This window comes from Pan troglodytes, chromosome 4 (assembly GCF_028858775.2).
Source record: "Pan troglodytes isolate AG18354 chromosome 4, NHGRI_mPanTro3-v2.0_pri, whole genome shotgun sequence".
Taxonomy (NCBI): domain Eukaryota; kingdom Metazoa; phylum Chordata; class Mammalia; order Primates; family Hominidae; genus Pan; species Pan troglodytes.
Window position 1 is genome coordinate 44,800,266 of NC_072402.2, and position 105,369 is coordinate 44,905,634.

Consider the following 105,369-nt stretch of genomic DNA (forward strand, 5'->3'; position numbering starts at 1 on the left):
GTTCACTTGAATAGTCATTTTTATATTTGTGACTGCAAGTCACTTTTAGGGGCTGTACTTCCTTAGTACTGGTAGCATTATTATCCAATGGACTTTTATAGCTTTCATTAGGTTTTCTTTTGTTTTTGTTCTTTAAAGAACATTTTACTTAACTTAGTATTTCATTTTTCATCTATATTATGAGGCAGTAAGAGTCTTCTGTTTTTCCAAAGTTGAGACTGCTTTATATTTATTTCATATTGTCTACAGCTGTAGTGTTCAATACATTAGCCACTGGCCACATGTGGTTATTTAAATAAGATAAAATAAAAATTGGCTGGGCGTAGTGGCTCATGCCTGTAATCCCAGCACTTTGGGAGGCTGAGGCGGGCAGATCATGAGGTCAGGAGATCGAGACCATCCTTACTAAGACGGTGAAACCCCCATCTCTATTAAAAATACAAAAAATTAGCCGGGCGTGGTGGCGGGCGCCTGCAGTCCCAGCTACTCAGGAGGCTGAGGCAGGAGAATGGCGTGAACCTGGGAGGCAGAGTTTGCAGTGAGCCGAGATGGCGCCACTGCACTCCAGCCTGGGGGACAGAGCGAGACTCCCATCTCAAAAAAAAAAAAAAAAAAAATTAAAAATTAAGTTATTTAGTTGCACTAGCCATATTTCAAATACTTGATGGATACATGTGGCTAGTGGCTAACATAATGGATAGCACAGATATAAAACATTTCCTCGTCATATAAAGTTCTGTTGGATAGTGCTGGTCTGTAGCTTATAGGATGGTATCTTAGTCTGCTTCAGCTGCTAAAACAGAATACCATAAATTAGGTAGCTTAAACAGTAGATATTTTGACCAGGTGTGGTGGCTTATGCCTGTATTCCTAACACTTTGGGAGGCCGAGGCAGGTGGATAACTTGAGCTCAGGAGTTTGAGACTAGCCTGGGCAGCATGGCAAAACCTTGTCTCTACAAAAATTAGCTGGGCATGGTGGTGCACGCCTGTAGTCTGAGCTACTTGGGAGGCTGAGGTGGGAGAATTGCTTGAACCTGGGAGGCGGAGGTTGCAGTGAGCCATGATCGCACCACTGTACTCCAGCCTGGATGACAGAATGAGACTCTGTCTCAAAAAAAAAAACAAACAAAAAACAAGAGATGTTTCTTACAGTTCTGGAGACTGGAAGTGCAAGATCAAAGTGTTGGCAAATTACGTTTCTTAAAGAGGGCCTGCTTCCTAGATTGGAAATGGCCATCTTCTCTCACTATCCTCACATGGTAGGGAGAAAAGCAGCTCTAGTGTCTCTTCTTATAAAGGAAGTAATGCCACCATAGGGGCTCTATTCTCATGACCTCATCTAAACCTAATTCTCTCCTAAAGGCCACGCCTCCCAATATCCTCACCTTGGGGGTTAGGGCTTTATCATATGAATTTTTTTTTTTTTTTTTTTTTTTGAGACAGAGTCTCGCTCTGTCTGTCACCCAGGCTGGAGTGCAGTGGCACAATCTCGGCTCTCTACAAGCTCCGCCTCCTGGGTTCACGCCATTCTCCTGCGTCAGCCTCCTCAGTAGTTGGGACTAAGGTGCCCGCCGCTGCGCACGGCTAATTTTTTGTATTTTTAGTAGAGACGGGGTTTTACCATGTTAGCCAGGATGATCTCGATCTCCTGACCTCGTGATCCACCCGCCTCGGCCTCCCAAAGTGCTGGGATTGCAGGCATGAGCCACCGCGCCCGGCCTATCATATGAATTTTGAGGGAACACAAACATGCAGTCTGTAGCAGATGGTAATCGGCTGATATATTGCACTTGTTGATGTAAATCTGATAGGTTTCTTTCTCTCCAAGGACAGCTTTTAAAATATTTAACAATACCTATAATTTTTCAGGTTCTGTGAGAATTTTGTAATTTATAAGTTGCAAACTTAAAATAATCTATAATCTATTTTGTCCTAACAATTACAAATATATTTTTTATTTAAGATTATATGTATTCCTACCAGATGGAGATAATTACAGCTTTAAAATTTTTTATTTTTTCATTTTATTTCACATATTGACATTAAATTTTTATTGACACATAATAATTGTACATATATATGGGGTACAATGTGATGTTTTAATACATGTACTCAATGTGTAATGATCAAATCAGGGTAATTTGCATAATGATTTTTCTGTAGGGAGAAAATTCAAAATCTACTCCTCTGGCTATTTTCAAATATATAATATGTTATTGTTAAGTATACTCATCCTACTATGCAATAGGACACCAGAACTTATTCCTGGGTTCTACATCTGTTTATTAAGCCAACCAAGGATTGGAAATATTGGGGGAAAAAATGGCATCTGTACTGAGCATGTACAGACTTTTTTCTTGTCCTTATTCCTTACACAATATAGTACAATAACTATTTGCGTGACATTTACATCGGATATTATGAGTGATCTAGAGTTGATATGAAGTTTATGGGAGGATGTGCAAAGGTGATGTGCAAATACTATGTCATTTTATGTCAGGGACTTGAGTATCCTTTGTTATCCTCAGGAGATCCTGAAACTAGTCCCCCATGGATACTGAGGGCTGACTGTATAGTCCTATCCTCACGGAACTTTCATTCTAATGAGGGAAGACTGACTACAAACAAAATATATATAATAGGTGGTGGTAAGTACCGTGGAGAAGTAACAAATGGGGCACAGTGAGTTATACAGCTCCATTCTTAGAAACCTTGGTGTACTTTTCTTAGTTTATACTCGTGGTGGTTTCCTTTTGTCTCCTTTATTACATGGGACTCTGACATGTGCCCATAGCTAGGGTGGCAGTAGGATCTACGCGATAGTAGGGTGGCAGTAGCATCTACCCGAAAAGCATCCTGCTGATACAGGACCAAAGCATCCTGTTGTTCTCCAGCCTATAAAAAGAGCTAATGGTCTTGCTTCTCTTAACTGTGGCCTCCTACACTGTGTTTTGGATGATTGGTGATGTCTTGGATATTCTGTTTCTTTGGAACTTTGAATATACAACACTTTACTAGGGAATTAGCAATGGAAGCAGAGCAAAGATGTACAGAGGAAACAATGCATAACTCTGATGGAATTGAAGTCATGAGGCAGCAGAGAGCTTAAATAGGCAGAGTGGGAGGGTTAGAGGAAATTTAATTGGGAGTAACAGAAGTAATAGTTAACGGAGCCAGAATGCTTGAGTCATATAATTGCAAAGCAGAGTTGGGAGCAACAGATGCTAAAGAGTAGTTGCTGTAGTTCCTCTTTGGGTCGTAGGAGCAGTTGTCATATTACTATATAGCTACTGAATGAAGAAGAGTTCTTAGTGAGGCCTGGGTGAACAGCTCTTCTTAGTATTCTGTGTGACCCCATTTGACCTTTTAACAAATCCCTAAGTAAATAAATAGCCCCCAAGGTAAACTAAGTTTTTCTCTGCCATTTTTTGCTTGAGAGAGCTATAACTGTAATAGACTTACATTTCTGAACATTTTAGTGCTTGCCAATATTTGGTAATATTTATGTTTCCTATATTTGTAATGCACATTCTTCTTCCGGTACATTTTTTGTTAAATTATTGTTTCATGCATAAAAGTTCACCTTTTATTGTATAAAATTGACTCAGATTAATTCATACACATTGACAATGGGTAAATAGAATTTTTCAGATTATTAAAAGCTGAAGGATGCCCGTATAAGCAACAAAAAAAAAAAAAAAGAAAAAACCAACAAAAATAAACCCAAACCCCTCAAACAATTTCGAACACAAAACATTCTTCTCATGCCGGCATCCCTGCTTGCAGGTGTGAAGGGGGCAGGAATCAGCGAGGTGACCTGGGCTGAGTCCCGGGAGTGGGAAGAGGTGGCAAGAAGGGGATCTGAGGAGGAGAACAGGGGTCCTGGTGGTCTGTGCTTCTTCCCAGACACGGGAGCTGTAGAGGAGACCTCTGCAGCAGATACTAGGGGGGCCACTAGGCCCAGGCAGTCTTGGGACTTGGGTCTGTCCTGCTGTGCATCCATAGTGGGTGCTTTAGAAACGGGAGGCCCACCCGAAGCCCCTGTTGCAAGTGAGGACAAAGTGTGGGAAGGCCGTGAGGGTCTGCAGTCCGAGATGGCCTTGTCCTCAACGTGCAGTGCACTGTTGATGCGGGGCCTAGAGGCCTGGGATCTGGGGGAGCCACCCCTGGGGGCGAGTGTCTGCCCTGGTGCTGTATCTGCCTTTTCACAGCGGGTGTGACCCGAAGAGACAGCCTGAGGTCCGTCCTCACTCACTGTGTTTGAGGAACTGAGGGCCAGCTGGCAGTGGGATGAGGCTGGCCCCCTCCTCCGCTTTAGTTCCGGGAGGCCTTCCGTAGAGCTGTGGGAGCTGGAGCTGGCATTTCGTTTGAGGCAGGATCTGGTCCGGGAGGTCTGGGATCTCTGGTTATATCTCACTTCTGACCTCTGGGCACGTGCTGCAGCTGTGGCTGAGGCCAAGAAATGTGAGGGGCCTCCATCCACTGCATTGAGTAGTGACCCCGACGTGGGGTTCAATGTGGAGGGGGGAGGGGCTGCTGCTGCAGCTGCAGGAGCCGAGGTGCCAGGCCTTGTTCTTCTCATGCTGGCATCCCTGCTTGCAGCTGTGAAGGGGGCAGGAATCAGCGAGGTGACCTGGGCTGAGTCCCGGGAGTGGGAAGAGGTGGCAAGAAGGGGATCTGAGGAGGAGAACAGGGGTCCTGGTGGTCTGTGCTTCTTCCCAGACACGGGAGCTGTAGAGGAGACCTCTGCAGCAGATGCTAGGGGGGCCACTAGGCCCAGGCAGTCTTGGGACTTGGGTCTGTCCTGCTGTGCATCCATAGTGGGTGCTTTAGAAACGGGAGGCCCACCCGAAGCCCCTGTTGCAAGTGAGGACAAAGTGTGGGAAGGCCGTGAGGGTCTGCAGTCCGAGATGGCCTTGTCCTCAACGTGCAGTGCACGGTTGATGCACTGGAATGCCTCCTCTTTTTCCAGGTGCAGGTCTTCAGCCGTGACCCGGTACCCCAGCTCTAAGGGAGGTGGCAGCATCAAAGGCTCCCCTCGCCTGCGTGGCAGCAGGGGAATCTTGCGTCTACGGGGCCTAGAGGCCTGGGATCTGGGGGAGCCACCCCTTGGGGCGAGTGCCTGCCCTGGTGCTGTATCTGCCGCCTTTTCACACCGTGTGTGACCCAAAGAGACAGCCTGAGGCCTGTCCTCACTCACTGTCTTTGAGTAACTGAGGGTCAGCTGGCAGCGGGATGAGGCTGGCCCCCTCCTCTGCTTTAGCCCCGGCAAGCCTCCCGTGGAGCTGTAGGAGCTGGAGATGGCATTTTGTTTGGTGTTCGAGCTCCTCCAGGGGGTCTGGGATGTCTGGTTATATCTGATTTGTGAGCTCTGGGCATGGAGGTCTGTCTGCTGAGGCCCGGGCCTGGGCACAAAGGGAGAGAGGCCTCCATTGTCCCGCAGGGGCCGAAATGCAGACCGTGCATCCCCGGTGACCTCGGGGACCGTTCTCTGATCATCAGGATTTTCTTGGACTCTGGGGTCCTTGTCCTGCTCAGGCATCCCTGCCCCGCTCTCCTTGAGGGCCCTCAACACTATCTTCCCTGGACACAAGTCTGGGGACAGCCGGGTGTTGTGGACCCCAAAGGGGTGACTACCTGCTCCTGGGCCCCACAGAGTCCTTGTGCTCAGTGTAGTGGCTGAGCTGGGGGACGCCCTGGAACTCGGAGCACACAGCACTGGCTTACTGTGGTACCTGTGCAGTGAAATTGAAGGCAGAATCACGGGGATGGAACACAGGTCTTGCAGGATGACGGAAAACCTTCTTAGAGTTGTCTTGACGCCACTGATGTCGAGTGTCCGGGTGCTTGTAGGATGGCCTGCCACTCAGTCCAGGGGCAGGAGCAACGGGGAGATCCCACAAGCAAAGTGAACTGGGGGGTGGGCTGAAGGGGCTCCAGGCAACCGAGCCCTACTCGCAGGTCCTCGGCCTTGGCCCAAACAGGAATGAGGGGCACAGAGTGCCCGGGTAACCGCTCCTGGGAGCAGTGGGGAACCGTCGGATGCTTGAACTCTCGAGAGCTGGGCTCTGAGCGTCCTCATCCAGCTGCCAACTCGGCCAAAGGCTAAGCCAGCAGACTCTTCTGTTGCCGGGCAACGCACCTCCTAAACCTGAGGGAGTGGGCATGTGAGCACATAATGGCACCAGTGACAGAGCGACCATAATGGATTAATAAGCACAGCCAGGTACCCGCACAAGGCACTTGCTGGCAATGGCGGGAGGCGGACGTGGGGGGTCGTGCAATAGGTACTGGAGGGAGAGACGCGGGCACAGAGGTCGCGGGAGGAGCAGGTGCCCACAGTGGCTGCAGATCTGCCCGTGGATCACTGAAGATTCCTGCTCTCCTGCTGAGGTGGAGACTGCAGTGAGCTGAGATCGCACCATTGCACTCCAGCCTGGGCAACAAGTGCAAAACTCAGTCTCCAGATAAAAAAAAAGAAAAAGAAAAAGAAAACAAAGAGGCTGGGTGTGGTGGCTTATGCCTATAATCCTAGCACTTTGGGAGGTCGGGGTGGACGGATCACGAGATCGGGAGTTGGAGACCAGCCTGGCCAACATAGTGAAACCCCGTCTCTAGTAAAAATACAAAATTTAGTCAGACATGGTGGGCAGGAGAGAGCATGTGCAGGGGAACTCCCATTGATAAAACCGTCAGACCTCATGAGACTTATTCACTACCATGAGAACAGCATGGGGGAAACTGCCTCCATGATTCAATTATCTCCACCTGGCCCCACCCTTGACACATGGGAATGGTTACAATTCCAGATGAGATTTGGGTGGGGACAGAGCCAAACCATATAATTCTTCCCCGGCCCCTCCCAAATCTCATGTCCTCACATTTCAAAAGCAATCATGCCTTCCCCAAAGTCCCCCAAACTCTTATTTCAGCATTAACTCAAAATTCCATAGTCCAAAGTCTCATCTGAGACAAGGCAAGTCCCTTCCACCTAGGAGCCTGCAAAATCAAAAGCAAGTTAGTTATTTTCTAGATACACAGGGATACAGGCATTGGGTAAATACACTCGTTTCAAATGGGAGAAATTGGCCAAAGCGAAAGAGCTACAGGCCCCATGCAAGTCCAAAACCCAGCAGGCAAATCTTAAAGCTCCAAAATGACCTCCTTTGACTCCATGTGTCACATCTAGGTGATGCAAGAAGTGGGTTCCCAGGGTCTTGGGCAGCCCCGCCCCTGCGGCTTTGCAGGGTACAGCCCCCCTTCTGGCTGCATTGAGTGTCTGCAGCTTTTCCAGGCACACAGTGCAAGCTGTCAGTGGATCTACCATTCTGGGGTCTGGAGGATGGTGGCCCTTTTCTCACAGCTCTGCTTGGCAGTACCCCAGTGGGAACTCTGTGTGGGGGCTCCAACCCCATATTTCCCTTTGACACTGCCCTACCAGAGGTTATCCATGAGGGCCCCCCCCCTCCCCCCCACAGCAAACTTTTGCCTGGATTTCCAGGCATTTTCATACATCTTCTGAAATCTAGGCGGAGGTTCATGAACCTTAATTCTTGACTTCAGAGCATCTGCAGGCTTAACACCACCTAGAACCTGAAAGGCTTGGAACTTGCACCCTCTGAAGCCATGGCCTGAGGTGTACCTTGGCCCCTTTTACCTATGGCAGGAGCAGCTGGGTTGCAGGGCACCAAGTTCCTAGGCTGCACACAGCAGGGGGTTCTGGACCCACAAAACCAATTTTCCTTCTAAGCCTCCTGGCCTGTGATGGGAGGGTCTGCCGTGAGGGTCTCTAACATGCCCTGGAGACGTTTGCCCCATTGTCTTGGTGATTAACATTTGGCTCCTCATTACTTATGCAAATTTCTACAACCCAGTCTCCTGAGAAAATAGATTTTTCTTTTCTGTTGCATCATCAGGCTACAAATTTTCTGAACTTTTATGCTCTGCTTCTTCTCGAATGCTTTGCTGCTTAGAAATTTCTTCTGTCAGATACCTTAAATCATCTCTCTCAAGTTCAAAGTTCCACAGATCTCTAGGGAACTCTAGAAAAAAATTCTTATTTTCACTCTTTCCCGCCTATCTTATGCCCGTTTCTAATACAGGTGCACAATGCCTGCAGTGTCTTTGCATAGTAAGAGTGACTTTACTCCATTTCCCAACAAACTCCTCATCTCCCTCTGAGACCACCTCCGCCTGGACCTTATTGTCCATATCACTATTAACATTTTGGTCAAAGCCATTCAACAAGTCTCTAGGAAGTTCCAAACTTTCCAACATTTTCCTATCCTCTTCTGAGCCTTCCAAAGTGTTCCAGCCTCTCCCTGTTACCCATTTCCAAAGTTGCTTGCACATTTTCGGGTATCTTTACAGCAGCACCCCACTCTACTGGTATCAACTTATTGTATTAGTCTGTTCTCACACTGCAAATAAAGACATACCTGAGACTGGGTAATTTATAAAGGAAAGAGGTTGAATTGACTCACAGTTCTGCATGGCTGGGGAGGCCTCACAATCATGGTGGAAGGCAAGGAGGTGCAAAAGCATGTCTCACATAGTGGCAGGCAGGAGAGAGCATGTGCAGGGGAACTCCCATTTATAAAACCATCAGATCTCATGAGACTTATTCACTACCACGAGAACAGTATGGGGGGAACCATCCCCATGATTCAGTTATCTGCACCTGGCCCCACCCTTGACACGTGGGAATTATTACAATGCAAGGTGAGATTTGGGTGGGGACCCATCCAAACTATATCAGTATGTTTTGACTTCTTGCTTGATTGCTAGGTTGCATAGAGGACAAACATGGAAATTAATGAAGTACCTTAATATCTGGCTTCAGATCTTAGACAGGATCAGAAGGCCAGCTCAAATTTGCAAGGAGGAGAGGTAGATCCCACCATTTTATGGGTGAATGGCAAAATCAAACAGAAATTATGTGGGATGGGAGATACTGATGCAGGCGTCTTTGGAAACATTCTACTTAGCTAATTTTATGCTAGGCTTTAGGTCAAGAAGGAGAGAGAGAGCTGACATGCTGTGGTACACACTTATAGTCCCAGCGACTTGGAAAGCTGAGGCAGGAGGATTGCTTGATCCCAGGAGTTTGAGGTAGTGTGCGATGATCGTTCTTGTGAATAGCCACTAGCCACTGAACTCCAGCTTGGGCAACATTGAGACACCCTGTCTCTTAATTTAAAAAAAAAAAAAAGAGGAGGAAAGAAAGTGGTCTCAGTTTTTATTGTAAATATTTTTAATGGGATAATGATATTTTAAGATTAATGTATATTGTATATCAGTTAACTATAGGTCAATAATTATATAAAACTTAAGGTACGAAAAACATTTATTTTTGCTAACATATCTGTGAGTTGACTGTTCTTGGCTTGGTGAGGCTGCAAGCTGCAGATAGAGTCTAGGTATGTTTTCTGTGTGTTTGTTCCCCCTTGGATCAGTGGACTACCTGAGAATGTGTTTTTGTCACAGTGATAGAATCACAAGGAAACTCCAGTTCTGGAAGTACATTTTAAGCCGTTGCTTCTATCATGTCCACTAACATTCAGTCAGTCAAAGCACATACCTTGTCCATGGCTAACATTGATAGTATAGATAAATATACCTGATCTCTAGCAGGAGGAACTGCATTGTCTTGGGGAAAGGTTGTAGATATAGGGAGGGGTGATGAGTTGGGAACAATAATGTAGTCTGCCACAAACATATTAAAGTGTAACTGGATATGGTTGCTGCAGAATTTTGAACATTTGTTTTAATTGTGATTTTTACTCTTTTCCCCCTATCTAGTGCCCTTTTGTAATACAGTAATTCTCATGATTTTTGTCTGAATTGAAATCTTCTATGAGATTAGATTGTCTACGAAAATACAGTCGATCCTCCTTGTTTTCAGCTTTTGTATTTGTGAACTCACCTACTATTATTTGCAACCCCCACATCAGTACTCACAGCACTTTCATAGTCATGTGTTTGCATAGAGTGTCAAAGAATTTGAGTTTGAACAGGATGATATTCTGCCTTCTTTTTCAGCTGTCATACAATAGTCAGGTATCCTTTTTGTGGTCTATTTAATGCCATGCTTTTCCTATTTTTGTACTGTTTGTTGGTTGTTTTGCCATTTAAATTAACCCCCAAGCATAGTGCTGAAGTGCTGCTTAGCATTCACAAGTCCAAGAAGTCTGTGATGTGCCTTACAGAGAAAATACATGCATTAAATAAACTCCATTCAGGCGTGAGTGCTGTAGTGCCATTGGCTGTGAGTTCAATGTTAATGAATGAACAATGTATATTATTTATTTATTCTTCATTTAATTAATTATTATTATTTTCAGATAGAGTCTCACTCTGTTGCTCAGGCTGGAGTGCAGTGGTGCAGTCTTGGCTCACTGCAACCTCTGCCTCCTGGGTTCAAGCGATTCCCCTGCCTTAGCCTCCCAGGTAGCTAAGACTACAGGCATGCGCCACCATGCCTGGCTAATTTTTTTTTTTTTTTTTTTTTTGTAGTTTTAGTAGAGACGGGGTTTCACCACGTTGGCCAGGCTGGTCTCGAACTCCAGACCTCAAATGATCTGCCCGCCTTGGCTTCCCAAAGTGCTGGGATTACAGGCGTTAGCCACTGTGCCTGGCCAACAATATATATTAAATAAGCACACATACAACAAAAGTAGGTGTTGGTAAGCTTACAAAAATGTGACCAGTAGCTTGCTGAAACCTAACTTTTTATTTGTTCATGGAACTTTCTAGACCGTAACTACACTGAATAATGAGAATCTGCTGTAATCTTTTTAGGTGCTGTAGATGAGCCATTGGATTAAATTATTACACTATGTTTCAGACTGCTCTATGTTGAACCCTAGTGAAATGCCTCTCAAACCCTCATAAGGATCACAATCTCATGTCCTTTTTTTTGTTATTAAATGCCCAGTATGTGTTAGTGATTTAAACAAAATTCAATTTTTTTTTTTTTTTTTTTTTGAGACAGAGTCTCGCTCTGTCACCTAAGCTGGAGAGTGCAGTGGCATGATCTCGGCTCACTACAACCTCTGCCTCCCGGGTTCAAGCGATTCTCCTGCCTCAGCATCCTGAGTAGCTGGGATTACAGGCGCCCGCCACCACGCTGGGCTAATTTTTGTATTTTTAGTAGAGACGGGGTTTCGCCAGGTTGTCCAGGCTGGTCTGGAACTCCTGACCTCATGCGATCTGCCTGCCTTGGCCTCCTAAAGTGCTGGGATTATAGGCATGAGCCACCATGCCCGGCGTTGACTTTTTAATAATAACCATTCTGACTGGTGTGAGATGGTATGCCATTGTGGTTTTGATTTGCATTTCTCTAATGATCAGTGATATTGAGCTTTTTTTCATATGCTTGTTGGCCGCATGTGTGTCTTCTTTTGAAGTGTCTGTTTATGTCCTTTGCCCACTTTCTAATGAGATTTTTTTTTCTTGTAAATTTGTTTAAGTTCCTTATCAGTGTTGGACATTAGATCTTTGTCACATGCATTGTTGCAAAAATTTTCTCCTATTCTGTAGGTTGTCTGTTCACTCTGTTGATAGTTTCTTTTGCTGTGCAGAAGCTTCAAGAAGAAAGGAATCCGATTGGTTCTGTGTCTGTCTCTTTTGGTATTCTCAGACTTATGTAGTCATCCATATAGAAAGATGATTAGGAAAATAGGACAAGAATAGCAGAAATCTACATAAAAATGTAGGAAATTAAAATTAGTAACCAGCATACAAAAAACTACTATATGTTATAATTATATACTATAACTCACCCCTCCTTGCCCAATATTCTCTCTCTTTTGACTTCAAAATCATGGCTTATATGTACTTTCTCTATTTCCCAGATGCAAATATAATTAATTGACTTTATTTATCTAGGAAATGTTACTGATATCTTAATTGTAGTCATTGGCTTGAGTGACGGGTTTTGGTAATTCAACTACTGTTACTTGAAAGTAGTAGATTTCATAGGATACTGTTATAAAATCTTTTTAACCTCTTTTCTGATTTCAGGAGTAATTAGTAATTGTGGTTTACTGGAAAATTCAATGAATAGGGTGTTAAAGGAAGCAATTCATCAATAATATATCTAATCTATTGGGAGACTGAGGCGGGTGGATCACCTGAGTTCAGGAGTTCGAGACCAGCCTGGCCAACATGGCAAAACTCCGTCTCTACTAAAAATACAAAAATTCGCCGGGCATGGTGGTGCATTCCTGTATTCCCAGGTACTCGGAAGGCTGAGGCAGGAGAATCACCTGAACTCCAGAGGTGGAGGTTGCAGTGAGTCAGGATCGCAGCACTACACTCGAGCCTGGGTGACAGAGTGAGACTCCATCTCAAAAAAAAAAAAAAAAATTAAAAAATTAAAAAATTAAATTAAAAAAAGCGGGCCGGGCGCATTGGTTCAGGGCCGGGCACGGTGGCTCAAGCCTGTAATCCCAGCACTTTGGGAGGCCGAGGCAGGCGGATCACGAGGTCAGGAGATCAAGACCATCCTGGCTAATGTGGTGAAACCCCGTCTCTACTAACAATACAAAAATTAGCTGGATGTGGTGGCAGGTGCCTGTAATCCCAGCTATTCCAGAGGCTGAGGCAGGAGAATCACTTGAACCTGGGAGGCAGAGGTTTCAGTGAGTCCAGATCATGCCACTGCACTCCAGCCTGGGTGACAGAGCGAGATTCTATCTCAAAAAAACAAACAAACAAACAAAAGCAACAGAAGCAAATGAGAGTGCCTGGGAGTGGTCATTGTGGGGCCTTCCCGTTTGTGTGACCCAGGTCATGTCCGTCCCTAAGCCCTGGTCTCTCTTGCCTCCTGCAGGGCTGGTGAATTACCAGATCTCCGTCAAGTGCAGTAACCAGTTCAAGTTGGAAGTGTGTCTTTTGAATGCAGAAAACAAAGTCGTGGACAACCAGGCTGGGACCCAGGGCCAGCTGAAGGTGCTGGGTGCCAACCTCTGGTGGCCGTACCTGATGCACGAACACCCCGCCTACCTGTACTTGTGGGAGGTAATGGTGGTTTGGGACTTGCTTAAGGGAGGTCTTTTGCCCCCATCTGGTAGCCCTGGCTTCAGCAGGAGCCCAGGACAGGTGAACGGGCAGGTGTGGTCCTCTGAGCTTTCTGATGTTTCCCACCCTTGGTGGGAGGCCCAGGTTATTTATTTATTTATTTATTTATTTATTTATTTATTTATTTATGATGGTCTCACTCTGTCACCCAGGCTGGAATGCAATGGCCTGATCACAGCTCACTGCAGCTTTGAGCTGCAATCCTCCTACCTTGGCCTCCTGAGTAGCTGGGACTACAGGCACATGCCACCATGCCTGGCTAATTAAAAAAAATTTTTTTGTAGGCCGGGCATGGTGGCTCACGCCTGTAATCCCAGCACTTCGGGAGGCTGACGCGGGCAGATCACTTTAGGCCAGGAGTTGGAGACCAGCCTGGCCAACATGGTGAAACCCCGTCTCTACTAAAATATGAAAATTTGCAGGGCATGATGGTGCACGTCTGTAATCCCAGCTACTCGGGAGGCTGAGGCAGGGGAATTGCTTGAACCCAGGAGGCAGGGGCTGCGGTGAATTGAGATCATGCCACTGCACTCTATCCTGGGTGACAGAGTGAGACTGTCTCAAAAAAAAAATCCTTTTTATAGAGTTGGGGTCTTACTAGGTTGCCCAGGCTGGTCTTGAACTCCTGGACTGAGGTGATCCTCCTGCCTTAGCCTCCCAAAGTGTAGGGATTCCAGGCATGAGCCACCTCGTCTGGTCAAGGAGAAGGCCTGATTTTGAAGGGCAGGTCCCAGGGTCAGCCAGTGAAGGGCAGAGCCTCTGATTGCTGCTTCTCTGCAGGCCCAGAGGCGACTTCTGGGGTACATGCACGAGGGGTCTTCCTGCTGTAGGGCAGGCCAGATGGGGCTCAGGCTGTCGGGGCGCTCACACCTGGCGCTTTGGCTGTCATAGGTGCGGCTGACTGCACAGAAGTCACTGGGGCCTTTGACTTCTACACACTCCCTGTGGGGCTCCGCACTGTGCCCGTCACCGAGAGCCAGTGGGTGAGAGCCAGTTTCATTTGCGGTAGAGGCAGCAGAGGTTGTAGAAATGCTCCTTGAGGCAGATGCCACGGCCCAATTTCATGGAGTGATTTGGGCTGAGCCGAGTCTGCAGCAGGCAGAAGGCTCTGAGATGTTGTCCTAGCCTGGGCAAAGGACATTTCAGAGCTCGGGGGAATAGGGGTGTGCTCAGCACGACTGGGTGGACAGGCCCTTTGTTGTGAATCGTACAGGCTTCCAGGAGCGGGTGCCTGAGGCTTCCAGACAGGCTTTGAGAGGTGGCCAGAGGAGATGCCTGTTTCCGGGGCAGGAAATGGAGGGAGCGCCCAGGCTGGAGAGGTTCAGCCAGGCTGTCACAAGGCTTTGAAGCTTCCCATCTGAGAGCCTGGCTATTGGAGAGTGTGGGTTTGGAACTTGAAGCTAGGAGGTTCTGTTCTGTCCTGTGCCAGCCACAGCCTTCGGATGGGCAGAGCAATGATGGGGGGAAGATGTAGAAGAAAAGAACTGAGGAAAGAAGAAGAAAACCAGCTTCAACAACAGTCTAGGCCGGATGCGGTGGGTCACGCCTATAATCCCAGCAGTTTGGGAGGCTGAGGTGGGTGGATCACCTGAGGTCAGGAGTTGGAGACCAGCCTGGTCAACAGGTAGTGAATCCTGTCTCTACTAAAAATACAAAAATTAGCTGGGCATGGTGGTGGACGTCTGTAATCCCAGCTACTAGGTAGGCTGAGGCAGGAGAATCGCCTCAGGTGAACCAGGAGGCAGAGATTGCAGTGAGCTGAGATAATGCCACTGCATTCCAGCCTGGGCTACAGAATGAGACTCTGTATCTCAAAAAAACAAAACAAAACGAAAACACAACAGTCTGTTCTGTGGAGGCCTTGGGCAGATGCTGGGAGCTCTGAGCACGGACTGGTCCCTCTGTTGGGAACATCTTCCCTTCATCCCTCCTGGTCAACTTGACTCAGCATAAAGGCCATTTCTTCTAAAAGCCTGTCCCTGACTCTCCAATCCGGGATGTGTCTGTTGTCTCATAGAGTGCCCAATTCCTGCCACCACTTGTCATTTCCATTCGCAACATTTCTTTCATTGTTTGTTTTTCAGAGTCAGGGTCTCACTCTGTTGCCCAGGCTGGAGTGCAGTGGTGCAATCATAGCTCGTTGCCATCTCGACCTCCTGGGCTTAAGCGATCCTCCCCACTCAGCCTCCCAAATAGCTGGGACCACAGACGTGCGCTGCCTTGCCAGGCTAAATTTTAATATTTTTTTTCCCCACGAGTCAAGAGTCTTGCTCTGTCTCCCAGGCTGGAGAGCAGTGTTGCAATCTTGGCTCACTGCATCCTCTACCTCCTGGGTACAAACAGTTCTCCTGCCTCACCCTCCCGAGTAGCTGGGATTACAGGCTCACGCCACCATGCCCAGCTAGTTTTCTTCTTTATTTTTTGTTGAGATGGGGTTTCACCATGTTGGCCAGGCTGGTCTCGAACTCTTGAGCTCGTGATCCACCTGCCTTGGCCTCCCAAAGTGCTCACAGGCTTGAGCCACCATGCCCGGCCCTACTTTTTAAATTTGTTGTAGAAACAAGGTCTTGCTATGTTGCCCAGGCTGGTCTCAAGCGCCTGGTCTCAAGTAAGCCTCCCAAAGTGCTGGGGTTCTAGTCGTGAGCCACCTCGCCTGGCACTTGCACCGTTTTTCTGTGCATGCATCTCCACTCCCGCTGCCGAGGACCTGTGGACTTAGATTTGAGTCATTACTGAGCACCTAGCACCCAGCCCCATGCCTACCTCCCACCTCGCACTACCTGTTTGCTTGATGCATTAATAAATATTCCACCTGAATCCACAGCCCATTCACTCCTGTGTTCAAGAGCTATTTCAGGAAGCGAACCTCATTTTTGGCAGTGTTCAGTCCAGTGACCTCAGCTCTGTGTACCTGGCAGGGTGGCTACGCCTCTGGGGGAATTGGATTCAGGGGTGGGGGAGAAAGAGTGTTGTTAGAGAGCTCGGTCTAGGACTAGAGGAACGTGCCCTTATGTAAAATACATCTCAAGTTAGGGAAGAAAGCAGCGGCTCTGTGCTTTGTTTTTTTTTTTCTTCTTCTCTTTGTTTGTTTGTTTGTTTGTTTTGGGGCAGGGTCTTGCTCTGTGGCCCAGGCTGGAGTGCAGTAGCGTGATTTCGGCTCACTGCAACCTCCACCTCCCGGGTTCAAGCAATTCTTGTGCCTCAGCCTCCCGAGTAGCTGGAGTTACAGATGCGTGCCACTATGCCTGGCTAATTTTTGTATATTTATTAGAAATGGGGTTTTGCCATGTTGGCCAGGCTGTTCTTGAACTCCTGACCTCAGTGATCTGCCTGCCTCAGCCTCCTGAAGTGCTGGAATTACAGATGTGAGCCATCATGCCTGGCCCCCAGTTGTGTTCTGGCAGGGGAAGATGGGACAGAGAGGATGGGAGGGTGTCTGAGCCTTTCCCGGACTGACGGAACCTGTGTCTTCTCTCTTTTGTGGACAGGATGGTGATTGCTCACACCAAAGCCTTGGACCCCTCCCAGCCTGTGACCTTTGTGACCAACTCTACCTACGCAGCAGACAAGGGGGTGAGCCTGGGGGTCCCCACCCCATTTCTCCCTGCCTTTGCCTGGGCTTGTCCTGAAGCCTGCTCATGGGAACAGCTGGAAAGAACCATGTGCTGCCAGTCTGAGCTTTTTATTTTGTTTTACTTAGAAAGATAGAGACAGGGTCTTGCCATGTTGCCCAGGCTGGTCTCGAACTCCTGGGCTCAAGTGATCCTCCTGCCTCGGCCTTCCAAAGGGCTGGGGTTACAGGCGTGTGCCACCGCACTCAGCCGCAGCCAGTCTGTTTTCAAAGATGGTCTTTGGGTTAATGAGAATTCTCTCTCTGCTTACTCTCCAGGCAGTGTGGCTTTCTGAATCCAAGGAGGCTGGGCATAGGGAGATGGGATTTATTTGCCCAGTTTGGACTCAGCATTTTTTGTAATCGATTTAATAGACTCATAAAATGTCAAAGGTTTAAGTGAGCTTAGAGTTCATCTGGCCCAAACCTGGCTGATCAGAATCTCCAGGGGACGTTTTATTGAAATGCCAGATCTCTGCATTCTGAGATCCTGATTTAGTAACTCCAGGGTTGGAACCTGAGTTTTTGTTGTTGTTGTTGTTGTTGTTGTTGTTGTTTTGTGAAGGCAAGGTCTTACTCTGTTGTTCTGGCTGGAGTGCAGTGGTGTGATCACAGCTCACTGCAGCCTTGAATTCCTGGGCCTAAGCAACCCTCTTTCATCAGCCTTCCAAGTAGCTGGGACTCCGGGTGTACACCACTGTGCCCGGCTAATTTTAAATGTTTTTGTAGAGATGGGATCTCACTATGTTGCCCAGGCCAGTCTCAAACTCTTGAGCTCAAGTGATCGTCCTGCCTTAGCCTCCTAAAGTGCTGGGATTACAGGCATGAGCCACCGTGCCTGGCTGATACTAGCATTCTTTTTTTTTTTTTTTTTTAAAGATAGAGTCTTGCTCTGTTGCCCAGGCTGGAGTGCAGTGGCATAGTCTCAGCTCACTGCAACCTCCGCCTCCCAGGTTCAAGCAATTCTCCTGCCTCAGCCTCCCAAGTAGCTGGGATAACAGGCACGTGCCACCACGCCTGCGCTTGATCGTGGGAGGCAGAGGTTGCACTATTGTGCCACTCCATTCTAGCCTGGGCAACAGAGCGAGACTCTGTCTTCCAAACAAAGCGAAAAAAGATTATCTGCGAGAATGACTGCATTGCCCCTTGGGTGGGAGCGCTTCTCCAGGGCAAGGTGAGGGGATGCCCAGTGCTGGGAGTGCTGCCTGGAGAGGAGTCAGTTCCAGTGGCGGGCGCCCTGGGTTTTGGCTGAGGACTGCGTGTTGGCAGCTGCTCTGCCTCTCACAGCCCTTCCCAGCTGCACATGTCGTGAGCGTCAGTGTGCAATCACAAGCCTGCCTCCTTTGGGCCACTTTGTGACCATGTTTTTTGCTTGTGGGGCAGGGTAATTTCAGGATCTAAATTGGTGCAGTTGGATGTTCTCAGCCCCGAGAGGCAGCTCTTCCCGTTCTAGGCTTTTTGTTTTGTTTTGTAGAAATGGAGTCCTACGATGTTGCCCAGGCTGGTCTCAAACTCCTGGGCTCAAGTGATCCTCCCACCTTGGCCTCCCAATGTGCTGGGATTACAGGCATGAGCCACTGTGCCGTGCTAATTTTCTTGATACTATTTTTTGTAGAGCTGGGGTCTTGCTGTGTTGCCCAGGCTGGTCTCGAACTCCTGGCCACAAGCCACCCTCCTGCCTCAGCCTCCCAGAGTGCTGGGATTACATCCCCTTCTTACCTTCTCTGTCAGAGGAGCCCCCACAGCATGTGAGTACTGAGTCATGCGGTCTTGTGGTTGCTGAACGGGCTCTGCTGCTCTGGTCCTAGGCTCTGTATGTGGATGTGATCCGTGCGAACAGCTACTACTCTTGGTATCGCAATTATGGGCACCTGGAGTTGATTCAGCTGCAGCTGGCCACCCAGTTTGAGAATTGGTGTAAGACATCACAATCCCATTATTCAGAGCGAGTATGGAGTGGAAACGCTTGTAGGGTTTCACCAGGTAAGCGGTGTTGAACTTTCTGCTTGTGTATTCTCTTTGGGCAGAGATGCCACTTGCCTCCCCCACCCTGCCCTGCGCCCACTGCAGTGCTCCCCTTGCTTCAGCTTTGGGCTCACCTCCCGCTACCCTGTCCACGTTCCTTTCTCACCAGCAGCCAGGCCTCTGCCCCACTCGCTTGGTCCTCAAAGGTGGACTCCTTACTGGCCTTGTTTCCAGACAGCCTCCTATCACCCGTGCCCAAGTGGTCTTTCTAACAAATGCAAATTTTTATGTGTTTTTGAGACCGCCTCTCTGTCTGTCACCCAAGCTGGAGTGGGGTGGTGCGATCACTGCTCACTGCAGCCTTAACCTCCTGGGCCCAAGCGATCTTCTCACCTCAGCCTCCTGAGTAGCTGGGACCATAGGCACAGGCCAACATGCCTGGCTAATTTTTTTACTTTTGTAGAGATGGGGCCTTGTTGTGTTCCCCAGGCTGGTCTTGAATTCCTGGGATCAAGTGATCCTCCTGCCTCAGGGTCACAAAGCGCTGGAATTTACAGATGTTAGCCACTGTGCCCGGCCACAAATCAAAATTTTTGAGTCTTGTCATTGGCTCCCCCAGGCCCATAGGACAAAGTCCTAACCCCTAGTCAGGACACTCAGTGTCCTCTGCTCTCTCCTGGGTTTTCATCCTCTTCTCTTCTCACTCCTGGCCACTGATCTGTTTCCACTGCCCTCATTTGCTCTCCTGCTCTTGCTTGAGCTATTCTTTCTGCCTGGAATGCCCATGTTGGCACCATAATCACCAACTAAAAGATCCTTTTCTTTTTATTTTTTTAGAGATAGGGTCTTGCTATGTTGCCCAGGCTGGTCTCAAACTCCTGGACTCAATTGATCTTTTTGCCTTGGCCTCCCAAAGTTCTGGGATTAACAGGTGTGATCCACTGTGCTAGCCTTTTTTTATTTTTTATTTTTTTCCTGACAGGGTTTTGTTCTGTTGCCCAGGCTGGAGTGTGGTGGTGTCATCATAGCTCACTGCAGCCTCGAACTCCTGGGCTGAAGCGATTCCCCTGCCTCAGCCTCCTGAGTAGCTGGGACTACATGCGTGCACCACCATGTGCAGCCTAGTTTTAAAATATTTTGTAGAGATGCAGTCTCGCTATCAGGCTGGTCTTCACCTCCTGTCTTGGACTCCCAAAGTACTGGGAATACAGGCATGAGTCACGACACGTGGCTGAAAAGATTCCTATTTCGCATCTGAGTCTCATAGCTGTCACCTCTGTGGGGAGGTTTACCCTGCCTGCCCCAGGCGGAGGGAACCTTCCCCGTGCTCTGCCCTGTTGCAGCCGGAACCTGGCTCTCCCAACATTCTCGCCAGGCACCGTTGTTATTTCTTTGGCTCTCTCTTTGATCGGACTGTGGGCTCAGGAGACAGGAGTCCTATTTATTGTTGTTTCCCAGGTACTCTGCAATAGCTGACACAGCACATGCTAAATAATACCTATTGAGGGCATGAGTGAGATCTTAGAGCCATGTTTAATCACTCACTTTGTCTTTTTTTTTTTTTTTTTTTTTTTGAGATGGAGTCTCACTCTGTCACCCAGGCTGAAGTGCAATGGTGTGATCTCAGCTCACTGCAACCTCCACTTCCTAGGCTCAAGCGATTGTCCTGCCTCAACCTCCCAAGCAGCTGGGATTACAGGCACCTGCCACCATGCCCAGCTAATTTTTGTATTTTTGTAGAGGTGGGGTTTTGCCATGTTGGCCAGGCTGGTCTCGAGCTCCTGACGTCAAGTGATTTGCCTGCTTCCGCGTCCCAAAATCCTGGGATTACAGGCCTGAGCCACCATGCCTGGCCTGTCCTCATTTGTTTATCCATCTCATTTTTTGTCCTTCTCACCAAAGATATGTTGCTTTGTCTTGTGGGGTTTTTTTCATGTGGATTCCTGAACCCCATCCAGCCCCTTGTCCCCTCCCCAGCCAGCTCACACTCTTTTGCACAGCTCCTGGGACTCCCGTTGACACACAGGGAACAGCCACCCACAATGGACTGCACTGTTCTGTTTGCACCCTTAAATTTATCGTGCTTACAGAATGACACTTCTGCAAACTAGTCAAGTAGGGGGAAGTGGTTTGTGGATATGCACCCTTGTTCATTCTCTTTGAAAAGGTAACCAGCTCTGAATTCTTTCTCCTTTGAGGAGGAGTTTCACTTGTCACCCAGGCTGGAGTGTAGTGGTGCAATCTTGACTCACTGCTATCTCCACCTCCCAGGTTCAAGCAATTCTCCTGCATCAGCCTCCCAAGTAGCTTGGATTACAGGCATGCACCACCATGCTCACCTAATTTTTTTTTTTTTTTTTTTTTTAGTAGAGATGAGGTTTCCCCATGTTGGTCAGGCTGGTCTTGAACTTTTGACCTCAAGCAATCCACCTGCCTTGGCCTCCCAAAGTGCTGGAATTACAGGCATGAGCCACCATGCCCAGCCCCAGTTCTGAATTCTTAAGAAATTCGAGAGGGTCTAGGTGAGCATTGATAGAACCTCTGCAGTGCTGGGTGTGCTGGCTCACACCTGGAATGCTAGCCCTTTGGGAGACCGAGGTCAGAGGATCTCTTGAGCCCAGGAGTTTGAGACCAGTCTGCACAACATGGACCCCATCTCTACAAAATATTTAAGATGAGTTGTGGCTGGGTGCAGTGGCTGACGCCTGTAATCCCAGCACTTTGGGAGGCTGAGATGGGTGGATCACGAGGCCAAGAGTTCAAGTCCAGCCTGACCAACATGGTGAAACCCCGTCTCTACTAAGAAAACACAGAAATTAGCTGGGTGTGGTGGCATGCACCTGTAATCCCAGCTACTCAGGAGGCTAAAGCAGGAGAATCGCTTGAACTGGGGAGGTGGAGGTTGCAGTGAGCCGAGATTGTGCCACTGCACTCCAGCCTGGGTGACAGAGCAAGACACCATCTCAAAAAAAAAAAAAAATAGTTGGGTATGGTCATGCTTGCCTCTAGTCCCAGCTACTTGGGAGGCTGAGGTAGGAGGACTGTTTGAGCCCAGTAGGTCAAGGCTGCAGTCCGCCATAATTGCACCACTGTACTCCCACCTGGGTGACAGAGTGAGACCTTGTTTCAAAAAAGAACCTTTGCAATGATGGAAATGCCCCATGTCTGCACTGTCTGAAATGGTAGCCACTAGCTACATGTGGCTATTGAGGTCTTGATATATGACTAGGATAACTGAATTTATTTGGTTTAATTAAAAAAAAATTCTTTTTGAGACAGCCTTACTCTGTTGCCCAGGCTGGAGTGCAGTGGCGTAATCACAGCTCACTGCTCAACCTCCTGGGCTCAAGTGATCCTTCCTCCTCGGCCCCCCAAGTAGCTGGAGCCACAGGCATGCACCACTACACCTAGCGAATATTTAGCCTTTTTATAGAGACTGGGTTTTACTGTGTTGCCTAGGCTGATCTTGAACTCCTGAGCTCAAGTGATCCTCCTGCCTCGACCTCCCAAAGTGCTGGGATTACAGACCTGAGCTACCATGCCCAGCCTGGTTTAGTTTAATTTCATTTTACATTCATTCATTCATTCATTCATGAGATAGGGTCTTGTTCTGTCACCCAGGCTGGAGTGTAGTGGTGCAAACACAGCTCACCACAGCTTTGACCTCCGGGACTGAAGCAGTCCTCCCACCTCAGCCTCCCAAGTAGCTGGGACCACAGGTGTGTGCCTCCATGCTTGGCTAACTTTTGTACTTTTTGTAGGCTAGTCTTGAACTCCTAGGCTCAAGCAGTCCTCCCACCTCGGTCTCCCAAAGTGCTTGAATGACAGACATGAGCCAGCGCGCCTGACCTAAAGACATATTTTTCCTTCTAGTGTAGTTCAGCCTTAAGACTGTATCAGCAGATAGAGACGGAAAAGTAAGAAAAATTGAGTATCAGGTTATATTTATAAATAAAGCAGTTACTAATTGATGTTTTTTTTTTAAACCTTTTTAATTCTGGGTTACATCATTCCCTGGCTGTCGTTTTTTTTTTTTTTTTTTTTTTTATTATACTTTAAGTTTTAGGGTACATGTGCACATTGTGCAGGTTAGTTACATACGTATACATGTGCCATGCTGGTGTGCTGCACCCACTAACTCGTCATCTAGCATTAGGTATATCTCCCAATGCTATCCCTCCCCCCTCCCCCCACCCCACAACAGTCCCCAGAGTGTGATGTTCCCCTTCCTGTGTCCATGTGATCTCATTGTTCAATTCCCACCTATGAGTGAGAATATGCGGTGTTTGTTTTTTTGTTCTTGTGATAGTTTACTGAGAATGATGAGTTCCAATTTCTCCCTGACTGTCTTTACCCTAGCATCAGTGAGTCCTGCAGTCACTACAGCCCCCAGTGAGGACAGATATTTTGGTCACCATCAAGTGGATCTTTATTTTTATCTAACATTTACAATTCTGCCAGTTCTTACTCTTAATTCTCTTTGCCTTGAATCCCAGGATCCACCTCTGATGTTCAGTGAAGAGTACCAGAAAAGTGTGCTAGAGCAGTACCATCTGGGTCTGGATCAAAAACGCAGAAAATACGTGGTTGGAGAGCTCATCTGGAATTTTGCCGATTTCATGACTAACCAGTGTAAGTGGCAGTTTAGCGCATGGGATAATGTACCCGTCCTCATTTTTTCAGATTGCCTTGCCCATTCTGGACATTTTGGCTGTAAGAATATTGGAAACAAAGGGGGGAACCTGGTTTAATCCATGTAGGTTGTGTTGAGAATTTCCTAGGAAAAGTAAGTTGTGCTTAGGAAGTAGGAAAGCAGTCAGGCCCCCGCTTCCCACATACGGTCAAAAAGCAAACATGAGAGTCTGCTATAGTGAGATGGAAATGGCTAGCTTGCCTTTTTCTTGTCTATTTCATAGCCAAGGATGAAGGAAAAACTGGACCTCATTATGGATTTACTTTTGGGATACACTCATTATTCCAGAGGAGGGTAAAAGGCTGAGAAGCTTAAGGTATTTCAGTCTGTTTTATGTTACTCATTTGCGAAAAGCAGGCTCATCGAATACAGGTGAGTTTCAACGCATCTTGAATATGGCAGCATTTAAAAGTCTTCAGACCAGGCATGGTGGCTCATGCCTGTCATCCCAGCACTTTGGGAGGCCAAGGTGGGAGGATTGCTTGAGGCCAGGAGTTCAAGACCAGCCTGTTCAGCATAGCAGGATCCCCATCTCTACAAAAACTAAACAGATTAGCTAGGTGTGGTGGTGTGTGCCTGTAGTCCTAGCTGCTTGGGAGGCTGAGGCAGGCGGATAGCCTGAGCACAGGAGTTGGAGGCTGCAGTAAGCCATGATTACACCACTGCACTTGAGCCTGGGCAACAGAGTGAGACCTGTCTTTAAAAAAAAAAAAGGAGCTGGGCACGGTGGCTCATGCCTGTAATCCCAGCACTTTGGGAGGCCGAGGCAGGCAGATCATGAGGTCAGGAGATCGAGACCATCCTGGCTAACAGTGAAACCGTGTCTCTACTGAAAATACAAAAAAAAATCAGCCGGGCGTGGTGGCGGGTGCCTGTAGTCCCAGCTGCTCGGGAGACTGAGGCAGGAGAATGGCATGAACCCAGGAGTTGGAGCTTGCAGTGAGCCGAGATTGTGCCACTGCACTCCAGCCTGGGCGACAGTGAGACTGCTTCTCAAAAAAAAAAAAAAAAAAGAAAGAAAGAAAGGGTCTTCAAAGACAATAAGATCTGTGCTCTCACGTAGGGTGGATGAGGGGCTGCCAAGTTAGCAATGAATGTTTCCCATTTCTTCTTAGTTTATGGGCTTTCCATAAACTCAGGATGGCAGTTTGGTTGGTTGGAGAAGGATATGGTGATGGCGGGAGTTACAATACATTACTTATAGGGGAAGATAGGCTTTTGAAAGGTTAAAGCTTAAAAGTGAGAATGGAAAAGGGATGAATGAATGAACATGATGAGGTGAGAGGGAAGAGGTAAAGGGAAAAGGAGAACAAGAAACTCTTCTCTGCGTGGCACCTGGGATGAATGGTTTCTGGGGACATCCCTGATGGCAGTTTTGTGGAGAGGTGCAAAGCTTTATGTGTTAAGAAATGAGCTTTAGGCTCAGTGCAGTGGCTCACGCCTGTAATCCCAGCACTTTGGGAGGCCGAGGTGGGTGAAAAGAAAAAATGGGCTGGGCGCAGTGGCTCACGCCTATAATCCCAGCACTTTGGGAGGCCGAGGTGGGCGGATCATGGGGTAAGGAGTTCGAGAGCAGCCTGGCCAACATGGTGAAACCGTGTCTCTACAAAAAAATAGAAAAAAAATCCCTGCATGGTGGTGAGCACCTGTAGTCCCAGTTACTCAGGAGGCTGAGGCATGAGAATCGCTTAAACCTCCGAGGCGGAGGCTGCAATGAGCTGAGATGGTGCCACTGCACTCCAGCCTGGGTGACAGAGCTGGGTGGTGGCTCAAGATATGTTTTGTAAACCTGAAGATTTGAGATCATATAAGCCAAATCGAAACTTAATTGGCATTCATAACTTTTGGTTCTAGAGACTCCATGATCAACTAAGAGCCACCAAACATTTCCCATGTAGACTATTTTGACCACGCTGACTCTACTGACACTGTGGTTACTGAATTCACTTTATCTCTAGAAATTAATTCTTACTAATGGATGTCTGTCACTGTAAGATCCTTCTCTCCTCTGAAATAAGGAGAACATTTTAACTTCAGTAGTTTAAACTAGTGTCCTAAACTATAGCATTCAAAATGAGATAATATGCTAAAGTAATACACAAACCAAAAATCCCAGTGGCTAACACAAAAAGTTTTTCTTACTCATTTTACATATCCAGGGTAAGTCAGTAATAGACGCAGACACACCCAGAGACCAAGGATGAGTTGTGATCTGTCTGCACACATAGTTCACAATGCCTGAGTGAGTTGTGCATTAGCCTTTAAACTTCCACTCATGTTTAATTAATAAAGATTTTGCTCAAATGCCATTTGATGATGAGTTTCATGACGATGATCAACTTTAAAAGAACTTGGAAGTACAATCCTCAAGCGTTTCTGGAAATAGCAGAACTACAATATTTGAGAAAAATATTTTTTAATGTATAAAAAATTGGCAGGGTAGGCTAGCAAGCAAGAGACCTAGAGAAAAGTTGATGTTACAGTCTCAAGACGAAAGGCAATCTGCAGGCAGAATTATTTCCTTCAGGGATCTCAGTCTTTTAATATAATCAATTGACTGGATGAGCCCTACAATATTTTGGAAAATAATCTGCTTTTCTCAAAAATTACTGATTTTCATGTTAATCTCATCTAACAACACTTTCAGAGCAACATCTAGACGGGTATTTGAATATATAACTCTTTTATCTTTTAAAATATCAAATAATACAGTTATATATATATACACACATATGTATATATGTGACCTAAATTGTAGATATCAGAAATCAGAATGCTGTGATATGAATATTTAGTATATTTTAATCATGATAAATTATACATCCTTCTACCTTATGATAATGGATTTTAAGATCTATGCTGTTAAACTCTATATTTACCCTTTAATTCATATCTTACTTATTTTACATTTATCTGAGAATACATTGGGTCTACTAAATCTTTACTATCATTCACAAGTCTTACATCTTAAGATAACTTTTCATTAAAATAAAAATTCTTCATTGCACCTAGAAAGGAGCAGGGTTTTGAAAGCGATCAATGATTACTCTAATACCTAATATAATAATATAATATAGTAAAAATCAAAATACTTGAATGAAAAATGTAAAATTAATAGTTTTGCTTTCATTGTTTTTATTCCAGTGTCTATTTTAGAATGTTTTTACTCTAATTGTGTTTTTATGCAAAACCAAATGAGCTTTAGATAATTCCATTGATACATTACATATGAAAGTTCTCGTTAAATAGGATATAGCATATTTTACTTAAAAATCCAAATTATAAAATAAAGAGGGATTTTAAGTTGAGTCTAAAATTTTTGTTTCAATTTTGTTTTTATTTAAAGACTTGCTATAATTCTGTGAGAGAGCTATAAAAGTCTACTCAGAAACATTATAATGTAAAATGGACAGAGAAGGACAATGAGATATTTAATTTGCCACGGCAAAGCCATTGCTGTGAAGAATGGATAATATATGTCAAGGTTAATATATGAAGAAATAACACAGGTGAATAGCAGAGGCAATAAATCTGTTTTTACCACAGGACTTGTCTTACACTTTTCTCTTAGTAATAAATAAAATAATTTTCGACCAGATGGAGCTGGCTTGAAATCCTCTTGTTTATGGCAGAACATATCGGTTATGATTCAAAAAATATAGCCCATTTCCAAAAACCTGCAACAAAGAGATACTTTCTCAGGTGAGTGTTCAGATCATTATTCATTACAAAGTGTCAGTTTTGTCTTTATTGATCCTCATTATTGTAAGAAAGTATGTGGTCCTGTCTCCATTCTATTAAAACAACATTGTAGAGATTAGCACTGAGTCTTTCCAGCCATGTGCATCTGTTCATTTCCGTCTCCAGCTTGAGTTTTTCTGTGTATTACAAAATAAGAAAACAAAAATGACACAATAATCTATTTTGTCTGGTTTTGCTCTTTATTAGTAGAAATAGACAAGTGAGGAGTTGGAGGAAGAAATTGCTTCTGATCTGTTTTAGATACAGGTGAAACTCTCCCTCCCTCCCCGCCCCACCCAATCTTTCTCTGTCTCCCTCCCTGAGCCTATTCTTGCTTCTTCCCTTTACAAATAATTAACTGCTCAGGTCATGTTGAACCAAAAAATAGCGTCTGTAGCCCCTGTGTGCTTACTTTAAGTATATGTTACGGAAAAATGCGGAGTGAGCACTTACAACTCATTCTCCTGGGAAGCACAGTGATACTATACCCCAAATGCTTTTCTTTATCATTTTAATTTTTATCTTCTTTACTTACATTTCCAACGTCAGTTAAGAGGGTCTTGTAGTTTTCTAACTGAAAGGAGACTGTAAAATCTCCTTGCTCAAAACTCAGATGCAGAATATTATTTTTACTACAATAAATACATCTACAACAATGGTATTATATCTGGTTTATTTCAAAGTCAAGTTCTAATATAGGTAAACAAATATACTAATAAAGAGATAATGCTTTTCTCATGAAATGTATAATCTAGTAGGAATAAAGATAAACAATTTTTTTAAAAATTCTATTTCATTAAGCAAAAATGCAACTCAGAAGAATAATGTATATTAGCAGTCATTTACTATTTTTCAATTAAATTCCGATATATATGTAAAGTAAATTATTACTAATATCAAACATAGTTTAAAGAATTAGTGACTATGTGCACTTGGATCTCCATATGTAATGTACTATCAGCATCTTCACAAACACAGTAAATTTTAATATGCAAGTAAAACTTATTTTACTAAACAATGATTACTCCTTCTATATTCATATTCCTAAACACATACAGTTTCTTAATGTCATTAAGTTTTTAACTAAAAAAAGGGAAATGCATTATTGAGGCGATAGGATTACTGGGTGGCTATAAACACATCTGCTGCACAGCTGACATTTATCTTCTACAATGAGCAATGACAATTTTATTTTTTAATAATCAGTATGGACTAATCCTGATGATTTTTTTAACATTTTCAAATAGGGCTGCATATGGCTTAAAATTAATATATACATGTGTACCTATATAATATTCTTATTTATTAATGGACTTCCTACATAGCTCATATTGACGTTAGATTTAAATGAAATTCCAGAAGGGTTTTCTATAGGTAAGTCATACATTGGATTTCCATATTACCTATGATTATTGAAGTATTTATTTCTGTTTTTAAGACTTCAGAGCAATTTTGCTGGTCATTTGTTTTCTGTGTTTTTATTTTGAAATTGTTCTTTGAGGCATTGTCCTATTACATTTTTAAGGTATGTTAATAAAATAATATTTTTAATGAAATTTTGCCTACTGCTTTCCAGGTGAACTCTTGTTTAAAGTATTAATTCACCAAAAATTACTTATATTCAGAAAATGAACTAAAAAAAATAATATGACGTGTTCAAGAAAGTCGAACAAAAGTTACGTGATGTTTGCAACATACACAACTCCATACCCTTCTCAAATAGTAAAGAGAATAGTAAATAGAATAGGTAGTAAGCAGAGTAGGAATTGTGGAATATGGAACTCTCAGTCACTCAATTGACTTTATTTTTTAGTAATACAGGATTTGAATTATTCAAGCTGAAGCCATTAAATATTCATAGTGCTTCATATTATAAAGTTATTGATTAATGTCTTTGGTAAAGAACACTATTATTTCTGATTACATCAAGGTCATCCCGAGGAACAGGACCAAAGCATAAAGTTTTATATATGAAATATGAGAAGTTAATACATAATTCATATTTAACAGATAACATAAATGTTAACCCCTTGGAGAATCTGAAGCTAATACCCATGTTCTTCTGACAATTCTTTATACTGGCAATTTGGAAAATGCCAGTGTTTTATCGCTACCTATTCTTGTATTATGACATGAATTAATACATATCTGCCTCACTATTCCTGTGGGCAAAAAAAGACTGTGAATTATGTGCCAGAGAGAGATTTTACAAAATTAAATGAGGCAAAATACTTTTCCTCTGTATACTCATTAGAAATATGCTGAGTAGTTCCTTTCAGTTCCTTTCACTTTCCGATAAAATATAATCAGTTCAGCCATATAACAGATATCTTTTAAACTTTTAATGTCCTCTGTTAGAATGAATATGATATTTGGGACCAATTCACATTTTGGAATAATGTACATACTAAGCATAAGTGAAGAATTTAAACATTAACTTGATTTAGGACTGGACTCTTAGTTTTAAAAAGTTGAAAAACGGAATTCCAACAAATTTAAATGGCTTGTTTAGGGTTTCCACAGGCAATACGGGTGGGTGCAATGGAAAGAGAATTCCTTTAATCTAAATGTGGGCTTTATTCTGGCTCTGCCACATATTGACTGTTTCATACAAATGTAACTTAAACTGCAGGTGTCATGATTTTTCACACATATACAAATAAAACAATGTTGATTATATAGGATTTGTTGAGAAAATGCAATTATGCCAAGTACAAGTATTTGGCATATTATCTCACTTTATAAATATTAGCAATTCTTTTTGTGGAGGGAATAAATCTAACATGCTGGCTTTTAGAATTTCTTCTTATTTTTCTTTCAACTTTATTGCCATGTAACATTTAAGTCAATAAATCTGACAATTAGACTGTGGGTAATTTTCTTCCAAATCCATATCTTGTTTTCTCTATCCATAGTAGCATTTTAAAACAACAGAAGGGAACTTTAATTACAGTAGGTTGGGAGCCATTTTCTCCCTTTGGTCATATTTTCATTGAAATTCCTACATTGTTTAATATTAGGACTTAGTTTGAATATCAAATCAACAAGGTTGCTCAATAGAAATATTATGGAATCATTTTTCTGTCATGCCACAGAACTTATTAACTGTATGTTCAAAATGCAGCTCAATTCTGATCATTTTTGCTACTTTCACCACTAGCATCCTGGTGCTAACCACCATCATTTATTGCCCAGGTTATTGAAATGGCCAGCAAACAGGTGTTTCTGATTCTGCATAAGGCACCCTTCAGTACATCCTCAAAAGAGCAATTTGTATAATCACTTTAAAACATGTATCAGGTTATTACCTTTTTCTGTGTAAAACTCTGATCTCTCATTTCATTCATTGTAAAAGTCAGAACTTGCACAATGCTTTATAGATGCTCCACCACATGAAGCCCCCAATTCTTCTATGGACTTCCCTCCTTCCACTATGTAATTTTCTCACTCAGCTTCACGTACAGTATTTTCTTGGTTATTACTAAACATGCAACAGATACGGTTTGTTCTATATCTTCCTCATGCTTTTGGTCAGATGCCGTTATCCCAGTGAGGTTTTCCATAGCCACTTTATTCAAATTCCAAACAATCTGTCCCCTTAGACATTCTCCATTCTTAATTTTTTGCCATTGTACTTACTACAGTCTAACACACTATACATGTTACATTTTTGCTTATTGTTTATTGTATAGTCCCTAGAATATTAGTTCTCTGAGGACAGAGATTTCTATAAGCTTTTCCAAAGATGTATCCCCAAAGCCTAGAATGCTACCTGGCAACAAATACTTGTTATAATGAATTAGAAGTGGGTAGATTCACACATCAGAGACAGCGTAGTGTATATAATGATTTTTTAAAGCATTAGAGTCATAGATATTAGGATTTGTATTATGTCTTCACCATTTACAATTATGCTACCCTCAACAAGTTGTTTAATCTTTCCATTCCTCAGTTTCCTCATGACTCATATATTGGAAATATTGTCTACCTCAGAGCTCTTCCAAGAGTAATATTGAGACAATGTTTCAACAATGTTTAGCACATTGCTGAATATTAATACATTATTTCTATTAATGTAAGAAATTTCATAGACTTGCTAGAAATAACGAGGATGGAATATAGATGAAGATCATAAAACATGATGGAAATAAATGTTGGAAAATGTGGGTGGTATCCTTAGCACACTCTCTAACGTAAGGAGTAAAATCTGTGTCATATGACTTTATCTTTCTTCTGGAAACTAACAGAATTTAGTAACACACTTTTCTTGACCTGAGGATTTGCCCTTACCAAAAAATTGTTTTTGAAACTTGAGTATTTACAGTGGCTTTTTACCAGTTCTTTTATCTTCTACCAGTTCCTCTCCAATTTACTATGGACTGAAGTCAGACTAATTTGTTAAGAGCAAACAAAACAAAACAAAACAGTTATTACCTCATTCTAGCCTCAAAGCATCTGCCTTTTCAATGCAATCAAAATTAAATGCAATCAAAATTAAATGCACAATTCTAATTTTGATGACTTTAGCCCCTGCTTATCTGTTGTATTAGGCTGTTCTTGTATTGCTATGAAGAAATATCTGAGACTGGATATTATAAAAATGTTTAATTGACTCACAGTTCTGCAGGCTGTACAGGAAGCACAGTGGCATCTTCTTCTGGAGAGGCCTCAGGGAGCTTTTACTCATGACAGAAGGCAAAGCAGGAGCAGGCGCTTCACATGGTGAAAGCAGGAACAAGAGAGAGAGAGTGTGTTGGGGTAGGTGCACTACCATGGAGACAGCACCAAGCCACGAAGGATTCGACCCCGTGATCCAAACACTTCCCACCAGGCTCCACCTTCAGCACTGGGGATCTCGTTTCAACATGAGATTTGGGCGGGACATACAAACTATATCATCTGTCTCCCTCATCCAAGACCATGTGATCCGTAGCTCACTTTTGTCTAGCAACAGATTAAATACAGCATTTTCTGTGTGATATCTTCGTTGAGGTCTTTGCAGATGCTGTTTCTTTGTCCTGAAACTTTCTTCATCTGCTCTTTCAAAATGAGTGACTCTTCATCCTCGAAGTCTATGCTTATATATTGCTTTTCAGAGGAATCTTTTCTGCCTTCAACCAACTATTTTCTATTATAGTTTCCTGTTTGTGAGTTAATAGTCCTTTTCAAAATTTGACTACTCATTTACCTTCTTGGGTTATTTGAAATTATCTCCTCTTCACTAGATTCTACAGAAGCATAGCCATGCCTGCCCTCTTTACTGTTTCTCTACTGACTTGTTGCAATGAATATTCTCAGTAAACATGGAAATAAATCAGTTATTCAGATATCCTACCTTGGTGCTTGCTTAGATAACTCCACACTGTGATGCCTAATGACCTACACAGGGCTTTCTAGCAAGGAGTGACTTTCTTTCTGCTACGTGTAATAATGATCCATCAACTTAAACATATAGTTATATTTCCAGCAGACGGTTTCTTGAAACTAATGTCCAGGGTGTAGTTATTCAAAAAAGCAAACTCTTCTCTTGATTTCTGCCATACATTGGTACTCTTTCTCTCTCCCTTTTTTATTTTATTATTTTTTTTTGAGACAGAGTCTCACTCTTTCACCCAGGCTGTGGTGCCATCCCGGCACACCCTGCAACCCATTGCCTCCCAGATTCAAGCGATTCTCCTGCCTCAGCCTCCCTAGTAGCTGGAATTACAGGCATGTGCCACCATGCCTGACTGATTTTTTGTATTTTTAGTGGAGACGGGATTTCACCATGTTGTTCAGGCTGGTCTCAAACTCCTGACCCCTAGTGATCCATCTGCCTCAGCCTCCTAAAGTGCTGGGATTACAGGCGTGAGCCACCCCGCTCGGCCTACTCTTTTATTTCTATTTTGTCTTTCCTTTCTCAAGAAAGAAAACAAACCAAAACCAAAACAGTTTGGAAGACTTTATAGTATTCATCCATACAAAAGAACAAGATCATGTCCTTTGCAGGAACATGGGTGGAGCTGGAGACCATTATCCTCAGCTCCACCCATCCTCAGCTCCCACTAACTCAGGAACAGAAAAACAAATGCAGCATGTTCTTATTTATAAATGTGAGCCAAATGATACGAACACATGGACTCATAGAGGAGAACACCACACACTCGGACCTACCTGAGAGTAGCGGGTGGGAAAAGGGAGAGGTTCAGGAAAAGTAACTAATGGTTACTAAGCTTAATACCTGGGTGACAACATAACCTGTACAACAAATCCCCATGACACGAGTTTACCTGTATAACAAACCTGCACGTGTACTCCTGAACTTAAACTAAAAGTTAACAAAAGGCCAGGTGCAGTGTTTCACGCACGTAATCCCAGCACTTTGGGAGGCTGACATGGGTGGATCACCTGAGGTGAGGAGTTCAAGACCAGCCTGACCAACTAAATACAAAAAGTTAGCTAGATGTGGTGGCATGTAATCCCAGCTCCTCTGGAGGCCAAGGCAGGAGAATCGCTTGAATCCAGAAGGCAGAGGTTGCAGTGAGCCGAGATTGTGCCACTGCACTCCAGCCTGGGCAATAAGAGTGAAACTCTGTCTCAAAAAAAAAAAAAAAAAGTTAACAAAACGGGCTTCTCTAGTTCTAAAGCACCAACACAGAGGTGATCAAAATACTCTAAGAAGCACTGGGAAACATTGAGGGGATGGTTCAAACATCAGAGCTAAGGCCTAATTTCCCAACAGTCATTATTTCTGTGGTATTCTGCATATTAGAGACGTATAGGTTCCTCACCTAATCCTTGTTTTTTCATTTTATTTTTAACACATATGAAAGTCATAATAACAAAAAAAATTCATACATCTAGCAGCTCAGCTAGAAATAAAAGTCTCAATCTACTGGAAGCCCCTGTGAACTTGTATCAAATTCCTTTCTCTCTTCATAGAGGAAATAATGACTCCTAAAATGTGGTAATGAACAAATATCTCTAATTGTTTAAAATTTAGTATATGTGCAAGTCTCCACAGACACAATCATGATCATATATTTTTAGAAGTTAAAAACGTGTCTATCATCAGGGCGTGGTGGTTCATGCCTGTAATCCCAGCACTTTGGGAGACCTAAGTGGGTGGATCACCTGAGGCCAGGCGTTCGAGACCAGCCTGGCCAACATGGTGAAACCCTGTCTCTACTAAAAATACAAAAGTTAGCCAGGCGTGGTGGAGGGTGCCTGTAATCCGAGCTACTCAGGAGGCTGAGGCAGGAGAATTGCTTGAACCCGGGAGGCGGAGGTTGCAGTGAGCCAAGACCACGCCACTGCACTCCAGCCTGGACAACAGAGCAAAAACTCCGACTCAAAAAAAAAGTGTCTATCTACCTTCTGCTTTATTTTGTTTTATATGACATTGACGATGTCCATCTATGTTGGCCCATATAATTCTTATCAATTATTTTAAATGCTGTTTAGCATTGTACTATATAAAAATATCAAAACACAGCTCCCTTTTGTTCATTATATTGCCATTTAGTTTTTTTCTCATTTTTTGCTATTTCAACAAAAAGCTGCTATGAATGTGTATGTGTGTATATGTATATTAAATGTGTATATATATAAATGTATATATATACACACATATATATGTCAGAGTTTCTCTAGGATATAAACCCAGGAACAAAATTTAAAAATCATAGGGTGTATTGGATCTTACATCACTGCAGACCCTCTCAGCATTACCTCTTGTTCCAGTCAGAGCCTTGGTTACTATTTTTATGTAGACTTTGGTCAGTTTCATAAAGATGGAAGTGATAGTATGTGGCTTCAGACTAGAGCAAGAATTCACTTTCTGCTGTGGGATTTTTCAGACAATGTTGTGTGGATTGTTGTAGGCATTTTGCTTGGTACTCATAAATGCACTGTCTAGACACATTAAGAAGTTAGCATCCATGAGGCTATGCTTGAAAAATGGAACTCCTAGAGCTGATGGATACATATTTCCCCCGTTGTTTCACTTCAGTGAATGGTCATATAGTATTCCATCACCTAACTTAATAATGTGTTCTAGATTTTACTCTCTCTCCCTATAGCACCCATCCTGTTTCTTATTCTTACTCCACAATACACTCCCAACTTAAACACACAGTCTCTTCTTTAGGTGTTGGGGGTTGGGAGTTATTACAAGATGACATGGTGTATGCATTTATTTCTTGGTCTACGTTGATTGCACTAATTTACAGTCTCACCAGCAGTTCATAAAATCCTTCCTTGCAGCTAAGATACGGGCACAAGACTAAAATTTATATCTTTAGCTGATATCTCATTCCTGAACACTCATCTCATTTGCGACTGCCTTGAATATCAAATAGGCATCTCAACCTTAGTAAGTAAAACAGAATTCTTTATCTGCATCCTGCCAATCCTGCTTCTTTCCCAGTAATTTTTCACTCGGTAATTTGAGCCATTATTAATCTATTTTCTAAAGCTTCAAAACATGGAGTCATTACCAGCTGTTTTATATACACCATTCCAAGCCATTAGAAAGTCAATTCCATTTCACCTGGAAGTTTATTGCAAATTTGACAATGGTCTCTTACATGAACTACTAAAATAGCTTCTCAGCAGCATCTGTGTGCTGCCATTATCCATCCTTCCTCCAGTCTCTTCCCCACTAGGCAATGGAAGTCATCTCTGGCAATATAATGCATTTCACATTAGTTTCATTTTTCCAGCTGAAAATCTCAAAAGTATTTCATTTACATGCCTAATAAAAGCTAAAGATATAATCTTGCTCAGAACTATAAGCTGGCTTCTCCACCTACCATTATCCTTTGCCTTGATTACTCTGCTCTATATCATCATCTTGCATACCCTAACACATGACTTTTATACTCATTGCTCCATCTGTTATAAACATACTGATAATGTTTCCTCTTTAGCAGTGATTTCCTGATCTAATCAATATTTTGGTATCATATAAACTCATTGGATTATTAGTGATTATCACTAACCTGCTATCATACAATACACATTTAATTTCTTTTCTCCTTGTTTATTGTCTAAACTGCTAGGTGGAAGGGCACTTTATCTATTCTTATCACAAATGTAGGACAACGGCTAGCACAAGGTTAGGAACTTACACGCTATTCAATTAATTGTTGTTTGATAATTGATTAAAAACTCTAGAACTTTGGGTTCCATTCTTACGATGACAATAATATAATGCTAGGGATGCCAAGTGAATAGCAAGTTTAACCAAGTTATCCTGTATGGGGAGCCACAGTTACTTAAAATGTCTGACAATCCACAGTCCTGGTGATGATGTGGAATATCACTCTCTTAATCAATGCAAACAATTTATTTAATAGTCATAGTGCTAAAGATGGCATGCCCTCCAAATGAGCAATTGCACTCTTTGTTATGCATTTATATGAATATGTATATAGGAATAGTCATGATAAAACTACTAATTATTATAAAATTTTTGGAAAAAGCATAACTATTAAAAATGAAATTGGTAACTTAAGACTACTCAATACATCAATAAAAATGAATGAACTATGCAAAAACATGGATGAATTTCAAAAACGAAATTTATTTTCATTATTTATTAAGAAAGAAAATTTGCACTGTTTTCAAGTCTGATACCAAACAGAACTAAATGGTATTTCTGGATAAACAAATTAGAAAATAAAATTATGAAAAATGCAAGAAAAAAATTACCACAAAAGTTGGGATAGAAGTTACATTAAGAGATGGCATGGTCTTATACAAAGAAAACCCTAAAGACTCTGAAAGACTCCTAGACTTGGCAAATGACTGCAATAAAGTTTCAGAATACAAAGTCAATGTCCAATAGTCAGTAGTATTTCTATATAGCAATAATATTCAAGCTGAGAACAAAATCAAGAACTCAATCTCATTTACAATAGACACACACACACACACATATAACTGAGAAATACGTTTAACCAAGGAGGTAAAATATTTCTACAATAAGAACTACAAAAGATGGGTGGAAGAAACCTGAAATAAAACAAACTAATGGAAAAATATCCCATGTTCATGGATTAAAAAAAATTAAAAATGACCATGGTGTCCAAAGCAATCTAAAGATTCAGTGCAATTTCTATCAAACTACCAATGTCATTTTTCACAGAATTAGAAAACAACAATCCCAAAGTGTATATGAAATCCTGAATTGAAAAAATGACCCGGATAGCCAAAGCAATTCTAAGCAAAAAGAACAAAGCTGGAGTCAGCACTTCACCCCATTTCAAATTATACTACAAACCTATAGTAACAAGAACAGCATGGTACCAATACAAAAACAGATACATAGTTTAATAAAATTAAATAGAGAACCAAGAAATAAAGCCACATACCTACAACCAACTAATCTTCAACAAAGCATGCACAAATAAACAATGTGGAAAGGATACCTTTTTCAATAAATTGTACTAGAAAAATTGGATATCCATATACACAAGAATAAAACTGGATTCCTATATCTCACCATATATAAAAATTAACTCAAGATTGATTAAATATTCAAATGTAAAAACCTATAAAATTCCTAAAAGAAAACCTAGGAAAACTTTACTGAATATCAGCCTTGACAAAGAATTTATGACTAAGTCATCAGAAGCAAATGAAACAAAAATAATAATAGGCAAATGGGACCTAAGTAAACTAAAAATCTTCTGCACAGCAAAGGAAATAATCAACAGAGTAAACAGGCAACCTACAGAACAGGAGAAAATATTCACAAATTATGCATCTAACGAAGTACTAATATCCAGAATCTACATGGAACTCAATAAATAAATAAATAAACACATTATGTCATTACAAAGTAGGCAAATGACATAGACATTTATCAAAAGAAGACATGCAAGTTGCCAACAAACATTAAAAAATACTCAAGATCACTGATGATCATAGAAATGTAAATCAATATTGAAGTGTGTATTAGTCTGTTCTCATGCTGCTATGAAGAAATACCCGAGACTGGGTAATTTATAAGGAAAAGAACTTTAATGGACTAACAGTTCCATACGGCTGGGGAACATTCAGGAAACTTACAATCATGGTGGAAGGGGAAGCAATCAAGTCCTTCTTCACATGGCAGCAGGAAGGAGAAGAATGAGAGCCGAGCAAATGTGGAATCCCCTTATAAAACCATCAGATCTTGTGAGACTCACTCGCTATCACAAGAACAGCACGGAGGGTAACCGCCCTCATGATTCAATTACCTCCCACCAGGTGCCTCCCATGACACATGGGGATTATGAGAACTAAAATTCAAAATGAGATCTGGGTGAGGACACAGCCAAACCACATCAAAAAGTGATTCATTTGACATGGTCTTCCCTATCTTCTCTCATTTAGGGTAACATTATTTCCTTGAATCAAAAGGGTATCCCTGTAGACTTTGAGTTCATCTTGACATCTTTGAACCATGGATTATCAATTTGCAAATGTTATTTGTTGAATTATTGAGCTATATTCCTTGAAATGCTTTTAAGAATGATATTTTCATTAAAATAAATGAGGGACTCAAATCCTAATATTTAGGAAGATTTCTCAACATCATCACATACAATTATGAATTATTATGGACACAACAGTGGTAGTTTGGATTTTTATTGTGGTTAAACTTTTAGAAAGTACAAAGTATTCATAAATCTACATTTTAATATTTTATAATTCAAATGAATTTTAAGTAACTATTTTGATATTCTATAAATAAAAATGTCACCTATACTATATAAGGATTCACTCACTTCTCTCTGCATTCTCATCCATACCTGATGTGTTGTGACTTTTAAAAAATAGCCATTCTGACTAGTATAAGGTGACATTTCATTGTGGTTTTAATTTTTATTTCTCTGATGCTGAGACTGAGCATTATTTCATATGTTTGCTGTCCACTTGTATGTCTTCTTTTGAGAAATGCCTGTTTACGTACTTTGTCCATTTTTTATTGGGGTTATCTATTTTGTTGTTGTTGTTGTTTGAATTTCTTGTCGATTCTGGATATTAGTACTTAGTTGGATGCATAGTTTGCAAATATTTTCTCACATTCTTCAGGTTATCTGTTTTCTCAGTTATTTCTTTTGCTGTGCAGAAACTTTTTTGTTTAATTAAGTCCCATTTGTCTACTTTTGTTTTTGCTAAATTTGCTTTTGAGGTCTTAGTCACAAATTTTTTGCCAAGGCCAATGTCTAGAAGAGTTTTTCCAGGTATTCTATGAGTACTTTTATATCTTCAGGTATTATATTTAATTCTTTAATTCATCCTGAGTTAATTTTGTGGATGGCAACAGATAGGGGCCCAGTTTTATTCCTCTGCATGTGGCTTTCCAATTTTCCCTGCACTATTTATTGAAGGGGATATCCTTTTCCCAGTGTATGTTTTTTTCAATGTTGTCAAACATCCATTGACTGTAGGTAGGTCCCTTTATAAATATCCACTAATAAAGTGACAAAGTGCCTTTGTCACTTTATTCCTGGAATTTCTATTTTGCTCTATTGAGTATTGTGTCCATTTTTATATCAGTATCATATTGTTTTTGTTACTATAGCCTTATAGTATAATTAGAAGGAATGTAAATTTGTCCCACCTCTATTAAAACAGTATGAAAATTTTTTCAAGTATTAAAGAGCCACAATTCACTCTATCAATCCTATACTGGGTGTATACCCAAAAGAAAAAATATCATTATACCAAAAAAGATATTTGCACTCATTTATTTATAGCAGCAATATTCATAATACCAAAGATATTGAATCAACATGTGTCCATCAACAAATAACTGGATAAAGAAAATGATGTGATATACATATATACATATATACACACACATACACGCACAATGAATACTACACAGCTATAAAAAATAAAATCATTTCACTTGCAGCAATATGGAAGGATAATTTTACACTTTATGTCTTAGTCTGTTTTGTGCTGCTGTAACAAAATACCTGAGACTGGGTAATTTATAAAAAATAGAAAATTATTTTCTGATAGTTCTGTAGGCAAGGAAGTCAATGATCAAGATACCAGCATGTAATGAGGGCCTTCTGTTGCACTCTCAGATAGCATTAGTTTAAATGGCAAGAGAAAGGCAGAACTCTATTTGAGAGGGCTGTTGCAACCTTACAGCATGATACATTTTGTGAAATATGGTTTTGAACATTTTTATTAAAAATGTAGGCATCAAAATCTCTACCATTTGTGTCATGTTATAATAATAACTATAAAACTGCATTATTCAGAATATGTAACAATAAAAATTAATATTAAAAAGTTTTAAAATGTATTTGCATTTGCATATATCGTTTCTATTGATCATAACAACCAGATATGATAACCAGGGCCAGATATTTCTACTGTTATCATTAGAAATCAAAGAAAACTAACATATTGGATGGTTTTAAAAATTATAAAAATTGTAAGTGTACATATAAATATTGTAAGTCATCTTGCAAGTATTATAATCAAATTTCATTTTAAATCGTGATGAATCTAACATGTTACCTAAGTTTGTATATTGAAAAATGTGTATACATGTGCACACACTTTTAATTTAGATTTTTCTCATTCTGAGTGATAATGCAGCAAAATTTAAAGAGATTACACTATAATTATGTTTAAAACCTTACTTGTACTTTTGAAACAAATCACAGGTTGAGTCATGATAACAGGACAAAATATACTTAGCTGCTGAATATAAACAAAGTATACAGAAGCGTAAATCTTGCGAGCACAAAAGTGTTAAAAACAGCAAGATCTAGAGGCTCAAGTACAAGAGAGATATATTATACCAAGAGCAGTAATCTCAAAAATTTATATCCCAAATGTGTAGACTTGATCTTATTTTCAGTCAGTGTGTTCTGTATGGAAGATGAACATGTTCCTGACAATGGAGTATGATTTAGAAAACTATATCCTGCACAGAGGGATATAAAATGTGATTATATACTGCACTTCTGTGCAAAATTTTAAACAGAATTTAATCAATCACTTTGAAACCTAGATGTATTTGTGGAACAATGACATCACTTTGAAATTATGTGTAGTTTGTAAATGCACAAAATTAATAATGTATTTTGTGTAAATGGATTACTTTGGAAAGAAACTCATAAGAACTACATTATCAGACAAAACATTCTTTGAAAATGTGTGTGCTACAAGGCAATTTGCCATTTCATTTTAATAGAATGTTCCATGCTGAAAATGTCTAACTGCTCAGAAGTGGAATAAGAGTGTAAATTTATTATCTGAGAAAAGAAAATTAATTGACACAGGCCAAAAATGTAATGGAATTAGACCCATGTGCCTTAGTGAGAACTTAGGAACTCGATCTGGGCTCTATGGAGTGATAAAATTATGCAAAAAAAAAATGAAGTATGTCATTTTTGCACAAAGCTCAGGATTTCTCAAAGGAATATTACATAAAATAATGAAGTCTTCTTTATCTCCAAGACAGTCCAGTCTTAGAACGCAATGGAACACGCCATTTGAAATAAAAAACAAATTTTGTTTTTGTTTTGTTTAGTTATGTTTGGTGCTATTTTAAGTATTTAACATTCATAAAGAGAGAATTAGCAATTAATGAGATAAAGTTTAAAAAAAATCTAGAGATCAGGACAAGGTAAAAAAAAATCATTCAGTCTTGCAAATCTGTTATTTAATAGGTCATGTTTTAAGAACTGGGAATACAGATACTATGTGTATTTTAAATAGAAAATTTGAAATGTACAATAAGTCATTTTTAAATATAGTCACTGTGCTATAAAGTCAATCTCTAAAACTCAATCTTTGTGTCTAACTGAAACTGTACCCTGTGAACAACATCTCCCCATTCCCTATCCCTTGCCTCCAGCATTAACTAGCATTCTACTCTCTATTTTTAAGGGTTTGCCTTTTTTCGATTGCTAAAAAGTCTATTTTCAGTGTTCTCACAACAAAAAGATAAATATGTGACATAAGAGATGTGTTAAGCAGCTTGATTTAATCATTCCACAATATAAATATATACGAAGACATAATACTGTACCCCTCAAAACAATTATTATTTGTTTATTTAAAACATTTAAAAACAAAAAATGAGACAAATATCAGGAAAGTAATTTTATACATAAGCTAGATAATTGCCTATAGCTGCATATGCTGTGAAATAATTTCTGTTTGAAAAGACAGGAAAAATTATATGGCAAAACCATAGTGCAGTAATAAATTTGTCATGTTTAGTAAACAAAATATAGTTCAATGTGACTGAAGCATACTAAGAGGCAGAAGAATGTGGTGTACACTGTAGTGTAGAGGAGTGTCTTAGTTTGGGCTGCTATACAAAATACCATAGATTGAGTGGCTTACAAATAAAAAAAAAAAGTATTTCTTACTGTTCTAGGGGTTGGAAGTCCAAAGTCAGAGTGCCAGGATGTTCTGGTTTTGGGGAGGGCCCTTTTGCGGTTGCAGACTGTTGGGTTTTTGTATAAGCACATGGGGAAAGAAGTGAGAGCTCTCTTAGGTCCCTTTTATAAGAACACTAAGCCTATTCATGAGGCCTCTACTATCACAACCTAATTACCTCCTGAAGGTCCCACATACTAATACCATTACATTGACAGTTACGATTTCAATATACAGATTTTGAGGGTACACTTTAAAAATTCAGTCCGTAACATTCTGCCCCAGGTTCCCCAAAATTCATGTCTTCACATGCAAAATGCAGTCATTCCATTCCAACACATCCACAAATCTTAACTCATTCCAGCCTCAAGTCCAGTCTAAAGTCCAAGGTCTTATTTAAATATTACCTAAATCAGATGCAGGTGAGCTTCACGGTACAGTTCATTCTCACAAAATTTCTCTTCATCTGTGAACCTGTGGAATCAAACAACATGAACTTTCAAAATACAATGGTGAGACAGGCATAGGATAAACATTCCCATTCCAAAAAGAACCACTATTCGAAAAAAATAAAATATATGAATGCTGGATCCCAAGTAAATCTAAAACCTAACAGGGCAAACTCCATCAAACCCTAAGGTTCAAGAAGCATCCTCTTTGGCTTGATGACTCACCTTCCAGACAGTCCCCGACAGCTCAGTGAGGCACTGCTCACTGCTAACTCTATGCACTGGACCCACTTATGGCACAGTCTTTTGTCAGGGCTGAGGTCACTCACCCAGGGCTTCACTGGATGGCCCTCCCACACAGCTCCTCTGAGCATCATTTCTGTCCTTTGAAATCAAAATGGAGGCAACCTTGGCCCACCTTGCCATACCCTCTGGATTTTTGGTAAAAGCAGCAGCTGTAATTGTCTCCAAATCCCCTTTGCGCCCCTTCTTCCGTAATTTTGAAGAAGAGAATAGCACACATCCACAACTGAATAGCTCTCGGGTCCAGGCCTGTAGGGCTTAAGCATTCTGAATGTCTTCCTTTATTTTGTCCCATTATCTCTGTTTTCTTTAGTCCCAACTGGCAGTGTTTCTCCTGGTATAATCCCATTTCTATTCATGGTTTGTGTTGAGATGTTTGATTAAGCCTATGGTTCACACCCATATTAATCAAATCAGTAAGGGTCCGAAACACTCTTCATGTTCTCTTCAGAACACACTTTCTCACTTTTTTTGCAATATGGACAGGCTGAGAATTTCCCAGATCTTAAGTTATGGTTACTTTTTCCTTAACAATTCCATCTTCAAACCTTTTTCTTTTTCTACATTTGACTCTACGGATTCAGAAGGAACCAAGCTGCTGCTTCTACATGTTGCTGAGAAATCTGCTGGGTTAAATGTCCAATTTCACTGCACACAAGTTCCACCTTCCGCAAAACATAAGAGCATGAATACAATTCAAAGAAGTTTGTTTCCACTTTTCAACATGGATTGCTTTTGCTCCATTTTCCAATAACATATTCATTTCCATTTGAGACTCCAACAGAATGACCTTTACTGTCCATATTTTATCAATATTCTGTTCATGATTATTTAATTATTTTCTGAGAAGCCAGCGTTTTCTTCTATATTTCTTTCCGAGCCCTCACGAGAATTGGCTTTTAAATTTCTTCCACAGTAATCTAGCATTTTGCATAAAACCTCATCAATCTCTGCCAATCACTGAGCCCAAAACCATTTTCACTTTGTTTTAGGTATTTATAATAACAGCACTCCCACTTCTCATGATCAATTTCCATCTTCAGCGGTTCAGGCTGCTTTAATAAAGTTCCATAACCTGAGTGGCTTTTAAATAATGGAATGCACATCTCACAGTTCTGGAGGCTGGAAGTCCAACAGCAGAGTGCCAGCATAATTGGGTTCTGGTGAGAGAGCTCTCTTGGGTTTCAGACTGCTGCCTTCTCAATGCAGCTTCACATGGTGGACAGAAAGAGCTCTCAAGAGTCATTTTTAAGGGCACCAATCTAATTTATGAAGCCTCCACCATAATAAGCTAATTACTTCCCAAAGTTCATTATAAATATGCAGCTTATAGGTCCTGCTACCATCATACTGAAGGTTAAGTTTTCATCACATGAATTTTGAGGGGACACAACATTCAGTTGCAACAAAAAATACTCAGTGGTTTTTAATTACAATATTAATTATGTAAATACAGAATAAATTTTAGCTCTAAACATTATCCATGATGTGATTAATTAAATTACTAGTTTAAAAAATTGAATCTGTAATTTATCTTGCCTCTATAATTATTATAAGAACTTGTAAACTTTTAACCTGTTTTCTTTAATTTGACCATTTCTGAAATTGTATCTCTAAGTATTGATATATACACTTCCTAGTGCATATAAAAGTTATGCATATTTAGAGTAATAAGTAGTGTGTTATCATGTTTTTATATCAGGGCAGGAAGGGAGAAGTTGAAGAACAAAGTGTCCTTTTCAACAACTTCAGCCTATGTATCTTTCTACAGGACTATAACATGTCACCAGCCACAAGGGCAAGGAGTCTGGGCATTGTAGTTATTTGGCAGGACACATTGCTCTTTCAAACAAAAATGGCATTCAGAAACAAGAAAGTAGGGAAGAGAGGTTTTGGTTGGACAACTTGCATTGTTGTCCCTTCTTTCCTTAGACTTCCAAATTCTTGGTTTCAGAATCCTTTATAAGGTTACCCCTCTATGTAATTTTATCTATCCATTAAATCTCCCAAGTCCAGGTCCCCAAGCTCTTCTCAACTAGTATGACAGCAACTTCTATAGAGATGTCAATGCAGTACAAATGCTTGTTTTAAAGTTGTTTTAATCCAGCTTCTATCATTCTAAATATTGTTTTAATCCAATATTCTAATTCAGAATATTGAGAATAAACTAATCTTACATGAAATATCTTTTTTCTCCTATTATTTGATATGTGTGTCTATAAAATAACATTTTCTAATTACAGAATGTGCAAGCAAAAAACAAAAAGGGCCTGTGTCCCTAGTCCCATTTTCTTGCTTGGAGGTAACATCCACAACATTTTTAGTTTTCTGTTGTTCTTCTCTAATGCTCCCAATAATATACCTTTGTTGTGGTTATTGTTGTTATTATTGCTCTTGCATCAAGCACTATCTCTTAGTGCTCATGCACATCCTTACCGAGGTCCATTTCTTTACTCTCTGCCCCATTCCAAGTTGTGTTAGGTAGAGGATTATACTGATCAAGTCCTGTTTTTAGCTATCTTCATAACATTAACACTTTAAACCTCAATGTCTTCACTGTTCTACTGTCCTATGAGCTCTAGCAATCTCAAGTTTCATGTCACTTCTCAGACTATGGCAATGGTAATCTGCATTAATGGCAAAATCATTAATATTGATGAAAATTTTTATTTTCTGCCCTTCCCAAAATCATCTACTTCTTTGGAATTTACATTAGCAGGCAACAATGGCAGTGGCAATACTACCTTTTGGAAGGTAACTGTAGCTCCACCCTTATCTGTAAAAAGATATGTATTAAGACCCCCAGTTGATGCCTGAAACAGTGGATAGTAAACATGTACTATTTTTCCTACACATACATACTTATAATAGACTGTAATTTAAAAATTAGGCATAGTGAAATTTAACTAATAATTATAGTAGTTTATTAGTTAAACTACTACTATTATAGTAGTAGTGTTTGTTTAAACTAATATACTCATTATGGGAGTAGTATTAAACTAATAGGCTAATTATATTAGTTTAATAATTCTATTAGTTTATTAGTTAAACTAACACTACTAACGATAATAGAATTATATTAGTTATACTAATATATTATTTATAGGAGTAGTATACTTCTATAATTATATAGGAATATAATTATATTCCTTTTACTAATAATTATATGAGCATAACTAATAATAGAATTATTATAACAATATACTGTAGTAAAAGTTATGTGAATGTGGTCTCTCTCTTGAAATACCTTATTATTATCTACTTTTCTTTTTGTGATAAAGAAAACAGGGAAGGGAGTAGGATGGACAACCTGAGAATTTATCACGTTACGGTACACAATTTCAAAGTTATTATTTCTATAACTTTTATTTAATATTTTTCAAAACATGATTGACCCCTGATGGCTAAAACTGTGGAAAGTGAAACCGCTGGTAAGGGGGGACTGCTGTGTTGCTAAAAGTGTCTTCCTTTGCTAAATGTACCAAGAGTAGATTCTCAAGAGGAGTAACATAGGAATTTACGTTGTAGATGGCCTCAGCTATTGCTAAATATCTACAAATTCACTTGGGAATAATATAAGCAGCCACATCAGCAACAATATCTTGAGTAATATTGTTAATGGAGCATCAGGAATTAGGGCTTTGCAATTATGAGATACATTTTTCCAAAGACATGATGCAAACATCCTTAGCAGTAGAAGAAAAAAGTTGAATTCCAACTCTTTGTCAAGAGGCATTTTTGGGAATTGTTATTATATCCAATTTTCCCCCAGGATTATGTGGCATGATAAATATGCCTTACAATAACTTAGTTAAGAATATTATAGGTAATACATATTTCATCACCTTAAGAAATGTGAATGGCTGTTTGGAGGTATATTAACATCATGTAGATGGAGGTTCAAGACTGCTGAGATAAAATTGAATACATTTAGAAAGACTGATGGCATATTTTCCTGAAGAGAATCTTTAGAAAACCAAAGAGTTAATGTCAGGTTTTCATATGTCTTAGTAGTCTGAATAAAACCTGTTAAATAATTTTTCCTGGAAGAAACATATTAATATTTAATTTTCAAAAAGTGATATTAATGGTTAATTATCCAGTTATCTGGACTTTTTCCAAAAGAGTTTATCTATAAAGAGCATCTACTCTATGAAATGTAGAAATAAACTCAAAGGATAGTAAATCAGTATTCAGTCTGTAAATATTACCTCACTGTGTCCATGACATTTGTGAACTTAGTAACCAAATTTAAGGATTTAATGTGTTTGCTTGTTGTTAACATATATGGAGAGAGAAAAATAAATGGATGAATTTTCAGAATTTATCTAATTTTTTCCTCCATCAAAGTTAAAAATTAGCTGTTTGATTTACTATACTCAGCTAAAATTCTCTGGCATTTTATCTTGATATTACTGACATCCTGGAAGGAGTATCTTGTTTGTTTGGCAAGTGGATTTTTTTAAAAAAATTAATTATTGCTTCATAATTTTTATTGTTTATATTTCAAGGTTATGAAAAATGCCCTTAAAAGATAAATGGTATATATATATATATATATATATATATATATATAAAATATAGATTTTAATCTGCATGTAGTATACCTGTTGTGACAAAAATAAATGAAAGCTTAATTTCTTGCCAAGTTGTAGACTATTAGAGTATATTATTTTAAGCATTACGCTATACATACTTCTTTTGAAAATTTATGGAGTACATGAGATGTTTTGATACATGCATAATAATCACATCAGGGTAAATTGAATATCCATCACTTCACACAGTTATCCTTTGTGTTACAAACAATCTGATTATACTCTTCTAGTTATTTTTAAATGTACGATTAAATTATTTTTGACTATAGTCACCCTGTTGTGCTAGCAAATGCTAGGTCTTATTCATTCTTTCTGACTATGTTTTTGTACCTATTAGTCTGCCCCGCTTTCCTCCCAAACCCTCACTGCCCTTCTCAGCCTGTTAACCTTTATACTGTTTATCTCCATGAGTTCAATTGTTTTAAGCCTTAGCTCCCACAAATAAGTGAGAGCATCTGAAGTTTGTCTTTCTGCGCCTGGCTTGTTTCACTTAACATAATGACTTCCAGTTCTATCCACATTGTAGCAAATGACAGGAACTCATTGTTTTTTTATGGCTGAATGGTATTCCATTTTGTATATGTACTATATTTTCTTTATTCATTCATCTCTTGATGGATACTTAGGTTGATTCCAAATTTTGGCTATTGTGAGTAGTGCTGCAATAAATATGGAGTGCAGATATCTCTCTGATATACTATGTCCTTTCTTTTGGTTATACACCCAGGAGTGGGATTGCTGGATCATATGATAGCTCAATTTTTGCTTTTTGAGAAACCTCCAGACTGTTCTCCTTAAGGGTCATACTAGTGTACATTCCCACTGACAGTGTACAAGGGTTCCTTTTTCTGTATATCCTCGCCAACTTTTGTTATTGCCTGAATTTGGGATAAAAGCCATTTTAACTGGGGCCTCTTAACTTTTTCCCCACACATTTCTTAATTCCTTGATGAAAAATGCTAAAAGATAAGTCACTTTCATACTTCCTAGATACAGTTATTCATTCACTCTTTTATTTTTTTAAGTTTCTTATTTAATAGATATGTATTAAATATTTACCTTGTCTCAGCCAATGTAATGTGTGACAGGCATACAAAGATGAATATAGCAGAAAGTTTATGCCTCTTAAGAAGCATAATGAAGTCATTTAAACAAATAATAGCTACAAATTTTGATAAGCACTGTCATAGAGGTAAGAATATTATGGTGGGGTGGGATGGAAGAAATTAAAATATGTCATACTTTGCGTTGTAAGGAAAATCTTGGCAAAGAAGATACATGTTATGATTTTGCTCTGTGTCCCCACCCAAATCTCAACTCGAATTGTAATCCCCATGTGTCATGGGGAGGGACCTGGTGGGAGTTGATTAGCTCAAAAGGGTGGTTTTCTATGCTGTTCTTGTGATAGTGAGGGGGTTCTCAGGAGATCTGATGGTTTTATAAGTGGCAGTTTCCCCTGCATGCTCTCTCTCTTACCTGCCACAGTGTAAGACTTGCCTTGCTTTCCCTTCACCTTCCACCATGATTATAAGTTTACTTATAAGTTCAGCCATGTGGAACTGTGAGTCAAGTAAGCCTCTTTTGTTTATAAATTATCCATTCTCAGGTAGTATCTTTATAGCAGTGTGAAATGGACTAATAAGATAAACTTCAATAGAATACTTAAGAAATTGTGGTAATCATCTAGTTTATGAATGGAAAGAATCATTTTATCAAAGGAAATTAAAAGCATAACAATGTGGCATTAAAACAGATTAGGGAGTTCTGAGGGTTGTAAGGATGATGGAACAGGTACATAATAGGACAATATGGGAGAATAATTAAAGAAGTCCTGAGGGTAGGTCACTGAGGCCTTATATGTTATAAAAGGGGGATTTTACTCTAGGAATTGGGAAAGTGTTTTAAGAAAGAGAATAGTGTGATTATATTTGCTTTTTAGTTTGAAAAGAAGTAGCCTGGAAATGAATGAGATTACAGCCAGAGAAGAGAAAGAATATATTTTGATGAAAGAATATATTTGGATACTGATACAATAGTCCGGGTTAAAGATGATTTGGACCCTGGCACATGGAGGATGCTGTGGGGTCATAAAGGAAGAAATGGTAATAAAAATAACTAAAGTTTGACTGGATGAAGTTTTCAAGCCAACAAAGCATAAAACACAGACACCAAAACGATGTCTAAAATGATTTCTTAGTTTCTTAGTCATGTATTAGGTGTCAACCAAGACAGGGAATACAGACAGAGCAGTAAAGAGTTCAGCCCCAGACTCAATCCTATATGTGATTTTTGGGCCCATCCATAAGCAATGACAAAGACTTGACCAAGTGGGTCCCACAGGGAGAGCTGCCCTCCCCACACTAGTGCATAGTCCTCTAATGGCAGTTTCAGTAAGGGCTGCAGGGCCATGCTCACACACAGATCAGCATCACTTGACTGGTGCCTCCCCTGGAGGCCTCTCCACTGTGGGACCTTGGCAGACCTTCCCCAAGCATGTTTGCCCAAGACCTCCTTTTCATGGGGAGAGGAGGAGGAGTCTTGAAGACAATTGTCTTCCTTCTGATTCAATACTCAGTGCTTTTCCGCTCCCAGCCTTTTCCTGACCTTCCATAAAACTGCAGGAGCCTGTTGTTCAGGGTTCCTTTGATAGTGAGACAACTCCACATCTGTGCTGACCCATGTGATCCTTGATAGAGCTGTTTCATGAAGGGAAAAAAGTATGGGGACTGGACCGTCAGGGCTTTTTCCAGTTTAACCTCAAAGGTTTGTTAATGTCCTTTTGTCTTGATGTCTTAATTGCCTACTCCAACACCTGGCTCTCTCTCCAGAGTAGTTAAGCTCCTGATGGCTGGGGATAAATTTAATGACTACTGTTTTGTATAAGTTGAGGTTAATCTAATTAATTTACCTAGAGGGAAAATTCTGACCTCTATCTCTGAGACCTCATCTAAAACACAGAGGTCATGAAGATAAATCTGGCTTCTGCCTTCAAGGAGCTTACAGTCTGGTGAAGATGATAGCTGGATAGCTAGACATAACAATAAAACCACAGCTGTTCCCTTGTGATAATTTCTGTTATGAGTTATGTACAGTGGAATATGAAAAATATATAAATGGTACATAACCAATTGTAGGAGGTCAGGGCAAGCTTCCTGGGAGAAATGCTGTCTATAGGTAGACACAGAGAGACAAGAATCAAAGCCTCTTCTGAAGAAGGGTTAAATAAATCTCAGGCAGATAGGCTATGCATGACCTGCTTCTTTTATCTGTCATTTTTGTTGTTCAGTTACTTGCTAAATTTTAAGAATTTTATATATATATATTATATTTATAATATATTATATATATAATATACATGTATATATATATATATATCTTCTACATATCAGTGCTCTGTCAATTCAGCCTAATTCTGGCAAAAGCATTAAGGACTTCAATATTTACCAGGTTTGAAAGGGGAGCAGTCCTTTGAATTAGAATTATTTGAAAAATGTAGGGCTATTTTGAAACAACTACCCAATTGAAAATGCATGGACACTATAACTATTATACTTCCAGATGCATACAAAAATACTTTCATTGTCACATGGGCACAAAGATGTATATTGAAAGCTGTTCACTGAAACAGTATTTATAATAATGAAACCTGGAAGCAACATATCTCTTAATGGGGATATAGACAAGTAAAGTACAACATATACATGTTATAGAAAAAAATGCAGCCTTCTAAAAAATGGGTAAGCTGTATAGATATAGAAAAGAAAAAAGCATTGTATAAATAATATGTACACTTTAATAAAAGTTGTACTAAATTTTAAATGTAATATAAATATCATACCTTCTATATATATAAAATTATCAAAAAAAAGACTGAATTATAATACATGAAGAGTAGGAAAAAATAGTTGCACTGAGTTTTATATTTTCTGAATGTTTAAATCTTTCCACACAATATGTAATAATTATACTTTTAAAATGCCAGTAAGGTAATATATACAAATAGCTAATTAAAGCTTAATAAGAACTTTGGAAAAATATTTTTAATAAAGGTTTTACATACATCAGGGTTACAATTAAATTTAACATGCTTTTTATTTTGTCAATTTCTTTTATTTAAAAAATACTTAAACTAACTTCCTTTTTGCTTTTTCCTATTAAAAGAAAAAGCATTTTGCCCTCATAAAAAAGAAAATTAGTTTCAGATTACTAGTAATTATTTAGGTACTAATTAAAAGATAATGAATCTCAGTTACTAAATACACAAATAAGGGAGTTATATGAAACTGTGCAATAGTCATTATATGGATAGTCATATTTAAAATAAAATGAAAAGAGACTAAAATATGCATTTGTGCTTTTAACTCTGAAAACCTGAATACCTATTCAACTGTTGATTCTGAGTATTTACAGAACTTTATTTCTTCTTTGGACATGCTTTGGCAGTTTTTACCTAATGTATACACATTTTTGCCTTGTTCTTAATAATTAAAAATCTGAGAAAAAGATATTCAAAAAGTGGTTTTTTGTGCGTACTCATGATAAACACTAATATAAAAAGTTACAGAGGTCGGGCCCAGTGGCTCACGCCTGTAATCCCAGCACTTTGGGAGGCCAAGGTGGGTGGATCACTTGAAGTCAGGAGTTTTAGACCAGCCTGGCCAACATGGTGAAACTCCATCTCTACTTAAAAAATAAATAAATAAATAAACAGGCATAGTGGCTCACGTCTATAATCCCAGCTACTGGGGAGGCTGAGGTGGGAAAATCACTTGAGCCCAGGAGGCGGAAGCTGCACTGAGCCAAGATCACGCCATTGCCCTCCAGCCTGGGTGACAAAGCGAGACTCCATCTCAAAAAAAAAGAAAAGTTATAGAAATAAATATGATAATATGATTTACTGAAAGCAAGTCTCAAATGCCTAAAAAAGGCCAAACTTCCTTTGGTCTTTGGATATCATTCTGGAGGGTGGGTGAGTCTACTTTTGTTTAAAATGTGTTATTTTCATTTATTTTTTAGCAAAAATATCGTTTTATAATTTACACTTATTGAACATAAATGTGGAAATACTACTAAATTGTCTCCACATGGAAAATTTCTTGTGACATGTATTTCATCTAACTTGTGAAGTTCACAGCTATTTCAAAAAACAGTTAAGCTTGTTCCAAAAACTCACTGCCATCCCACCAAACACACATATGGACTTGAGAATAATTAGGCTTTCAGAAACCATTTTAGTATCCAATTAATTGTAGTTTTCTTCAGAAAGTGGTGTAAATCTGATTATATATAGTTGCTTCATGTAGTATAAATCTGATTATACACAGTTGTTTCATATAGTATATATCTGATGATATACAATTGCTTCATGTAGTTAAACTTGTTACTAGATAATCCATGTGTAATTGTCACAGAAAATCTTACGTGTACATTTGGACAATGTCTCTATCTCTGTTTCTTTCTCTCTGTTTCTCTCTCTCTCTCTCACACACACACACACACAGTCCTTTACAATTACTTTGGGAAAAAAATCACAAAAAGGAAAAAATCATTAATCTGAGATTATAACATAAAATCCACAATTTGTCTGTAAACTATCTTTAAATCTATGTTTATACTTGAAATCTACTAGGCTTATGAGAGTCAAAGACTTCCAAGCTTTGAATATTCTTTTCACTTCAAAAGGAACTGAAAATCTAAATGTAATTTGGTACACCTTTTAAAATATTCACTGCTGCCTGCCAGCTAGCTGCAGGTTATTTTAGCTACTAGAAGCAGCACTAATTTGCAATATCTTTCTAAGACTATCTATAGGTAAAAATTTGACATTGGCTGACTCTAACCAATGTCAAGCTTTAGGATAGCAACGTAATCCCTAAAAGAAAAATGAGAAATAACCTAACTATCTAAACATCAAAAACAAATTAACCTTGCTTGACCATTTTTAGGACAACATAACGGTTTCTTGAGATTTTTCAACATTTATGAAAAGATAAAAATTAAGATGAGTCATTTAATAGCATGCATGCTTGAACCAATAAAATGATTTCTTATTTTATGAGTTGTTTTTAAAAAATGAGCCCAGATGTTTCAAATTATAAATAATTTGTCAATTTATGCATAAAGCCAAATTTGAAAAATGTGACTGGTCATTCCCATTAAGAAACTCAACTGAAAATCTGTTTCACTGAATCAAGCTTAAATAAGTAATTGTGTACTTAGATGTAGCTGAATTCTAAGAACTATTTGGACCACAACTTATAGACTATTTATATATTTTGCAAAGTGTTTGCTGTTCTCTGACTTCAAGTAAGAGAGAGATATTAAGTGACAAATCATACAACGGAAAGGGAGAGATATTAAGTGATAAATCATACAGTGGAAAGAGAGTTATATAGGAAGACTCTCCATTTTAACTCAGAATAAAATATGTAACCATCTTTAAGTTTTAATGGGGAGACCTGTGTGGCTGACTTTTTTTTTTCCCAATCTAGCTTCCTCATTTGGAAGAATGTTTTGTTTCTGTATATGAAAACTGAAGGATTTCTATTCAAGGCCACTGTGGTAGACAGAATAATGGCTTACTAAAATGTCGACGTCCTAATTTCTGGAACCTGTGAAAATGTCACCTTCCATGACAAAAAGGACATTGTAGAAGCAATTATTTAAAGATCTAGAGATGAGAATATTAAGGTGGGTTATTTGGGTGTTCCAAATGTGAACCCACGTGGAGTTCTTGTAAGACTGAGAAGATGCCTTCGAGTTAGGAAGGAGATGGGAGATGTGTTATGAAAGCAGAGGTTGGAGTGACAGAATTTCAAGATGGAGAAAGGGGTTATAGCCAAGAATCCAAGCAGCCTCAAGAGAGTAGAAGCTCTTGATTTTCACCTATGTGACTCTATTTTAGTCTTTACTTGCAGAACTGTAAGATAGTAGATTTGTGGTGTTTTAATCCACTAAGTTGGTAGTAATGTGCTCCAGCCACTATGAGACAAATACAGTATATATATATATATATATATATACACACACACACACACACATATACATATATGTGTGTGGGTGTGTATTAGGAAAAGTAGTAAATCTAAATCTAGATTTTCTCATTCTCACCTAGGTTCTTATATTTTTAATTATATAACTAGTTACATAACATTATTTATATAATACTGGTTATATAACTAGTGCTCTATTATTTTCCTTGTATTTTAATTTTTCTGTTAAAAGAAAGTTTAAGAACATATGTATCCATATATGTATATACACATGCAGAAATATATATCTGTGTATGTGTGTGTGTTTATATATGAGTATATATATTCAAAGTTCTGAAACATTTTTCAAAGCAATGCTGGCAATGGAATTCTCATTTCTATTTATCTTTTCTGTGGAGGTTTAAGTATGATTTATTTGGGAATTGCTACATTATCCTGACAAAAATATAACAGTAGTGGCAATATATAATCCCCCCAAAATGTTATATCTCCAGATAACTTTTAATGAGTTGGCATTGACTAGTATGAGAAATACAAGGCACAGAGAGTGATATGGTTTGGCTCTGTGCTGTCACCCAAATCTCATCTTGAATCGTAATTCCCATAATGCCCAAGTGTTGAGGGGCCTGGTGGGAGGTGATTGGATCATGGGCACAGTTTCCCCTAGATGTTCTCATGATAGTGAATGAGTTCTCATGAGATCTGATGGTTTTACAAGTGTTTGACAGTGCCTCCTTCACATGCTCTCTCTCCCCTGCTGCCATGTAAGACGTGCCTGCTTCCCCTTCCACCATGATTGTAAGTTCCCTGAGGCCTCCCCAGCCGTGCAGAACTGTGAGTCAATTAAGCCTCTTTCCTGTGTAAATTACCCTGTCTCAGGTATTCTTTATAGCAATGTGAAAATGGATTAATACAGAGAGTCTACACATTTCTTTATATAAGATATACTTGTTTTCTGTTTATAGTTAGCATTTACAAAGTTTACAGTAAAATTTTTACTTACATTTATATAACATTTAGTTTATTCTCAAAATTTTATGCAACCATTTTAGATCTAAAGTGGACTTTGTTTTTTCCATAGAATAAGTATTTTGTAGGACTTCTCTTCAATATTGGTGTGTAGAAAAAAAAATGTGAACTTCAAGTTTCAATCAATTAAACTTTTGCTTAAACTGAAAAACCATGCCAACACACAAAAAGGTCATCTGGGGTGTGCCATTACATTAGGATTACATACTGGTACTACACACTCAGTTGTGTAGGACATAAGAATGGATTATACTTAAACCTCTAAAGGATGGCCTGAATTAAAGTGATAGAAAATGGGAGTTAATATTGCTAGTGTTACCATGTAAAATTTAATAATTATTTGCTTAATTATTGTCTTATTAATTTAATAGTTTCTAAAGAGAAATTTCATTAACAAATTAACAGGAACAGCTACAAAATTTGCAGTGTTCAGTGCAAAATTAAAATATAGGACATCTTACTCAAAAATTATTTAAAACTTGACACGAATGACACCAAAGCCAAGTGATGGGCCCCTGCAAATGAGCAGATCACATAAATCTATCCCTGAACATCAATTAGTTATAAAAAAATAAGAATTTAAGGCTGGGACCCATAGCCATAATTTTACCCATACCTGCATTTATATCTGTATTTATATACCTATAACAGTATTTAGATCTATTTATTCACAATCTCAGAATCAGATTGTAGAGACATTTAAAGATTAACTAATACAAACTTGTCCTCTTACAAAAGAGAAAACTGAGCCGCAGTGCTTTGATTGTATCAGTAGCTAATATTAGAAATAAAAGCAACACATTATCTTAAATATTTTATGTTTTTCTTATTACTACCAGTTTAGTGCTCCTATGTATTTTGTAGTACTTCTCTTCAATATTGGTGTGTAGAAAGAAAATGTGAACCCCGAGTTTAATCAATTAAACTTTGATTAAACTGAAAAACCATGGTCAATCCCAGTACACAAAAGGGTCATCTGGGGTGTGTGCCATTGCATTAGGATTACATACTGGTACTATATGTTGCTGCTACATGCTATTTCACTCAGTCGTGTAGGACAGAAGAATGGATTATACTTAAACTTCTAAAGAATGACCTCAATTAAAGAGATAGAAAATGGGAGTTAATATTGTTAGTGTTGCCATGTAAAATTTAGTAATTAATATAATGTCTCATATATTCCGTGGTGATTAATTGGTGTGGAATATTTAAGCCACGAGAATAAGTACTATAAAAGCAAGAATTTATAATAGGGTCTTTAATGATCAGTTCTGTTCTTACACAGCCTCTCCCCACTCCTACTCCTTGGAAGCAACCAAGTGGTATGAGTTGGCCCCTACTCACCCCCTCCCTGGTGTCAGTGGACCACATCAGGGAAGTGAGGTTATTTTTTCACTTGGAGGAAACAAAGATATGTAACTCAGTACCCTACTTTTGTCGTGAGGTTGCCAGTGGGTGGAGGGAGAAGACAAACTTCCACCTAACCAGTCTGCAAGAAGGAAGTATAAGTTAGTACTCTACTTTTGGTAGGATGGTATTAGTAGGTCCCATCAGGAAGATAAACATGCACACCCACCCAGCTCTCAGGTTACACATCAATAGGGAACCATCTACGAAATAATAAGAGAGAAAAATTCTCATAATATAAAAAAAAATTCAGGACACAATAAAAATCACTTATAAGACAAAAGAACTAGGAAATCATAACCTGAATGAGAGAAAGACAACAGACACCAACACAGACATAAAAAAGGGGTTGGGGCTGGGCGCAGTGGCTCACACCTGTAATCCCAGCACTGTGGGAGGCCAAGATGGGTGGATCACTTGAGGTCAGGAGTTCAAGACCAGCCTGTCCAACATGATGAAACCCCGCCTCTACTAAAAATATAAAAAGTTAGCTGGGTGCATTGGCACATGCCTGTAATCCCAGCTACTTGGGAGGCTGAGGCAGGAGAATCACTTGAACCTGGGAGATGGAGGTTGCAGTGAGCCAAGATCATACTGCTGCACTCCAGCCTGGGTAACAGAGTGAGACTGTTTCAGACCAAAAAAAAAAAGAGGTTGGAATTATCTAACAAGGATTTTGAAGAAACCATCATAAAAGTGTTTAAATAAGCAATTATATATTGTATTCTCTTGGAACAAATAAAAGTTAAAATTAAAAATAAATTCAATAATGACTTATAAGTTATAAAAAGTAAATATGAACTAAATAAAATTAAAATACAATAATGGAAATAATAGATTCAGAGGATGGTCACAAAAGAAGAGAGCACAGAGCAGAAGATGGAATCAGTGAATCTGAAAACATGCCAACAGAATTTACTGTCTGAACAAGAAGAAGAAAACCGATAAAAAAAAATTTAACAGCATTTCAGGAAACTTTAGAACAATAATAAAAGAGCTAACATTCATAATCACAGGAGATATAGAAGACGAGGAGATAGAATGTGGGACTAAAAAACTATTAAAAAATAATGACTTCAACCTTCCCAAATTAGATGGAAGACATAAACCTAAATATTCAAGAAACAGAGCAAACCCTAAATAGAATACACCCAAATACATTCAATTTCTGGAAATGAAAAAAAAAATTAAAAATCTTGAAAGCAAACAGAGAAAAATGGCACATTTCTTACAGAAAAACAATAATGTAAACCACAGCAGATTTTCCATCTGAAACCATGAAGGTTGGAAGGAAACAGATAATATTTTTGAAGTACTGAAAGAACAGAACTGTGAACTGTAAATTCAATACCCAGCAATAATATTCTTCAGGCATTAAAGTGACATAGAAAACATTGTCTAATGAAAGAATGCTAAGGTAATGTGTTGCTAACAAACTTACCTTTAAAGAATAAGTTCTTTAAACAGAAAAGAAATGATAAAAGAAGGTTTGCAGCTTTTACAAACATCCATCTAAATGGGTAAAATTAAGCATAAATATAATGTATAATCAAACTTCTCTTAAGTTTTTAAGCCATTTCTAATAGTTGAAGCAAAAATTAATGACCTATCTGGTTAGATGCTCAAGGAACATAGAGGAAATATTTAAGATAATTATATCTAAAAAGTAGTGATAGTAAAGAGACTCATATGGAAACAAGTTTTCTACACTTCACTCAAAGAGGTAAAACATCAGTAACAGTAGATCTTGACATTACACATATATTATTTTAACCAGTGCAATTAATAAAACCAAACAAAATCATGTACAATCATGCACTGCATAACGATGTTTTGCTCAGCAATAGACTGCGTATATTATGGTGGTCCCATAAGATTATAATGGAGATGAATATTACCTAGTGACATTGCAGCTGAGCTGTCTTAACATCATAGTCTAACATATTTCTCACCTGTTTGTGGCAATGATGGTGTAAACAAACCTACTGCATTGCCAGTTATATAAAAGTGTAGCACATAAAATTATGTCTAGTACTGATATTGTTTGGCTGTGTCCCCACCCAAATCTCATCTTGAATTGTAATCCTCATGATCCTCCCGTGTCAAGGGCAAGACCTGGTGGGAAGTGATTGGATCCTGGAGGCAGTTTCCCTCATGCTGTTCTCATGATAGTGAATAAGTTTTCATGAGATCCGATGGTTTTAAAAGTGTTTGAAAATTTCTCCTAGACACACTCATTCTCTCTTGTTGCCTTTTGAAGAAGCCAACTGCTTTTATTCCACCATGATTGTAAGTTTTCTGAGGCCTCTCCAGCCATGCAGAACTATGAGTCAATTAACCCTCTTTCCTTTATAAATTACCCTGTCTTGGGTAGTATCTTTATAGCAGTGTGAGAACAGACTAATAGAGTAAATTGGTACTGGGAGTGGAGCACTGCTATAAAGTTACTGAAAATGAGGAAGTGACTTTAGAACTGGGTATCGGGCAGAGGTTGGAAGTGTTTGGAGGGCTCAGAAGAAGACAGGAAGTTGTGAGAAAGTTTGAAACTTCCTAAGGACTTGTGGAATGGTTTTGACCAAAATGCTGATAGTGATATATACAGTGAAGTCCAAGCTGAGGTGGTCTTGGATGGAGAAGAACTCATTAGGAACTAGAGCCCAAAGATCACTCTTACTCTGCCTTAGCAAAGAGACTGGAAGCATTTTGCCCCTGTCCTAGAGATCTGTGGAACTTTTAATTTGAGAAACATTATCTCAAATTGGAACTTATGTTTAAAAATGGAAGCAGGGCATAAAAGTTTGGAAAATTTGCAGCCTGACCATGCAGTAGAAAAGAAAAACCCATTTTTCAGGGGAGGAATTCAAGCTGGCTACAGAAATTTGCCTAAATAACAAGAAGCCGAATGTTATTACAGTAGCCAAAACAATGGCAAAATTTTTCTTGGGCGTATCAGAGACTTCCATGGCAGCCCTTCTCATCACAGACCCAGCGGCCTCTGAGGGAAAAATGGTTTCATGGGCTGGGCCTAGGGCCGCGTTGCTCTGGGCAACCTCAGGACTTGGTGCCCTGTGTCCCAGCTGCTGCTACTCCAGCTCCAGCCGTGGCTAAAAGGAGCCAATGTACAGCTCATCTGTTGATTCAGAGGGTGCAAGCCCCAAGCCTTGGAGGATTCCATATGGTGTTGGGCCTGAGGGTACACAGAAGTCAAGAATTCAGGTGTGGAAACCTCTGCCTAGATTTCATAGGTTGTATGGAAATGCCTGGATGTCCAGGCCGAGATTGGTTGCAGGGGTGGAGCCATCATGGAGAACCTCTGCTAGGGTAGTGCAGAAGGGAAATGTGGGGTTGGAGCTCCCACACAGAGTCCCCACTGGGGCACTGCCTAGTGAAGCTATGAGAAGAGGGCCACTGTTCTCCAGACCCCTGAATGGAAGATCCATCAACAGCTTGTACTGTGCACCTGGAAAAGCCACAGACACTCAATGCCAGCCTGTGAAGGAACTGCCCAAGGCCATGGGAGCCCACCCCTTGCATTAACATGCCCTGGATGTGAAACATGGAGACAAGGAGATTATTTTAAAGCTTTAAGTTTTAATGACTGCCCTGCTGGGTTTCAGACTTTCATGGGGCCTGTATCCCCTTTGTTTTGACTAATTTCTCCCATTTGGAATGGGAGCATTTATCCAATTCTTGTACCCTCATGGTATCTAGGAAGTAACTAACTTGCTTTTGATTTTACAGGCTTATAGGCCAAAACGTCTTGCCTTGTCTCAGATGAGACTTTGAACTGTGGGCTGTTGAGTTACTGCTGAAATGATTTAAGACTCTGGGGGACTGTTAGGAAGGCATGATGTTGGATTGGAAATGTAAAAAATATGTGAGATCTGGGAGGGGCCAGGGGTGGAATGATATGGTTTGGCTCTATATCCCCACCCAAATCTCATCTTGAATTGTAATCTTCATAATACCCATGTGTTGAGGGCAGGATCTGGTGGAAGGTGATTGGATCATGTGGGCAGTTTCCGCCATACTGTTCTTATGATAGTGAGTGAGTTCTCAGGAGATCTGATGGTTTTGTTAAGTGTTTCACAGCTCCTCCTACACACAATCCTTCTCTCTCCTGTTGTCTTGTGAAGAAGATGACTGCTTCCCATTTCACCATGATTGTAAGTTCCATGAGGCCTCCTCAGCCATGCAGAACTGTGACTCAATTAAACCTCTTCCCTTTATGAATTACCCAATCTCGGGTAGTGTCTTTATAGTAGTGTGAGAATGGACTAATACAAGTACATTTTACTTAGTAATAATAATAAACAAATATATTACATTTTTGTGTATTTACTATACCATATTTTTTATTGTTATTGTAGTGTACACCTTCTACTTATTAAAAGAAATAGGCCCAAGGCGGGCAGATCACGAGGTCAGGAGATCGAGACCATCCTGGCTAACACAGTGAAACCCCATCTCTACTAAAAATACAAAAAATTAGCCAGGCCTGGTGGGGGGCACCTATATTCCCAGCTATTCGGGAGGCTGAGGCAGGAGAATGGCATGAACCCAGGAGGTGGAGCTTGCAGTGAGCCGAGATCACGCCACTGCACTCCAGCCTGGGCGACAGAGCGAGACTCTGTCTCAAAAAAAAAAAAAAAGAAATAGGCAACTGTAAAACAGCCTCACAGTGGTCCTTCACGAGGCATTTCAGAGGGCATTGTTATCATAGATGTCGACAGATCCATATGCATTATTGGCCTAGAGGAGCTTCCAGTGGGACAAGATCTGGAGGTAGAAAACAGTGATGTTGATCATACTGACCCTGTGTAGGCCTACGCTAGTATGTGCATTTGTGTCTTTGTTTTTAACAACAACAACAAAAAAATTAACAATTAAAAGATGTAAAATTACAAAAAAATCTTAGAGAATAAGGATATAAGGAAATAAAGTATTTCTGTGTACAATATGCGTTTTAAGCTAAGTGTTATTACAAAAGAGTCAAAAAGTTAAAAATAAGTTAAAAAGTTTATAAAGTAAAAAAGTTACTGTAGGATAAGTTTAATGTATTTTGAAAGAAATAAGTTTCTTTATAAATTTTATAAATTCAGTGTTTAGAAAGTCTACAGTTTTGAACAATGATGCCCTAGGCATTTACGCTCACTCACCACTTACTCACTCTCCCAGAGCAACTCCTAGCCCTGCAAACTTCATTTATAGTAAGTGCCCTAATCAGGTATACCATTTTTGATGTTTTGACTGGATTTTTTACTGTACCTTTTTTTTATGTTTAGATACACAAATATTTACCGTTGTGTTGCAAATGCCTACAGTATTCAGCACAGTAACATGCTGTATAGGTTTGTAGCCTAGGATCAATAGGCTGTACCACATAAGCTAGGGTGTGTAGTAGGTTATGCTATCTCTATTTACACATAGAATACACTATATGATGTTACACAGTGAAGAAATTGCCTAATGCATTTCTCAGAATGTAATTTTTGTCATTAAGTGATGCAACATTGTATTTAAAACACTATAAATAAATTAAAATGGAAACTTAACATGTTTATGTAACCCATTGGAAAGCAAGAAAAAGACACAGAGGAATAAGAAACAGAAACAAACAGAAACAAATAACAAAGTGGTAGACTTCAACCACAACATACAAATTGTTAAACATAAAAGGCCTATAGAAACCAACTAAAAAACATAGATTGGCAGAGTAGTTAAAAAAACAAAAATCAAAAGCGAAAAAACATGGCCAACAATATTGTCCAAATTGCATTTGTACCCCATAAATAAATAATTTTTAAAATTCTGTCTATATAAAACTAACTTCAAATACAGCATAGGTAAGATAAAAGTAAAAAGAGAGAAACAGTAAAATAATTTAAAAATGCAAGTGAGGTTATAGTAATATATCAGCTACATAAATTTTATTTTTTATTCTTATTCTTATTCTTATTCTTATTATTTTGAGACAGAGTCTCGCTCTGTCACCCAGGCTGGAGTGCAGTGGAGCAATCTCAAACTCACTGCAAGCTCCACCTCCCAGGTTCATGCCATTCTCCTGCCTCAGCCTCCCGAGTAGCTGGTACTACAGGTGCCCACCACCACGCCCAGCTAATTTTTTTGTGTTTTTAGTAGAGACAGGGTTTCACCGTGTTAGCTAGGATGGTCTCGATCTCCTGACCTTGTGATCCGCCAGTCTCAGCCTCCCAAAGTGCTGGGATTACAGGCATGAGCCAGGGTGCCCGGCCCAGCTACATAAATTTTAAAAAGTAAAAAAAGTCAAATTGCATTTTTAAATATTTTACATTCCATTGCCATTCAAAGAAATAACATTGTTTTCAATACGATTAAGCAAGTATCATTAGACCTAGAAATAGCCACAATCATTTCTTAAAAAGATTATTAATATTTATTTATTTATTTATTTTTAGGCGGAGTCTCACTCTGTTCGCCAAGCTGGAGTGCAGTGGTGCGGTCTCAGCTCACTGCAATTTCTGCCTCACCCTCCCAAGTAATTGGGATTACAGGCACGTGCCACCACATATGGCTAATTTTTGTATTTTTAGTAGAGACTAATTTTTGTACTTTTAGTAGAGACAGGGTTTCACCATATTGGCCAGGCTGGTCACAAACTCCTGACCTCAGGTGATTGGCCCGCATCAGCCTCCCAAAGTGCTGGGATTACAGGTGTAAGTCATCGTGCCCAGCTAAGATTACTAATATTTATAAGCTCTACCTTCTTTCTTGGAGAAATGACTTTATAATTTCACTTTCTAATTCAGTTACCTGTTGAAACTAAATTAAAATATATTCATATGCAAAATGCAAGTAAATAAAAACAGCAGCTTTCTCTATGCTAAAAGAAAGTTCCTTTGGAGCTCATTTCCTTGACAATGCAAGAAAGTACTTCACTGCACTATCTTCATTATGCAAATAAAGGTGCATTTTAGCTCTTTTGAAGAAGAAGAGGAAGAACATGTCTCTCAAATGGCAGGAAAGAACAAATTTCCTTAAGGAAGAGTGAGGGAAAGTTCATCAACACCAACCCTAGGTACATCTTCATTCAGACTTGAAAAGCTTTTGAATAGCGTCTGTTTATTCCTGTTAGAACTGAACTGGCAGGAAAAGACAATGGAGAAGCCACAAAGAGGAGTAGCTAGGTAGCAGCATTCAGGTCCACAATGCCTGGATTTCATTATTATTATTCTACTCTATCTTCAGGCAGTTTATGTAAATCATGTTATTGAGTTCTCTCATCTGGAAGATGAGGGTACTAATAGTTCCAGCGTTCTTACATTAGTGCTGCTGCCATTAGTTATCATCATTTAAAGTGTCTGTTCTTATTGTTCAAAGAGTGACTCGCAGTTGAGAGTCCCTGGGACCTGGAGTAGGGAGGTGGAGAATTTTGCATTGGAGTATACTGTTATCTTAACCTTGGAGGCCTGAGTGTTCTTAGGTAAAAGACTGCTTTGGAGGCTGCAAATGGAACTAGAATCCCACCAGATCACAGCCATCTGACTTGGTTGCATTTTTATGGAAACCAGCGTGTTGAGGATGTGAGACTGATATAAAAGCACTAGGATATTCACAGGGTAAAAGTCAGGAGGATCATAACAGCACAGTACTAGAGAACCAGTACATAGTGGTGTGATGAATGAAAGCCACTGACATAACTTTCGCATCTTGTCTTCCTGTATTCTTTCTTTCTGTGACAGTTGTTGAGATCATGACCTCTTTTGGAATGGTGTTCTCAGAAGTCCTTGGACAATCAGGGTGTACTAGGAGAAAACATGCTGTGAGATGGGATGAAAGTCTTCAGGATGGACACTATACTTTCTGTTATTGGAGGATTCGGTAGTTTGAATAAGCATTTGAATGAATAAAATATTTGAGTTGAGGACTAAATTCTGATTTTTTTTTTCATCTTGCCCAAATTCCTATTTAAAGAAACTGGGAGTCAGCCCTACAAATGATAACATCTCTTTACATGGGTTTTTTATTAACCCTATATAATGTGGCTTGCTTTCCAACCTGACTCTGGTACAGCATCACATAACAGACAGCAGACCCTGAAGGATATAAAAATATTTTGCCCTAAAATATATTTCTTTGATGTCTTTTGAAATGGCTGTTGCAAGGCCAGCAAACTGAGGTAGAGGAAATTTGCATCTATGGAGAATCTTCATTAATGCAGCCATGCTTCCCCTTTCTATGCCTTTCCAGGACCTAGGAGTGATTGAGAGTCTGATACCTTTAAAGGTCTGAAAAGAAACATTTACCATCTATTCTCTCTGAGGGCCACCTATGAGGCTTCATCTACTTAATAAGATCCTTGGTCTTTCCCCCACTCTTATCTGAACTCAGGCATTCCTTTCTATCGATTTCAAGACTTTAGACGATAGCATAACTCTCGCAACCAATTGTCAACTAAAGGATCCCTAAAAGCCCCTTATGACGTACAAGCTCCTCCCCTGACCTACCTGCAATTACCTGCAGTTGGTTGTCTCCTTGGAATGTATAAAACCAAAGTGTAACCCGGTTGCCTTGGGCATGCTTTCAGAACCTCTTGAGATAGTGTAACCCAGGCCTTGGTCACTTATACTGGCTCTGAATAAACCTCTTTAAATATATTTTGACAGAATTTGGTTTTTGTGTATTTTTCTGTGTATTTCTACCTCTGAGAAGAGGAGTAATTTATACTCTTTAAAAATCATGGTCAGGTATGACTGGTGCTAGAGTGAGGATGAAGGGAAGAGAAAAGGAAGAAATAATTCTCCACTCTTTGTTTCCAATTTTAGTTCTTTAAAGTAAAAGTACAAAACATTTTGTAGAGATGTAGTTTGTGGTGGCATGGTTGAAAAACTTCTGCAGTTTATGATTCCTCCACTACAGTGTGATAATGTTTTAAATAGCATTTAAAATGTAGATTCTGTCCAATCCTTACAATTAACTTTTTTATTGTTTGGAATCCATGAAGTTGGTATATGCATGAGCAGATACATATTTATTTAAGAAAAAAAATTAGGCCTTACAGAAAATTGGTTCCTCAGAGACATGATAAAAGTTACCAGATAATGTCTCTCAGACTATATCTATGAAAAAATACATAACCAAATAGACACCAATTGCAAATGAATTAATTACATTGAAATTCTAATAACTTTCATTTCCTAAACTGACATTGATGGAAAAGAATTCTAAGATATAAAATAAGCTCTACTTCATCCTGCTTTCAATAGCACATGATTTAATCAGAATATATAAGTAATACTGTTGAGCACATAAATATTATTTTCATTACTTAATGATGATAATTATGACTATTTTCATTGCTATAATTTTGGTCATGCCATATTGATTAGCAATAAAATATATACTTAGCTAGAGAGGCAGCTAATCCAAAACTTTTGGGATTTCTTTTTTTTTTTAGATTATTGGTGCTCCTCCTCCTGTCATTGAGGTTAAAATTAAATGTTACATATTCCTTCTCTGTGTATGTGTATCTTATTTCCTCATATTCTACCTCTTCAGAGTAGTGTGTGTGAGTGCATGCACACACACTTGCATGTGAGAGCTTCTAATATCTAAATTAATGTTGAATCATTATTCAGAAACAAAGAGAGCTAACTGTTATCCTGACTTTATTCTTTATGAAGAAAAATACAGTGATTCCAAGTTACCAAGTTAGTGCTGCTTTATTTATAAATGAAGTAACATTTTACAAGTTGTGCATAAGTTAAAATTCAGAAATAAAACTTCATCCTAAAACTCTGTGTGTTGCTTTAAATAATCAGAGCATCTGCCTACTTAATTTTTTTTTGTGTGGGTGCACGATAGATGTTTAATGAGATCCTGTCATCTGTCTGCTTTTTTATTGTAAAACAGGAGGGGTTTTAATACTGGAGGAACAACTGATGTACCTCTGAAAAAGAGAGGGATTAGTTATTAATTGAATTGAGGGTTGTCTTGTCTTAGTAGCTTTTATTCTCTAGGTACTATTTGATTATGATTGTGAAAATAGAATTTATCCCTCATTAAATGTAAAATCAACAGGAGAATAGCAAAAACTTATGAGATAGATGAACATTGTGTGAGTGGCATGGTTTAATTTGTTTGGAAGAAGCACTTGCCCCAGAAGATACACAGTGAAATTCATGTTATTGAGTAGAGTAGTAATACAGTGTGTTCCCTTGTGAAGTTCATAACCAAGAATTTTAGTAGTGGATAGGTAGGCTGAATAATTGACTTCCTATCATTTTCAGGTTCTGTGTTTGATTTTTTTTACATATTAATTTCTTTGATCCACATTAAGCTCAGTTATGTATTTCCATTTTATAAATAAAAAAAAAATAGGCACTTGCAAATGTCAGATCACTTGCCTGTGGTCATTCGGGTAGAGATTTGTGGAGCTAAGTTGGTCTTAATCAAATGTCAAGCTTTTTTTTTTTTTTCTTATAAAATATAGATTTTAATATGAGTTTTAAAATAAAATTAATTAGAAAAAGGCAAATTACTCAATATATAAAATGTATTGCATTTGTAATAGGTAGGTATTTCATTTTCTAGTTATGGTGGGATATTATTCAGACTATAATTCCCAATGAAAAAACTTTAAAAAATGCTAGTGATTGCACATTTAAAACACATTTTAAAAAGCATTGAGAGCTTATAAAATTTTAATAAGTGATCAAACCAAATTTGAAGAGAAAAGAAGAACCCAGAGAGGTAAGGATATAACCTTACCAGTTGCAATTTGCCGATCTCTACAAATATTAATATTTATTTTGACAGTTTCAGGGTGAATGAGAAAGAAACCAAAACCGAAGACTAGCATATGTTAAGTCTTCTTAAGGAGCCCTCCCTTAAAAGATTGAGATGACCAAATCTTATACCCTCAGCATAAGGTGAACCAGACAGACCTAAAGCAGTGGTAGCTTGGATCCACTACTTGGGTTTGTGTGACTGCGTGACTCAGGTAATCTCAAAAATTGAACATTTTTTTAAGGTGGTCCTACTCGTATGCCCAGGTGTTAGGGAGAAGCAAATCTGAATGCTTCATAAAAATACCCTGAAGCTAAATCTTACAATATTCTCAAGAACACAGTGAAACAAGGCAAAATAAGTTAAAATCAACAAAAACAACATGAAACATAATTAGACCCACAAAGACTTCAAACATTGGACAATATCAGAGAAAGATAATAAATATTTTACTCTTTAAAAATTTAGTTAAAAGCTTAAACTAATTGTAGAGAAAAAACTATGTTAGTATTACATTGTAGATGAAATAAGCAAAACATTTAAAATACAAATGTGATTACTTAAATTAAATATAATAGATAATTTACCACCAGATTAGATACCATTGAAGGAATAATTAATATACTGAAATACAGGTCAGTAGAAGTTTTTTTCAGTTCAGCATGGAGATGTAAAAAATGAAAATTAATGCAAAAAATAAGGGCACAAAAAGAAATGAGTAATTTTGATCAGAAATGTATTAAAATTAATAAACTGGAAATTTGACATTTAAAAAAAAGCATTGTCATCCAAGTAGATGTGTCTATTAAATAGTTGTTCTCATATCCAGTAATGTAATTATTATTCCCTCTCATGCAGTTCAGATTCTGGGGTAATCTTTAGACATCAGTTTTATCTTTTATATTATTTATTCTGTTTACTACATTTTATTTTGCTAATGATATTTTTAATTTCTGACATTCTGGAGTATTGCTTGTAAAAGGTATTTTTAAAATATTTTATGGTTATTTTTGTGATTCCTATTCCTCTATGGACACCAAGGCTATTGACATTTTCTTCAGTTTCTTCTGTTAATTCTATTTTCTTAGTGTTTATATCATTTCATAGATAGGATATTCTTTATTTTTTATTTTTATTTAAATATTTGGTGATTCTTGGTTTTCTCAGCCATCTATTGTCAAGTGTTCTTATTAAGCATTATTATTAAATAAAGATTATTTCCTCTAATCACATGAGAATCTTTATTTCCCCCAAGTAATTGAAAATTGCAATGCCATGCTGCCATGTGGTACAGCATGGGTTTGGGCTTGCTTTCTTCTTTTTTTTTTAACTTTTATTTTAGGTTTGGGAGTACCTGTGAAAGTTTGTTATATAGGTAAACTCGTGTCATCAGGGTTTGTTGTACAGATCATTTTGTCACCTAGGTACCAAGTACTCAACAATTATTTTTCCTGCTCCTCTGTCTCCTGTCACCCTCCACTCTCAAGTAGACTCCAGTGTCTGCTGTTCCCTTCTTTGTGTCCATGTGTTCTCATAATTTAGTTCCCCACTTGTAAGTGAGAACATGCAGTATTTTCTAGTATTTGGTTTTTTGTTCCTGTGTTAATTTGCCCAGTATAATAGCCTCCAGCTCCATCCATGTTACTGCAAAGAACATGATCTCATTCTTTTTTATAGCTCCATGGTGTCTATATACCACAGTTTCTTTATCTAAACTCTTATTGATGAGCATTGAGGTTGATTCTATGTCTTTGCCATTGTGCATATTGCTGCAATGAACATTTGTGTGCATGTGTCTTTATGGTAGAATGGTATATTTTCTTCTGGGTATATACGCAGTAATGCGATTGCTGGTTGGAATGGTAGTTCTGCTTTTATCTCTTTGAGGAATTGCCATGCTGCTTTCCACAATAGTTGAACTAACTTACACTCCCACTAACAGTGTGTAAGTGTTTCCTTTTCTCCACAACCTGCCAGCATCTGTTATTTTTTGACATTTTAATAGTAGCCATTTTAACTGGTATGAAATTATATTTCATTGTGGTTTTAATTTGCATTTCTCTAATGATCAGTGATATTGAGTTTTTTTTTTTTCACATGCTTGTTGGCTGCATGTATGTCTTCTTTTGAAAAGTGTCTGTTCATGTACTTTGCCTACATTTTAGTGGGGTTGTTTTTCTCTTGTAAATTTGTTTAAATTCCTTATAGGTGCTGGATTTTAGACATTTGTCAGACGCATAGTTTGCAAATAGTTTCTCCCATTCTGTAGGTTGTCTGTTTATTTTGTTAATAGTTTCTTTTGCTATGCAGAAGCTCTTAATAAGTTTAATGAGATCCTGATATGTTTAGGCTTTGTGTCCCCACCCAAATCTCATCTTGAATTATAATCTCCATAATCACCACATGGAGAGACCAGGTGGAGGTAATTGAATCTGGGGGTGGTTTCACCCATGCTGCTCTTGTGATAGTGAATGAGTTCTCACGATAGTGAATGAGTTCTCACGAGATCTAATGGTTTTATGAGGGGCTCTTCCCAGCTTTGCCTGGTACTTCTCCTCCTGCCGCCTTGTGAAAAAGGTGCATTGCATCCCTTTCACCTTCTCCTATAATTGTAAGTTTCCTGAGGCCTTCCCAGCCATGCTGAACTTCAAGTCAATTAAACCTTTTTCTTTATAAATTACTCAGTCTCTGGTGGTTCTTTATAGCAGTGTGAAAATGGACTAATGAAGTTCCCATTTATGAATTTTTGCTTTTGTTGCAATTGCTTTTGACATCTTAGTCATGAAATCCTTGCCTGTTCTAAGTCCAGGATGGTATTGCCTAGGTTGTCTTCCAGGGTTTTTCTAATTTTGTGTTTTGCATTTAAGTGTTTAATCCATCTTGAGTTGATTTTTGTATATTGTGTATGGAAGGGGTCCAGTTTCAATCTTTTGCATATGGCTAGTTAGTTATCCCAGTACCATTTATTGAAAAGACAGTCTTTTCCCCATTGCTCGTTTTTGTCAGTTTTATTGATGATCAGATAATCATAGCTGTGTGGCTTTATTTCTGGGTTCTCTATTCTGTTCTATTGGTTTATGTCCCTGTTTTTGTGCCAGTACCATGCTGTTTTGGTTAACATAGCCCTGTAGTATAGTTTGAGGTCAGATAGCCTGATGCTTCCAGCTTTGTTCTTTTTCTTAAGATTGCCTTGGCTATTTGGCCTCTTTTTTGGTTTGACATGAATTTTAAAACAGTTGTTTCTAGTTTTGTGAAGAATGTCATTGGTAGTTTGATAGAAATAGCATTCAATCTGTAAATTGCTTTGTGCAGTATGGCCTTTTAATGATATTGCTTCTTCCTATCCATGAGCATGATATGTTTTCCATTTTGTTTGTATCCTCTCTGATTTCTTTGTGCAGTGTTTTGTAATTCTCATTGTAGAGATTTTTCACCTCCCTGGTTAGTTGTATTTTACCCTAGATATTTTATTCTTTTTGTGAAAATTGTGAACGGGATTGCCTTCCTGATTTGACTGCCAGCTTGGTTACTGTTGGTTTATAGAAATGCTAGTGATTTTTGTACGTTGATTTTCTTTCTAAAACTTTGCTGAAGTTTTTTTTATTAGCAGAAGGAGCTTTGGGGCTGAGACTATGGGGTTTTCTAGATATAGAATCATGTCAGCTTCAAATAGGGATAATTTTACTTCCTCTCTTCCTATTTGGATGCCCTTTATCTCTTGCCTGATTAATCTGGCTGGGATTTCCTATGTTGAATAGGAGTCATGAGAGAGGGCATCAAATCTACACATATCAAATACTAACCTTGAATGTAAGTGGGCTAAATGCCCCACTTAAAAGGTAAAGGGGGGCAAGCTGAATAAAAAAGCAAGACTCAATGGTATGCTGTCTTTGAGACCTATCTCACATGTGATGACACCCATAGGCTCAAAATAAAGGAATGGAGGAAAATCTACCAAGCATGTAGAAAACAGAAAAAAGCAGGGGTTGCATCCTAATTTCAGACCAAACAGACTTCAAACAAACAAAGTTCAAAAAAGACAAAGAAGGGGCCGGGAGTGGTGGCTCACACCTGTAATCCCAGCACTTTGGGAGGCCAAGGTGGGCGGATTACAAGGTCAGGAGATCGAGACCATCCTGGCCAACATTGTGAAACCCCATCTCTACTAAAATCCAAAAAAAAAAAAAAAATAAGCTGGGCTTGGTGGTGTGTGCCTGTAGTCCCAGCTACTCGGGAGGCTGAGGCAGGAGAATCACTTGAACCCGGGAGGCGGAGATTGCAGTGAGCTGAGATTATGCCACTGCACTATAGCCTGGCGACAGAGTGAGGCTCCGTCTCAAAAAAAAAAAAAAAAAAAAAAAAAGACGAAGTGCATTACATAATGATGAAGGGTTTTACTCAACAAGAAGACCTTACTAACCTAAATATATATGCACCCAACACAGGAACACCCAGATTCATAAAGTAAGTTCTTAGAGTACAAAGAGGCTCCCACACAATAATAGTAGGAGACTTTAACACACCACTGACAGTCATAGACAGATCATCAAGGTAGAAAATTAACAATGATATTCAGGATCTGAACCCAACATTCCACCGAATGAGTCTGATAGACATCTACAGAACTCTCCATCCAAAAACAACAGAATATACATTCTTCTCATCTCCACATGGCACATGCTCTAAAATTGACCACATAATGCCTTTCTTTTCAGTGGTCCATATGTAAGTCTTTTGAAAGTGGCAGCATCTCTACTGCTCATGCTTGTTGCAAGGAACTCTACTGAATACAAGGAACTTTACTAATCTCTAATGCTTGTGAGTAGATTCTGAACTCATCATTTAGAAAGCTAAACTGGGGGCTTTCTTCCCAGAGCAAAATAAAACAAACCTCAATTGAGCGGGGGACAGGGAGTCATGTGCTATAAATTTCTTGGACAGTTCTTATTCTATGGACCAATTACCATTCCCTTGTATCTCTAATTTTGGGATTATTTCTGGATTAAAACACAAAAAAAATCAGACTGTAAAAAGTTATCATTTCTACCAGTGTGAGAATATGTATTCCTCACCTTTACTGGGATTCACTGCCAGTATATATGCAAATGACTTATACACACACATACACACACGCACATACACACACACGTGTGTGTGTGTAGGTATGTCTGTAATAGGTATTTATATGTTTGCCTGTCTTTCTATTAGAATTGAGATACAGCAAAATGCACAGAAATTAAGCATTCAATTTAGTAAGTTTTCACAAATGTACATATTTAATCAATATCTCAATCAACGCAAAAACCATTGTTTCACCTCTGAAGATAATTTTTAATCTTTTGCAAATTATTGAGACTTATTTAATGGCCGAGACTACACAGTCCTTCATAAACATTCCATGTAAATTTGATAAAAATATTTTCATGAAATTTTTTGTGTAGTGTTCTAAAACTTGAAATTAGACTACATTAGTTGATAGTATTATTAGAATCTTCCAAATCCTTACTAATTTTTATTTGTTCATCTATTGTTTATTTTGAGCCAATGATTAAAATCTTCAACTATGAGTGAAAGTCTATTTCTCTGTTTAGTTCTGTCTGTTTTTACTTCATGCATTTTGACACTCTGTTATCAGTTGTATAAACATTGAGAATTACAATGCATTGCTAATGAGCTTAACCTTTTATCATTCCATCTCTGATATTTCAGCTTATTTTGAATCCTACTTTCTCTGGTATTAGCCAGCTACATCAGTTTTACTTCCTTTCATTTTCAACCAATTTTATGACTCCATCTCAAAAAAAAATGCATTCATTGTACAGAGCATATAGTTTTGTCCTTTTTAAATCCAGTCTCAAAATTGCTAGCTCTTAATTTAAGTGTGTTATGGGTTGAATTGTCTGCCAAAAAAAACATATGTTGAAGTCCTTACCCCAGTAATTAAGGATGCGACCTTATTGAAAGATAGGATCTTTATAGATGTAATCAAGTCAAAATGGGATCATTAGAGTGGCCTCTAATCCAATGTGACTGGTGGCCTTATGAAAGGGGGAAATTTGGACACAAAAATGCCACCAGAAAGCACAACATATGAACATGAAGAAAGCCATCTAAAAGCCACGGAGAGATGTCTAGAACAGATTCTTCTTCACAGCCTTTAGAAGGAACCAGTACCTTGAATTCAGACTTCTAGCCTTCAGGACTTGAGATAATACATTTTTGTTGCTTGAGGCACCTAGTTTATGGTACTTTGTTATATAAACCTAGGAAACTAATATAAATGTTCAATCCATTTACATTTAATCAGTGATGTCAGTGTTGTTAAATCTACCATGTTACTATTTGCCTACTATTTTCTTATTTGGGTGTTGTTCTCTTCCCTTGGTTGTTGATATTTCTTTCTTCACCGGTTCAGTGTTACTTTCCTTAGAGTAAATGGATATTTTTCAATATTTCATTTTAATTATGCTATTGGCTTTATACCCTTCATACATGTATTCTTGTTGATTCGATGTTCTTGGATCTCTGCATTGAAATTTTTCATCAAAATTTGAAAACACTGGCAATTATTTCTTCAAATATATTTTTTCTTTCCCATTTTCTGACTCATCCTTTTGAGACTTCTTTTGTGTATAGGTTTGATGGCTTGATATCCCATGTCATTCAATCTCTTATTGCTCTTTTGTTTGAGATTAGATAAATTCAAAAATGGTTTTCAAGGTTATTTGTCTGCTTTTCAGATAGCTGAAATCTGAGAGTATACCCTGCCAGTGACTCTTTCATTGTATATTTTGCACTTGTTACTTCAACAATGTTCATTTCTCAAAATTACCTTTTTTGTTCTATCATTGTGACAATATCTCCATAGTCTAAGGACATATTCATAATATATATCTGTTGATTTCAATGCCTGGGTTATTATGATGTATGTTCTATTGACTGCTTTTTTCCCCTTGATTATTTATTAAATTTTCCTGCTTCTTTGCGTAACTTGTATTTTTGACTAATACACCGTAGAAAATCTAAATGTTGTCTTCTTGTAAAAGGCCCTAAGATAGTCCTTTGAAAGCTGTTAAGTGGCTTCCAGATCCTTTTGATCTGCCATGCCTGGTTTCATTATTTGTTAATGAAAATCTCTTTCATTTTTGTTCTTAGATATAGGACATAGTCTTTACTGAAAGAAATAGTCCTTGTTCTTAATGCCTGGAATATTCCGTAAAATATCTTCCCTGTGGCTAGTCAGTAACCCAAACATCTCCTTGTCCTGTTACTACTGATATCTTATTCCCACAGTATCTGCTTTCAGCAGGTCTTGCAGATGTTAACCCTGCTCAGGTATAGAGCAGCTTTTGACGAAATTGGTGCCAAATACTTATTCTGGCTTCTGTAGGCCTACCCCATGCCTCTTTTTCCTTTCCTATACAAATTTCAGCCACTTCAGCAGCTCTTAAATAACAACCACTTAAGCAACTTTAAGCTATTTACAAATATCGATAGATAGATAGAGAGAGACAGAGAGAGATGATATAGATAGAGATTTAATTCTAATTTTAGATTCAGGGGGTATATGTGCAGGTTTGTTACAAAGTTATATTGCTTGCTGCTACTGTTTGGGCTTCCACTGATCCTGTCACCCAGGTAGTGAACTGAATACCTAACAGGAAGTTCCTTGGCTCTTGTCCCTCTACCCCTACCTCTTTTTGGAACCTAATTGAACTAAGAGCTTCTGCATAGCAAAAGAAATTATCAACAAATAAGCAGACAACCTACAAAATGAGAGCTTTAAGCTTTAATTTCTTCCTCTAAACTCATTATTTTTAGAGTCGGCCTCCTTGTTTAATGGGAGAAAAAGTGCCCCTAGTCACATTCTCTGGTTAAATGTGGTACTTACCTCACAGCTTTCTTTTCTCTTGAGTATGAAAAACTTGTACTTCTTGTTTGATGCATAAAATCTGTTTCCTCATATATGTTGCCCAGTTTTATCATTGTTTATAGTGAAAAGGCAAGTCCCTCCAATAATTCTATTATGGCCAAAGACTAAAGTGCCTCTGATATGACTTATGTCCTTCAGAAATTGCTTACTCTTTAGTCTGTTGGTAGAATTCTTCTCAACTTTCCATAGTTATTTTAATAAGTACTATATTTTCCTATTTCAATGGCAATTTGGAATAAAGGAGAAATAAATGTATTTGTTTGGTCCATCTTTGTGTATTCAAACTGTTAAGTCATTACTTTTCACGTCCACTACACATACTACTGCACAGTAATTCCTTGTTTACACCTATAATCTCCCTCTCCTGTTTTCCTAGTTTCTATTCAAGTATTTGGGGTAACTGATATTTCTTAAAACAATATGTATTCTTGGAAAGAGATGTTTCTAGAATCCCCTTCTTAGGTGACTTATTAGGAAAAATTATAAGAATAAGAACGAGAATAGAGAAGAAAAGTAATTGAAGACATCCACTTCAACTCTAAATCCCCATAGGAGAAAAATGGTTAGCACTTATTTAAATGCCCTTCTTAGGTGACTTATTAGGAAAAATTATAAGAATAAGAATGAGGATAAAGAAAAGTAATTGAAGATACCCACTTCAACTCTAAATCCCCACAGGAGAAAAATGGCTGGCACTTATTTAAACTCATCTAGGGTTTAGTTTTGCTGATGTTGTTTTTCCAATAATAATCTGTTTCAATTATTATAACAGCAATTTCAGTGAAATATGGTACTTACCAGCTAAGTTTTACACAAGGAAGCACTTTCCTAAACACTTCCCCATCCTTCTTCAAAGTTTGAATCCAAATCTTTTGTACTCCGGCGCTTATTTTGTTTTTCCTACAGCATTCTGCCTTTCTAGAATTAGCACTAGTTACCCTCAGGAAAAGCAAATACACGGACCCATAAAATAATCTTTGGAAGTCTTTCTTCTCCTGCTAGTTACCAAATTATAATCTTCTTGTTGTAATAATAAAATAAAATAAAATAAAAAATAAAAAGAACTATTTTACTCTAATAAGTTTCCCATTAAGCTAAGCCTGCTTTTGTTGTATTAGAGATTAACATATGTAGACAGTGTTCTTTTTGACTGGAAATGGGGATTAGTTATGGTTCAAGTAATGCATAAACAAGATGTATTTTTAAAAATACATCATATTTATGCATTATATTTAAGCAGCCATTTGTAAAAAGCTGAAACTTATTAGAAAGTGAATTCTTCATAATCATGTTTGTATTTTCAATGTTTAGGATTATTTGTTAGCTTAGGTATAGACTAGATTATTTTTCTAAACAAACAGGAATAAGAAATATAGGTAGTAAAATTTACATGACCTGGTAAAATTTAAAATATCCATTCTGACTAACAGGCAGTGATGAGAACAATAAATAAAATATATCTTGGTTTAAATTCTAAGTAAATATATTTGACAATATAAATATAAACATATTCATATGAGTGAATTGCTTCTAATTCTGGCTTTTAGCTAAATAAGCACTTAATGCTAGTAAGAAAAATACATTATTTCATAAAGATAACATTCTTTCAGAAATAGTAATTATATTTTTAAAGAGTTTGGGGAAAATAGAAATGTATACTCTAATCTTATAGCAAAGTTTCTGCTAAGTTTTTGTGATGCCAGTGTTTTCATTATGAATCATTTCACTGTCAAACAAAATGTACGCTGTTGATTAAACACAGGCAAAAAGAGAAGGAAAAAAAAAGGTATATTAAAAAAAAGACCTTTGGTTATTCCGGCTGCCACCAATTGCTTTCTTGTTTCAGCTGAATTTTGAAGTAGCTAATCATATTTTGGCATTTTCTTGTCATCAAAGCATTTCATGAAATTATCCCATTACAATGTTTTTCTCAGAGGCAAAATTAACATGGTTGACAGTTTAATTGACATATTTCTTTTTCGTTGTGTGCCTTTGCCAATTAAACAAATTGCACCATATTTTGATGTTCATTTTGTTAATTATTTGTAAAACTGTAGACTCTGATTTTTTTTTTTTTATTTTCAGGTGTCAGTTTCTTGGTCGGGAATGAAAATAGTGCCAACCTGTGATACCTTCACTCTAATTTTACTTTCTGAGGAAGTTTTCTGTAATAGTTATTTGGTGATAATTATTAATACTGGTGAGTTTTAAAAATTTTGCTTTCAGCAATTTTCCATTTTTTTCAACATACTTATATCGCAATGAGGCAACCAAATGTGAATCCTGAGAATGAAGATGGAAAATGAATATTTTAATCCAATATCAAGTTGTTCTTTCAACATTTTTAGTTTTAGTTTTAATTGAAAATATAAAGTTACATAATTGTGTGAGGAATAATTTTTGCAGAGAAATTTTTAAAAATTCACAAAAGGAAAAAGAAACCTTTACCATGAGTCTATAACATTGAAAGACTGTGTTTAAGTTATTTTAATAAAGCCAAACCAACACTTTCAGCAGGAACTAAATGGCAGCATCAGATTTCACGCTGATACATATGTATTAGTGTGGTGCTCACTTTTACCCTTCATTTTACCTTGGGTCTTGCCATTTTCTTTCTTTTTATTTTTATGTTTTTTGTTTTTTTTTTTCTTTTGGAAGAGGTAATTTTTAGGGAGAAAAAAACACTTTTTCCTCATAGGTCGATTTAAAATGTTGGCCTTACCTTAATCTCCTCTCTCAAACTCAATCCACTATGTAATGGGTCAACATACTTTTCTGTGAAGGACCAGGTAGTAAATATTTTAGTCTTTGCAGGCCATATGGTCTCTGTTGCCAGCTCTTCCATTGTGGTGTGAAAGCAGCCATAGACAACACAGAAATGAATAAGTGTAACTGTTCCAATAAAAACAGATGATATGTTGAATTTAGCTCACAGAGTTTAGCTTGCTGCCCCTGCAGGAGGCCTTTGGAGTAAAAGCTTCCTGAGAGGAGGAATTTTTGTCTTTTTTGCTCAAGTTCTAGCTCCAGTACCTAAAATAGTGCCTGTCACATAGGTATTGATGAATATTTGAACCTGTTGAACATACACCTAAAATAAAACATTTGGCAAGATACAGTACTACACAATTTGGAGAACACTTGGCTCCCATAGAAATCAAAGCCTTCCTGAGTAATTAATTATTTGGCCTGATGATGAATTACTGTGCCTGAGATGATAGAGCTAATTTATTTTTCAATTCACTCAGGGGACACACGTTATTTTCACTGTGAATTTGGTTAAAATGAAAAGATTTCCTGCTCTAAATCCTGGATAGACCTTTATGTAATAGCATACTCTTCACTCTTTTTGAATCGCATGCAGTTGTCACACTGGATGATTTCCAGACAGAGGTTCCAAGTCTTTCATCATGTTTGGGTTAAAGACCTCATTAACATACTAGTCTTGCCATTTGAGTCTGTTCTCTTCACAGAATATTTTCACCTGAATCAGTGGGTATAATTCATCAGTGTCTGGTTGCTTCAAGTTATTTTTCTTAATGCTGATGTTAATGCATGCCCATCTTTATGCCTCAACACATTGCACAATGAAAAACAAAAATTATTTTGGAAGACACAGCTGACATCTATATGAAATATTCAGTATCAGTGATTGAACTTCAGCAAGCTCCTGTGGCCAGGGGGTTTTACGGAGGTGCAACTGCTCTCCCACGATCACTTATCATAAAGCCAGAGACAATTGGGCCAATGTAGCCTCTTGCCTGCTTTTGTGTACAAAATATAAATAGAATAGAGCAAATAAGGAAAAATAGTCCCGCAGCTGAAAGGCAACTTTAAAGAAAAATTATGTTCATAGCTATCTTGCCAGTAGCTGGCAAAGCAGTTTTTATAAGACATATTTAATGTTTACAACCACTTGGAGGCTGGGGAAGGAGTAATACTTTGAAAATATGTTTAATGTTGTGAACCACTCTGTGGCCGAGAAGCAACTCCGGCTAAAATATATTTAATGCTTAGAGTCATTTGGTGGTTTCGAAAAAAAGAAACTTCTTGTTAATTTTTTTTTCTTTTTTTTTTTTTTATTATACTTTAAGTTTTAGGGTACATGTGCACATTGTGCAGGTTAGTTACATATGTATACATGTGCCATGCCGGTGCGCTGCACCCACCAACTCGTCATCTAGCATTAGGTATATCTCCCAATGCTATCCCTCCCCGCTCCCCACCACAGTCCCCAGAGTGTGATATTCCCCTTCCTGTGTCCATGTGATCTCATTGTTCAATTCCCACCTATGAGTGAGAATATGCGGTGTTTGGTTTTTTGTTCTTGCGATAGTTTACTGAGAATGATGGTTTCCAGTTTCATCCATGTCCCTACAAAGGACATGAACTCATCATTTTTTATGGCTGCATAGTATTCCATGGTGTATATGTGCCACATTTTCTTAATCCAGTCTATCATTGTTGGACATTTGGGTTGGTTCCAAGTCTTTGCTATTGTGAATAATGCCGCAATAAACATACGTGTGCATGTGTCTTTATAGCAGCATGATTTATAGTCATTTGGGTATATACCCAGTAATGGGATGGCTGGGTCAAATGGTATTTCTAGCTCTAGATCCCTGAGGAATCGCCACACTGACTTCCACAATGGTTGAACTAGTTTACAGTCCCACCAACAGTGTAAAAGTGTTCCTATTTCTCCACATCCTCTCCAGCACCTGTTGTTTCCTGACTTTTTAATGATTGCCATTCTAACTGGTGTGAGATGATATCTCATAGTGGTTTTGATTTGCATTTCTCTGATGGCCAGTGATGATGAGCATTTTTTCATGTGTTTTTTGGCTGCGTAAATGTCTTCTTTTGAGAAGTGTCTGTTCATGTCCTTCGCCCACTTTTTGATGGGGTTGTTTGTTTTTTTCTTGTAAATTTGTTTGAGTTCATTGTAGATTCTGGATATTAGCCCTTTGTCAGATGAGTAGGTTGTGAAAATTTTCTCCCATGTTGTAGGTTGCCTGTTCACTCTGATGGTAGTTTCTTTTGCTGTGCAGAAGCTCTTTAGTTTAATTAGATCCCATTTGTCAATTTTGTCTTTTGTTGCCATTGCTTTTGGTGTTTTGGACATAAAGTCCTTGCCCACGCCTATGTCCTGAATGGTAACGCCTAGGTTTTCTTCTAGGGTTTTTATGGTTTTAGGTCTAACGTTTAAATCTTTAATCCATCTTGAATTGATTTTTGTATAAGGTGTAAGGAAGGGATCCAGTTTCAGCTTTCTACATATGGCTAGCCAGTTTTCCCAGCACCACTTATTAAATAGGGAATCCTTTCCCCATTGCTTGTTTTTCTCAGGTTTGTCAAAGATCAGATAGTTGTAGGTAAGTGGCGTTATTTCTGAGGGCTCTGTTCTGTTCCATTGATCTATATCTCTGTTTTGGTACCAGTACCATGCTGTTTTGGTTACTGTAGCCTTGTAGTATAGTTTGAAGTCAGGTAGTGTGATGCCTCCAGCTTTGTTCTTTTGGCTTAGGATTGACTTGGCAATGCGGGCTCTTTTTTGGTTCCATATGAACTTTAAAGTAGTTTTTTCCAATTCTGTGAAGAAAGTCATTGGTAGCTTGATGGGGATGGCATTGAATCTGTAAATTACCTTGGGCAGTATGGCCATTTTCACGATATTGATTCTTCCTACCCATGAGCATGGAATGTTCTTCCATTTGTTTGTATCCTCTTTTATTTCCTTGAGCAGTGGTTTGTAGTTCTCCTTGAAGAGGTCCTTCACATCCCTTGTAAGTTGGATTCCTAGGTATTTTATTCTCTTTGAAGCAATTGTGAATGGGAGTTCACTCATGATTTGGCTCTCTGTTTGTCTGTTGTTGGTGTATAGGAATGCTTGTGATTTTTGTACATTGATTTTGTATCCTGAGACTTTGCTGAAGTTGCTTATCAGCTTAAGGAGATTTTGGGCTGAGACGATGGGGTTTTCTAGATAAACAATCATGTCGTCTGCAAAGAGGGACAATTTGACTTCCTCTTTTCCTAATTGAATACCCTTTATTTCCTTCTCCTGCCTGATAGCCCTGGCCAGAACTTCCAACACTATGTTGAATAGGAGTGGTGAGAGAGGGCATCCCTGTCTTGTGCCAGTTTTCAAAGGGAATGCTTCCAGTTTTTGTCCATTCAGTATGATATTGGCTGTGAATTTTTAACATTTATTGCTGATCAGTGGCTGCTAAAGTAACTATCAGTACAGCATGATTTATATTTAGGGACACGCTGTGCTGCTACTAAAACAGTTCATACTCTTCTCTCAAGGCTACACAAAAAGTGTCAATAGCATTACCTTTGCAATTGCACCACTAATAAAAACATAGGAATCAAACAGATGAATAAAATGCTCCCTGCCCACACAGCCATAACATCCTATGGCCCTGAAAATAGTTCTGCCAAGCTGTGTGCAGTGGACACTTCACGGCTGGCACAGGAGAGATCACAAGGCCTTGCTCAATTTCATCAAAAGTGTTAAAGCGACTCAGCAGATTGTGAAGCACAAGTGGAAGCTGATAATTGGTGTTTCTTACAAATCAACAGCTTGTCTCTGCACATCAAGGTAAAGGCGTCCTCTACACCAAAGAAAATGTAAATTGGGATAGAAGGTCATTATGTTTTTAAATAAACTTGGTTAAATTTGTAGAACGGGCAGTGGTAAATACTGAGCTCACATGTCAGATGGAGAGAAAACTTGAGAAAAGGGAAGAAGATAATGAGCTGGAACCTTTACCATTTAGACTTTCTCTGGCTAGCTTTCTGAGAATGATCATCAAACTCTTATGAGGACCCTTTCCAATGTATTGACTGCACTTCCCCAGGGATTGTGGCAAATGGTAAATATATATTTTCTCCTTGCTACTTGCAATAACCCTGCTCATAAAGTGTTACTATTATTCACTTGCAGGTGAGAAAATCAATGTAAAAGAGGAGAAATAACCCACACAACTACATACAACTAGGAAATGATAGATGGATCTGAAAAAAAGGATATGCACTCTAAACAAGTTCAACACCCAAGTACTATTGCAAGTACAAGCTGTATTTCATGGAAAAAAAAAAAAAGAATAACTCAAAAGGCAGAACGAAGAGCCTAGAGGTCAGAGATGAGAGGCATGAATAATTATTCACAGGCGTTGAATATAATCAAATGACTTGCAGCATTTACCACTGGGATTTTAAAATGTGGTGGACCAATCATTCTTTTAGTCTGTGCATTTTCCCATTTTTTTCAACAGGAATGTCTAGAGACATTATTCCTGTTTTGCCACTGTATTTTTGGTGAATGTGTAGTAAGTAACTGGCCTCTTTAGTATCACAAAGCTGGATGAAGAAAATGTGGTACATATACACCATGAAATACTATGCCGCCACAAAAAGGAAATGAGATCATGTCCTCTGCAGGGACATGGATGAAGCTGGAAGCCATTATCCTTAGCAAAGTAACGCAGGAACAGAAAACCAAACACCACATGTTTTCTCTTATAAGTGGGAGCTGAACAGTAAGAACACATGGACACAGGGTGGAGAACAATACACACTGGGGCTTGATGGGGGGTGGAGGGGAGGGAGGGGGAGCATTAACTAATGCATGCTGGGCTTAATACCTATGTGATGGGTTGATAGGTGCAGCAAACCACCCTGGCACATGTTTATCAATGTAACAAACCTGCACATCCTGCACAGGTACTCCAAAACTAAAAGTAAAAAAATCTAAAAGAAAAAAAAAAAAAGAATTAAACCCAAAATCACTTCCCCATCTGGGCTTGATTTAGATGAAAACCTTCTGGACTTTGAGCTGATGCTATAGTGGGTTGAAAATTTTGGGGTCCTCAGAAGGGGATGAGGATATATTGCGTGAGAGAGCAACATGAATCATTGAGAGCCAGAGTATAGACAGTGGTAGGTAGACTGTAGGAGAGCCCTCAATGATCCCAGCTTTCTTGTATTCGCGTTGCACTTACTTGTAGAATATGGCAGATGGGATGTGATGTCACTTTCAAGATTAGGTTATAAATAGACTGTGGCTTCAATCAGAGGGTTTTCTCTCTGTCTAGCTCTCTTTTGGGTAGTTCATTCTGAGGAAAGCCAGCTGCCACGTTATGATGTAGGCCTGTGAAGTCCACGTAGCAAAGAACATATGGAAGATTTCTACCACCCCCTAACTAAGCCTTTAGATCAGACCGCAACCCCAGCCAACAAGGTAGCTACAAACTCTTGAGAAGCCTTGAGACAGAGGTACTCAATAGAGCCATTCCTATGAGAAACGTAAGTATCTGCTGTTTTACACCGCTAAGGTTTTAGCTAATGTATTATGCCATAATAGATAAGTTATATACAACCTTTATCAAATAATAAAAGTAACCATCATCAGTAATAAGACAAATCAAAAACCATGGCCCACCCAATAGAACATAATGAGGAGAGTACAGAATTGCTTCTGGGATATTTCTGACAAAGATGTATATGCTTCATTCATACATGAGGAAACATCACACATACTCAAGATGGGAGAGCCATTCTAAAAAATAACTAGGCAGAAATCTTCAAAAATATTAAAGTCATGGAAACCAAGAAAAAATATGAACCTGTTTCAGATTAAAGGAAACTAAACAGACCTAACATTTTAATACAATGTTTGATTTTGAACTTGAACTTTTTGTTATATAAGACACTATTGAGACAAGTGCTAATGCTTGAATAGGGCTGAAGGATTAGATTATAATAATACATTAATGCAAATTTCCTGATTTTAAACATTGTAGTTTGATTGCACAAGGAGAATGTCTTTATGTGTGGAAAATAAATAGTCAACATTCTGTCTTCAAGCTTCGGAAAAAACTCTGCTTTTAGGGCATAGATAGAAGTGGATGATAATTCACCTGTTCCTCTGCTACTAATTGAGCTGCTCTCTGTTTCCATGGCTGGCTCATGGGATAAGAGAATATATCTAGTTTTTTATGTTTCAATTTGTCTCTCTATGGCATTTTTGTGAAAATAAGGAAGTGTGGAGACTTATATATGTTTCTAAATTATAATAGTTCATTAATGTAAAGTACAGACACAGTCTTCACTTTTCCTTCTTAGACCATTTAAATATGGCCACGAAACAAGTAGTCTCTGGTTGGCTGGGCACTGTGGCTCATGTCCTTAACACCAACACTTTGGGAGGCCGAGGCAGGCAAATCACTTGAGGTCAGGAGTTCGAGACCAGCCTGGCCAATGTGGCAAAACCCCATCTCTTCTAAAAATACAAAAATTAGCTGAGTGTGGTGGTGCACACCTGTAATCCCAGTTACTTGAGAAGCTGAGGCAGGAGAATCACTTGAACCTGGAAGGCAGAGGTTGCAGTGAGCCAAGACTGCACCACTACACTCCAGCCTGGGCAATAGAGCAAGACTCCATCTCAAAAAAAAAGAAAAGAAAAAAGAAAATAGTCTCTGGTTAAATAACCTCTGAAAGACTCCACCAAAAATTTCATCTTAGCATTTCTCCCCAAACTTCATGTAAAATAAAATAGAGTTGAGAGAAAAATAGAAAGGCAAGGGAGTACCTGTTCACTATTTTTATTAAACCAGTGTTCTACTTTATTTTAGGTGTATCTTTTCTTATTTAAATGTCAGCTAAACTTTCTTTTTAAGATATTGAATGAAAGATGCCCATCCTTCAGGTTTCGTTTAAGCAAGAATCCCCATTCTCAAATAATATAATATAAACTTTCCAAATTCTTAAGTAGATCATCTGAGATTGAAAGCTAAGTTTAACTTTCTCAAAGATATTTTAGCCGCCATGACACCTAGACAAAGTGGTATATTAAATTCTGATTAATTTGGTTCTAAAGCACCTAAGAATCATTCTTACTTTCTTATCCACAGGGGTTATTAAGTTTTCACATTAAAAAAAATCCAACAGTGAATAATACTGCATTGGGGTTACTGTAATTGTTAAGTAAAATAAGAAATACAAATCTTTAGTTAGATCACATGGCACCTGACTACTGCTTAGAAAATGGTAAGACTTACTACATAAATCATGAGTCACTATTGACATCTACTATATCATATCATAGGTTAGGTATCTAATTATAAATAGTCAAATCAGCTGACTCAAGGTGGCATAGCTCAAGCAGAGGAAGATAATACAAGTTGAGTATGGATTTAACACTCTAAACCTGTCAGCACTGTAGGAAAAGTAACTTAAAACTGCACACCCCACTTATGCATAATCATCAGATATAAAGAGGGTATATTCCTGTAATTTATTGTTGCTCTAGTGATCTTAAAGAATTAAGTCCACATTCATAAAGTCCAAATTTGTCTCCAAGGATTTGCTTTGACTTTGGGAGTATCTGGATCATTAAGTAATTTCCGGAGGTCAGAGTAAAAGCTTTTTATCTCTAAATATTACTTCCCTGGAATATTAGATGTAGCAGAAGTCAGTAACGGAGTGACCTTTCTCTTAAACAATTCATAGATTCACTGGAATTTTCTTCAACTTTAGGAAAATTAAATATATTCCACAGTGCTGTAAGTCTTAAATATTGATTTTCCTCTGAAATCTTGACTCATCCTACCCACCAACATTCTCCCTTTGTACACTATGTTCTTTGTAATGTTCACTTTACACAAGTGAAAATTAGTAACAGTAAATTTTCATTGCAGGTTTATTTGTTCATATTTCTGGATATATAATAATCCATTACTGTTAAACTTCATATCAATGTTCCGATATTTCTTCATCTTATGTTTTATGTTACAAAATAGGTTATTTCACTATATGTATTTTTAATTGATTAATTCTTCCCTTTTTTTGGAAATGAAACAGTAGCACTCTCAATTATTGGGACAGAAAAGTTATTTCATAGGGAATACTTCAAACACTGATATCTACAACAGGCAGTAAGATTCGTCACAACAGTTGGTATACTGTCAATATACCACACAAAGTTCCATCTGGTCTTCATTAAAAATTATTTTAGTTTTCTCAGGAAAATGATACAGAGGGAGAATTGCCTAGATTATATGAGAGAAAAAAAAAGTAGAGAGAAACATAATATTTTCTTAGATTATTACAGCAGTGAACTATTTCCACCTGGTAAGAAGGGTGCACTTGAGAATGGGGTTCAAGTACTCTAGGAACATAGATGTAAGTTCTGGATGCACAGTAGTTGTTGCTTAGCTGTAAGTTGGAAATTTCAAGGCAGAAACAGCAGATACCACAACTATAACTGGGTCTCCTTGTTTTTTGTTTTATGTGTATATGTGAGATTATGGGGAAAGACAAAAGTGATGCATAGAGATTTATTTTTTAACATTCAATTCATAAGCAGTGTTTATACCTCTTTGTACTTACTTGAAAAGTGTATATTATGTAAATTTAGTATAAAAACACTTGGACTAATTCATACCATGTGGTAAAATTTCACATTCAAAAGAAATACCCTTCTGTTATTAAAAATAAAAAAAAAAGGAGCCAGGAGGGTGGCTCATGACTGTAATCCCAGTGCTCTGGGAAGCCAAGGTGGAGGGATCATTTGAGGCCAGGACTACTTGAGAACAGCCTGGGCAACATAGCTAGATCCCTTCTCTACAAAAAGTAAAAAAAAAAAAAAAAAAAAAATAGCTAGGCAGGGTGGCACATGACTGGCTGTTAAGGAGGCTCAGGTGGAGGGATCTCTTCAGCCCAGGAATTTAAGGCTTCAGTGAGCTAAGATTGGGCCATTGCACTCCAGCCAGGGCAACAGACCAAGACCCAGTCTCAAAATAAATAAATAAAAATGAAAGAAAGCAGTGCACTGAAAATCAATTTAAGTATTTACTGGAGTTGTCTTGAAGGCCCAATGGGAAATTTCAGTAAGGGCACATGAGAAAACACTTTAAGAACCTATTCTTCCAAAGATCTTTCCAGTATCTTATGACAACACAGTAAATTATACCCACTCCAACTGCAAAAGCTGAAACTACTCTGCTTTCTCACTTACCTACACTTTTGACTTTCCAAATACATTTCTCTCTTCGGATATGAGCTGCAAACTCCTTACATAAAGGCTCCAACTCTGCAGCCCTAATTATTCTAGTTGGCACAAGAAAAATCCTAATTGTTTTATCTAAGGAGACGGAATTTTCCAATACTGTAGAGGCATGTGTGTGTGTTTGCTTTAAGGAAGCTGTTTTGGTAATAAAAAGTCACTGAGGGTCATAAATTCATGTTAACACATCCAGTGTACATGAAGTAGGCACCGAGTTAAATTATTTGTCTACTATATAGCATGTCATCTTAAAAGCCTTATTTTTTCCTCAAAATATTAACTTTATTTTTCTCCCTGTAAAATCAAGACACAGTTAAAATGTAGCCTTCCTCATTTTCTGGGAATACTTTCTAACAAGATATGCTTCTTTCCAATTGGACTTCTAAATTTCTAGCAATTCTAACAGTGCATAAAAGAGGCAACCCCAAAAGTGTAGCAGGTACTGAATAACAGATTTGCAGCCTTGGGTATCCACATTAAAATTTGAAATCTAAGTGAATTACTTCAAGCTGATTTCTTAGGTCAAGGAGAGATTATGGTCCTTAAATGCCTGATAAGGTCACATACCCAATTTCAAGTGCATTATAGTAAATCCATGTGACAGCTCCTACAGCTACTAACCTGCTTCTGCCCTCACGGTAGCGTGCACAATCTTCATCGCATGTCCTGGGTGGTGGTGGGAGCAGTAGAAACCCCCTGGGTCATGTCAGATTTAGAAAATATAAGCAATGGCTCATACACGAATTTTAAGTTGTAACCTACATGTGATAAGTTGCTTTATCTTCCAAATGTAATAAAAACCAGAAGTTACTTTGAAATAAATTGAAGGATTAGCAGTGGTGACTGAGGAATAAAAATTATAATTTAAAATTGTCCTTAAAGCTGGAATTCTTAACTTATTGACCTTATATCCTACATATTATAGGACTTTGTAAATTTAGGCTGATATGGAAATGTATATTTATATCAAATTTAAATTTTTAGAATGATGGTGCTACTATATTCTAATTGTTAATTTGATAATTATAATTGTAATTTGTTAATTTGTTCTAATAATGTTTTCATGACATTATTCATTTGCTGCTTGGCTTGATGGCATAACAAGTATGGGTTATTTACCCTGAAAAGGAAACAGTATCACCCTTCCAGAATCTCTATTTACAGCTACAAAAGATGCAACACACCTGTTTCTGGACCACTTCCAGATCAGATGTGATGCATGCTTTAGATCATTTACTTTGATCTAGGAATTACTGTCTGGCATTTCGTGGTGTAGGGTAGGTGTCTCCAGCACTATATAGGTGTCTGGAATTGAGATAAGAATCAATTTCAATACAAAATACATTTTTTGCTTAAAGCATGCAAGGATTCTATGAATTCAGGTAAATTCACAGGGTGGAAAACAGGAACTAATGTTATATATTCCTGTAGTTATCTTCATAATGAAGCAGAAAGAAAAACAAAAAAGTTACAAAAATAAATGAAAAGAACTGTATTTTCTAGAATTGAAAAATATTCTTTTAGATGATAGACAAGATGTTTACATCAACCTGCAAAAAGTCAATGTTGAAGAGGTCTCATTGTATCTCACAGAATTTTGATTTGCCTACTCACCCACAGGAGACATTTCTGGGACAGTAGCAACATAAGGTCCATCCAAAAACTTTGGCTCATTATCATTAATATCCTGCACTTTGATGATGAATTCTGATTCAGGCTCCAGGGGCTTTCTGGTTTCTATGTCCACAGCCTGAGCACGAAGAGTGTAGAAAGGTTTTTCTTCTCTATCTAGGCTCCTTATTGCATGAATGTCCCCTGTGGTTTCATCAATGGTAAAAACGGTGCCAGCGCCATCTCCTGAGAGGGTGTATTTCACAGTGCCCTCTCCCTTGTCTAAGTCGGAATGGAGCTTTAGGGAAGAGAGGGAGAGAGAGAGGAAGAGAAAGAGAAGGACAAAGAAGGAACACCATTAAAAGGATGTTGCCAAATTAAAAAGTCATAATTTGCAATACAATTCCTTTAATCAAAAATGTTAAATAAAAATCTTATGGTTCTATTTTCTTGTTTTTTATTTCTCCAACTTCTTTTTATAAAAATTTCAACACAAAAAGTTGAAAACTGTGCAATGAACACATATATACATATACATCCAAACATTCCTCCATATGTGTGCAATGAACACATATATACCTATACATCCAAACATTCCTCCATTCGTCTATTAATCTGCTTGCCTTATCAGATAGGTCTCATATCCATTCTTCTGTTCATCCTTCTCTTAACCCATTTTTTTTTTTTTGAGGTGTTACAAAGATCAGAACAAAAGTACAACCTCAGATATAGCAGCAGGCAAAAAAAAAAAAACAATAAATTTTGAAAATTTGTATTTAGTTCTTCTGTATCCCTTTGGGATAACATTTTCATAAAATGAAATGCACAAAACTTCAGTGTACTTATTGTTTCATTTTAAATAAACATTGCAGTAAAAATAAATTAGCTCATAAACACCACAAAATAAACTTTCCAAGTGTTCTGAAGATGAAATCAATGACCTGAATCCAGTGGGAGATAGTGCAAAGGAACTCAGAAAACACTAAGCATTTTCATTTGTAAAGAAGGGAAAAATCTGGCAAATCAAGAGGTTTTCAGTGATATAGGGCAGAGCGTCTCATTTTAACAGGCTGAGTTTGAATGAGTTTACCACTATGATTGGTAGAATCACTGATTATCCTTTCAGATTCACAAATAGCTTGTTCCAATTCATTTATATAGAGAATATTTATGTTGAGTAATATAGGAAAGCATTGAAATTCTGCTAATTTTTTTTAAAAATTCAACACATGTATGGTACATTACATTATAGCATGGAATAAGGTACACATGAATAAGCGATAAGGAAGAGAACTAAAGAGTAGAGAGAATTATCAGTGTAATGCCGTAAAGCAGCGTTGTTCAAACCGGAGACCAAGAATAAATGAAAAATGGACACAGTCTTAAAAGTATATAAATTATGTGTAAATAAATAAATATATACATAAAATATTACATAAAATAGTGCATCATATATAATTTTCTAGTATATATTTGTATAAATATATTCTTATACATAATATATATATACATATATACATAACAGTCTTATAAATAATATTAATTTTTATGCAGATGCTGATTTAAATGTTTTAAACTATTCTTGCTCATTTGGGTATAGCCATTTGATTTCAGCATCCAAATTTTTACATGTAACAGCTTTTTCCAGACAACAGATCACCCAAAAGAAAAATAAACTTTTGCAGCATTTCTAACCATTTGGGCTATGCCTTAAAAATCTGCATATGAGCACTGCTCTTTGCAAATCATTGCTTAAGAATGAGTTCTGTTTTCTTAACATTTCAACACACACACAAAAACTCTGAAAATATTTTAAATTATATAAATATCCTGTTGCAAATAAGCTTCCTGTGTATTAGTATGAGTAATTAAAAGCACAAATATAGCCCAAATAAATACAAGTTCAACTGTGGCTACATCTTTGCTCTTAAGCTCAAGAGCGTGCTTTAAGTTCAATAAAATAATATCATTGTTCATATTAATGTTATTAAGGTAAACTTATTCATTTTGTGACCCTGCATTTCCTTCAATATTTGTTCTAAAACTTTTATATGAGAGTATAAGCATAACCATAAAAACCTGGTTGGGTAATATAATAAAAATAATGTGGCAACAATAAGAGGGAACAAGATTTTGATGTTCCTTTAAAAGTTTCTGTATATTTTACTTAAGTATAAAGAAAATTGTTATGAATGATAGGAGGAAGGATTTTTGTCCACCTATTAAAAAAAAAACTGCTGTGAAGCATAGGAAGTTTCAAGCATAAAATCAAGCAGTAGATAAATGTTCTTTGAACTTATGAATTTCAAATTATAAATTTCAACCATGCTATTAAAGATATTCAACACAGTGGATATTCCTTTTGCTTTCAAATTTATCTAAATATACGAGACAGGCAAAAGCTCAATGCAAAAGGCATGACTTTATAAAATGGATCCATTTTGCCAACAGCTCAAAGAATTATGGTAATATTGTGGGAACTGAGTGAAAATTCAGAGTAGGTTTTGAAATGTGATACAAGTAGAATTTTAAAAAGAAAAAAGAAAAACAAAAATTTCTTTATTTAGCTAAAATCATAACTGTTTCCTTTGCAAACTGACATAAAAATGAAGAAGCAAAATGTGTCTTTAGTTATATCCAAGTTCCAAATTCAAGTTAATTACTGCTGCTCCTCACTCTTCTACCTTTTCCTTCAAATTTAAAGATGGGCTTTGCAGAGATTAAAGCTTCAGAAAAAAATATGGGAAAATATGTTAAAATGTTGACCTGAAAATGAAGTGGATGACTATAAAACTCTTGAGAGAATTAGACTTTTTGTAGCAGTTTATTACATGATAATACCTTAAAGGAGATCACATTCAGTGACCTGCGTTGACAGGTAATATTTAAAATTAAGTATTAATGCTGATTAATTCAGGCAGATGGGTGGTAGCCTAAAGTATAGACATTTTTCCAATATTAATTTTGATATTAAATAAATGACATTGGCTCTTGTTGGATATTGTAAAATTTCCTTTACTTCAACTGTAAAATAATTTCAACAGTGAAAGGTATAAAGTAAGATGAAAATTTCCATCATGATCTTACCTAGAGATAACTTCTCTTTTTTTGAGTCGGAGTATCTCTCTCGTTGCCTAGGCTGGAGTGCAGTGGCGTGATCTCGGCTCACTGCAACCTCCACCTCTCGGGTTCAAGCAATTCTCCTGCCTCAGCCTCCAGAGCAGCTGGAACTACAAGGCGCATGCCACCATGCCAGGCTAATTTTTGTAGTTTTGATAGAGACAGGGTTTCACCATGTTGGTCAGGCTGGTCTCAAACTCCTTACCTCAAATAATCCGCCCGCCTCAGCCTCCCAAAGGGCTGGGATTATCGGCATGAGCCACTGCGCCCTGCCCTTCTTTGTTATTTTTATATGTTTCAGTTATGTAAATATATAACTGAAAGGGTAAATATATATAAATACATATTTACTGCACATTTATATTGATATATATTTCTCTGCTTGTATCTATCTATATACACACTTTATAAATAAATGAGTCAAGATTTTTAAAACAAAATACCATATTTTTCAGTATCATTTGAAATTTTTCAAAATTACTTTTTTAAAATTTCTGCATATTCATTCAGTGAAGTTGAATGATCCAGTGGGCACTCTGTATTCCTTCATAAACTGTGTGGTGAATGTGCGTGTGTGTATGTATGTATATGCACGTGTTTATGTGTTTTCTGGGGTTAATTTCCTTAAAATAAAAAGGCAACTGTCAAGACTAAAGCTATAATAATTTTTATGAATCTTAGAAAATGTTGAATTTTTAGTGATTCCAGAAATTGATCTCTATCGATGAAACTGCTTTCTCAAATATGTCAGCAATGGGATTCAGGCTTTGCTTACAATGTGAAGGAAGTTCTTAGTCTCATTTGCACAAAGAAGGAAGGAGGGCTAAAGATAAAAAGAACTCATAGTCTTTTCCATATTTTTGGGTCATGTTCACTGTAAAAAAAAATCACAAGATGCCATTTTTACACAGCCTTTTTAATCTACACATACGGCAAGCTAATAATTCCAAAAAAAATTTCTTTCCTTTGTAGTCATTTAAAACTAACAGCTAGAAATATTTCTTCTTCCAATTATTAAAAATAAGCTGTTTCTGAGTCGGTGCTGACTACATTTACTGATTGAAGCAGCCAACTCCAAATATATCATCTTTTAGTATTGACACTTAAAATAAAACTTCTCCCCAGAAAAAGAGTTCTATAAATGATGGCTGTAGAAATAGGCACTGTCCAGGCAGTTGTTTTGTGGAAGGAGTGTTGTTATTTTCTGGTGTTTTCCAAGTCATCTCAGATGGTGCGTGAAAATGAGATGCCAAAGATGGCTTAAAAAAGATACCCTGCACCAGCTTCAGAATGTAAGCAAATCTTTCATTCCAGCGCTTAAAAGTTTTGAGAAAGCTAATCTAAAGTTTTTACTAGCATCTCTCTGATTATATTTTAGAAACTACTGCACAAAAATAAAACCTATTTCTTATTTTCTCTGGGTTTAAAAGTGCACATAAAATGGAAAATGCCTTTTATACCACTATTTCCAGCAGGGATTTTATTTTCATTTGTCATTTGCCAGCCTGGGGTATGTTGGGAGAAGGAACAATTGATTTTTGAAAAGGTGCATTTGTGTGAAAACCAAAAGTTGTGTTCAACAAATACTACTACTAACCCATATGTGGATATATGTGTTTTATACATGAGTAAAAAAAAAAAAAATACATACATATATGTATGGCATATATATATATATATATATATATGCTATAGAAATGCCATCAAGTTACCAGTTTACTTCTAAATGTAACTGCTTAATATAAAATATGCATCTTTTTGTAGTACCTAATTCTTGCAATTCAGTATATTTCCTGGCGAGAGGCAGAGATGAACAACCCTGGACAGTTACCACATATGGCTCTTATGAGGTAATGAGGATGGTTGTGATGAGAAGGGTAAAAAATAAAAAAGTTATTACAAAACATTTTTCAAGGAATTTTCCAAAAAATGATTTTAATATTCTCTTTGCTTATGGAATGATATTTAAAACCATGATTTCTGTGTCCTTTAAAATGACTTCTGATTTGTGAATTGTTCTCTGTGCTCCAAACTTCTTTTATTTGTCCCTGTGTTTATGCTCATAACCATTCATTTCCCTCTTTTCCCACTGACTTAGCCTCTGGGGTTGTAAAGAACTTACTCGTTTATTTTTGTGTATGTGTGGGGTTTTGTCTTTTGTTTTCTGAGAATAAAGTATATGAGATCATGGAAAAAATCAGAAAATGGGGAAAATCATAAATTCATTACCAAAATAATTTCTGATTTGGTATTATAGCTCTGCAAATTACTTCACTAATTGTGTTCATAGGTACTATGGTACACTGTACACTGTTTTGTAACTTGCTTTTTAGATGGATTATATCATATTTTTCTGTATCAATAAATATGAATTCATTACATCAGTTTAAACTGATCAAAAACATTTTAATCAAAGTAATACAATTAAATTGCTAAATATCATAGGGAATCGAAGAGTTTATAATCCCAAACCATACTCTTTCTTTTCCTAGCCAGCTGGGGACATTTTTAATTGTTTCTATTTTCATTCTTTCTGTTTCAGTTCTTATAAAAATACATATATAAAATTGGCTAAATGATTAAATGTTATAGTAGTTCTTTAATTATAAATTTGAATAATATTTGTTGACTTCCAAACTGCATACCCCTTGCCTTGTCCAAGTAAAACTGTACCACCGTTTATTCTCTGTGTTGTCAATAAAACACTAAGTGATATCTGAGTGTCTTTGTTTCTAAATTTCAGTTCACTCATAGAATGTATCCTTTTTTTTCTTCTTGCCTCCAACATTTTATTATGAAATTTTCAAATTCACAATAAAAGTATATAGTATTCATCTGTATACTTACCTCCTAGTCTATATATTTTTTACATACTGTTTATAATTGTTTTATTATTTTCTACCCATTTGTCTATCTGTTAACCCAGCTTAATTTTTGATGCATTTAAAAGTAGGTTGTAGATACAAATAACCATCACCCTAACACCCTTCAATACAATGTTTACAGTTGTTTTTTTGACATTGGAATGTATCTGTGGTTTCTCTATTTCATAGGATCATAGCATTAACACCTTTACACTTCCCCTTACATCTCCTTCCATTTCTTCTCCCCATCCGCCACCAGCTTCCATCATCTGTATTATATAGAATCTGTCCTAAAAAATTCTGAAGTAGGCCTTAGGTTTTTTTTTGTTTTTTAAAGGGTCTTGTTCTGTGGCCCAAGCTACAGTGCAGTGGCACAATCTCAGCTCACTGCAGCCTCTGCCTCCTGGGCTCAAGTAATCCTCCTGAATAGCAGGGATTACAGGCACAGACTACCATGCTTAGCTAATTTTTCTATTTTTTTATTTGTAGAGATGGGGTTTCATCATATTACCCAGGCTGGTCTCAAACTTCTGGGCTCAAGCAATCTACCTGCCTATGCCTCTGAATGTGCTGGGATTACAGGTGTGAGACACCCTGTGTGGCCAGGCCTCTTTTTAAAAATAAGCCTGATAGTTAATTTTATATGTCAACTTGACTGAGCCATAAGTTGCCCAGAGATTTTGTCAAGCATTATCCTGGGTGTGCCTCTGTGGGTGTTTCTGAATGAGATTAGTATTTAAATCAGTAGACTGAATAAAATAGATTGCCTTCCCTAATGTGGATGGGCCTCATTCAATAGCTGTGGGAATGAATAGATCAAAAGGGCAAACCCCTCCGTGAGTGACAGAGATCTCTTCCTGCCTGACTGCCTTCAAGCTGAGACACTGGAATTTTTTTTCTGCCTTTTGACTTCAATTAAAACATTGGCTTTTCCTGGGTCTTGAGCCTGCCCGTCTTTAGACTAGAACTAGAAGCTATCCTGGGTCTACAGTTTGCCAACTGCATACCTTTGGACTAGTCAGCCTTTATAATTGTGTGAGCCAATTCCTTATAACAAATCTTTATATATCGATATATAGAGATATATATTGATATATATAATATATATACCTATATATAGAGAGATATCTATATATCTATATAGATATCTGTACCTATATAGAGAGATATGTCTATATCCATATATAGATATATAGAGATCCATATATATCCTCTATATATGGATACATCTATATATAGAGAGATCTCTCTAAATATCTCTGTATAACTATATCTACATCTACATCTATAGCTATATCAACATCCAATTTGTTCTTTTTCTCTGAGAACACCTACTGATAAATAAGTTTCTAAGTTTTGTCTATCAGTTGATGCTAAAACATTAAAAAAAGAGAACAACTAATACTCTTTTTACACTAATTAGAACAATGTAAACCTTTTTGTTTTATTACCAAATAATTTGTATTTCCTATGTAATTGCTGCAGTTTTATTTTGCATATAGATTTTTTTCCGTAACATCTTTGTCTGTTAGTGGTTTTATTTATGTATTTTTTTCAATATCCTTAGATTCATCCCACTTCTGAGGTCTGACATCAAATCTTTTCACTACATGCCTCTCTTTGGGAGGTTTCTTTCTTGCTAATCCAAACAAGAACATCTGCACAATTGTCAACCTGGAATTTACTTTATTAATCTCCTGGTTTGGAAACACTTTTTCTTGGATGTTATATTTACTTTGGTTTACTATTTTGTTGGCTTGCACTAATTTTATATGATTTCTTAATAATGAGTGTATGTTAGACATTTTACTTGAGTCTTTTCATATCACAGTATGCCTTTATTTTACCCTCATATATAATTAATTTTCATCTGGGCATATATTTCCAGATTGGAAATCATTTCTCTTCATACATTTTAAGGAATTTATACATTTGCATCTGAAATTGTATTCATTATCTTCTAGAAACCAAGAGTGGACTTGGTATCCGTCTGATTATATTTTCTTTGTTGGTAAAGAGCCTCTTTTTTCCCTTTTTATTTTCATCTTCTCTTTCTCTAGTGTTTATAATCTTATTTTTATGAATGTAGTCTAATTATTTAGAACACTGTCTCCGAGTATGTGTTTATTTGGGTTTGTGTTTTGAACATTGCCTCCAGGTGCGAGTTTATGTGTGTTTATGTTTCCTATTTGAGGTTGGACACTTAGTAAATTTTCTCAATTCGAAAACTATTTTCCTTCAGCACTCAGAAATTTTTATCAATGATTATTTCCACGATTATTTCCTGTCCTTGGTTTTTCGTGTTCTTAACCTAGAATTCAATTGTTTAATGTTAGACCTTACACATCTTCAATGTATCATATATATTTCACTCATATTATTTATTGTCATATCTTTTGGACTATTGTGTGAAAGCAATAAATTTATATTACTTTATTTATTGGTAATGCTCTTCATTTTCAAATTTAATACACACAAATTGTGCATACCCACACACATATACCACAGATATATTCATTTTCAGGATTTCTTTAAGTGTTATTTTTAAAATAATCATATTCTTATTTTGTGAACTGTGGGATTTCTTGAAACTTTTTGAAAACTCTAATTAGTCTGTGTTTGTGTAGTTTCTTTAAATTATCTCTTCCTTCAGAATTACTTTTGTGTTTGGAATTTGAGTCTTTGCCATTCATAAGGCGGGCTTTCCTGGAATACCTGATAACTCTGAGTTTCCTGTTCATATTTAAGAATAAGTAACCTAATTTGAAGTTTTGAGTTTTTGAGTTGTATTTATTGATCAGAGTTTTGGCCTAGAATGAATAAAAGAATGAATCATTTCTTCTACTTTCAGATATTCGGTTGGGGGTGTTCTAAGCACAATGGTGTCCTAATTCTTTGCAGGTTACCTACAGAATAACGTCTTTTAAAAATTATTTCTTTATTGTTTACATTCTGGTCATTAATGCCTATATTTTATGCATTCTCAAGCATATGGGAGAAATTCTGTATATAGAATATTAGTTCATCTCTGTGTTTTTCCTGGCAAATTTTATGCCTTTTCTTTGGAATCACTGCCAAATCTGGGTCTCTTTCAGAGCTGTGCCTTCATTGCTGGAGCCCTCTCAGTGTAAACACTCGCATATAGCTCCTTTGGGCTTGTTTAAACAGTCACCAATCCTTCACCTATGTGCAATGTTACAGAAATTGGCCATCTTCTCTGATGACCTCTATGCCACTCCCTCCCATCAGAATTACGGGTTGTTATTTTTGTTCCTCTGCTATAAATTACTGATGCTCTCTGAAGAGGAGTTAAAGGTGTTTGGGAGGTACACCATTTCCCTCTACCAAAATCATATTAAGTAAAACTTGAAATCAACAGAAAAAATAGAAGTAATTATATGATGAAAATCTATATTGTCACAATCTAGATTAAACCATTCTCAACATTTTGTTGTATTTGCTTTACTTTCATATATGGATGATTTGAAAATAATTTACAAACATCATACCAACTCACTACACAATATTTCAGCACCAGTTTTCTGAAAATAAGACCTTTTCCTGCATAACCACATTGTCACAGTTTCAGTTAAGAAAATTAATTAAAATGCCTGTTATCACTTAATAACGGGTCATATTCAATACCCCCACTTCTCTCTCCAAATATCTTTGTAGCATTTTCTTTCTTTGTTTTCTGAACACGAAGCCCCATAAGTTTCAAGCATTGCATTTGGATTAGTGTCTTTACTTTCCTTAATATAGACGGATCACATATTTAAATATTAACAATTTATTTGTCATTATCTTTTGTCATGGAACTAGGTCCCCATTTTGAATTTTTCTGCTGGAATGAGAAACTTCCAGACATGTGGTATAAATCTTTATTGCTCTATCTGTTTTACTATCGCTCTTCTTCAGTCTCAAAACATATATGGACAAAAGCAATCACATAAAGGTCTGTCCTACTTAATACGGACATCTTTATAAAAGCAGTTACAGAATCTTCTGATAGATCTATACACACATTCAGATGTAAGGGATATGTTTCTTGTACAGGATATTCTCAGTACATTTTGTTATAATAATCACATATAAGTGGTAAGACCCATTACCATTCTTGAAATCTATGATTATAAGTGATGTAGAATGGTTTAGTAGTTAGTGATTGAGATTTAAAGTAATATTGTCACTGATTTGTTTACTTACACACAGGATTTACTCATTTAAACCAGCCAATATGAGTATAAGAAAATTTTGCGTGAGTTTCTTTGTCTGAAATAATTTTATTATGTACAACACAAACTACTTTTGCTAGATTCTTCCTGGTAAACTTATAAAACACTTAGTGTTTCCTTTTTTGAAGTTGCCTAGTTTCATGCTAATACTTATTCTGAGCTCAAGAACATCATAGTGGCCATTATATTAACTACAAAGCCATTAGATTATACTTAAGGTATTTATAGATGAAAGAAGATCAGACCCAAAGATGATCTATAACTCTGCCTGAGTAATGTTATGCAAATTGTTCTCTTTTCAAAGCCACCGAATGCCCAAGAATATTTAACATTCTATGCTAGTCTACTCCCCTGAGGTGACTCATTTGTTCTCCCTAGTTTAATTGTTGCTATATGAGCAAGTGGGATACCACTTTACAAGGTTAGGAATTCCCTCTAACAGCCCAATGTGCTTTGAGAACTCCCCTGCCTGAGTAACAGACCCAGAGCTATTTATCATCTGGAAATATTTCACCTTCTATTGAAGAGAGCAGAAATCCATCTCAAAAAGGCCCCCAAGCATCCCCAGTGTATGCCAAAGAAGCTCACAGAAGAAAAAAGAATATTTGCAATGCTCAAGAACAAAAAAGCTTATGTGCTAGGATATATTATACATCCTGTTATAGAAAAAAAAATATGCTATTCCCCCAATGCTGTCTTTTATCTTTCTTACTTTGCTTGAATATTGCCTTCATGGCTACATATAAAAGCCATCCTATTTTCTCAGATTGTCATATTTTACAACTTTAGCTCACTCCAATTATAATCTCTCATTTCAAAGTGTCACAATATGTGAATAAGAACTTCTATAAAAGTTGGAGAGGTCACTGGCTTGGACCCAGGATTTGGGAAGAAAAATATGAGAGAAGGTTAAAATAACTTCTTTCTTACTTTTCCAACATTGTAAAACATATTTCACAAGCTCGGTTTTAGGGAAAAAATTTCCAGACAATAAACCATTCATATCAAATTTTCAGTAATGGAATCTCTATTTTGAATAACAGTAAATTTGATGTATCATTTCAAACAATGTAGTTATTTTTCAGAATACTACATAAATGTATGTGATTTAGTCTAGATTTAAAAATAAATGCCAATAATAATCAGTTATTAATAACAATACATTACTATAGTTAGATATCATTTCTTAATTTATTGTTAGCATTTCTTCATTATTTCCATTATTAGCTCTTATCGAATATTATATACTATGTTAAATGCCTTATAGGTTTTATTTAATTTTGACTAACCACTGATATGCTATCATGAAAAATCTAGTAATAAAATCTTTTTAACTGAATTCAAATAGTCCCAAGTGCAAAATAAAATTTTAAAAACTATATGTCCTACACTAATTTATTTGCATATGCACTTAATAATCCCAATAAAACAGCCTAACCCAAATCTGAACTCGAATGTAAAACTCCATCTAACCTAATTTCTTTCTGTTAGTCTTTATTATCATAGTCACTTCTATTTATGTTTTATTTTCTCCTTTATTTTTTAATTTTTTTTAAATACCCTTTTATTTAATGGTATAAAATGTCTGGCTACATAAAATCAAATCAATTACGATAAGATAAATATAAGTACGATTTCAAAAAGAAAAGCTAAATCTAGCTAAAAATTCTACATTTTTAATACATGCAAAGTACACGATTTATTGGTAAAATGTAATACGTTGGGAGTAAAACTTTAAAAAATATTTGATATATTCACATTTCTTAATTGCAGTATAGACAAAATGACCTATGAATCAAGCATTTTGTTCCATGGTCTCTACTGTTAGCTGTATGTCTCAGAAACAGCTTCTTTCTCAAGAGAGAACAAGAGGGATAATGCTGGATCTAAAGGCATCATCTGAAGAAGACAAAGATATCAACAATCGCAACTATTTGGCTTTCTGTCCATCACTGAGACTTTTCATAATCTTCCCTTCATAAATAGGATCTCTTGATCAGAACAGAAAAGTTGAGTCTTAAATTTCCTGTGTTTATTTCTGACTGATACTGAGGGAAGTGCAAATTTGGTTGCTATGATTAAACTCCTTGATTGTTCTTAATGGGACTCTTTTAATAAGTCAAACATTTTTGCCATCTAAGTATATTGATGAGCGCCACGTTATCTCAAATGTTTACACATACTAGGGAAAAGCATCTGCAGTTTCTGAACGCTTTGTGAATCAGTATCACTTTTTCATGTTACTTCAGAGATCAATATTCAGTGCATTGGTTTTATTTACCATCTTTTCTCCCATTTGATCTTGTAATCATCAGAAAGGGGAAAAAAATCTCCTTCACAAAGCCCTTTGCGACAAACTTATGTAAATAATAATCTAAGGACAGCTAGAAAAAAAATACACCATAAAGGGGAATAGATCCAAAATTGATATCTGCCTCACCTGTATCACCTATTGTATTAGTAACTGGAAAGGTAAATAAATAGCAGAGACTAGAATGTTTCCAAACGTAGTAGTGAAAACTACTCCCCTCCTCCCCCCATATAACACTACAACAGGTTACTTTGGTTACAGGATATGACAATAGCTCTGCAATATCAGAAAAATGCCTGCCTGGCGCTGCGGCTTATGTCTGTAATCTCAGCACTTTGGGAGGCTGAGGTGGGCGGATCACTTGAGGTCAGGAGTTGGAGACCAACCCGGCCAACATAGTGAAAACCCGTCTCTACTAAAAATACAAAAATTAGTCAGGTGTGGTGGCGGACGCCTGTAGTCCCAGCTACTTGGGAGGCTGAGGCAGGAGAATGGCGTGAACCCGGGAGGCGGAGCTTGCATTGAGCCGAGATCACTGCACTGCACTCCAGCCTGGGCGACAGAGCGAGACTCCATCTCAAAAAAAAAAAAAAAAAAAATGCCTACAGTAGATTAGAAATAAGGAAAAATTGCTTGATTTCCTAATTTTCAGGGTATAAGAAGAAATCTAGGCCATCCATGGGCATTCCCAGAAATATCAAGGTTTGCTAAAAACAGAAAATCGGAAGTAGAACAAAAAAAGCGGTGGGAAAAGCATGTAAGACATTGAGGCAAGCCATGAGGAGTTTGTCAGTCTAAAGGTTGAATAGAGGACCTTTAAGAAGAGGGAGACAAACATTAAATTTTCAACTTTCTGTAGTTTGATATAATACTTTCCAAGTTCTAGGGTTTCATTAAAACTTCACAAGCTTTTGGATTTTTTAACAAATATTAGGGCTGTGCTTCATGCTTGGGTTAATATGGGGTGAATAGAAGGAACAGCTGGGGAAGAGATAAGAGACAGATTCTCTAGTAGAAATTAGGAGAAACGTAAGAATCCTATACATCTGCGTATATTTGAGGAGTCTTTAGAGTTCACTAAAGTTCATGGATTGGACGTTATAGCCATTTTAATGTATTTTCATTGTGACAGGATTGACTTTAGAAGGCTTAAGAATTTTGACGAAGAAAAAAGGGGAAAAAGAAGGCATAATAGAAAGGAAGGAAAGAAGAAAAGACAAAAGTGTAGCCACAAGATTGTCAACAATAAGAATTGTATAAGAATACATATTCTTCTTCAAGAAATGAAAATAATTAGAACACACATTATGCCTAAATACGTTTTAAGAAATCAAATAAACATGTAGTTTCTAATGGAAGTTCTTCCATGTATTAGTAAATTCTTCCCACAAAGCAGTTTATCTATTTATTGTGAAAGCGATTGAGTTTTGCAGTACCAAGGGATCTTTTGCTTTTAAACCAGTTAATTAGTTTTTATTAGATGCAATGCAATGTTTTGACCAGACTTTTCTCTGTGCTTTTGGGTGTGTTTCCCTATTAGCAGGTAAAACATTTATCTCTTGACTAAAAGTAGATGACATCTTTCCCCAACCATGAGTCCTCAGGTTGTTACAGAGGCTGCCTTCCTGACTCACTCTGTACCCCCCATTGCCTCTCCGAGTTTAAAAAGGAAATGATTAATTAGTCAAAAGAATATGTTAAAAATGTAACATATTATGTTTAACATAAGTAACTAATGATTAGTCAAAAAGAATATGCTAAAACTTTAACACATTATGTTTAACATAAGTAACTATATTAAAATTTAGAATATATTTATGATTTCCAAATCAATGGTTTGTTTTTGCGAAACCTGCACCAGAATGAAATGACCCTACAAAGTGGAGATAATATAAAATCCTTTTTTTCCACTGAAATTTGTTTTAGATAATACTAATTCTATCAGTGGCTTTCTCTTACCCTTAAATGGATGTTAAATTAGTTGAGAGATGTGTTCAATTCACAATATTTGATAATGGAGCAATATGATACACTTATATCAAATCCCTTTGTGTAATCTTATTCTTTCTCTGGCTGTTGTACACTTTTCCACCACCTCATATTTAATTTGTATCCTTCTTTCTGTCATTTGCTGTGGATTTTTATCAGAGTTGGTCTAACTTTAGAGGTTGAAGTTTTCTTTTCACAGGGATATGAAATTAGACACAATCATACCATATTTAGTGATTTCTGTGTTTTCACCAGATCAAACACAGATCACATGGTCCATGCTCAGTAATGGTTTAATGAACTAATGAATTTATAAAGGAATGAATGCATGCACATATAGCAAGCCCATCTTTAAATTTTGTTGTTGTTGTCATTTGAATTTTTGTTTGGCATATAGGGTGTATACAACATAAAAAGAGTTAAAATCCATGATCCTGAACATCAGATATTTGTGGGTTAGAATCTGAAACTGATCACTTATTACATTTGTGTTATTGTGTAAATTACTGAATTTCTTCATACCTCAGAGTCTTCATATGTAAAATGTAGACTATAATATTTATAACATAAATTTGGAGAATACTGTAGAGAATTTGGCTTCACAGTTTGTTTTCCTTCATTTCTCTCCCTTCATATCCAAATAAGCCCAGTATAGCAATATTCCTTTCTATTTATATTAACTTATATAAATGTGCAGGAGAAAACTGATTGGATTCAATAAGATGGTAGAAAAAGCTATCAAGCTTCTATATTTTGCCAGGCAACTTTCTAATGGCTTTATGTGTCTAAACCCACTTTAATACTCAGAAAAACACTATGATTACAATCCTTCTATTAGCATTCTCATGTTGTAGATACAGAAATTGAGGGACAGGCAGGCTAACTTGGCTCAAGACACACAAGTAAAAATATTCAGAGCAGAGATTAAACCAGGTTGTCTAACCCCACGTGTCTTTGGGACTAGCATTTAAACTGAATCATCTCACTTTTAATTTGATAATACAATGCCATTAACAGAAAAAAAAAACTTTTGAAATATCTTGAGAGAAAAAAACCAAAAAAGCTGAATCTATGTTCAGAGAATTGAATTAGCAATAGATATAAACTACCCAAGTTTTTGTTTTGTGACATCAGTTTGAGCAAAGCCAGATTTGTATTATCCTGAATGCATTAATAACAATAGTATCATTGAAAAATACTTTTGACT

At 37.7% G+C, this 105,369-nt stretch overlaps 1 protein-coding gene and 1 pseudogene across 1 annotated transcript; one reads left to right on the forward strand and one right to left on the reverse strand.

Moving 5' to 3' along the window:
- Positions 1-1,767: 1,767 nt before the first annotated feature.
- LOC471522 (putative POM121-like protein 1-like) lies at positions 1,768-8,354 on the reverse strand. The gene is given in 3 exon segments (XM_063811805.1): positions 1,768-3,685; positions 3,688-5,861; positions 8,150-8,354. Coding segments are annotated over 3 exon segments (2,415 nt in total). The 3' UTR covers positions 1,768-3,649.
- A 6,191-nt stretch (positions 8,355-14,545) lies between these two features.
- On the forward strand, positions 14,546-83,740 carry LOC112207950 (beta-glucuronidase-like; annotated as a pseudogene).
- Positions 83,741-105,369: the final 21,629 nt, after the last annotated feature.